Source organism: Ranitomeya variabilis, chromosome 5, assembly GCF_051348905.1.
Source record: "Ranitomeya variabilis isolate aRanVar5 chromosome 5, aRanVar5.hap1, whole genome shotgun sequence".
In the NCBI taxonomy this organism is placed as follows: Eukaryota; Metazoa; Chordata; class Amphibia; order Anura; family Dendrobatidae; genus Ranitomeya; species Ranitomeya variabilis.
The window spans coordinates 127819970-127964148 of record NC_135236.1 but is presented as its reverse complement, the minus strand read 5'-3'; the positions used below and the strand labels follow the sequence as shown (position 1 = coordinate 127964148).

Here is a 144179-nt window from a genome sequence, read left to right as displayed (position 1 = left end):
AGGACCTGGCCACCAGATCTCTGGTGCCAAAAATTCCCGGGTGACCTGCCAACACCGAGGAATGAACCTCGGAAATGACTCTGCTGGTCCATTTATCCGGGACAAACAGTCTGTCAGGTGGACAAGACTCAGGCCTATCAGCCTGAAATCTCTGCAACACACGTCGCAGATCCGGAAAAATAGCTGACAAGATAACTCCATCTTTAAGAATACCAACAGGATCAGCGACTCCAGGAGCATCAGGCACAAAGCTCCTAGAAAGAGCATCGGCCTTCACATTCTTTGAACCTGGTAAATACGAGACAACAAAATCAAAGCGGGAGAAAAACAATGACCAGCGGGCCTGTCTCGGATTAAGGCGTTTAGCAGACTCGAGATACATCAGATTTTTGTGATCAGTCAAGACCACCACACGATGCTTAGCACCCTCGAGCCAATGACGCCACTCCTCAAATGCCCATTTCATGGCCAACAACTCCCGATTGCCCACATCATAATTTCGCTCGGCAGGCGAAAACTTCCTGGAGAAAAAGGCACACGGTTTCATAACAGAGCAACCAGGGCCTCTCTGCGACAAAACGGCCCCTGCTCCAATCTCTGAAGCATCCACCTCAACCTGAAAGGGAAGTGAGACATCGGGCTGGCACAAAACAGGCGCCGAAGTAAACCGGCGCTTCAACTCCTGGAAAGCCTCCACGGCAGCAGGAGCCCAGTTAGCTACATCGGAGCCCTTCTTGGTCATATCCGTCAACGGTTTCACAATGCTAGAAAAATTAGCGATAAAACGACGGTAGAAGTTAGCGAAACCCAAGAACTTCTGAAGACTCTTAACCGACGAGGGCTGAGTCCAATCAAGAATAGCTCGGACCTTGACTGGGTCCATCTCCACAGCAGAAGGGGAAAAAATGAACCCCAAAAAGGGAACCTTCTGTACACCAAAGAGACACTTTGAGCCCTTGACAAACAAAGAATTTTCACGCAAAATTTTAAAGACCAACCTGACCTGCTCCACATGCGAATCCCAATCATCAGAAAAAACCAAAATATCATCCAGATAAACAATCAAAAATTTATCCAGATACTTCCGGAAAATGTCATGCATAAAGGACTGAAAAACTGAAGGCGCATTGGAGAGCCCAAAAGGCATCACCAAGTACTCAAAATGACCTTCGGGCGTATTGAATGCGGTTTTCCATTCATCACCTTGCTTAATGCGCACAAGGTTGTACGCACCACGAAGGTCTATCTTGGTGAACCACTTGGCACCTTTAATCCGGGCAAACAAGTCAGACAACAGCGGTAAAGGATACTGAAATTTGACAGTGATCTTATTTAAAAGCCGATAATCAATACAAGGTCTCAAAGATCCGTCCTTTTTTGCCACAAAAAAGAATCCCGCACCAAGGGGGGAAGAAGACGGACGAATATGTCCTTTCTCCAGAGACTCCTTGATATATGAACGCATAGCGGTATGTTCAGGTACCGACAGATTAAACAGTCTTCCCTTAGGAAACTTACTGCCTGGGATCAAATCTATAGCACAGTCACAGTCCCTATGAGGAGGCAGTGCACTGGACTCAGACTCACTGAAGACATCCTGATAATCAGACAAATACTCCGGAACTTCCGAAGGCGTAGAAGAAGCAATAGACACAGGCAGGGAATCCCCATGAATACCACGACAGCCCCAACTTGAGACTGACATAGCCTTCCAGTCCAGGACTGGATTATGGGTCTGTAACCATGGCAGCCCTAAAACAACCAAATCATGCATTTTATGTAAAACCAGGAAACGTATCACCTCGCGGTGTTCAGGAGTCATGCACATGATAACCTGTGTCCAATACTGCGGTTTATTTGCTGCCAATGGCGTAGCATCAATACCCCTAAGAGGAATAGGATTTTCTAATGGTTCAAGAGTAAAACCACAGTGCTTAGCAAATGACAGATCCATAAGACTCAGGGCAGCACCTGAATCTACAAACGCCATGACAGGATAAGACGACAGTGAGCAAATCAAAGTTACAGACAGAATAAATTTAGGTTGCAAATTACCAACGGTGACAGGACTAACAACCTTAGCTATACGTTTAGAGCATGCTGAGATAACATGTGTAGAATCACCACAGTAGTAGCACAAGCCATTCCGGCGTCTATGAATTTTCCGCTCATTTCTAGTCAGGATTCTATCACATTGCATTAAATCAGGTGTCTGTTCAGACAACACCATGAGGGAATTTGCGGTTTTTCTATCACATTGCACCGAATTAGGTGTCTGTTCAGACAACACCATGAGGGAATTTGCGGTTTTGCGCTCCCGCAACCGCCGGTCAATTTGAATAGCCAGTGCCATAGTATCATTGAGACCTGTGGGAATGGGAAAACCCACCATAACATTCTTAATGGCTTCAGATAGGCCATTTCTAAAATTAGCGGCCAGTGCACACTCGTTCCAATGTGTCAGCACGGACCATTTCCGAAATTTTTGGCAATACACTTCAGCCTCGTCCTGCCCCTGAGACATAGCCAGCAAGGCCTTTTCTGCCTGAATCTCAAGATTGGGTTCCTCATAAAGTAAACCGAGCGCCAGAAAAAACGCATCAATATCAGCCAATGCCGGATCTCCTGGCGCCAGCGAAAAAGCCCAATCCTGAGGGTCGCCCCGTAAGAACGAAATAACTCTTTTTACTTGCTGAGCAGAGTCTCCAGATGAACAGGGTCTCAGGGACAAAAACAATTTACAATTATTCACAAAATTCCTAAACTTAAACCTGTCTCCGGAAAACAGTTCAGGAATCGGTATTTTAGGTTCTGACCTAGGATTTCTGATAACATAGTCTTGTATGCCCTGCACACGAGTAGCCAGCTGGTCCACACTTGTAATCAAGGTCTGGACATTCATGTCTGCAGCAAGCATAGCCGCTCTGAGGTAAAGGGGAAGAAGAAAGAAAAAAAAACAAAACTCAGAATCTTCTTTCTTATAATCCCTCTTCTGCAACGCATTAAACATTTAATACTGGCCTGGCAAACTGTTATGACCCCAATGGCGAGGGTCTCAGAGGTACGTGGAAGTCTGCAGAATACAAAAATCCAGCTCATAGGGCAGTGGTAACTGGGTTGACCATATATCTACTCCTAACGCCAACACTAGAAGTAGCCGGGGATCATTCCTACGTTGATTCTAGATGACACGCTCCAGCCGGAGAATCTAGCTACCCCTAGTAGAGGAAAACAAAAGACCTTTCTTGCCTCCAGAGAAGGGGACCCCAAAGCTGGATAGAAGCCCCCCACAAATAATAACGGTGAGGTAAGAGGAAATGACAAACACAGAAATGAACCAGGTTTAGCACAGAGAGGCCCGCTTACTGATAGCAGAATAAAGAAAGGTAACTTATATGGTCAACAAAAACCCTATCAAAATCCACACTGGAAATTCAAGAACCCCCGAACCGTCTAACGGTCCGGGGGGAGAACACCAGCCCCCTAGAGCTTCCAGCAAAGGTCAGGATATAGATTTGGAACAAGCTGGACAAAAATACAAAACCAAAACAAATAGCAAAAAGCAAAAGGCAGACTTAGCTGATATAACTGGAACCAGGATCAGTAGACAAGAGCACAGCAGACTAGCTCTGATAACTACGTTGCCAGGCATTGAACTGAAGGTCTAGGGAGCTTATATAGCAACACCCCTAACTAACGACCCAGGTGCGGATAAAAGGAATGACAGAAAAACCAGAGTCAAAAAACTAGTAACCACTAGAGGGAGCAAAAAGCAAATTCACAACAGTATAGTTCACAACAGTACCCCCCCTTTAAGGAGGGGTCACCGAACCCTCACCAAGACCACCAGGGCGACCAGGATGAGCAGCGTGGAAGGCACGAACCAAATCGGCCGCATGAACATCAGAGGCAGCCACCCAGGAATTATCCTCCTGACCATAGCCCTTCCAGTTGACCAAATACTGAAGCCTCCGTCTAGAGAGACGAGAATCCAAGATCTTCTCCACTACGTACTCCAACTCGCCCTCAACCAACACCGGAGCAGGAGGCTCAACAGCAGGAACCACAGGCACAACGTACCGCCGCAACAAAGACCTATGGAACACGTTGTGAATGGCAAACGACACCGGAAGATCCAAACGAAAAGAAACCGGGTTAAGAACTTCCAAAATTTTATAAGGACCAATAAAGCGAGGCTTAAACTTAGGAGAGGAAACCTTCAGAAGGACATACCGAGAAGACAACCAAACCAAATCCCCAACACGAAGTCGGGGGCCCACACCGCGGCAGCGGTTGGCAAAACGCTGAGCCTTCTCCTGTGACAACTTCAAGTTGTCCACCACATGATTCCAAATCCGCTGCAACCCATCCACCACGGAATCCACCCCAGGACAGTCAGAAGACTCAACATGACCCGAGGAGAAACGAGGATGAAAACCAGAGTTGCAGAAGAATGGCGAAACCAAAGTAGCGGAACTAGCCCGATTATTAAGGGCAAACTCCGCCAATGGCAAGAAGGTCACCCAATCATCCTGGTCTGCAGAAACAAAACATCTCAAATAAGCCTCCAGTGTCTGATTAGTTCACTCCGTTTGACCATTAGTCTGAGGATGGAAGGCAGATGAAAACGACAAATCAATGCCCATTTTAGCACAAAAAGATCGCCAGAATCTGGACACAAACTGGGATCCTCTGTCGGACACGATATTCTCCGGAATGCCGTGTAACCGAACCACATTCTGAAAAAACAAAGGAACCAGATCGGAAGAGGAAGGCAACTTAGGCAAGGGTACTAAATGGACCATTTTGGAAAAACGATCACACACCACCCAAATGACAGACATTCCTTGAGACACCGGAAGATCAGAAATGAAATCCATGGAAATGTGTGTCCAAGGCCTCTTCGGGACGGGCAAGGGCAGAAGCAACCCGCTAGCACGAGAACAACAAGGCTTAGCCCGAGCACAAGTCCCACAGGACTGCACAAATGACCGCACATCCCGTGACACGGAAGGCCACCAGAAGGACCTAGCCACCAAATCTCTGGTACCAAAAATCCCAGGATGACCTGCCAACACCGAAGAATGAACCTCGGAAATAACTCTGCTGGTCCATCTATCTGGAACAAACAGTCTGTCGGGTGGACAAGAGTCAGGTCTACCAGCCTGAAATCTCTGCAACACACATCGCAAATCAGGAGATATGGCCGACACGATTACTCCCTCTTTAAGAATACCAGCCGGCTCCGAGACTCCAGGAGAGTCAGGCACAAAGCGCCTAGAAAGAGCATCAGCCTTAACATTCTTCGAACCAGGCAGGTACGAGACCACAAAGTCAAAACGAGAGAAAAACAATGACCAACGAGCCTGTCTAGGATTCAGGCGCTTAGCAGACTCGAGATACATCAGATTTTTGTGATCAGTCAAGACCACCACACGGTGCTTAGCACCCTCGAGCCAATTACGCCACTCCTCAAATGCCCACTTCATGGCCAACAACTCCCGATTACCAACATCATAGTTCCGCTCAGCAGGCGAAAACTTCCTAGAGAAAAAAGCACATGGTCTCATCACAGAGGAACCAGAGCCTCTCTGCGACAAAACAGCCCCACCACCAATCTCAGAAGCATCCACTTCAACCTGAAAGGGAAGTGAGACATCAGGCTGGCACAAAACAGGCGCCGAAGTAAACCGGCGCTTCAGCTCCTGGAAGGCCTCCACAGCTGCAGGAGCCCAATTAGCCACATCAGAACCTTTCTTGGTCATATCCGTCAAAGGTTTAACAACGCTAGAAAAATTAGCGATAAAGCGACGGTAGAAATTAGCAAACCCCAAGAACTTCTGAAGACTCTTAACAGAAGTGGCCTGAGTCCAATCATGAATAGCTCGGACCTTGACTGGGTCCATCTCCACAGCAGAAGGGGAGAAAATAAAACCCAAAAAGGAAACCTTCTGCACTCCAAAGAGACACTTTGAGCCCTTCACAAACAAAGCGTTATCACGCAAAACCTGAAACACCATCCTGACCTGCTTCACATGAGAATCCCAATCATCCGAGAAAACTAGAATATCATCCAGATACACAATCAAAAATTTATCCAGATACTTCCGGAAGATATCATGCATAAAGGACTGAAACACTGAAGGGGCATTAGAGAGCCCAAAGGGCATCACCAAGTATTCAAAATGACCTTCGGGCGTATTGAATGCAGTTTTCCATTCATCTCCCTGAATAATGCGCACAAGGTTGTACGCCCCACGAAGATCTATCTTGGTGAACCACTTGGCACCCTTAATCCGAGCAAACAAGTCTGACAATAGTGGCAAAGGATACTGAAACTTAACAGTGATTTTATTCAGAAGCCGATAGTCTATACAAGGTCTCAAAGACCCGTCTTTCTTGGCCACAAAGAAGAATCCCGCACCGAGAGGGGAAGAGGATGGACGAATATGCCCCTTCTCCAAAGATTCCTTGACATAAGAACGCATCGCGGCATGCTCGGGTACAGACAAATTAAATAATCGTCCCTTAGGAAATTTACTGCCAGGAATCAAATCTATAGCGCAGTCACAGTCCCTATGAGGAGGAAGAGCACTGGACCTGGACTCACTGAATACATCCTGATAGTCACACAAATACTCAGGAACTTCTGAAGGAATAGAAGTAGCAATAGACACCGGCGGAGAATCGCAATGAATTCCCTGACAACCCCAACTTGACACAGACATAGCCTTCCAATCCAAAACAGGATTATGGGTCTGTAACCATGGCAGACCTAAAACGACCAAATCATTCATTTTATGCAGAACAAGAAAACGAATCACCTCCCGATGTTCAGGAGTCATGCACATGGTCACTTGTGTCCAATACTGCAGTTTATTTTCCGCCAGTGGCGTAGCATCAATTCCTCTGAGAGGAATCGGAACTTTTAAAGGCTCCAGGACAAAACCGCAGCGTTTGGCAAACGACAAGTCCATAAGACTCAGGGCAGCACCTGAATCCACAAATGCCATAACAGGGTAGGAAGACAATGAACAAATTAAAGTCACAGACAAAATAAATTTAGGCTGCAAATTACCAATGGTGACAGGACTGACAACCTTGGTTAGGCGTTTAGAGCATGCTGATATAACATGTGTAGAATCACCACAGTAAAAACACAGCCCATTCTGACGTCTATGATTTTGTCGTTCGGTTCTAGTCAGGATTCTATCACATTGCATTGAGACAGGTATCTGTTCAGACAACACCGCCAGAGGTTTAGCGGATTTGCGCTCCCGCAAACGCCAATCAATCTGAATAGCCAGCGCCATAGAATCATTCAGACTTGTAGGAATTGTAAAACCCACCATCACATTCTTAATGGCTTCAGAAAGGCCATTTCTGAAATTTGCGGCCAGAGCACATTCATTCCATCGAGTAAGCACGGACTACTTCCGAAATTTTTGGCAGTACACCTCAGCTTCATCCTGGCCCTGAGAGATGGCCAGTAGAGCTTTTTCTGCCTGAATTTCAAGATTAGGCTCCTCATAAAGCAATCCGAGTGCCAGAAAAAACGCATCAACATCCGCCAATGCCGGATCTCCTGGCGCTAACGAGAAAGCCCAATCCTGAGGGTCGCCACGCAAGAAGGAGATAACAATTTTTACTTGCTGAGCTGAATCTCCAGACGAACGAGGTTTCAAAGATAGAAACAATTTACAATTATTCCTAAAATTCCTAAATTTAAATTGATCTCCAGAGAACAGCTCAGGAATAGGTATCTTAGGCTCTGACATAGGACTGCTAACAACAAAATCCTGAATGCCCTGCACACGTGCAGCAAGCTGATCCACACTAGTAATCAAGGTCTGAACATTCATGTCTGCAGCAAAGTTTCAAGCCACTCAGAGATAAAGGGGAAAAAAAAACAAAAAAAAACTCGGAACTTCTTTTCTTTTAATCCCAGTTCAGCAATGCATTAACTATTTATTGGCCTGGCATACTGTTATGGTCCCAATGGCAGGGGACCTCAGAGATTACCGCAAGGTCTGCAAAACATAAATACTAGCTCTTAGGGAAGTGGTAACTAGGCTGACCATATACCTGATCCTAGCGAAAACACTAACAGCAGCCGGGGAACGTGCCTACGTTGATCCTAGACGTCTCGCGCCAGCCGGAGAACTAACTAACCCTATCAGGGAAAATAAGACCTCTCTTGCCTCCAGAGAAAAGACCCCAAAGTAATACAAGCCCCCAACAAATAATAACGGTGAGGTAAGAAGAAAAGACAAACGTAAGAATGAACTAGATTTAGCAAAGAGAGGCCCACTGACTAATAGCAGAATATAGTAAGAAGACTTATATGGTCAGCAAAAAACCCTGCAAAATATCCACGCTGAATATCCAAGAACCCCCAAACCGACTGACGGTGTGGGGGGAGAATATCAGCCCCCTAGAGCTTCCAGCGATATCAGGAATCACATTTTGTACAAGCTGGACAAAAAATAAGAACAATGCAAATGATCAAAAGTACGAAAGCAGGACTTAGCTTATCTTGCAAAGAACCAGGACCTGAAGACAGGAGCAAACAGAAGTGAACTGATTACAACGATGCCAGGCACTGGACTGAGAATCCAGGAAGTTTAAATAGCAACACCCATGGTCTAACGAAGCAGGTGAGAACCAACCTGGTAAAAGACAATCCAAGTGCCAAATCACTAGTGACCACAAGAGGGAGCCAAAAGGTATAGTTCACAACAGCAGCCACAGCACAAAAGAGAGCAGAAATGGATGCAGCCACAGCACAAAAGAGAGCAGAAATGGATGCGGATGCAGCACGCAAGGAAGCTCTGGAGAAGGAATGTGAGCACGCAACAGCCATGGCAGAGCTAAGGATCCTGGAACGAGCTATCAGTGGGAGTCAAAGAAACAACTTCAGTTTGTGTGAAGTGGAGACAGAAGACCCTATTGAACGCACAAGAGACTACGTGCTAAGCCAAAATGGTGAACCGCAGATCATTACTAACACTCCTGATGGCGTTCATGCTTCTCCAGGGCACCAGAATGCCGATCCACTTACAGAACCCTGCATTCAAGGTCAGTACAATGCTCCCAAACTTGAACTTCCTTCGTATTCCAGTATGCGCCAAGACCCCGCATCTCACCAAACTCCACAGGCTAATATCCACACGCAACCCAATATGCCGGCAGGTCATTATACTCTCGACAACCGCGCAGTGCCAGCTCCGCATGTAGCAGAGACTATACCCACCAAACCAGTTGCTGGACTAAATGCATATGCCTCTCCATACTTACCCACGTTTCAAGGCCAGGACATCTCCACCCCTATGTACAATACCGCTCAGCCTACATTCGTGCATCCTAAGTCAGAAGGAACAGACATGTCCAACTTAGCAAGGTACATGATTCGCCGCGAACTTACTAAAACCGGTCTCACAAGGTTTGACGACCAACCTGAAAATTACAGAGGTTGGAAAAATGCCTTTAGAACCGTAACTAGTGACCTCGGCATCACTGCTGCCGAAGAGCTGGACCTGCTAATCAGATGGCTAGGACCACAATCCACCGAGCGTGTCAAGAGACTCAGGTCTGTACATATCAGTAATCCAACGGCTGGTCTCATGGCTGCATGGGAAAGACTAGAGAAAAACTTTGGCAGTCCAGAAGCCATAGAGGATGCACTGTTCAAGCGACTACAGAGTTTTCCAAAGATATCAAGCAAAGACAGTTCAAAGTTCCTGGAGCTCAGTGACTTGCTGTTAGAGCTCCATCTGGCCAAGGCAGACACCCACCTACCTGGCCTCAGCTATCTGGACACTGCTCGTGGAGTAAATCCCATTATCTCCAAGCTACCGTACAATGTACAAGAAAAGTGGACTACACTAGGGTCAAAATACAAGAAAGACCATCAAGTGTCATTTCCTCCGTTCTCCTACTTCTGTGAGTTTATAAAAGATGTGGCAGAGCGTAAGAACGACCCAAGCTTTTCCTACGAAGAATCCAGTGGCCCAGCTTCACCTCCTTCTAAATACGTGAGCGCACGCTCGAATGATAGAAACCGCAGGGGTCCAGTGTCAGTGAAGAAGACAGATATTCTTCTGTCATGGTTCTCAATGGCAAGAGAACGTAATTAAGCATACAAAAGGACTAGCTCTTGGAAGATGGGAACTCGAGCTGACCATGAGCTAAACCTACCGCACAACTAACAGTGGCCGGGTAGCGTGCCTACGTTTTATCCCTAGACGCCCAGCGCCAGCCGGAGAACTGACTGACCCTAGCAGAGGAAAATACAGACCTGGCTTACCTCTAGAGAAATTTTCCCCAAAAGGCAGACAGTAGCCCCCACATATATTGGCGGTGATTTTAGAGGAAAATGACATACGAAGTATGAAGATAGGTTTAGCAAATTGAGGTCCGCTTACTAGATAGTAGGAAGACAGAAAAGGGAACTTCACGGTCAGCTGAAAACCCTTTCAAAATACCATCCTGAAATTACTTTAAGACTCTAACATCAACTCATGACACCAGAGTGGCAATTTCAGCTCACAAGAGCTTCCAGCCTCAGAAATATTCAATCACAGAGAACTGGAACAAAAATGCAAAACAAACTTAGGACAACAAGTCCAACTTAGCTGATAGTAGTCTAGGAGCAGGAACATGCAACAGAAAGGCTTCTGGTAACATTGTTGGCCGGCATAGAAATGACTGAGGAGCAAGGCTAAATAGAAAACTCCCACATACTGATGGAAAACAGGTGAACAGAGGAGATGAAGCACACAAGTGCAGTACCACCAGAAACCACCGGGGGAGCCCAGCAACCAAATTCACAACAGTACCCCCCCCTCAAGGAGGGGGCACTGAACCCTCACCAGAACCACCAGGGCGATCAGGATGAGCCCTATGAAAGGCACGGACCAAATCGGAGGCATGAACATCAGAGGCTGTCACCCAAGAGTTATCCTCCTGACCGTAGCCCTTCCACTTGACCAGATACTGAAGTCTCCGTCTGGAAACACGGGAGTCCAAGATCTTCTCGACAACGTACTCCAACTCACCCTCAGCCAACACCGGAGCAGGAGGCTCAACGGAAGGCACAACCGGTACCTCATACCTGCGCAACAATGACCGATGGAAGACATTATGAATAGAAAAAGATGCAGGGAGGTCCAAACGAAAGGACACAGGGTTAAGAATCTCCAATATCTTGTACGGGCCAATGAACCGAGGCTTAAACTTAGGAGAAGAAACCTTCATAGGGACAAAACGAGAAGATAACCACACCAAGTCCCCAACACAAAGACGAGGACCGACACGACGACAGCGGTTGGCAAAATGCTGAGTCTTCTCCTGGGACAACTTCAAATTGTCCACCACATGCCCCCAAATCTGATGCAACCTCTCCACCACAGCATCCACTCCAGGACAATCCGAAGACTCCACCTGACCGGAAGAGAAACGAGGATGAAACCCCGAATTACAGAAGAAAGGAGAAACCAAGGTGGCAGAACTAGCCCGATTATTGAGGGCAAACTCCGCCAAGGGCAAAAAGGCAACCCAATCATCCTGATCCGCAGACACAAAACACCTCAAATAAGTCTCCAAGGTCTGATTAGTTCGCTCGGTCTGGCCATTAGTCTGAGGATGGAAAGCAGACGAAAAAGACAAATCAATGCCCATCTTAGCACAGAACGCTCGCCAAAATCTAGACACGAATTGGGTTCCCCTGTCAGAAACGATATTCTCCGGAATACCATGCAAGCGCACCACATTTTGAAAAAACAGAGGAACCAGCTCGGATGAGGAAGGCAATTTGGGCAAGGGAACCAAATGGACCATCTTAGAGAAACGGTCACACACCACCCAGATGACAGACATCTTCTGAGAAACAGGGAGATCAGAAATAAAATCCATGGAGATGTGAGTCCAAGGCCTCTTCGGAATAGGCAAAGATAACAACAATCCACTAGCCCGAGAACAACAAGGCTTGGCCCGAGCACAAACATCACAAGACTGCACAAAACCTCGCACATCTCGCGACAGGGAAGGCCACCAGAAGGACCTAGCCACCAAATCCCTGGTACCAAAGATTCCAGGATGACCTGCTAATGCAGAAGAATGGACCTCCGAGATGACTCTACTGGTCCAATCATCAGGAACAAACATTCTACCAGGCGGGCAACGATCAGGTCTATTCGCCTGAAACTCCTGCAAGACCCGTCGCAAGTCTGGGGAAACAGCAGATAATATCACTCCATCCTTAAGGATACCTGTAGGTTCAGAATTACCAGGGGAATCAGGCTCAAAACTCCTAGAAAGGGCATCCGCCTTCACATTTTTAGAACCTGGTAGGTAAGAAACCACAAAATTAAACCGAGAGAAAAATAACGACCAGCGCGCCTGTCTAGGATTCAGGCGCCTGGCAGACTCAAGATAAATCAAATTCTTGTGGTCGGTCAATACCACCACCTGATGTCTAGCCCCCTCAAGCCAATGACGCCACTCCTCAAAAGCCCACTTCATAGCCAAGAGCTCCCGATTACCAATATCATAATTTCGCTCAGCGGGCGAAAATTTACGAGAAAAGAACGCACAAGGTCTCATCACGGAGCAGTCGGAACTTTTCTGCGACAAAACCGCCCCAGCTCCGATTTCTGAAGCGTCAACCTCAACCTGAAAAGGAAGAGTAACATCAGGCTGACGCAATACAGGGGCGGAAGAAAAGCGGCGCTTAAGCTCCCGAAAGGCCTCCACAGCAGCAGGGGACCAATCAGCAACATCAGCACCCTTCTTAGTCAAATCAGTCAACGGTTTAGCAACATCAGAAAAACCAGTTATAAATCGACGATAAAAATTAGCAAAGCCCAAAAACTTCTGAAGGCTCTTAAGAGAAGAGGGTTGCGTCCAATCACAAATAGCCTGAACCTTGACAGGGTCCATCTCAATGGAAGAGGGGGAAAAAATGTACCCCAAAAACGAAATCTTTTGAACCCCAAAAACGCACTTAGAACCCTTTACACACAAGGAATTAGAGCGCAAAACCTGAAAAACCCTCCTGACCTGTTGGACATGAGAGTCCCAGTCATCCGAAAAAATCAAAATATCATCAAGATACACAATCAAAAATTTATCCAAATAATCACGGAAAATGTCATGCATAAAGGACTGAAAGACTGAAGGGGCATTTGAAAGACCAAAAGGCATTACTAAATACTCAAAATGGCCCTCAGGCGTATTAAATGCGGTTTTCCACTCATCCCCCTGCTTAATTCGCACCAAATTATACGCCCCACGAAGATCAATCTTAGAGAACCACTTGGCCCCCTTTATTCGAGCCAACAAATCAGTAAGCAGTGGCAAAGGATACTGATATTTAACCGTGATTTTATTCAAAAGCCTATAATCAATACACGGCCTCAAAGAGCCATCTTTTTTAGATACAAAGAAAAAACCGGCTCCTAAGGGAGATGACGAAGGACGAATATGTCCCTTTTCCAAGGACTCCTTAATATATTCCCGCATAGCAGCATGTTCAGGCACAGATAGATTAAATAAATGACCCTTTGGAAACTTACTGCCCGGAATCAGATCTATAGTACAATCGCAATCTCTGTGCGGAGGTAGTGAACCAAGTTTAGGCTCCTCAAAAACGTCACGATAATCAGATAAAAATTCCGGAATCTCAGAGGGAATAGATGACGAAATGGAAACCAAAGGTACGTCCCCATGAGTCCCCTGACATCCCCAGCTTAACACAGACATTGCTTTCCAGTCGAGGACTGGGTTATGAGATTGCAGCCATGGCAATCCAAGCACCAACACATCATGTAGATTATACAACACAAGGAAGCGAATAATCTCCTGGTGATCCGGATTAATACGCATAGTTACTTGTGTCCAGTATTGTGGTTTGTTACTAGCCAATGGCGTGAAGTCAATACCCTTCAGAGGTATAGGAACTTCCAGAGGCTCTAAATCAAACCCACAGCGTTTGGCAAAGGACCAATCCATAAGACTCAAAGCGGCGCCAGAGTCGACATAGGCGTCCGCGGTAATAGACGATAAAGAGCAAATCAGGGTCACAGATAGAATAAACTTAGACTGTAAAGTGCCAATTGAAACAGACTTATCAACTTTCTTAGTACGTTTAGAGCATGCTGATATAACATGAGTTGAATCACCACAATAGAAGCATAACCCATTTTTTCGCCTAAAATTCTGTCGTTCGCTTCTGGACAGAATTCTATCACATTGCATAATCTCTGGCGCCTTCTCAGTAGACACCGCCAAATGGTGCACAGGTTTGCGCTCCCGCAAACGCCGATCAATCTGAATAGCCATTGTCATGGACTCATTCAGACCTGTAGGCACAGGGAACCCCACCATAACATCTTTAATGGCATCAGAGAGACCCTCTCTGAATTTCGCCGCCAGGGCGCACTCATTCCACTGAGTAAGCACAGACCACTTACGAAATCTTTGGCAGTATATTTCAGCCTCATCTTGCCCTTGAGACAGGGCCATTAAGGCTTTTTCAGCCTGAATCTCTAAATGAGGTTCCTCATAAAGCAACCCCAAAGCCAGGAAAAACGCATCCACATTGAGCAACGCAGGATCCCCTGGTGCCAAAGCAAATGCCCAATCCTGAGGGTCGCCCCGGAGCAAGGAAATTACAATCCTGACCTGCTGTGCAGGATCTCCAGCGGAGCGAGATCTCAGAGACAAAAATAATTTACAATTATGTTTGAAATTCTGGAAGCGAGATCTATCCCCAGAGAAAAATTCAGGTAAAGGAATTCTAGGTTCAGATGTAGGAGCATGAATAACGAAATCCTGTAAGCTTTGAACCTTCATAGCGAGATTATTCAAACCTGTAGCTAAACTCTGTGGATCCATATTACTCAGGTGAAATCAGAACCATTCAAGGATTAGAAGGAGAGAGAGACGAAGGCTGCAGTAAGCAGAGATGCTAGTGAATCAACTAATGAGCAAACTCAGGGAAAAAAAAAAAAAAAAAAAATTCTCTGCAGACTTCTTTTCTCTCCTTTCTTCTGCCAATTATTTTAACCCTTGGCCGGCCAAACAGTCATGGTTCTCAATGGCAAGAGAACATAATTAAGCATACAAAAGGACTAGCTCTTGGAATTTGGGAACTCGAGCTGACCATGAGCTAAACCTACCGCACAACTAACAGTGGCCGGGTAGCGTGCCTACGTTTTATCCCTAGACGCCCAGCGCCAGCCGGAGAACTGACTGACCCTAGCAGAGGAAAATACAGACCTGGCTTACCTCTAGAGAAATTTTCCCCAAAAGGCAGACAGTAGCCCCCACATATATTGGCGGTGATTTTAGAGGAAAATGACATACGAAGTATGAAGATAGGTTTAGCAAATTGAGGTCCGCTTACTAGATAGTAGGAAGACAGAAAAGGGAACTTCACGGTCAGCTGAAAACCCTTTCAAAATACCATCCTGAAATTACTTTAAGACTCTAACATCAACTCATGACACCAGAGTGGCAATTTCAGCTCACAAGAGCTTCCAGCCTCAGAAATATTCAATCACAGAGAACTGGAACAAAAATGCAAAACAAACTTAGGACAACAAGTCCAACTTAGCTGATAGTAGTCTAGGAGCAGGAACATGCAACAGAAAGGCTTCTGGTAACATTGTTGGCCGGCATAGAAATGACTGAGGAGCAAGGCTAAATAGAAAACTCCCACATACTGATGGAAAACAGGTGAACAGAGGAGATGAAGCACACAAGTGCAGTACCACCAGAAACCACCGGGGGAGCCCAGCAACCAAATTCACAACATTCTTCCCTTACCAACATCACCCCCAGACAAGAGTAACAAGGGTGAAAAGATAGAGAACCCAAATCGTGAGTGTCCCATCCACAAGAAGCCACATCCCTTAAAAAAGTGCATCGGCTTCAGGAAGAAACCGCTCCAAGAACTCAAGGAGCTTCTAAAGAAATTCGGGGTATGCTACAGATGTTGTGCTTCTACTGAACACCTTGCTAAAGACTGTAAAACTACAATTAAGTGCATGGAGTGTGACAGTGAGGACCACGTACAAGCACTCCACCCATTCCGTCCTGACTCTACACTTACTCCTTCCCCCACCACGAGCCATGGCGGGGAGGACGCAGCTCAAACTGCAAGCCATACCACAATATCTTCTTCATGCACAGAAGTCTGCGGAGAAGACCTCTGGGACAAGTCCTGTGCGAAGATTTGCCTGGTGAACGTATATCCCAACGGTCACCCAGAGAAAGCCGTGAAGGTGTACGTCCTTCTGGATGATCAGAGCAACCGATCACTTGCAAGGTCAGAACTCTTTGATATGTTTAACTTAAAGGGAAATGCCTACCCTTACACCTTAGGCACCTGCAGTGGTGTTACAGAGGTTTCTGGGAGAAGGGCCAGTGGTCTTACAGCGACATCTCTCGAGAACGCCGTCGAGATACCGTTACCTACACTGGTCGAGTGCAACCAGATTCCGTCCAATCGAGAAGAGATCCCAACACCAGAGGCTGCTCTTCATCACCAGCATCTCAAGAGGATAGCAAACAAGATAGCAGCCCTCAACAACAATGCAGATATCCTGATTCTGTTGGGCAGAGACATTCTCCGGCTGCACAAGGTACGTCAGCAAATTAACGGACCACACGATGCACCATTTGCCCAACGCTTAGATCTAGGCTGGGTAATCATAGGCAATGTTTGCTGTTATGATCCCAGTGGCTTAGGATCACAAATCTAACCAGCTAAGTGAGAGATAATAGGACGAGCTCTGGGGATGTGGTAACTGGACTGACCGCAAAACCTGATCCTAACCAAACACACTAAAGGTAGCCGTGGAACGTATCCTGAAATCCTAGACGTCTCTTCACGGCCTGAGAAACTGACTACCCCTAAAGAGAAAGTACAGACCTCACTTGCCTCAGAGAAATAACCCCAAAGATATAGAAGCCCCCACAAATAATAACGGTGAGTTAAGAGGAAAAGACAAACGCAGAGATGAAACAGATTAAGCAAATGAGGCCCGCTAACGCTAGATAGCAGAAAATAGCAAGGGATCTGTGCGGTCAGTAAAAAACCCTATGCAAAAATATCCATGCAGAGAATGCGAGAACCCCCACACCAACTAACGATGTGGGGGGAGCAACTCAGCACCCCAGAGCACCAGCAAGCAGGGAAATCACATATTAGCAAGCTGGACTAAACAAATCATATACTAGGACACATCTTGAACACAGATGAGAAAAAATAAGCAAACAAAACTTAGCTTCTCTTGGAGAGACTGATAACGGATGTAGACAGGAGCAATCAGAATAGCACTGAATACAACGACAGCAGGCATGAACTGAGAGTCCAAGTGAGCTTAAATAGAAAACCAGACCACAGATAACGAGACAGCTGAAGCCAGTCACAAACCTGCAGAAAGACAGCACTCACACAGTACCACTTGTGACCACAAGAGGGAGCCCAGAAATAGAGTTCACAACAGTACCCCCCCCTTGAGGAGGGGTGACCGAACCCTCATCAAGACCCCCAGGGCGATCAGGATGAGCCGCATGGAAGGCACGGACCAAATCGGCCGCATGAACATCAGAGGCGACAACCCAGGAATTATCCTCCTGACCATAGCCCTTCCACTTAACTAAATACTGAAGCCTCCGTCTGGAAACACGAGAATCCAAGATCTTCTCCACCACGTACTCCAATTCGCCCTCCATCCACCAGCACCGGAGCAGGAGGCTCAACAGAAGGAACCACAGGCACCACATACCTCCGCAACAAAGACCTATGGAACACATTATGAATGGCAAACGATGCTGGGAGGTCCAAACGAAAAGACACCGGGTTAAGGATTTCCAAAATCTTATAAGGACCGATGAAGCGAGGCTTGAATTTAGGAGAGGAAACCTTCATAGGAACATACCGAGAAGACAGCCATACCAAATCCCCAACACGAAGTCGGAGACCAACACCGCGACGGCGGTTGGCAAAGCGCTGAGCCTTCTCCTGTGACAACTTCAAATTGTCCACCACATGGTTCCAAATCTGCTGCAACCTATCCACCACAGAATCCACCCCAGGACAGTCAGAAGGCTCAACCTGACCCGAGGAAAAACGAGGATGGAAACCAGAATTGCAGAAAAAAGGCGAAACCAAAGTAGCAGAACTAGCCTGATTATTAAGGGCAAACTCGGCCAATGGCAAAAAAGTCACCCAATCATCCTGATCAGCAGAAACAAAACATCTTAAATAAGTTTCCAACGTCTGATTAGTTCGCTCGGTTTGGCCATTCGTCTGAGGATGGAAGGCCGACGAAAAAGACAAATCAATGCCCATCTTAGCACAAAAAATCCGCCAAAATCTGGACACAAACTGGGATCCTCTGTCAGACACAATATTTTCAGGGATGCCGTGCAAGCGAACCACATTCTGAAAAAATAAAGGAACCAAATCGGAGGAGGAAGGCAACTTAGGCAAGGGCACCAAATGGACCATTTTGGAAAAACGATCACACACCACCCAAATGACAGACATTCTCTGGGATACTGGAAGATCTGAAATAAAATCCATGGAAATGTGCGTCCAAGGCCTCTTCGGGACAGGCAAAGGCAAAAGCAAACCGCTGGCACGAGAACAGCAAGGCTTAGCCCGAGCACAAATCCCGCAGGACTGCACAAAGGAACGCACATCCCGCGACAAGGAAGGCCACCAGAAGGACCTAGCCACCAAATCTCTGGTACCAAAAATCCCAGGATGACCTGCCAACACCGAAGAATGAACCTCGGAAATAACTCTGCTGGTCCATCTATCTGGGACAAACAGTCTCTCTGGTGGGCAACGGTAAGGTCTATCAGCCTGAAATTTCTGCAGCACTCGTCACAAATCTGGGGAAATGGCAGACAAAATCACTCCCTCTTTGAGGATACCAGCCGGCTCTGAAACTCTCGGAGAGTCAGGCACAAAACTCCTAGAAAGGGCATCAGCCTTCACGTTCTTCGAACCAGGCAGGTACGAGACCACGAAATTGAAACGGGAGAAAAACAACGACCAATGAGCCTGTCTAGGATTCAGGCGCTTGGCAGACTCGAGATAAATCAGATTTTTGTGATCAGTCAAGACCACCACACGATGCCTAGCTCCCTCGAGCCAATGTCGCCACTCCTCAAATGCCCACTTCATAGCCAACAACTCCCGATTACCAACATCATAATTCCGCTCAGCAGGCGAAAACTTTCTTGAATAGAAAGCACAAGGCTTCATGACAGAGCCATCAGAGCTTCTCTGCGACAAAACAGCCCCTGCTCCAATCTCAGAAGCATCCACCTCGACCTGGAAAGGAAGAGAGATATCAGGCTGACATAAGACTGGAGCTGAAGAAAACCGGCGCTTCATCTCCCGAAAGGCTTCCACTGCCGCAGGAGACCAATTAGTCACATCAGAACCCTTCTTGGTCAAATCCGTCAAGGGTTTAACCACGCCAGAAAAATTAGCAATGAAGCGACGGTAAAAATTAGCAAAACCCAAGAACTTCTGAAGACTCTTAACAGATGTAAAAAAAATCCTATATAGAAAAGAAATACCAAATAATTCTCAAAATATAATCTATCCAGTAAATATTGCACAACAAACATGTACCCCAAGAAAATATTTACTGACAACTCAATAAATAATTTTTGATCAAATTCATTTTATTTATATTAATAGGACATTACACAACAATTGTCAATATTTTATTAAAAAGTTTTTGCCGTTAAAATAACTGAAGATATATAAAAGTATATAAAATTTATATATTATTATTAAGACTGTATGTGGGGGGCTGTGGTACACAGAACTCGACTGGCAAAGTCAATAACAATAAATCACATAAAGTGCTAATGCAATCAAATCAAAGTTGTCTATACATTGAATATTAAAAAACACAGTCATAAACCGGCCATAATGTGCAAAATATGCAAAAGAATTGAAGGAAAAGTTTTTATATATATATATATGTGCAAGATACTAATATGAGAACCTAATTGATATACAATTGGAAAAATCAAATAAATATATAAATATATATGAATATAAAAAATATATATAAAAAATATATAATATAGAAGAAGATAAGTGATATATATTAACCCAAATAGTTTATAATAGATATATAAAAAAATGTGTAGATATAATATGTTAAAGTGAATACTGTGCAATGAAACAATATCTATATATGTATATATACTAATAATTAATTCGTGAAAATTAGAATTAACACACAATTTACAAAATCATATATGAAAAAGCTAAAAAGTCAATATCTCTAAATTTTATATAAATGAACACATCAAGAAAATGCCTGTGAATGTGAATAAAAAAATATATTATATATAATATATATATGTGTACCAAAATATGAACATATAATAACAATGTAATCAATTATACTATAGCCAATTGTACATCTATAATGCTACCATAGTATATCGCTGACCCTCCAAATTCTAAAGTGCAATGATAATGTAATTAGTTATAACACACTCTTCAAAATATGCACAAGTATGCAAAAGCATACACAAATAGAAGCCGGACCTTACCAAACAGAGAAGTGCACCGCAGCCCCCACACACACCACTCCAACGCACGTTTCGCACCTGCTTCGTCAGGGAGTGGCGTGTGCAGGGTGCAAACTCCTAATATAGTTACCCCTCAGCTGCAAAATATCAAAAATCAAGAAAACGCCATATTTACATGGCGCCGACACAGAGCACACACGCATCCCCGTCCCCGAAGCCGGAAACCGGAAGTGCGTCACCGAGTGCGGCCAAAAGGCCACAATCAGCGACGCCCCAAGTCCCCGGCGTCAGGGCAGAGCGCGCGCATGCGCCGCCCGGCGCACAGCGTTCCCGCAGCCATTTTCATTAAGGGAATACTAAAGGGAAAGGAAATATTCTTTTGAACTACGGAAAAGAATAAAATGCCAATAATCTATGCCATTATCTCATTATAAGCAAGTACACTTATATATGCGGAATAATGATATTCAAGAAAACTATATATATAAACATACACTTAAATAATTGATCCATACCATATTCATAAATCCATGCAAACTAACATTAATCAACAAATTATATGATAAAAATCATCATTTATTCTCATTTACACCATTCATACAACAATCATACCAATATCAACAACCAATCATAATTAAAAAATAAATGTAAGAAATAAATAAAAAAATTATAAACAAAAATGTGAGAAATAATGACAGAAAAATAAAAAATTGTATAAATAATAAGATATGAATATAAATAATTAATATGAATAATAATTGAGAATAATGATTGATAAAAATAATAAATCATAATTGATGAATAATAATAGATAATAATGAAAAACAATACTTAATACTGTATAATATTATGTGAAAAGTAATAAGACGTAAAATAAAATATGATGACATATGAATATAAATATGATAATATATGTATATATAAAAATATATACATATAAAATTAATATAAAAGTAAATATAAAAATAGTGCATATGAATTTTCTCCAAATTAATAAAAGTATAACTACAAGTATGAATGCAAAATTAATATAATAATATTATGAACACACATATATGCATACACGTGAAAACATGCATGCACACATATATATTCACACAACCTCATGACAGCATGATAAATCCATAGTATTTATAAGAATTATAATCCAATAAAATCTTGATGTATATTTTTAATAATATTTTTAATAACTTTAAATGAGCACCCTGCAAACCCAAGGGAAAAAAAAAAATGAAACGCTGCAAGGAAATATATTCATATATGTAAATAAAACTATTATAATTAAAAATGACTTAATTAATTTATATACTTGAGAAGGTAAAGGATAAGAGACAATGGAAAAATTGTACTTCATCAGAAGGTAAACCCTAGAGGAAACTAGAAAAACCCCATTGTTCATTAAGACCTGTAGGAGTCATGCTCTGTAACAAAGTGATCCACTTGCATTCTAACTGAGCAAGTTTCTTACTGACATCTCCCCTTCTATTACCCATGTGTAATCTATCTATTCCTTTGACTTGAAGTGCATGGGACTGGTTCGGATGATGATTGCGAAAGTGTCTTGCTACGGGTTTCAATCTAGAAATGGCATCGGCATCATTGCTCTCGATTTTATCTGCCGCTTTAATATCCTTTATATGTTCTAAAACACGAACCCGCAATTCTCTTGTCGTCATGCCCACATAAATGCGACCACAAGGGCAAGTGGCTTGATAGACCACCATCGTAGTACGACAATTAATATAATGTAAAATCTTATATTCCCGAGTTCTCATAGAGTTATTAAACACTTCTGTTTTTGTCATGTGTCTACAGGCCTTACATGATCCACAGCTATATGATCCCCATTTAGGACCCTTTGAGTTAAAAATGAAATTAGAAATTGGGGGAACGTAGTGACTATGGACCAATGACTCACCCAAAGTTTTACAACGCCTAGCAACTAAAAGAGGTTTTTTTGGGATTATTTTTGATATCGTCGGGTCCTGTAGGAGTATAGGCCAAAATTTTGAAAAAATGTCAGTCATTTCTCGCCATCTCGAATGGTAGTTAGTCACAAATCGTATTTGTCCATCCGTTTCTCTATTCCTCTTTTGGGAAGTCATTAATGATTGTCGTTCAGTTTCCCTTGCCCTTGTATAAGCTTTATGTATGACGTCACTCTTGTATCCCCTTTTCAGAAATCTATGGGTGAGGTCTTGAGCCTGTTGTTCAAAAGTGGCGTCTTGGTCACAAATACGTCTTGTTCTAAGGAATTGTCCAGTTGGGATTGCACGAATCACATGGGCAGGATGGGCAGATCGTGCATGCAAAAGTGAATTAACACTGGTCTCTTTCCGATGTATAGATGTATGAAGATGGCCAAATTCGTCGATTCTAATTCTGAGGTCCAAGAAGTTGATGGTATCCTGTGTAATCATCCAGGTAAGTTTAATATTGTCATCATTTCTATTTAGATATTGAAGATAATTATTTAGTTCCTCCTGTGGACCCTGCCAAACAAAAAGAATATCATCTATAAATCTGATCCACAGTATTACTGCTCCAGTCATAATGTAATCCTCATTTTGAACATGATCATGCTCCCATGATCCCATAAATAAATTGGCGTAGGAAGGCGCGAAAGCCGCGCCCATCGCTACGCCTCTCTTTTGCAGATAAAACCGGTCCTTAAAAACAAAGTATTATGAGATAACACATACTCTAAAAGTTCCATTAAAAATTCCATAAAAGATGTATCAAGATTCCGACTGGATAGATAACGTCTGGCAGCTGATAAACCACACTCATGAGGTATTGACGTATATAAAGATTCGACGTCACATGTTACAATAAACATATCAGAACTCATGTGTATGCCATCCAATCTTTGGAGAGCTTCAGTGGTATCTCTAATATATGATGGTAATTCCACAACTATGGGTTTCAAATAAAAGTCTAAAAATTTTGAAATTGGTTCCAGTAGACTCCCATTCCCAGATATGATGGGACGTCCAGGAGGGTCTAACATATTTTTATGGACCTTAGGTAATAAATATAATGTTGGAACTGTTGGCGATTCCGTCCTTAGTCCCTCCCAGATAGATTTAGGAATTATGCCTTCCTCCAATGCTAAATCCAAAATACTAAATAATTCTTTCTGATACTTGAAAGTAGGATCCTGAGATAGCCGCTCATAACATAAAGGATCACCTAATTGTCTAAATGCTTCTTTTTCATATTTTGTGCATGGCCAAACCACAATATTACCGCCCTTGTCAGAGGGTTTAAAAACAACCTCTTTCATTTTAGTAAGCTCATCAAGTGCCCTCCTCTGTTCATACTGGAGATTATCATAGGGTCTATGTGCAGATATCTTAGCAACCTCATCACATACCATCTTAACAAAGACTTCCACTGAGGAATTTTGTGACAATGAAGGAAACGTTTTTGACTTCTTTTTTATAAACTCAGGGAAATTACCTGATGTATCCTCCTGTTCTGCAATTAAGGCTTCAAGTGCCTGTAATGCTTCCAATTCCTCTTCTGTGGAAAAAACGTTAGACATCAATTTGTCAGTATGAAATTTTTTTAAAAGTATCTTGCGAGCAAATAGGAAAGTATCCTTAATAACCGAGAATTGTTCTAATTTTGCTGTAGGGCAAAATCCCAAACCAAGGGATAGAACAGAAATATGAGCAGATGTTAATTGTATATCAGATAAATTAATTACCTTCAGGGTACCCTCATTATTGGAGTCCTGTTCTCGATGATTTTTCCTTTTCACACCCATAAATCTTGTATTATATCCATTAAATACCTCTGATGAATCTCCAGTTGAAGTATTCATTGCTCCTGATGAGCCAATACTTGACAATGAAGTAGTAGAAACGGATCTCTTCATACTTGGTTTGTTGCGCCATTTATAGATCCTACCATTCTGATAATCATGTATATCTCTCTGAAATTTAGTCACCTTCAATTTCTGGATTTCTGACTCCCATTTAGTAAAAGATGCATTAAGATCATTATCAAAATTCAATAATTGTTCAGCAGAGAGATGTTTCTGAATTTTCTCCTGAGTGATTTTAATATCTCCTTCCAATTTTTCCACAGTCCTTTTATCAATCTCAATTAATATTTCCATGCAGGTGCGTGAACAGGAGTTACACGCATCCTCCCATTTTTTCAGCAGTACTTCATCATCTAGTGAAAATGCTGGAAATACCTGAATACGAAGACCACGGGGTATCAAATTTCGTTGTATATATTGTTCAAGTGAGTTTTTGTTCCACCAAGATTTTGTCCTTTTGTATAATAATTCTTTCAAATATATTTTATCTTCCTGGACATTATCAGGTATTCCATCATTATTTCAGAGAGATATACATGATTATCAGAATGGTAGGATCTATAAATGGCGCAACAAACCAAGTATGAAGAGATCCGTTTCTACTACTTCATTGTCAAGTATTGGCTCATCAGGAGCAATGAATACTTCAACTGGAGATTCATCAGAGGTATTTAATGGATATAATACAAGATTTATGGGTGTGAAAAGGAAAAATCATCGAGAACAGGACTCCAATAATGAGGGTACCCTGAAGGTAATTAATTTATCTGATATACAATTAACATCTGCTCATATTTCTGTTCTATCCCTTGGTTTGGGATTTTGCCCTACAGCAAAATTAGAACAATTCTCGGTTATTAAGGATACTTTCCTATTTGCTCGCAAGATACTTTTAAAAAAATTTCATACTGACAAATTGATGTCTAACGTTTTTTCCACAGAAGAGGAATTGGAAGCATTACAGGCACTTGAAGCCTTAATTGCAGAACAGGAGGATACATCAGGTAATTTCCCTGAGTTTATAAAAAAGAAGTCAAAAACGTTTCCTTCATTGTCACAAAATTCCTCAGTGGAAGTCTTTGTTAAGATGGTATGTGATGAGGTTGCTAAGATATCTGCACATAGACCCTATGATAATCTCCAGTATGAACAGAGGAGGGCACTTGATGAGCTTACTAAAATGAAAGAGGTTGTTTTTAAACCCTCTGACAAGGGCGGTAATATTGTGGTTTGGCCATGCACAAAATATGAAAAAGAAGCATTTAGACAATTAGGTAATCCTTTATGTTATGAGCGGCTATCTCAGGACCCTACTTTCAAGTATCAGAAAGAATTATTTAGTATTTTGGATTTAGCATTGGAGGAAGGCATAATTCCTAAATCTATCTGGGAGGGACTAAGGACGGAATCGCCAACAGTTCCAACATTATATTTATTACCTAAGGTCCATAAAAATATGTTAGACCCTCCTGGACGTCCCATCATATCTGGGAATGGGAGTCTACTGGAACCAATTTCAAAATTTTTAGACTTTTATTTGAAACCCATAGTTGTGGAATTACCATCATATATTAGAGATACCACTGAAGCTCTCCAAAGATTGGATGGCATACACATGAGTTCTGATATGTTTATTGTAACATGTGACGTCGAATCTTTATATACGTCAATACCTCATGAGTGTGGTTTATCAGCTGCCAGACGTTATCTATCCAGTCGGAATCTTGATACATCTTTTATGGAATTTTTAATGGAACTTTTAGAGTATGTGTTATCTCATAATTACTTTGTTTTTAAGGACCGGTTTTATCTGCAAAAGAGAGGCGTAGCGATGGGCGCGGCTTTCGCGCCTTCCTACGCCAATTTATTTATGGGATCATGGGAGCATGATCATGTTCAAAATGAGGATTACATTATGACTGGAGCAGTAATACTGTGGATCAGATTTATAGATGATATTCTTTTTGTTTGGCAGGGTCCACAGGAGGAACTAAATAATTATCTTCAATATCTAAATAGAAATGATGACAATATTAAACTTACCTGGATGATTACACAGGATACCATCAACTTCTTGGACCTCAGAATTAGAATCGACGAATTTGGCCATCTTCATACATCTATACATCGGAAAGAGACCAGTGTTAATTCACTTTTGCATGCACGATCTGCCCATCCTGCCCATGTGATTCGTGCAATCCCAACTGGACAATTCCTTAGAACAAGACGTATTTGTGACCAAGACGCCACTTTTGAACAACAGGCTCAAGACCTCACCCATAGATTTCTGAAAAGGGGATACAAGAGTGACGTCATACATAAAGCTTATACAAGGGCAAGGGAAACTGAACGACAATCATTAATGACTTCCCAAAAGAGGAATAGAGAAACGGATGGACAAATACGATTTGTGACTAACTACCATTCGAGATGGCGAGAAATGACTGACATTTTTTCAAAATTTTGGCCTATACTCCTACAGGACCCGACGATATCAAAAATAATCCCAAAAAAACCTCTTTTAGTTGCTAGGCGTTGTAAAACTTTGGGTGAGTCATTGGTCCATAGTCACTACGTTCCCCCAATTTCTAATTTCATTTTTAACTCAAAGGGTCCTAAATGGGGATCATATAGCTGTGGATCATGTAAGGCCTGTAGACACATGACAAAAACAGAAGTGTTTAATAACTCTATGAGAACTCGGGAATATAAGATTTTACATTATATTAATTGTCGTACTACGATGGTGGTCTATCAAGCCACTTGCCCTTGTGGTCGCATTTATGTGGGCATGACGACAAGAGAATTGCGGGTTCGTGTTTTAGAACATATAAAGGATATTAAAGCGGCAGATAAAATCGAGAGCAATGATGCCGATGCCATTTCTAGATTGAAACCCGTAGCAAGACACTTTCGCAATCATCATCCGAACCAGTCCCATGCACTTCAAGTCAAAGGAATAGATAGATTACACATGGGTAATAGAAGGGGAGATGTCAGTAAGAAACTTGCTCAGTTAGAATGCAAGTGGATCACTTTGTTACAGAGCATGACTCCTACAGGTCTTAATGAACAATGGGGTTTTTCTAGTTTCCTCTAGGGTTTACCTTCTGATGAAGTACAATTTTTCCATTGTCTCTTATCCTTTACCTTCTCAAGTATATAAATTAATTAAGTCATTTTTAATTATAATAGTTTTATTTACATATATGAATATATTTCCTTGCAGCGTTTCATTTTTTGTTTTTTCCTTGGGTTTGCAGGGTGCTCATTTAAAGTTATTAAAAATATTATTAAAAATATACATCAAGATTTTATTGGATTGTAATTCTTATAAATACTATGGATTTATCATGCTGTCATGCGGTTGTGTGAATATATATGTGTGCATGCATGTTTTCACGTGTATGCATATATGTGTGTTCATAATATTATTATATTAATTTTACATTCATACTTGTAGTTATACTTTTATTAATTTGGAGAAAATTCATATGCACTATTTTTATATTTACTTTTATATTAATTTTATATGTATATATTTTTATATATACATATATTATCATATTTATATTCATATGTCATCATATTTTATTTTACGTCTTATTACTTTTCACATAATATTATACAGTATTATTAAGTATTGTTTTTCATTATTATCTATTATTATTCATCAATTATGATTTATTATTTTTATCAATCATTATTCTCAATTATTATTCATATTAATTATGTATATTCATATCTTATTATTTATACAATTTTTTATTTTTCTGTCATTATTTCTCACATTTTTGTTTATAATTTTTTTATTTATTTCTTACATTTATTTTTTAATTATGATTGGTTGTTGATATTGGTATGATTGTTGTATGAATGGTATAAATGAGAATAAATGATGATTTTTATCATATAATTTGTTGATTAATGTTAGTTTGCATGGATTTATGAATATGGTATGGATCAATTATTTAAGTGTATGTTTATATATATAGTTTTCTTGAATATCATTATTCCGCATATATAAGTGTACTTGCTTATAATGAGATAATGGCATAGATTATTGGCATTTTATTCTTTTCCGTAGTTCAAAAGAATATTTCCTTTCCCTTTAGTATTCCCTTAATGAAAATGGCTGCGGGAACGCTGTGCGCCGGGCGGCGCATGCGCGCGCTCTGCCCTGACGCCGGGGACTTGGGGCGTCGCTGATTGTGGCCTTTTGGCCGCACTCGGTGACGCACTTCCGGTTTCCGGCTTCGGGGACGGGGATGCGTGTGTGCTCTGTGTCGGCGCCATGTAAATATGGCGTTTTCTTGATTTTTGATATTTTGCAGCTGAGGGGTAACTATATTAGGAGTTTGCACCCTGCACACGCCACTCCCTGACGAAGCAGGTGCGAAACGTGCGTTGGAGTGGTGTGTGTGGGGGCTGCGGTGCACTTCTCTGTTTGGTAAGGTCCGGCTTCTATTTGTGTATGCTTTTGCATACTTGTGCATATTTTGAAGAGTGTGTTATAACTAATTACATTATCATTGCACTTTAGAATTTGGAGGGTCAGCGATATACTATGGTAGCATTATAGATGTACAATTGGCTATAGTATAATTGATTACATTGTTATTATATGTTCATATTTTGGTACACATATATATATTATATATAATATATTTTTTTATTCACATTCACAGGCATTTTCTTGATGTGTTCATTTATATAAAATTTAGAGATATTGACTTTTTAGCTTTTTCATATATGATTTTGTAAATTGTGTGTTAATTCTAATTTTCACGAATTAATTATTAGTATATATACATATATAGATATTGTTTCATTGCACAGTATTCACTTTAACATATTATATCTACACATTTTTTTATATATCTATTATAAACTATTTGGGTTAATATATATCACTTATCTTCTTCTATATTATATATTTTTTATATATATTTTTTATATTCATATATATTTATATATTTATTTGATTTTTCCAATTGTATATCAATTAGGTTCTCATATTAGTATCTTGCCTATATATATATATATATATATATATATATATATATATATATATATATATATAAAAAAAACTTTTCCTCCAATTCTTTTGCATATTTTGCACATTATGGCCGGTTTATGACTGTGTTTTTTAATATTCAATGTATAGACAACTTTGATTTGATTGCATTAGCACTTTATGTGATTTATTGTTATTGACTTTGCCAGTCGAGTTCTGTGTACCACAGCCCCCCACATACAGTCTTAATAATAATGTATACATTTTATATACTTTTATATATCTTCAGTTATTTTAACGGCAAAAACTTTTTAATAAAATATTGACAATTGTTGTGTAATGTCCTATTAATATAAATAAAATGAATTTGATCAAAAATTATTTATTGAGTTGTCAGTAAATATTTTCTTGGGGTACATGTTTGTTGTGCAATATTTACTGGATGGATTATATTTTGAGAATTATTTGGTATTTCTTTTCTATATAGGATTTTTTGGCTTGTTTGTTTGAAAAGACCAATTAATATGGATTACAAGAATCGAGACACTAATTGGATGTCACAATTGAATAACATTTTTAAGGAAGTAGGAAGGAACAATAATGATGGAATACCTGATAATGTCCAGGAAGATAAAATATATTTGAAAGAATTATTATACAAAAGGACAAAATCTTGGTGGAACAAAAACTCACTTGAACAATATATACAACGAAATTTGATACCCCGTGGTCTTCGTATTCAGGTATTTCCAGCATTTTCACTAGATGATGAAGTACTGCTGAAAAAATTGGAGGATGCGTGTAACTCCTGTTCACGCACCTTCATGGAAATATTAATTGAGATTGATAAAAGGACTGTGGAAAAATTGGAAGGAGATATTAAAATCACTCAGGAGAAAATTCAGAAACATCTCTCTGCTGAACAATTATTGAATTTTGATAATGATCTTAATGCATCTTTTACTAAATGGGAGTCAGAAATCCAGAAATTGAAGGTGACTAAATTTCAGAGAGATATACATGATTATCAGAATGGTAGGATCTATAAATGGCGCAACAAACCAAGTATGAAGAGATCCGTTTCTACTACTTCATTGTCAAGTATTGGCTCATCAGGAGCAATGAATACTTCAACTGGAGATTCATCAGAGGTATTTAATGGATATAATACAAGATTTATGGGTGTGAAAAGGAAAAATCATCGAGAACAGGACTCCAATAATGAGGGTACCCTGAAGGTAATTAATTTATCTGATATACAATTAACATCTGCTCATATTTCTGTTCTATCCCTTGGTTTGGGATTTTGCCCTACAGCAAAATTAGAACAATTCTCGGTTATTAAGGATACTTTCCTATTTGCTCGCAAGATACTTTTAAAAAAATTTCATACTGACAAATTGATGTCTAACGTTTTTTCCACAGAAGAGGAATTGGAAGCATTACAGGCACTTGAAGCCTTAATTGCAGAACAGGAGGATACATCAGGTAATTTCCCTGAGTTTATAAAAAAGAAGTCAAAAACGTTTCCTTCATTGTCACAAAATTCCTCAGTGGAAGTCTTTGTTAAGATGGTATGTGATGAGGTTGCTAAGATATCTGCACATAGACCCTATGATAATCTCCAGTATGAACAGAGGAGGGCACTTGATGAGCTTACTAAAATGAAAGAGGTTGTTTTTAAACCCTCTGACAAGGGCGGTAATATTGTGGTTTGGCCATGCACAAAATATGAAAAAGAAGCATTTAGACAATTAGGTGATCCTTTATGTTATGAGCGGCTATCTCAGGACCCTACTTTCAAGTATCAGAAAGAATTATTTAGTATTTTGGATTTAGCATTGGAGGAAGGCATAATTCCTAAATCTATCTGGGAGGGACTAAGGACGGAATCGCCAACAGTTCCAACATTATATTTATTACCTAAGTCCATAAAAATATGTTAGACCCTCCTGGACGTCCCATCATATCTGGGAATGGGAGTCTACTGGAACCAATTTCAAAATTTTTAGACTTTTATTTGAAACCCATAGTTGTGGAATTACCATCATATATTAGAGATACCACTGAAGCTCTCCAAAGATTGGATGGCATACACATGAGTTCTGATATGTTTATTGTAACATGTGACGTCGAATCTTTATATACGTCAATACCTCATGAGTGTGGTTTATCAGCTGCCAGACGTTATCTATCCAGTCGGAATCTTGATACATCTTTTATGGAATTTTTAATGGAACTTTTAGAGTATGTGTTATCTCATAATTACTTTGTTTTTAAGGACCGGTTTTATCTGCAAAAGAGAGGCGTAGCGATGGGCGCGGCTTTCGCGCCTTCCTACACCAATTTATTTATGGGATCATGGGAGCATGATCATGTTCAAAATGAGGATTACATTATGACTGGAGCAGTAATACTGTGGATCAGATTTATAGATGATATTCTTTTTGTTTGGCAGGGTCCACAGGAGGAACTAAATAATTATCTTCAATATCTAAATAGAAATGATGACAATATTAAACTTACCTGGATGATTACACAGGATACCATCAACTTCTTGGACCTCAGAATTAGAATCGACGAATTTGGCCATCTTCATACATCTATACATCGGAAAGAGACCAGTGTTAATTCACTTTTGCATGCACGATCTGCCCATCCTGCCCATGTGATTCGTGCAATCCCAACTGGACAATTCCTTAGAACAAGACGTATTTGTGACCAAGACGCCACTTTTGAACAACAGGCTCAAGACCTCACCCATAGATTTCTGAAAAGGGGATACAAGAGTGACGTCATACATAAAGCTTATACAAGGGCAAGGGAAACTGAACGACAATCATTAATGACTTCCCAAAAGAGGAATAGAGAAACGGATGGACAAATACGATTTGTGACTAACTACCATTCGAGATGGCGAGAAATGACTGACATTTTTTCAAAATTTTGGCCTATACTCCTACAGGACCCGACGATATCAAAAATAATCCCAAAAAAACCTCTTTTAGTTGCTAGGCGTTGTAAAACCTTGGGTGAGTCATTGGTCCATAGTCACTACGTTCCCCCAATTTCTAATTTCATTTTTAACTCAAAGGGTCCTAAATGGGGATCATATAGCTGTGGATCATGTAAGGCCTGTAGACACATGACAAAAACAGAAGTGTTTAATAACTCTATGAGAACTCGGGAATATAAGATTTTACATTATATTAATTGTCGTACTACGATGGTGGTCTATCAAGCCACTTGCCCTTGTGGTCGCATTTATGTGGGCATGACGACAAGAGAATTGCGGGTTCGTGTTTTAGAACATATAAAGGATATTAAAGCGGCAGATAAAATCGAGAGCAATGATGCCGATGCCATTTCTAGATTGAAACCCGTAGCAAGACACTTTCGCAATCATCATCCGAACCAGTCCCATGCACTTCAAGTCAAAGGAATAGATAGATTACACATGGGTAATAGAAGGGGAGATGTCAGTAAGAAACTTGCTCAGTTAGAATGCAAGTGGATCACTTTGTTACAGAGCATGACTCCTACAGGTCTTAATGAACAATGGGGTTTTTCTAGTTTCCTCTAGGGTTTACCTTCTGATGAAGTACAATTTTTCCATTGTCTCTTATCCTTTACCTTCTCAAGTATATAAATTAATTAAGTCATTTTTAATTATAATAGTTTTATTTACATATATGAATATATTTCCTTGCAGCATTTCATTTTTTTTTTTTTCCTTGGGTTTGCAGGGTGCTCATTTAAAGTTATTAAAAATATTATTAAAAATATACATCAAGATTTTATTGGATTATAATTCTTATAAATACTATGGATTTATCATGCTGTCATGCGGTTGTGTGAATATATATGTGTGCATGCATGTTTTCACGTGTATGCATATATGTGTGTTCATAATATTATTATATTAATTTTACATTCATACTTGTAGTTATACTTTTATTAATTTGGAGAAAATTCATATGCACTATTTTTATATTTACTTTTATATTAATTTTATATGTACCGTATTTTCCGGCGTATAAGACGACTGGGCGTATAAGACGACCCCCCAACTTTACCAGTTAAAAAATAAAATCTTCTTAAAAGTCGGGGGTCTTCTTATACACCCTATGTCGTCTTATAGGGCCGGTGAATATGTGCCTTTTGGGGGGGGAGTGATCCTGATGACGACGAGGGGGCGTCTCACAGGAAAGTGAGTATCCCCCATTACCTTATCATAGCGCTGCAGCGTGGGGTCTCTGTGCTGGGAGCGGCGGCTGCTGTGCTGTGGTGCGGCAGCTCCTCTTCTGCAGTGTGGGGCCTCTGGTGCTGTGGGGCGGTGGCGGCGGCGTATCTTCATGCAGTCGGGGCTCCTCCGGCATCTCAAAGCCTGGAAGCCCCACCGGCAACTCCATCGGTACAATGCGGTGGCCTCCGGGAAAATGGCCGCTGCTCAGATTCAGATCTCGTCTCGAGATCTCGGGAGACGAGATCTGAATCTGAGCAGCGGCCATTTTCCCGGAGGCAGCTCAATAGGTGCGATGCGGTGGCCCGGCCGCTGGGGGCTGCGCATGCTCAGATTCAGATCTCGTCCCGAAATCTCGGGACACGAGATCTGAATCTAAGCAGCGGCCATTTTCCCGGAGGCCACCGCATTGTACCGATGGAGTTGCCGGCGGGGTTTCCAGGCTTTGAGATGCCGGAGGAGCCCCGACTGCATGAAGATACGCCGCCGCCACCGCCCCACAGCACCAGAGGCCCCACACTGCAGAAGAGGAGCCGCCGCACCACAGCACAACAGCCGCCGCTCCCAGCACAGAGACCCCACGCTGCAGCGCTATGATAAGGTAATGGGGGATACTCACTTTCCTGTGAGACGCCCCCTCGTCATCAGGACCACTCCCCCCCACCATATACACCGGCGTACAAGGCGATTCCCGGCGTACAAGACGACCCCCGACTTTTAAGAAGATTTTCAGGGGTTAAAAAGTCGTCTTGTACGCCGGAAAATACGGTATATATTTTTATATATACATATATTATCATATTTATATTCATATGTCATCATATTTTATTTTACGTCTTATTACTTTTCACATAATATTATACAGTATTATTAAGTATTGTTTTTCATTATTATCTATTATTATTCATCAATTATGATTTATTATTTTTATCAATCATTATTCTCAATTATTATTCATATTAATTATTTATATTCATATCTTATTATTTATACAATTTTTTATTTTTCTGTCATTATTTCTCACATTTTTGTTTATAATTTTTTTATTTATTTCTTACATTTATTTTTTAATTATGATTGGTTGTTGATATTGGTATGATTGTTGTATGAATGGTATAAATGAGAATAAATGATGATTTTTATCATATAATTTGTTGATTAATGTTAGTTTGCATGGATTTATGAATATGGTATGGATCAATTATTTAAGTGTATGTTTATATATATAGTTTTCTTGAATATCATTATTCCGCATATATAAGTGTACTTGCTTATAATGAGATAATGGCATAGATTATTGGCATTTTATTCTTTTCCGTAGTTCAAAAGAATATTTCCTTTCCCTTTAGTATTCCCTTAATGAAAATGGCTGCGGGAACGCTGTGCGCCGGGCGGCGCATGCGCGCGCTCTGCCCTGACGCCGGGGACTTGGGGCGTCGCTGATTGTGGCCTTTTGGCCGCACTCGGTGACGCACTTCCGGTTTCCGGCTTCGGGGACGGGGATGCGTGTGTGCTCTGTGTCGGCGCCATGTAAATATGGCGTTTTCTTGATTTTTGATATTTTGCAGCTGAGGGGTAACTATATTAGGAGTTTGCACCCTGCACACGCCACTCCCTGACGAAGCAGGTGCGAAACGTGCGTTGGAGTGGTGTGTGTGGGGGCTGCGGTGCACTTCTCTGTTTGGTAAGGTCCGGCTTCTATTTGTGTATGCTTTTGCATACTTGTGCATATTTTGAAGAGTGTGTTATAACTAATTACATTATCATTGCACTTTAGAATTTGGAGGGTCAGCGATATACTATGGTAGCATTATAGATGTACAATTGGCTATAGTATAATTGATTACATTGTTATTATATGTTCATATTTTGGTACACATATATATATTATATATAATATTTTTTTTTATTCACATTCACAGGCATTTTCTTGATGTGTTCATTTATATAAAATTTAGAGATATTGACTTTTTAGCTTTTTCATATATGATTTTGTAAATTGTGTGTTAATTCTAATTTTCACGAATTAATTATTAGTATATATACATATATAGATATTGTTTCATTGCACAGTATTCACTTTAACATATTATATCTACACATTTTTTTATATATCTATTATAAACTATTTGGGTTAATATACATCACTTATCTTCTTCTATATTATATATTTTTTATATATATTTTTTATATTCATATATATTTATATATTTATTTGATTTTTCCAATTGTATATCAATTAGGCTCTCATATTAGTATCTTGCACATATATATATATATATAAAAACTTTTCCTCCAATTCTTTTGCATATTTTGCACATTATGGCCGGTTTATGACTGTGTTTTTTAATATTCAATGTATAGACAACTTTGATTTGATTGCATTAGCACTTTATGTGATTTATTGTTATTGACTTTGCCAGTCGAGTTCTGTGTACCACAGCCCCCCACATACAGTCTTAATAATAATATATAAATTTTATATACTTTTATATATCTTCAGTTATTTTAACGGCAAAAACTTTTTAATAAAATATTGACAATTGTTGTGTAATGTCCTATTAATATAAATAAAATGAATTTGATCAAAAATTATTTATTGAGTTGTCAGTAAATATTTTCTTGGGGTACATCTTAACAGATGTAGGCTGAGTCCAGTCATGAATAGCCTGGACCTTGACTGGGTCCATCTCAATAGTAGAAGGAGAAAAAATAAAACCCAAAAAGGAAACCTTCTGTACTCCGAAGAGACATTTTGAGCCCTTCACAAATAAGGCATTAGCACGCAGGACCTGAAATACCATCCTGACCTGCTTCACATGGGACTCCCAGTCCTCAGAAAAGACCAAAATGTCATCCAGATACACAATCATAAATTTATCCAGATATTCTCGGAAGATGTCATGCATGAAGGACTGGAACACAGAAGGAGCATTAGAGAGTCCAAAAGGCATCACCAAGTACTCAAAATGGCCTTCGGGCGTATTAAATGCTGTTTTCCATTCATCCCCCTGCTTAATACGCACAAGGTTATACGCACCACGAAGATCTATCTTGGTGAACCAACTGGACCCCTTAATCCGAGCAAACAGATCAGATAATAATGGCAAAGGATACTGAAATTTGACCGTGATTTTATTTAGAAGACGATAATCTATACAAGGTCTCAGAGAACCATCCTTCTTGGCCACAAAAAAGAATCCTGCACCAAGAGGGGATGAGGACGGGCGAATATGTCCCTTCTCTAAAGACTCCTTTATATAACTCCGCATTGCGGCATGTTCTGGTACAGACAAATTAAAAAGTCGTCCCTTAGGGAACTTACTACCAGGAATCAAATTTATAGCACAATCACAATCCCTGTGAGGAGGCAGGGCACCGGATCTGGGCTCATCAAATACATCCTGGTAGTCCGACAAAAACTCAGGGACCTCAGAAGGAGTGGAAGAAGCAATTGACACCAAAGGAGCATCGCCATGAATCCCCTGGCAACCTCAACTTGAAACAGACATAGCTTTCCAATCCAGAACTGGATTATGGGCCTGCAGCCATGGCAGACCCAAAACGACCACATCATGCAGATTATGCAGCACAAGAAAGCGAATCACCTCCTGATGTACAGGAGTCATGCACATGGTCACTTGAGTCCAATACTGAGGCTTATTCTCAGCCAATGGTGTAGCATCAATACCCTCAGTGGAATAGGGAATTCCAAAGGCTCCAGGACAAAACCACAGCGCCTGGCAAACGACAAATCCATGAGGTTCAGGGCAGCACCTGAATCCACAAAAGCCATAACCGAGTAGGATGAGAAAGAACAAATTAAAGTAACAGACAAAATGAATTTAGGCTGTATAGTACCAACGGTGACAGATTTAGCGATTATTTTACGCGCTTAGAGCATGCTGAGATAACATGAGTTGAATCACCACAGTAAAAGCACAACCCATTTTGACGTCTATGATTTTGCCGCTCAATTCTGGTCAGAATTCGGTCACATTGCATAGACTCAGGTCTCTGTTCAGAAAACACCGCCAGATGGTGCGCAGATTTGCGCTCCCGCAAACGCCGATCAATCTGAATGGCCAAAGCCATTGAGTCATTCAGACTTGCAGGCGTGGGGAACCCCACCATAACATTCTTAATGGCTTCAGAAAGACCTCTGAAATTTGCAGCCAGGGCACACTCATTCCATTGAGTAAGCACCGACCATTTCCGAAATTTTTGACAATATACCTCAGCTTCATCCTGGCCCTGAAAGAGAGCTAGCAAGGCCTTTTCTGCCTGGTTCTCAAGATTAGGTTCCTCATAAAGCAATCCAAGCGCCAGAAAAAACGCATCCACATTCAGCAATGCAGGATCTCCCGGCGCCAGGGAGAAAGCCCAATCTTGCGGGTCGCCACGTAACAGGGAGATAACAATTCTAACTTGCTGAGTGGAATCACCAGAGGAACGAGGTCTCAAAGAAAGAAATAATTTACAATTATTCTTAAAATTCAGAAACCTAGATCTATCTCCAGAAAACAACTCAACCCACTTTTGGCTCAGACATAGGACTGTGAACAACAAAATCCTGAATGCTTTGCACCCTTGCAGCAAGATGATCCACACTAGAAGTCAGACTCTGAATATCCATGTCTGCAGCTGAACTCAAAGCCACCCAGAGATTAAGGGGATGAGAGAAGCTGGACAGACTGCAGCAAAGGGAGAGGAAAAAAAAAAAATTGTACTCAGGACTTCTCTTATCCCACTTCTGCTATGCATTAAACACTTTTCAGGCCTGCTGTACTGTTATGATCCCAGTGGCTTAGGATCACAAATCTAACCAGCTAAGTGAGAGATAATAGGACGAGCTCTGGGGATGTGGTAACTGGACTGACCGCAAAACCTGATCCTAACCAAACACACTAAAGGTAGTCGTGGAACGTATCCTGAAATTCTAGACGTCTCTTCACGGCCTGAGAAACTGACTACCCCTAAAGAGAAAGTACAGACCTCACTTGCCTCAGAGAAATAACCCCAAAGATATAGAAGCCCCCACAAATAATAACGGTGAGTTAAGAGGAAAAGACAAACGCAGAGATGAAACAGATTAAGCAAATGAGGCCCGCTAACGCTAGATAGCAGAAAATAGCAAGGGATCTGTGCGGTCAGTAAAAAACCCTATGCAAAAATATCCACGCAGAGAATGCGAGAACCCCCACACCAACTAACGATGTGGGGGGAGCAACTCAGCATCCCAGAGCACCAGCAAGCAGGGAAATCACATATTAGCAAGCTGGACTAAACAAATCATATACTAGGACACATCTTGAACACAGATGAGCAAAAATAAGCAAACAAAACTTAGCTTCTCTTGGAGAGACTGATAACGGATGTAGACAGGAGCAATCAGAATAGCACTGAATACAACGACAGCAGGCATGAACTGAGAGTCCAAGTGAGCTTAAATAGAAAACCAGACCACAGATAACGAGACAGCTGAAGCCAGTCACAAACCTGCAGGAAGACAGCACTCACACAGTACCACTTGTGACCACAAGAGGGAGCCCAGAAATAGAGTTCACAACAGTTTGCATACACAAGATGAAGAGACCTAACAACATCTCCTCTTACAAGACACACATCTTGTCAAATGGTCGCAGCACCCATTTCCAACCATGCCCACATCACTACTGCGTGAAAGAGAAAGTGAGCAACACCAACTGGCAACAGGAATCCTTCAACAACATGAACACGCACCAGCCCTGGGATGAAAACCTCGGGTCATCAGTGTTCGTTTCCACAAGTAATGACAACAAGTTGGCACCCACAAGGGAAGATAAAGAATTCATAAAGGTTATGGATAAAGAATTTGTTCAAGATGACTCCAACAGTTGGGTAGCTCCTTTACCCTTTCGTTTCCCAAGATCGAGGTTGCCGAACAACCTGCAGCAAGCAACTGCGAGGTTCTCATCCTTAAAGCGTACCCTAAAGAGGAAACCAGAGATGGAGAAGCATTTCATTGACTTTATGCAGAACATCTTTGACAGAAATCATGCTGAACCTGCGCCACCACTGAGGGAGGGAGAAGAATGTTCACATGAGATTGGCAGTATTACCAAAGGAGTCAGAGTGTCCAAAAATAGCACCCTACTCGACTTGAACCCAGTAGTCGATCATCTCAAGTTTCTAAGAGTGGGTGGACGTTTAAGTAAATCAAACCTCTACGATAAGGAGCAGAACCCTATCATCATTCCAGGTCGACATCTCGTCACTACTCTGTTGATTCGGCATTATCACGAACGAGTACAGCACCAAGGAAGACATCTTACTGAAGGTGCCATCAGGTCTGCTGGCTTGTGGATCATGGGAATGAAGAGGTGCGTCTCCTCAGTTCTCCATAGATGTGTCAAGTGTCGAAGGTTACGAGGAAAACACCAACATCAACAAATGGCAAACCTCCCAGCAGATCGACTAAGCATGGACCAACCGTTCTCATATGTTGGTGTAGACGTCTTCGGGCCATGGTCGGTTGTTACCAGGAAAACCCGTGGAGGAGCCGCGAACAGTAAGCGGTGGGCTGTCCTATTCACCTGTCTCAGTATCCGTGCAGTTCACATCGAGGTAATTGAATCTATGGATACCTCCAGCTTCATCAATGCCCTAAGAAGATTCTTTTCCATCCGGGGACCTGCCAAGCAACTCCGGTCCGACTGCGGCGCAAACTTTGTAGGAGCCTGCAAGGGACTGCAGTTTGACAACTTCTTGTCCGACAATGGATGCACTTGGGTATTCAATCCTCCACACTCTTCACACATGGGTGGGTCTTGGGAACGCATGATTGGACTTGCACGTAGGATCCTTGACTCCATGTTGCTGGACCATAAACTTCCTCTTACTCATGAAGTTCTGGTCACTTTCCTCGCAGAAGTGTCAGCCATAATAAATGCTAGACCTTTGGTTCCAGTGTCATCCGACCCCGATGCTCCAACGATCCTTACTCCAGCTACACTTCTTACACAAAAGACTGGAGCTGCTACAGTTCCGCCTGGGAATTTCGATAACAAGGACATTTACAAACGTCAGTGGAAGCAAGTACAACATCTGGCTAACGTGTTTTGGCATCGTTGGAAGACTGAATATTTGCACTTGCTTCAAAACCATCACAAATGGCAGACGCCCAGTCCCAATCTCCAAGAAGGAGACCTTGTTCTTTTAAAGGACAAAGAGGCTCATCGTAATAACTGGCCAATGGGACTTATCACCAAGGTCCTACCCAGTGAGGATGGAAAGACTCGTAAGGTAGAAGTTAAGGTTACAAAAGGGGGCTCTACCCGAACCTTCTTCCGCCCGGTGACTGAACTCGTGCTGCTTCTACTAAAGGAAGACATCACATGAACTGAACATGCTCCCGACGTTGCTCACGGCGGGGAGCATTCCTCCTCGTTCCCTAGTTTTATTGGATATTGACATTTTCCATTGGATTGAACTGTTAATATTCCCTTTGGATTCTGGGTTGGTGGAAGAGTTGGCATGTTTGCGGCTTCCCCAATCTGAAGATGGGTTTATATACTTGGACTTATCTTTCGCTTATCTGATCTACGGGTCGACGACAACGAGTTTGACTTAAAAATGTTTGATGTTTATTATTGCATGCATGTTTTCTTTCCTCTTGCCTTTTCAGGTTCGAACGACTTCGAAGAATTGCGGACATCGTGAAATCCAAGGATTTCAGACGGGGAGTGTCATGTCTCACGACTTGAGAAATCATTTAATATTTGCATTGCTTGTGTTCAATCCTTTTTTCTAGGCAGAAGTTTGCCTTTCTCTGTATTTTGTCCCAACTCTCTCCCTGTAGTCTTGTGATGTATGTTTGTTCTCGCCCTTATTCTCCATTTTGTCATCATTCCTCCATCTGTATGCATCTTACTGCATGTCCTCTGTTGAATATTCCTTTTTACCTGCTACTTTCATCATAATACAAGAATTTCAGTTAAAGCAACCCTCTTTTCCTGGAGTCTTCTTACATGAGATCGTGGCTGAGTTAAGCTGTCTGATTAATCGGTATGAACGTGAGTACAGGTGAATACGGAAGCGCCTAAAAGTAGAGGTCTATCCAAGCACTACTACGTTCTACATATCCATGAGTCAGAATAGTGACGGCCAGTGCTGAAATGTGTGTAGATGACTGATCTGGGCAAGAATATTTAAGGGTGATAAAGCAGCCACTAATGATACTGGACTTGTGCCAGGGTGGAATATCAAAAATGCCAGATAACAATAAACCACTTCCTAGTAGTGCAAACAATTCCTGGAGAAATAAGTAAGGCAAACACTTACTGCTGTTGTATAGCTGTAGTGTCGGTGCAACGTATGTTCCGGAGTTCTGGTAAGTCGGAAGAGAAAGAAGCGACCTGCGGCCTGTGTGTCCGGAGCTTGGAGGTAGAAACAGTGGTGTGGGGCGGCAGAGCTACGGGGAGCGTCCTCCCCTGCTAGTGTCCGGCCGCCACGTGCACCTGAAGCACCGCTGAGCGGCAAGCCTCGGCCGAAGGCACCGCTACATGGAAGCGGTGTATGTGGGGGCGTGGTCTGGGTTTTCGGGCAAAAGTGCATTATTCAATTGGATCCTTATCTGGGTACCTGACACACACCAAAAAAGATGGTGGTGTTTTTGGGGTAATTGTTGGTAAATATTGGACTGCATAAATATGGTATTGTCCTCGGTGCGCTAAATTCATTAAAGATATATTTTTTGATATGCTATTTATACATGTTTATTATGGCATTTCATGTGTTTTTGGATGCCTGAGGACTGATGTATGAATGTACCCCGGGGGTTGTCTGGAGTATGTATGTTACTGTATGCATGCCACTCCTGGCATTATCAATACAAATGTCCTGCCGACAATATATGTTTAAATCAACCTCCGGTGCTACCGGCATTATACTTGGGCACTTTGCTACCATCCCCATTGTCTTTCTTTTGTGCCAAATAATCTGCCCTCCCCCATGCCTCGCCCATGCCGTCACATCTGTATATGTATGAGTGCACATTCGTGCATGCATGCACATATAGAGGGAACCTTTTCCGCTTGCACACATAACTTTCCATTTTTTTTGTTGTTGCAAGCTTGTACTCTGCCACTTCCTGCTCAGGTGCAGCTGGTTATTCATCCTGCTATCAGGTTCACCCACAGTGGTCTATTTAAACAGAGGCTAACAGGTACACCACACTCCCCTGACAAAGCCTTCTCTGGAAGGCGATACGCGTGGGGCCTTGTTCCTGGGTCCGTCCACTCTGTGCACGGGGAGACCTGCCCCTGCCAATAATCTAATCTATACTCTATTTGCTCTCTAGGGTCTCTGCTTCATGGGCATTTTTTGCAATCTTGCATGTGTTTCCCGTTCAGGGGCTGATCAGCCCTGGGAAGGTTGGTGCCCTATTCCTTCTTTTGTAGGATATTTATGTGTGAGTCATAATTTTGTGATGGGTTATAAAGCTTGGATTAGCAGTCCCATGAGCCAGTAGGGGTATAGGCTATGTTTAAGGTATCATATTATACATGTGTTGTCATGTGGATATCATCTTTAATGGACCGGGTTCTTTGCTGTGTTGCATTTTAATTATGTTTTAAACATGTGTATGTTGTATCAATAAAAGCCTCTTTTTGCATTTTTTGTATATATTGCGTGGTGTGCATTATTACAGTGGGGCTTTTTCTACATTACATGAATTGGTATTCACCATTGTTTGCACCCCGTTTTGATTTTGATGTATATTCTCACGGTAGTGCGCTTGGTGCCTCTTCTTTTCTCTATAGTAATTTCCATAGTGGGGTCACTTAAAGGAGGATTCTGCTCTTCCAGCACTTGGGGGCTCTATATTTTGTCCGCAAACTATTCTAGGAAAATCTGCTCTCCAGGAGGCAAATGGCGCTCTGTCCCTGCTGAGTCCTGTATGGCTAAGTAGTACCGTACAGCCATATTTAGGGTACTTCTACATTCAGCAGAAATTGTGCGACAAATATCGGTGCCATTTTTACCAATTTCCCAGTGTGACAGGGGCTGGCTGGCAATTTTCAGCCTGGGGGGCAATCACAAGGCAGTGGCCCTCGAGTTGCGATGGCCTTCCTTTTCCCTGCTTATATCTGGCCACTGCATTAAAGTAGCAGAGATAACAGGATTTAAAAACAGGCTGGTGCACAGATATGGGAACTGAACGGAGCTTGCTGCATAGATATGGGAGCAGAATCGACCTTACTACAGAGATATGGGAGCAGAACAGAGCTTACTATAGAGATATGGGAGCAGAACCGAACTTACTAGATTCAGAGATATGGGAGCCAAACCGAGCTTACTGCAAAGATATGAGAGCAGAACCGAGCTTACTACAGAGATATGGGAGCAGAACCGAGCTTACTGCAATGATATGGGAGCAGAACGGGGCTTACTACAGAGATATGGGAGCAGAACCGAGCTTACTGCAATGATATGGGAGCAGAACGGGGCTTACTACAGAGATATGGCAGCAGATACGAGCTTACTACAGAGATAAGGGAGCAGAACCAAGCTTACTACAGAGATATGGGAGCAGAACCGAGCTTACTACAGAGATATGGGAGCAGAACAGAGCTTACAACAGAGATAAGGGGGCAGAACAGAGCTTACTACAGAGATAAGGGGGCAGACCCGAGCTTAATAAGTCTACTACATGGAACCAAGTCTGCTACATAGAAACTGGAGCAGAACTGAGATTACGACATACATACAGTACCATAATCTAGATTACTACATTGATAGAGTACCAGAACCAAGCTTATTGCTTAGATATGGTGCCATAACGGAGCTTACTTACAAACATACACACAACAATACAGCTACACAGTGCCTAGTACTATCACCACTACACAGAGAATACATAATATTATAATATCACCATTACCTCTACATGAAACTACATTCTATACAAAGACCAATGATGCCACCATACACTCCCTGACAAAGTTATGTCGCTTATCCATGTAATGTAAATAAAAGCTTATAACCTGACGTTAAATTCATCCATTGGTTGTATAAGTTATTCTTTTGAAAGCTGAAACCCTCCAAAATGTGGTTTAGGTTAAGAAAATAAATTGTTATCAAAGCAGAAATATTGATCAGTTAATGGACACAGAATGGTCAGATTTTGGCAAGACAAAATTTTTATTGCCCACAGACAAATAATTAACTTAAAATACAAATATATGTTGCATAACATTGGTGAATGAAGTTGTGGTGCTCATCTAGATTCTTAGCTTTTTGTCTTCCAAGCTTCCTCTTTCATCCTTCCCCAAACATGCTCAATGATGTTCATGTATGGCGACTGGGCTGGCCAGTCCTTGAGCACCTTGATCTTTTTTGCCTGGAGGAACTTTGTTGTAGAGATGGATGTATGAGATGGAGCACCATCCTGCTGCAGAATTTGACCTCTTTTATGATTTGGAATATAAGAGGTAGCTAATATTTCTTGATATTTTAGGCTATTGATATTGCCTTCCACCTTGCAAATGTTTCGCACACTCCCATACTGAATGTAACCCCAGACCATGATCTTTCCACCACCAAATTTACCTGTCTTCTGGGTGTATTTTGGATCCATACAGGCTCCAGTAAGTCTCCTGCAGTGTTTGTGGCAGGCAGCTGTGGTGTAATTCTACTGAAGAGAAATCCACCTTCTGCCACTTTTCCAGTGTCCATCTATTTAGCAGGCTGTGGGAGTTTGCAAATGCCACACGGTTTTTTATTTGCCTTTTGTTTAGTGCTGGCTTCTGGGCACTGATTCGACCATGGAGGCCATTTTGAGAAAGAATCCTACAAACTGTTCTAGTTGACACAGGGACTTGAGGTGACCAGACCTGTTGGAGCTCTGCTGCTGTGGAAGAGGGGCTTGCTTTGGATTTTCTAACCAACAAACATTCCTCCTGAGCAGTTGTCTTGCGGGGTCTGCCGGACCTGGGCTAGTCAAACACATCTCCAGTCTCTTCAAATCTTTTTTTTAATTCTTTGTACTTGACACTGAAACACATTAAAGGTGCCAGCCACCTCTGCAGTGGATCTGGTCTTCAGCCTCTTGATAATCCAGGCTTTGGTCGCAGGATGGATTTTTGGCATGTTGTCAGAGCTTAAGTTGCAGTTCAAGTGAAGGTCTGGGGTGCTGGGTTTCTTTTTATACACACACACACACATACTAAATAACCGATCATTTACTGAGCACAGGTGAGGATGTAAACTAGGATTGGGTGCATTATATGACCAGGCGACAAAACTTTTGTCTTGCTAAAATCTGACCATTCTGTGTTCATTAACTGATCAATATTTCTGCATTGATGTCAATTTATTTTCTTAACCTAAATCTCATTTTGGAAGGTTTCAGCTTTCAAAAGAATAATTTATACAACCAATGGATGAATTTAACATCAGGTTATAAGCTTTTATTTACATAACATGGATAAGCGACATTACTTCTGTCAGGGAGTGTAAGTGCAGCGCCCCAGAGTCCTGGTCGTTGCAGTACTGTGGCTCCGCCACTATGGGGAGCTATGGTGCGTCTGATGGCACTGAAGGAGTTCATCTGATCAGGTATCACAGACACCAATACATTTCATATCCGGGCCTCCGGGGGGAGCTAAGGGTGCTATTCATTAGGCCACTCCCCACCATAGTGGGTAAACTGGGGGTCAGGCAGGAAGTTAGATCAGAAAGCTGACTGGGTTGGAACCAGGCAACACCTAGTGGCAGAGGGTGTTGTAGAGGAAGATACAGTAGGGTCTCTGTCAGGGGTGGGATCCTGGCAGAGGCTTGGCAACTTGAACGAACGTAACGGGACCGTGCTTGCTCCGGGTAGCGGCGGTGCCCAAGGAAGGACTAGAAGCGAGATAGATTGTGCTGAGTGAGAAACGAGATCACGCAAAAGGAGAAATACCAGTAGGAGTCGTGCTGTAAGACCGAAGCAACATCCTACTGAGGCGCACTACCGGTGGCCGGAACGCCGAGGGAGTATCATAACATTCAGCTTCAAGCAATACTCTAATCAGCGGCAGGACAGTCAGTTTAAGGCGGGCTGTCTAACCTAAATCACCTATGCAGTCTTGGGGGGCAACCTGTGGAGAGGGGCGACTCTAGGGTCCCGGAAGAGCTCCGAGCCTACCCGTCAAACGGGTGCCGTCCCAACCAGAACATCAGGGAGGGACGGAGGATTAGCAGAACATCATCTAATCGAGTTGTGAGGGAACTTAAGAAACAGACACAACAGTTGTGGGGGACTTTCCGTAAGCACAGCAGGGAAGGACCACAGCACATAGCGCTAGAAGGAAGGCACCGATTTCCACCTGTGAAGGGAACTCTGGAGGTGCCATTGGACCGGCCGGACTTGCGCAGCCTGGTGAACCGTATTCCGGACTGAGGACTCAGAGATCTTCAGTAAAGAGGTAAAGAGACTGCAACCTGGTGTCCTCGTTATTTACTGCACTGCACCACTACAGCGTCACTACCACCATCCATATCTACTTCTCACTGTGCGCCCCACGGCAGGGTCACGGACCGGGGCCTAGCCGTCGTGACAACCCCAGAGCAGAGACTCAGAGGCCCGGTACCGGGTACCCCTCGGCCCTGCGGCAGTGGGGGCGCTCCATGCACCTTTTACTACTTGTATACTACAATACTGATCATTAATTTTAAAAAAGCACAATACTAAGTGCCATTGTATACAGGAACTCTGTATTTACGGTCAGTGTAAAGATACTACAGTGATCACTGGTGACATTATACACAGGAGATCTGTATAAGGTGTCAGTGTACAGGTAATACAGTGATCACCACTGCCAGTGACATTATACACAGGAGCTTTGAATATAGTATACAGTGTATAGTGTCAGTGTACAGGTAATACACTGACTCACTAGTGACGTCTCTAGCTGAAGTCCTTCATCTTTGCTCTTCATTTTTATCCAGCACAGACTGCCGTCACTTCTTCCAGCCAGGACTCGTCTCTGCATAAAATAACACAGTTACCTAGAGCACGGCTTCCAGACCACATTCCCCACTTTTTCCCTTTCTTCTACACCATGTTCCAAATTATTATGCAAATTATATTTTTCTCGGATTTTCCTAATTGGTTGGTGCAAATGACAGTCAGTCTAATAAAAGTCATCACCTGTTAGAGTATACATCGAATTTTATTGAAGAAACCTCCCAATGATAACAGTATAATCTCCAAAATGAATAAAAACTCAAAATGCACTGTTCCAAATTATTAGGCACAGTAGAATTTCTAAACATTTGATCTGTTTTAAAGAACTGAAAATGCTCATTTGTGGAATTTGCAGCATCAGGAGGTCACATTCACTGAACAAAAAAGCTAAGCTAAACATCCTAACAGGCCAAGTCACATGTTACCATAGGAACCCTTCTTTGATATCACCTTCACAATTCTCGCCTCAATTGAACTTGTGAGTATTTGGAGAGTTTCTGCTTGTATTTCTTTGCATGAAGTCAGAATAGCCTCCCAGAGCTGCTGTTTTGATGTGAACTGCCTCCCACCCTCATAGATCTTTTGCTTGATGATACTCCAAAGGTTCTCTATAGGGTTGAGGTCAGGGGAAGATGGTGGCCACACCATGAGTTTATCTCCTTTTATGCCCATAGCAGCCAATTACTCAGAGGTATTCTTTGCAGCATGAGATGGTGCATTGACATGCATGAAGATGATTTTGATCCTGAAAGCACAATTCTAATTTTTATACCATGGAAGAAAGTTGTCAGTCAGAAACTCTATATACTTTGCCGAGGTCATTTTCACACCTTCAGGAACCTTAAAGGGCCCAACAAGCTGTTTCCCCATGATTCCGGCCCAAAACATGACTCCTCCATCTCCTTGCTGACGTTGCAGCCTTGTTGGGACATGGTGGCCATCCACCAACCATCCACTACTCCATCCATCTGGACCACCCAGGGTTGCTCGACACTCATCAGTAAACAAGACTGTTTGGAAATCTGTCTTCATGTATGTCTGGGCCCACTGCAACTGTTTCTGCTTGTGAACACTGTTTAGGGGTGGCCGAATAGTAGGTTTATGCACCACAGCAAGTCTTTGAAGGATCCTACACCTTGAGGTTCGAGGGACTCCAGAGGCACCAGCAGCTTCAAATAACTGTTTGCTGCTTTGTAATGGTATTTTGGCAGCTGCTCTCTTTATCCAATTAATTTGTCTGGCAGAAACCTTCCTCATTATGCCTTTATCTGCATGAACTCTGTCTTTGCTCTGTTTCAGTCACAAATCTCTTCACAGTATGATGATCACTCTTAAGTTTTCGTGAAATATCTAATGTTTTTCTACCTTGACCAAGGCATTGCACTATTTAATGCTTTTCAGCAGCAGAGAGATCCTTTTTATTTCCCATATTGCTTGAAACCTGTGGTCTGCTTAATAATGTGGAACATCATTTTTAAGTAGTTTTCCTTTAATTAGAATCACCTGGAAAACTAATGATCACATGTGTTTAAGATTGATTTTAGTGATCCATTGAGCCCTGAGACACAATACCATCCATGAGTTTATTTGAAAAACAAAACAATTAAATCTTTATGACACTTAAATCCAATTTGCATAATAATTTGGAACATGGTGTACACTAGACATCTGAATACAGAGGTGCACCCACAAACAATATATAATTGGTTATTATGCAACCTCATAGATTGTAAGCTTGCGAGCAGGGCCCTCATTCCTTTTGGTATCTGTTGATCTATGTGTTTATTGCTATGCTTAATGTCCATTGTCTGTACAAGTCCCCTCTAAAATGTAAAGTGTTGGCACTATAGAAATAAAATTATTATAATTATTATTTTTAACCGACCATTCCAAATATAAATTATAATCCACCACTGTGCACCCACTAACTATAAATAGCCACTTTCCCCATTTAATATATAAATTAATTAGCACCTGTACTCTTTCCCCCAATTCATTACCAGTCACTTCATCCTCAACGCTCCCCACTATGTACCTACCACTCTAACCCTAACCCCGATTCATTATAGTTACATGCCCCTCCCACCCCAATTCATTGTCATGTCTTTCTTTCTCACCCTCTATTCATTATCAACTGCTCTACCCCACATTCAATACATCATTTACTCCCCCACCCTTAAAATTCATTATTTGTTCTTCCCCTAGATCATCATTTGCTCTCCCCACCCCCTCTTCAATTGATCATTTGCTCTCCCCACCCCCACCTTCAATTAAATTGCTGTCCCCTGTCCCTCACACTGAATGTATCATTTTGCAGCCCTCCCACTTTAATTTGAAGTCCCCTTACTTCATTCATTGCAGTCCCCTATCACCCCCTCACTTCATCTGCAGTGCCCCTTCATCATTTGCAGCCCCCTATCCCCCTTCCATTTCATCATGAGCAGTCCCACATCAGACACACTTCATCATGTGCAGTCCTGCAGTCCCCTTCCCCCGACTTCATCATGTGCAGTCCCCTTACCCCCCACTTCATCATGTGCAGTCCCCTTACTCCCCCACTTCATCATGTGCAGTCACCCTTACCCCCCACTTCATGTGCAGTCCATCTTACTCTTCACTTTATCATGTGCAGTCCCCATTACTCCCCACTTCATGTGCAGATCACCTTACCCCCCACTTCATCATGTGCAGTCCCCTTTAACCCCCAATTCATCATGTGCAGTCCCCCTTACCCCCCACTTCATCATGTGCAGTCCCCTTACCCCCCACTTCATCATGTGCAATCACCCTTACCCCCCACTTCATGTGCAGTTCATCTTACACTCCACTTTATCATGTGCAGTCCCCATTACCCCCCACTTCATGTGCAGATCACCTTACCCCCCACTTCATCATGTGCAGTCCCCTTTAACCCCCAATTCATCATGTGCAGTCCCCCTTACCCCCCACTTCATCATGTGCAGTCCCCCTTACCCCCCACTTCATGTGCAGCCCCACTCCCCCTTCATCATGCGCAATCCCCCTTACCCCCACATCATGTGCAGCCCCATTCCATCATGTACAACCCCACTCTCCCCACTTCATCATGTGCAGTCTCCTTTATCCACTAAACTATCATGTGCAGCCCCACTCCCCCTTCATCATGTGCAGCCCCACTCCATCATGTACAGCCCCACTCAACCTTCATCATGTGCAGCCCTACTTACCCCCTAACTCCATCATGTGCGGTCTCCTTTAACCCCCAAATTCCATCATGTGCAGTCTCCTTACACCCCCCACTTCATCACTTGCAGTTACCCACCATAAAATTTCTTGTATAAAGAAAACAAAAAAGTTCTTCATACTTACCTCACCAGTCGCTCCCCTGCAGTGCCTCTCTGCTTCTAGCATCTGGGTCATGTCGGCGTGTGCGTGAGGACGCCATCGCTCATGCCCAACACCTAACCTGGAAGTATAGAGAACATGAAGGGAGCAGTAGCTGCGCAGCCGTCAAGGTGACAGCCAAGCATAGCTCCTGGCCCCAGCGCAGACGTGTGCGCTGACTGAGATGCGGCTGTGTCTGCTGCCGGCCATGTCACAGTACAGCAGACATGGCTGCGTACAATTTGCTGTGTGGCTGTAGCCACCACCAGGCAGCCTGCCCTGAACAGCTGCTGGGGGAGCGGCCCGGGGGGCATTTGCCTCTTTGCCACCTGGGCCAGTCAGCCCCTGCAGTGTGACAATGTAAAATCTGGGGCTAAAGCAAGAATTACACTTTTACCAGCAAAATTTTTCCTCACTGACCAAAGGTATGAAATTCTCTTGTCCACCTGTGGTGTAAATATAACTGCACCCCTAGATTCATTTAAGAGGTGTAGTTTGGGTTTGCTGTTATGGCACATCAGGGGCTCTACCAATGTGACATGGCACACTCAAACCAGTGCAGCAACATATGTCGAATGTCTCCTCAAATAAAGATTGTTACATAAAAAAAACAAACAGTGCAGCGAAATGTGAACTGCAGTATGGCGCCTCTTCCCTTCTGAGCTTTGCACTGTGCCTCCAAAAGTACTTTTGACCACATATGGGGTATCGACTTACTCAGGAGATATTGCACAACAAATTTTCGGGTTCATTTTCTTCCATATTTGTGAAAAATTTCTTTTATATATATATGTATATATATATATATAATATATTTTTCACTAGACATCTAGTTAAATATCCTGGGGGGGTCCACTGTTTAGGCACATCAGGAGTTCTCCAAACGTGACATTACACCCACAGACCATTCCGTCAAAGTCTGCCTTCCAAAACATCACACCTTCCTTTCTGAGCCCAGTTGTGCGCCCAAACAGTAGTTTTCCCACACATATGGGGTTATCTTTGTGCTCTGAAGAAATTGCACACCAAATTTTGGGGTCCATTTTCTCCCGTCACCCTTGTGAAAATAAAAATTTTGTCTAAAGTAACAGTTTTGTGAGGGAAGAAAAAGTAAAATGTTCATTTTTTTTTTCTTTCATATTCCAGAAATTCCTTCAAAGCACCTGAAGGGTTAATAAACTTCTTGAATATGAAAACATGTGAGAAATGTTATTTATTGACTATGTTCTGACAGAACTCTGATTTAAGGGCATAAAAATTAACATTTTGAAAATTGCTAAATTTTTCTTTCCCCCATGACGGCATCACGGAGAGAGGGGATCGGCACCACGGACATGAACTTTTGTTAATGACCAAATACTTATTTTCCACCATAATTTGCAAAATAAATCTTACTTACCAAATCAGACAAGGCGATTTTCTGGATTTGTTTTTTCATTTTGACTCTCATAGTTGTGGTCTACCTATGATGTCAATTACAGGCCTCTCATCTTTTTAAGCGGGAGAACTTACACAATTGGTGGCTGATTACATGCTTTTCTTCCCGTGTGTGTGTGTGTGTGTGTGCGTGTGCGTGTGCGTGTGCGTGTGTGTGTGTGTGATCTGCTCGGGGGGGACTGGTGAAAGGTCATCAAGGGCTGCAAATGGCCCAGGGACCTGAGGTACCCCACCCCTGATTTAAAGTATGATAAACCAATTAGAAACAAAAACCATGTTAAAAAAAGCAGTGAAAAAACAAAACAAAAGTAACCTAATGTAAATAGGTGCAGAAATTCTGCAACATCAAAAACGCATCAAAAGCTCATTGTGGGAACATAGCTTAAGAGTATGTGCACACTTTGCGGATTCCATTGCGGGCTTTTCTGCGCGGATTCTGCAGAATCCGCAGGTAAAGTGACCTGCGTTTTACCTGTGGATTCTCTGCGGGTTTTCTGCGGATTTTGGGCAGATTTTGTGCGGATTTCACCTGCGGTTTTACACCTGCGGATTCCTATAAAGGAATAGGTGTAAAACGCTACGGAATCCGCACAAAGAATTGACATGCTGCGTTTCTGCGCATAATTTTCTGCAGCATGTGCACAGCGGATTTGGTTTTACATATATTTATATGGTATTTTACACCGGATGGAAAACTGCTGTGGATCCGCAGGGCCAAATCTGCTGCGGATCCGCAGCCAAATCCGCAACGTGTGCACATAGCCTAAGGGTATGTGCACACGTTGCGGATTCTCTGCGGATCCGCAGCATTTTTTGCGCTGCAGAAACGCTGCAGATCCGCAAGTGATTTACAGTACAATGTAAATCAATGTGAGAAAAAAAACGCTGTGCTGACGGTGCGGAAAATTCTGTGCGGAAACAAAGAAGTAGCATGTCACTTCTTTTTTGCGGACCTGCAGCGTTTTTGTACCCATTCCATTATAGAAATCCGCAGGGGTTAAAAAACGCTGAAAATCCACAAAAAATCTGCAGCTTTGTTTTCTGCCAAGACATGCAGAATCCGCACCAGAAATTCCTAAGCCTAATCCGCAACGTGTGCACATAGCCTAAGACATTCTCACATTTGGAAGTTGTCCTTTAACCTTTCACATATTTATGCTACCTTACCACCCCCCTCTCAAACCCCCATGGGAATTCGCTCTGGTAGGCAATAGCAGGAAAGCAGTAAAGAAGCACGCCCAGGTTTTCAGTCCAAACTCAGTGTTTTATTCACACTGGCTGCAGAAAAATAAAACAGTCTTACATCAGACAAAGCAAAGGTCCAGCTTGTTTCCACAACATAGGTTAGGGCCCGTCTGATGCTGCCACTAAACACCCCTCAGCTCTTTCCCTCCCACTGAGGAGTTCTGTCTATTCATGCTCTCCTAAGGCTAGTTTCATATTTGCGGTAGAATCTGCAGTGCTTATGCCGCAACCTGAAACGCACGATAAACCGCGTGCAAACGCAGCGTTTTTTAGACTCACGAGCTAACGCATTTGGTAAAAAAAACACACGGTAACATGCTTTTTCATGCGTTTTGCATGCGTTTGCGTTTTCCGTAGAGCGATTCCTAGAGGAACGTCTCCTGGTCACACTAAGGTACGTAATAATTCTAAACAAATAGCTGTCATAATTATTATTGTTCTGCCATGTATTATTTGTATTTTATTTTATGTGTTTAGAAAAACCCTACCATAAATAGAATTGTTCGTAATTTTTTTTTTTCTTTCAGATTCCTGGCTACCGGAGAGAGCTTATCATCGCTCCACTTTCAGTACCAGCTTGGAATTTCCACCTTGTCTGGAATAGTTGCGGACACCTGCCGGGCTTTGTGGAACGTACTCCGGGATGAATTTATCCCCCTACCCACCAAGGACATGTGGATGGAAATTGCCGACAAATTCGGGAAAGTGTGTAATTTCCCCAACTGTTTGGGAGCAGTGGATGGAAAGCACATACGGATTACCAAACCCGCCAGATCTGGATCCAAGTACTTTAACTACAAGAAATATTTTTCTATAGTGCTGATTGCAAATGCAGATGCGGACTGTCGCTTCATCGCCGTGGACATTGGAGCTTTTGGTCGTGGCTAGGGTTGGATTAAGGGTAGTCAGGGCCCCGGGCTCTTCACATACCTCCCAACTTTTGAAGATGGCAAAGAGGGACAAAGTTTGCGGTGCGCAAGGTGCGCCACGGCAAAATTTAGGCCACGCCTCTGACCACACCCATTCATAATTAGTCACACCCATATCCACGTCCCAACCACACCCATTTAGTACTGCTGATCACACTGTTTCAGCTATATATGTAATTGTCTAAGGGTTTTTCTGTCTGTCTGTCTGTCCTGGAAATCCCGCATCTCCGATTGGTCGAGGCCACCTGGGCCTCGACCAATCAGCGACGGGCACAGTATCGACGTAGAAATCCCGCGTCTCTGATTGGTCGAGGCCACCTGGGCCTCGACCAATCAGCGACGGGCACAGTATCGACGTAGATGTCATAATGGTTGCCATGGCGACGAAGCTGTCATAAAGGTTGCCTTGACCAATCAGCGACAGGCACAGTCTGCCGCGAATTCTGGAATCATCATTGTCCATATACTACGGGGACATGCATATTCTAGAATACCCGATGCGTTAGAATCGGGCCACAATCTAGTATAAAATAATTATAAACAAAAAAATATGGCCACACATGATGCTCCATACTGTATAATGACTGCACATGATGCTCCATACTGTATAATGACCGCACATGATGCTCCATACTGTATAATGACCGCACATGATGCTCCATACAGTATAATGACCACACATGATGCTCCATACTGTATAATGACCGCACATGATGTTCCATACTGTATAATGACCACACATGATGCTCCATACTGTATAATGACTGCACATGATGCTCCATACTGTATAATGACTGCACATGATGCTCCATACTGTATAATGACCACACATGATGCTCCATACTGTATAATGACCGCACATGATGCTCCATACTGTATAATGACTACACATGATGCTCCATACTGTATAATGACCGCACATGATGTCCCATACTGCATAATGGCCCCACATGATGCTCCATTCTGTATAATGACCACACATGATGCTCCATACTGTATAATGACCGCACATGATGCTCCATACTGTATATTGGCTGCACATGATACTTCGTACCATATAATGGCCACACATAGCTACTCCTAAACCCGCGGCTGCGCTCCGTACACTTTGCACACACGGCTCCGCTCCGTACACATGCGCTCCGCTCCATACACCTCATACACACACGGCTCCGCTCCATACACCTCATACACACACGGCTCTGCTCCATACACCTCATACACGGCTCAACTCCGTACACCTCATACACATACGGCTCTGCTCCATACACCTCTTACATACACGGCTCTGCTCCGTACACCTCGTACACATTCACCTCCGCTCCATACACCTCATACACACACGGCTCCGCTCCATACACCTCATACACACATGGCTCCGCTCCATACACCTCATACACACATGGCTCCGCTCCATACACCTCATACACACACGGCTCTGCTCTGTACACCTTGTACACATTCAGCTCCGCTCCATACACCTCGTACACATTTAGCTCCATACACCTCATACACACACGGCTCCACTCCGTACACCTCATACACACACGGCTCCGCTCCGTACACCTCGTACACACACGGCTCCGCTCCATACACCTCGTACACACACGGCTCCGCTCCATACACCTCGTACACACACGGCTCCGCTCCATACACCTCATACACACACGGCTCCGCTCCATACACCTCGTACACACACGGCTCCGCTCCATACACCTCGTACACACACGGCTCCGCTCCATACACCTCGTACACACACGGCTCCGCTCCATACACCTCGTACACACACGGCTCTGCTCCATACACCTCGTACACACATGGCTCTGCTACATCCACACTGTTCACCTCCTGACCCCACACACAAGGCATTACTTACCTCATTCAGCAGCACCATGTGGCAAGTTGGCAACCAGCACAGCCGAGTCCTCAGTCCTGCAATTCACGGAGGTCCCGATCATGTGACCCCTGACTCCTCCCCTCCTGTGACCTCATCACAGGTCCTGTGCGCAGAAGGCAGGCAGCCATACGGAAGGGTAAGAGGCATGGCTTAACACAAGGGGGCGTGTCAGTTGCTTCTCCTGCTGTCTGCGGGAAGCAGAGCGTCCCGTGCTGGACAGCGGGGACAAGTCTCAAAACCGGGACAGTCCCGCACAATTAGGGACGGTTGGAAGCTATGCTTTTCAGACTCTGTGGGCCCCCCGGTCATGTGACGGGGTCATTATATACCTGAACCAGATTATTCCAGAAAAATAGTTGCTGAGTGAAACTCCACTTCTCACCTATCACACATTAGCAGTTCCCATCACCAGATCACACATATAACCAGCAGCTTTTGTTTTAGCCAAAAGATTTTTCAAGCCGCCACCATAACACGGTAGACACTTTTGGCCGGGCCCTACTCTATTGTAACCTATTAAATATTTGTTAAAATATGTAATACAATTTAGGTATATTTTTATTTATTTTTCAATTTTTAAAATGACTAATAATATCACACAAGGAACAAATACAACACCATGACCAGACCACATATTACCACCAGTGACCGAATAATATCACATACATATAACAAATACCACCGCACCATGACCAGACCACATATTACCCCCACAAAGTGACCAAATAGCACATACAAGGGACAAATACCGCAACACCATGAAAAGACCACATATTACCACCACATAGTGACCGAATACTACAATACTGATGAGTAATAAAAAACCCCCACAATACTATCACCATAAGTGCCATTATACACAGGAGATCTGTACTTAGTATGCAGTGTCTGTGTAGAGGTAATACAGCGATCGCTGGTGACATTATACACAGGAGCTCTGTATATAATGTATAGGTAATCCAGTGATCACTGGTGACATTATACACAGGACCTCTGTATATAGTATACTGTGTATAGTGTCAGTGTATAGGTAACACATTGTCTCACCAGTGACGTCTCTAGGTGAAGTCCTTCATCCAGCGCATACCATCATCACTTCATCCAGCCAGGACTCACCTCTGCAGGAAATAACACAGTTATCTCGAGCTCCGCTTGCAGAACACAGTTATCTCGAGCTCCGCTTGCAGAACACATTACTTAATTTTTCCCAACTTCTACATTACACCACATGAAGAAAAAAAGGCAACATAGTGTCACTCTGCACAGTAACAGGACCGACCCCCCCATTTAAAACAGTATACTCAAAAAATAAAATAAATACATAACTGCAGTAATAATATCCCTTAAAGGGAACCTGTCACCCCCAAAATCGATGGTGAGGTAAGCTCACCGGCATCAGGGGCTTATCTGCAGCAATCTGTAGATCAGAGAGGCCCGGCGCCTGCGCACTGCAGTACTTTGCTCTGCCCTCAACAGGGCAGACAAAGTACGCCTGCGCCAGAGCCGCGGCGTGAAGACCAGAAGAGGACGTCATGGAATGAAGATAGGAGGCGCCGGAGCGGACCTGAGACGCCCATTTGACCAGACCGCAGCGGGACCGCCCCTGGGTGAGTATAATATAACGTCTTTTTCTCCTCTTTCAGGTAACATCGGCGGCTTATCTACAGCATTACAGAATGCTGTAGATAAGCCCCTGATGCCGGTGAGCTTACCTCACCATTGTTTTTGGGGGTGACAGGTTCCCTTTAATTAGCCCCTATGGTAATAATAATATCCCCATTCCTGGCCCCGTGTATCTGATTCCTGGCTCCAGCCATATGTTCTCGCATCCTGCCCTCATGAGTATCCATCCTGCCCCATATGATCTCCCCATCCTGCCCCATCGGTCTCCATCGTATCCATCCTGCCCCATGATCCTGCATGATCTGTCTCCAATCCTGCCCCATGTCTTTCATTCTGCTCCGTGTCTCCAATCATGCCCCATCTGTCTCAAGTCCTGCCATAATGTGTCCAGCATCTCTGCCCCCAATGTGTCCAGCATCTCTGCCCCAAATGTGTCCAGCATCTCTGACCCCAATATGTCCAGCATCTCTACCCCCAATGTGTCCAGCATCTCTGCCCCCAATGTGTCCAGCATCTCTGCCCCAATGTGTCCAGCATCTCTGCCCCCAATGTGTCCAGCTTCTCTGCCCCAATGTGTCCAGCATCTCTGCCCCCAATGTGTCCAGCATCTCTGCCCCCAATGTGTCCAGCATCTCTGCCCCAATGTGTCCAGCTTCTCTGCCCCAATGTGTCCAGCATCTCTGCCCCCAATGTGTCCAGCATCTCTGCCCCCAATGTGTCCAGCATCTCTGCCCCCAATGTGTCCAGCATCTCTGCCCCCAATGTGTCCAGCATCTCTGCCCCCAGTGTCAAGCATCTGTGCCCCCAGTGTCCAGCATCTCTGCCCCAGTGTCCAGCATCCTCTGCCCCCAATGTGTCTAGCATCTCTGCCCCCAATGTCCAGCATCTCTGCCCCCAGTTTCCAGCATTCTGGCCCGGGTCCCCCGGATTGCCTCTCTCAATAAATAAAAAAAAAAAAGAGTTCTTCTCAACTGAGCGCGCTCCTTCGGCGAAGCTCCCTCCTCGCAGCTGAAGAGCGTACTCGCCGGCGACGTGAGCGCTGCGGCTGACGTCTGCTGCCAGCCTCCGATTGGCTAACTATTGTTAACTATTGATGTGCGCGTGGGCCCGCACGTCAATAGCGTTAAACTGCCGCAGCGCTGGTAGGGGCCCGGTGAGCAGATGAGACGGGGCCCGATGCGGGCCCCTCTGTCCACCGGGCCAATACGCCAGTCAGGGCAGTAATGCCCTGATGGCGGCGGTCAATCTGAGCGGTAGCCCGGGGCCCCTCCACACCACTGGGCCCTGGGCTACCGCCCAGATTGACCTCATTATTATCCGCTCCCGGTCGTGGCAATGACTCCCAGACTTTCAAGAAATCGGATATGGGCCGACGTTTGTATGGAAACATTTTTAATTTTCCCCTGTCACAACCTCTCCCCAACACGCAAGGCCCACCGATGCCATTTGTTATGGTTGGGGATAAGGCCTTTCAGATGTGTGAAAACCTACTGAAGCCATATTTCAGTCGGGACTTGAACCACACTAAAAGGATTTATAACTACAGACTGACCAGGGCCCGAAGAACAGTTGAATGTACCTTTGGGATTCTTGTCTCAAAATGGCGCATTCTTGGGACAGCCATTAATCTAAAAATGGAGACAGTCGATGAGGTTGTCAAAGCCTGTGTGGTTCTCCACAATTACATAATAGCTAAGCAGCGACCCAACATTAAACTGGATGAACCAGTTGCAAACCCATTGCCAGATTACCAGCATCACCCTCTGCAGTCAACTGTTGAAGTTGCCCACATGCGGTAACAATTTGCTGCCTATTTTGTTTCTGACATCAGATGTGTGGCATGGCAAGATAATCTTGTGTAAAATGTGCTGTTGGGTTTGGGTCTGTACCAGTTATGTTTTAAATGTTATTAATATTTGTTGTTAATAAATAACGTGTTTTGATACCTGTACCGAGTCTCCTATGTCTTTCCTCTAAAAACCACTTATGATGTCAGTGGTAAGTTAGTTGACGTCATGACATCCTGCATCTCTTCTGTATTTTATATATTGAACACAGACTGAGGAGAAGATGGAGGTATAATACAAAGCATATCTATACTCACCAGATCATGTGTCAGAAATAATGACTTCATGATGCACAAAACCCAGCCTCATGAATTCACTATTTCTGAACCTGTCAAGGTGAGTATAGATATGCCTTGTATGACCTCCATTGTCTCTTCAGTTTGTGTGAAATAGATTATGTAGACTGAAGAGAAAATGGAGGTAATACAAGGCAGATCTATATTCACCAGGTCAGGTGTCAGAAATAATGAGTTCATGAAGCACAAAACCCAGCATCATGAATTCACTATTTCTGACACCTGTCCAGGTGAGTATAGATATGCCTTGTATGACCTCCATTGTCTCTTCAGTTTGTGTTAAATAAATTACGTAGACTGAGAAGAAAATGGAGGTTATACAAGTGAGTATACCCACCAGGTCAGGTGTCATAAATAATACGTTCAAGATGCTGGCTTTTGTGCATCATGGACTCACTATTTCTAACACATGACCTGTTGAGTATAGATCTGCTTTGTATTGTCTCTTCAGTCTGCGTCACATACATTAAGCATACTGAAGAGATTGTTGAGAAAATACAAGTAATGTTAGTTTTTGACAACTTGTAGCTCCATACCAAACACAAGAAGCAAAGCTGCAGGGTTCGACTTGTGTAACTCCTGGAGCTATGTGGTGGCAAAAACACAAAGTGTACGGGCGCAAGGTGGTTGTTGCCGGCAGCGAAATACACAAATAACTAAACAGTATTGTTGGCAAAAAACATTGACATTTATTAACAAAAAAAAAATTAACTGCGCCTGCTTGGGGTAGAGTGACGGAACTGGGGAGTATGTAACTGTGAGGCATGGCTGGCTGAAGACGCCGCAGGGGTCGCAGGAGAAGGGGCAATTAAACTAGTGGGGTCAGGGAGTTCAGGGATGGTACTAGAGGCATGGGACGGCAGAGACACACTGGAAGGGCGAAACAAACATGACATCACAGACACATTGGGGGGTGAGGGGGGAGGAATGGCGATAGTCCCCTGTTTTTTCTTTTTCCCTTTTTGGGATCGGCGCTGTGGTCTGGGGAGCCTCGGTGTGCTCATTTCTTGCGTCCCGGTTATGGTGGCCGACCTGTCATGGTCCGTGTGCTGCTGCTGCAAGGTGGTGGTGGTGAAGGCCATGCCAGGGTCCTGGTGCTGCTGCATGGTGGTGGTGGTGAAGGCCATGCCAGGGTCCTGGTGCTGCTGCTGCATGGTGGTGGTGGTGAAGACCATGCCAGGCTCCGAGTGCTGCTGCATCCTGGTGGTGGTGAAAGCCATGCCACGGTCCGGGTGCTGCAGCAGCTGGGACCTGGTGATGGCGGCCGACCTGTCATGGTAGGGGGCTGCTGCTGCATGCTGGTGGCAGTGGAGGATGTCCAAGCAGGAGCAGCAGTTGACATGGTGGTGGCGGTGGGCTGTCCAACAGCACTTGGCATGGTGGGGGAGCTGTAGTGGTGTCCGGCAGTGATTGGAATGGTGGTGGCCATGCAGTGGTATGCCGCAGAGCTCGGCATTGAGGTTAAGCGTGACAGTGTTGGCACAGGTGGAAATGCCACCACTGGCTGCTGAAAATACCGACTCTGCTGCATAGCCTGCATGTAAGCAGCATTGCTGGCTTGCATGACAATGAGCTGGAGATCAGGAGTAAGGTGTTCCGACATGCCCTTTTCTATTTGATTAAAAAAATGATGTGCTGGCCTCTGGAGGTCGGTTTTCACTTGGTCAAGGCTTCGGGTGACATCCTGGATAAGTGTATTCATATGGTTTAAGCCACTATGCAGTCTGTCTTCCATTGCCTTGAGTCAATCATAAAAGACCGAGCTCAAGTGAAGAAACTCGGGCATGAGTGACCTGTGCGAGACCCTCTGCCGCTGCCGGGAAGAGCCCCCCCCAAAAAAAGGCAGAGGACTGGGACAGGGGAACACCTGATGGACCAGCTTCCTGGTCTACAGTCTGTGTTGCAAGCCCACTTGCTGCTGCGCTGGTGGATGGCTGGGACAGGTCCGTGGCTGTTTGATGAAGGACCGCTCCAGAACCAGGGTCAAGAGTGCTGCTCCAGGTGCTGTGAAAAAAAAACATTAGTACCAAACATTTACAATAGTAAAGTGCCAACTCCTGTGGAATCGAAAAATACAGATTAGGCAATACAACACAACCCAATACACCACAAAAAATACTTACGTTCTCTGGGCAAGGACTGGTCTCAAAAGTGACAGCATGCGATGGTGCTTATATTTTTTTTGTCCTTGCTCCAGAACCACTGGAAACCCGGCTCTCTTGACGAAGGTCCTTGTTGAAGCGATCCTTCATCAAATGCCAACGTGTTCTGACTTTGAGCACTGTTAAAAAAAATAAATTTTTTTAGACAAGGCACTTTTGGCCGGGGTCACACAACTGTGTGTGATGAGAAAAACTCTCAGGAGTCTCTCTCATCACACACAGTTGTGTGATCCCGGCCAAGGTCACTGCTGCATCACTCCGCATTGCAATACTTACAAAATGCCTTGCGGACCCGAGCCGGGGCGTCATCCCAGCCATCCATCATCGCTTGGGCCACCTCATTCCATAGTCGCCGGATCGTCACGTTGTCCAAGTGCTGCGGAACCCGGGTGTCCCACAATGGGACTTGCTCATAGACCAGGGAGATGAGGAGGTCATTGTCAATGAGGTCCTCATCCCGTTCTGGAACCTAGAACATAAATAAATACATTAATGTTGGAGACATAAACATAAGGAAAATAAAGATGTGTAGATGTGACAGAGAATACTTACCAATCTGAAGAGGTGAGTACTCACTTCACTGACATTTCCACCTTGTTCAGGCCCAAGACGTTGCTTCTAAGAAGACGACAACGGCATTCTGATGCATGTAGCAAGAAAAAAGAGACAGAAATTATTAGGACATATAGAGTGAGAAAAAAACAAAAAAACAGACATTGACTTTTATACTCACATTGTCCAAAGTGGAGATTCCTCACAGGTTCTTTCCAGCGTCTGATCTTGTTTCCAGTCTGCAGAGTTGTGGACTACAAATGCCCACTCCCTCCTTTTATCAGTTTGTATGTGGGGGGGGGTGGCTAATCAGTGTCTAGACAGCTTTTTAATGTGGAAAAACGCATGAGTTCACAAACGCAAACAAACACAGGTGCTTGCGAACGTATGCGTTCTCATAGACAGAAATGCGTTTTTTTCACCGCATTCTTTCCGCTAACAACCGCATATGTTTCTAGGTGGCAAATTCACGCCTCTGAAATTACAGCATGTAGTGTTTACCGCGCCAAACCGCAGACAACGAAACGACGCATGCATAGTCAAACGCTGCAAAAAGCATCCAATCGCATGTACCTGCGTCCCTAATGTTAAAGATAAGAAAACACGACGCATGCAGAAGTATGCGACATAAACCCTGCGGACACAACCACAAATGTGAAACCAGCCTAAGACCTGCAGCTCTGCAATCCGGGTGTTACCCCAAAACCCGGCATGACAGAGAAGATCCAGGCCAGATCTTGACCTCCTTCCCTGCCGTTCACCAGTATGAGAGGCTCTTGATGGAAGGAATATACCTCCCATTCCACACTGTACCCCTTACTGCGTCACACCCTTATTCCACATGTTTCTCCATTCTTCCCTATTTCTTCCCTATTATATAATGTAAAATCAATATAACTATTTGAACAAGGAGAGCTTCCAGATCCTTTGGGAAAAATACAGCTGGCACCATCAGCAATCCTGAGAAAAGGGGCTTTGTGAGGGGAGCAGCGCAGTGCTACTCCATTCATTCTTATGGGAGTGCCGAAGACCAGCTGACTGCAGCACGCAGCGATCTCAGGTGGTCCGATAAAAATAAATGACACGACATTGCACGTGATCAACCGTTGCTCGATTTTTGGGGTCGTGGGGGTTGCAGCAGTCTGGAGGAGGGATAAGATATAGGTTAAGTTCCCATTATGAGTGTTTGGGTTGTTTTTGATGCTGTCTGCTTAGGCTACATTCCTACGTGGAGGTTTTGGTGCGTTTTTGACGTTGTAGCATTTCTGCACCTATTTGGTACATGAGGTTACTTACATTTTTTATTGAATTAGTGCGATTTTTAACATGCGTTTTTATCACAGATTTTGGCAATACTTTTTTGTCTCTTATTGTTGTGTCAGGTTTTAAATAAAGCTGTTTTGTTTTTGATACTGCCTGGTATTGACACTCATTTGTGGATTACATGTCTAATGCGTTTCAGCCGTAAAGACACAAACGTGGTTTTCACCCGTCTCAGCATCTGGGATACAGTTGAACGTGTGATGATGGGGGGTCCCCATAGTGGCCTTCCGCCATTGGCGCTACAACACTGGTCTTTACAGAAATTTGATGTAGTTGTATAAAAGTTTAAAACCTATGAACTCCTTATTATACTTCATTAACCATAGAAACATCTCACTAAAAGATCTAAAAACACTTGAGTACTCTGTGTCAGGCTCAATATTTTGGCCAGGTGAGGGTCTTTGCGGTTGGACCCCGGGGATGATAACGAAATAACATAAATAGATAATAAAGTATAATAGTGGTGAAGCCCAAATGAAATGGCTGCAAAATCCAACACTGATCCCAATTCCTGAGAGATGACAGCGCCATACACTCGGGATTGGCAGCAGCGCCCGCCTCCATGTATACAGCACAAGTGTGAGCACTGCAGTCCGACATGGGCTCACCGCTGCCCTCTATCATCCCTACATGACTGACGCGCCTGTCCTGCGCCACCAGGGGGCGCGCCTGTCCTGCGCCACCAGGGGGCGCGCCTGTCCTGCGCCACCAGGGGGCGCGCCTGCTCTCCGCCCTACCTCGCATGACGTGTTTCCGCTGGCCCTCTCTGTCTGTGGGCTCCTCCCATTGGCTGCTGCTGATAGCAGGGACTGAAGGTAACACGCCGCGCTCCCCCTGTCTGCAGTAGGGAGGAGAGTGACAGCGCAGCACCGCCGCTCTACTGACTGCACCACACACCAAGGTGCAACATGCCCAAGAGGAAGCCCGGACCCATCCAGCTGAACCCCACCCCTGATGGCACCACTGTGAACGGGACCCCGTCAGCAGAGTAAGTGGCCGCGGGCACGATGGCACTGCCTCTCTGCTGCTTGCTCCTGCCAGGGAGGCATTGTCCTGTTGCATTTCCTGTCATTTACAGCCCTGACTTTTCCTCTAGTTGGGGACACTTGATGCACAGAACACAAGGACTAGTGTCTGCAGGGCAGAGCCCTCCTCCATGCCAGGTCTCTACAGGTGTCTCCCCCTACAGGCTGGCTGCATCATGGGGGCAAGTGGTGCAGGCATTGGGGGCTTGTATGTTTACATATAGGGGTGAACGTGTCATTGGGTCCAAGGGGGGTGGGGGGCTTCTACCTACAAAGCACTGCATTCTGAGTAGCTGCTGGACTGCTAAGGGCCCATGTGCTGCTCTGCAGGGGCCATTATCTCTCTGTGCCCCCCCACTGTATGTATGTATGTATATGTGTATATATATATATATATATATATATATATATATATATATATATATATATATATATATATATATATATATCAGTTAGTGTGTGGATATATGGGCAGTGGTAAGTGCAAATGTATTCAGGTCCTGGATGTATGACACTCAATGGCTAGTGAACCAGTAATATAATGGCAGGAGAAAGGCTCCGCAGATGGGGCAGTCCATCACTTAGACGGGCAGTCAGTAGGTGTGCCATCTATCACAGTGGTTTAATGTGCGAATACTGAAGGTGGGGACCCGGGATGTAAGTATACCCCCTGGATGTGATTTCTATGGGGAAGCTTTAGCTGCCATTATACCAGTAATGGATGTTACCTCTCGGGTGGCTGTGGATGTAGCTCACAAGGCAGGAAAGGCTGGGAACCAGTGCGCTACCCTGTACTACAGTGCCAAAGGAAGGGGCAGAGGGACCATGGTGCTGCGATGAGACCTACCGGCCTATCATTGTACTCTGAGGCCATGCTCAGTATTTTACATCATATTTGTTCCACTCCAGGATTTGGCTTACAATCAGAGGAAAAGTGTGAATTTGGCCTTGTGGTGCTGCTTTTACCCATCTACCCGTTAATTTGAATGGGCACCCTGAATTCCGCTGGTTGCACTGCTTGTCTGGCATTGTATGGCACTTACCCCTGTAAAGAATGCACATAAAATTGAAAGAATCCGTGCGGAACAATGATCAGATTTTTGTCTCAGAAACTATGCAGATTTCAGTTTATAAATCCATAACAAATACTCAATGCTCAGCCTAGAGAAACCCTTGATTAAAGGGGCGTTATTCTGCGCAGGGGTGCAAGCATGTAGCCTGAAAGCGGATTTTGATCAGTTTAATGTTGTTCTATAACGAACAAACTGCTGTGGAAGTCAGAATATACTAGCGGAGAAGGTTAATGTCACCTATACAAGACCTAGCTCTGGAGGCAGGGTGCCTGGTGTAGGGGTGCTCCCTTCTGTCTGGGTGTGTCTGGCTGGGAAGGTGAGGAGTGAGCGCCAGCCCTGGGACATGACAGGAATGTGCAGGTCTCCCCCTCCTGCTGCTGTGAGGAGGCTACAGGTCTGTAAGTGTCCAGACACGCTGAGCTGGGACCCTCCATTATCCCAGCAGGCTATACATACACATGACGGGGGTCAATTCTCCAAATCGCTTTCCTCATAGAATTAGCAGGCGGTGGATCTTGCTTGTCATGCTAGCACAGATCTTTCGGCTGAAATGAATCTGTGAGGGGGTTGTGTTGGTATGCTGCCCAGCTACGGCAAGAATCCTTGCAATGTGTCTTTCCAGTACAACAGTCGTCGGGTCAGATTACACTGCTTCACCTGGCTGGCTATGCTTGTCTTAACAATAGGTGGGCACACAGGGGCTTGTGTGTTTAAAAAAAATAAAAAAAATAAAAAATGCTCAGAATCAGAAATAACGCAGATACTTGAGGAAGATGCATAAGATGTTACAATACTTCAAAATAAGGGAAAAAAATAAGGCAAACCTGAAATTAATTTCTCATTGGCTATTGTGACATCTGTTAAATTGTTACATCTGAAAAACCTGATGACACTCTCAGGATCCCCCCAAAAAGTTTTTTTTTGTGTGTTTTTAATTTTTTTTATACTGGACTTTGTAGGATGACACTATCACACTATTCTATTCCTTTGTTTTTGCAGCATACTGCACCAGCCAGACTGGGAATAAGAAGGATACTCTTTTGGCCTCTGTCTGTCTGATGCAGCCATTTAGACATGTCTCTTGTCAATCTCTGTGCTTCCTCTTCCGGCCAGACAAGAAGCATCAGCCTGATTTGGAGAACCAACAGGTTGGGAGTGCACAGAAGCCACGCTAGCACTTTACACATACTGTGGAAGTTAGCCTGTGGTCGAAGAATTGAAAATGTGAGGTGCCCCTTCAGTTTCAATTGGCATTAAATGGGGAAAGCCTTTTAGCTATCAGACAGATTTCGACACAACAACATCATGCCAAGTTAATCAAAGCTCGTCTTAAAGGCTGTTTTACATAAATTGATGCAAATTATTTGGCGCAACCGATCATTAATAGAATTTGTCCCTCCCCATACAGATTGTTGGCAGCAGGTTTCCTTAGGGAAATGTACTGCATATAATAATTTTTGAGATTAGATTAGCCAATGAAAGAGCATCTGCCTTGTCTACATGGGACCATTGTTAGGCCTCACCTGGTGGTGATCAGCACAGACTGTATGACCCAGTCAGCAGGGTCATCTGATAGGAACCACAGAGGCTGAAGGGACTGGGTGCATACTGATTTCAGTTGTGGGCCACTATAAAGACAGAGACCCCATGCAGGCACTTCAGTGAGCCAGGGGTACAGTACAATGAGTTAGTGATCTACTAAAGCTAGATGTCACTGGTGGCTCTATAGAGAGACAAGCGGCAGAGTTGAGTGTAGCAGATTGAAGTACTCCAGGAAACACGGTGGTGGAGTAGCAGAGCCCAGTGATGTAGCATAGTTTAATTGGTCAACTCACTATGCAGTGTAGCACAGATGATGAGGCAGGACAGAGTTGGTCAGAAAACGCACAATGATGATGTAGCCAAACCCAGTCAAGTAGTGGTGAGGATCCAACTTCCTAGGCTACTTTCACACTAGCGTCGGACGACGCACGACGAATTGCGTCGTTGCGACGTACCGACGCTAGCAGTGAATGCGCCGCACAACTAGGGCAGCGGATGCTGTTTTTCAACGCATCCGCTGCCCCATTGTGATGTGCGTGGAGGCGGGGGCGGAGTTCCGGCCGCGCATGCGCGGTCGGAAAAGATGGGAACGACGCACCAAAAAACGTTACAAGCAACGTTTTTGGTGGCGGCGGTCCGACGCAACCGTCGCACGACGGTTGCGACGTGTGGCAATGCGTCGCTAATGCAAGTCAATGGAGAAAGAACGCATCCTGCTAGCACTTTTGCAGGATGCGCTTTTTCTACAAAACGACGCATAGCGAAGTGCAGTGCACGATGCCAGTGTGAAAGTAGCCTTTAAGAGAACCTGTCAGCAGGATTTAGCCCTAGCTGATTTACCTGATGTAAAGCGATCTGCTCAGTGGCTGATGAATACTCGCCTTGTGAAGTTTTCAGAAAATGGTGTTTTATGTGCTTCAGGGCAGGATGTGGGGACGGGGTCTTCTTCTAGTACTCCATGCTGTCCACCAGCTTCTTCAGCTTCTTGTACCGGTCACTTTGACCTGTCTACTTTTTAAAATTAGTCGCTGTGTTCAGGACTTCAATAAAATGACGCTAGAGATGGCGCATGTGCCGATCAAGATTTCGCTCAGTACATTTTCCAGAGCCGCAGTCTCGATCTGTGCATGCGCAGCCTCCAGAGCCATGTTATTGAAGTCCTGCACACAGGATGCAGACTCGCACTGGGCACATGCCGCCCACACAATGATGGCACCAACTCAGAATTTAAAAAAAGGAGGCAGGTCACTGAATAATCAGTGACCCGCACAAGAAGCAGAAGAGGCTGGTGGGGTGGGGGGATGAAGAATAAGACCCTGCCCCCACGTTCCGCCCGAAGCACAGAAGACGTCATTTTAAAGTTAGTATTCAGCAGTCACTGAGCAGATCACTTCACCTCAGGTATCATATCAATCAGCATCACAGCGCCATTATGGCCATGCCTTTAGTTTATAGGGCTAAATCATGATGACAGGTGTTAATAATAATTTTATTTATATAGCGCCAACATATTCCGCATATTACGTTATAGAGGTGACTTGTACAGACAATAGACACTACAGCATAACAATAAACACAGATCAAAACAGATACCAAGAGGAATGAGGGCCCTGCTCGCAAGCTTACAAACTGAGAGGTTCTCTTTAAAGGAGTTGTCCGGCCTCAAAGGGAATCTTCAGCACGTTTTGGCAACGTCCTCTGAGAGCAGCCTGATGTGGGCAAAGAGAAGCTGAATCTATTGATGTGTCACTTAGGTTACTGTTTGCAGCCGTTCTGACAGTTTTTAGATTTAGCAATGCAGCAGAGTAAGGCTATGTGCACACGTTGCGGATTTGGCCCTGCAGCTCCGCAGCAGTTTTCCATGCGGTGTACAGTACCTTGTAAACCTATGGAAAACCAAATCGCTGTGCACATGCTGCAGAAAATTCTGCGCGGAAACGCAGCAGTTTATTTTCCGAAGCATATGAATTCTTTGTGCAGAATCTGCAGCGTTTTACACCTATTCCATTATAGGAATCCGCAGGTGTAAAAACGCAGGTGAAATCTGCAGAAAACCTGTAGGTCATTTTACCTGCGGATTCTGCAGAATCCGCATCGTGTGCACATACCCTAAGAAAGCTGCCCCTGCCCACACAACGCTCTCTATGTACAAAGTCCTTAGACAGTGTAGTGCCTGTCAAAGGAGGGGACGTATGGGACCAGGCCTGACAGTAACCAGCTAGTCACAGCAATGATAAGCTACTGGTGCTGAAACTCATAGTAAAAAAACAAAAGCACTGAGCTGAAATCTGTGTTTTAACCCCCTTCCTCATGATGTCTTTAGATTACATAACAAAAACTTGCTTCTAGCTACAAGTCTGCTGTCAATATATGTGACGGCAGACTTGAAAATCCTAACATCACTGCATACTGGGAGGATTCTCCTGTGCCGGGAATGGGCCTGTCACGTGACCGGAAGAATTTGATTTCCATGCATTGACTTGAATAATTCAGAAATGTATGATGCCAAAAAAATCACCCCCCCCCCAAAAAAAAACAAACAAAAACAAAACAAAACAAAAAACACAGTAAAACAATCCCACAGTGCGTCTTTCCCAGTACTCTTCGCATGCATGATTTGATGACCACCCCTCAGCCAAAATATGGTAGACCCCATCACGGTATGATTCCTGAACTGTAATCCCCACACAGCCTTCCACACACTAAAGTAGACCCCACATAGTCCTCCATGCAGTTTAGCAGGGTCCTGTATTGCCTTCCTTTCAGAATAATGGGCCCAACATAGTGCTCCATACAGTATAATGTTCCCCGCTGCTCTGGTCACTGCAGTTCATATTCACTGCACTGCTTGGCACAGCGGGTGAAATGTAATGACGTCAACGCTCCCGCTGCACTCGGGCATCTTTGCTTTCCATCGGCTCGGCGGACCAATTATACTCGCCATGCGGGCCAGAGTTTGACACATGCTCTCTGGAGACGGGGTAGGAGGGATGAGACCTCAGCAAAGTGGGGCAAATCGTGCTGCAGCTTCTAGCAAATTTATTTCACTTCATACTGGATTCACAGCTCTGTAAGGCCCCCTTCACACATCAGTGTCTCAAATACGTGTGGTGACAGTTTTCACATGTACTGGAGACAATTTTGTACGTAGATCCATTTCATTCTATGGGACTTGTCACATGTCAGTGTGTTCAACTCACATCTGTGTCCACACGTAAGCATGTCTGTTTTCTTTCTGGCAGCATAGACTGCAATAGGTCCCACACATGTGCACACTGACACACGGATGACCTCCGTGCCATCTGTGTGACACATACCAGAATGAAATTTTCCAGCGGCTAGGAAAAGCTTTACAGTTAGCCCTGTTCCCAGGTGCCGAGTGCTGACTACAACTGTCCTCCTCCTCACCTGTTCTCCCTGCTGACAGTTCTGGTCAGCACCCACCATCTGTGAAAGTGCACATTAAATAAATGGGGAAAAAACAGTGGATAGGAGATATTTTACAACCAGCACAGATAAAGCAGATAGCTGCAGGCTTTTATTAACAGCCTGGGAAGGTCCATGGTAATTGGCACAAACCAAAAAAAAAAAAATAGCCAGCAAGCCACCCCAGAATTGGCACATCACATTAGATGTGCTTTACCTGGCTTATCCCGATGCCCTGGTGTGGTGGCAATTGGCGTAATATATGGGTTTAACAGCTCTGATTTATCAGAAATTACAGATGCCATCAAGCCGAAGGGGTTGGTAATGTGGGTGTCTGACTGACACCTCCCTATCACTAACCTCATAGTGAAAAGAAGTAAAAACACAGACAAAGAATAGTCCTTTAATTGTGAAAAGTACACTGTGACAATTACCATCTTTTACCCAATTAATAGCAAAAATAAAAGTAATCCAGAAGGGTCCGCAGTAAATCCATAATAAGGAGGTCCCACAACTATCCATGACTCTGTACAAAAAATATAAGAGCAGAAAAAATGCAGCACTCACCCATGAGCTGTGTAAACAAAGTCCTTTATTGAACCATAGTAGGTCTGTGGACAAAGTTCATGGGACAGGCAGGTGCAGGAGGAATGCGGGGAAGGACGTCGGCCGTTTCGCGTGAAAGACGCTTCTACGGGTACATGGACCCTACTATGGTTCAATAAAGGACTTCGTTTACACAGCTCATGGGTGAGTGCTGCATCTTTTTTGCTCTTATATTTTTTGTACGGATCCTTTTGCTTCATGCTGTGCACCTGTGCCCGGAGCTCACATATTGCTGGTCTTAAAGTGCCGGCCATCAAGTATAGCAGGCTACTAAAACTGCATGACCTTGGTGCCATTCATTTTTTTTTTTTCTTGTGTGTGCTATCCATGACTCTGCTACAGCCAGAGGTAGTGATGACATAAACAACAACAAGGCTGTGTACCACGGCTGCCGGAATACAATGAGTAGCACCACTGCAGCCAGGTTCTCGCACTACTCTCATTGTGTTCCGGTAGCCTTGGTGAGTGGCCACATTGATGTCACTGCTCATCACTGCCTCTGGATGTAGCAGAGTCGGGGATCGTCATGGGGCCTTTATTACTATGGATTTACAGCGGACCCTTGTGGACTACTTTTTATTTTTGCTATTAAATAGGTAAAAGAAGGTAATTGTCGAGGTGTACTTTTTACAATTAAATGATTTTCTGTGTTTTTTATTTCTTTTCACTATGTGGTTAGTAATGGGGATGTCTGACACCTCTCCATTACTAACCCCTTGACTTGATGTCAGCTTAGATTACAGAGCTGACATCAACCCCAAAATATTGCCAATTCACCAGGGCAATTGGTAATAGCCGAGGCGAAGTGCCAAATTAGCGCATCAAAAGATCGTATCCATACCAAAATGGTATCATTAAAAACGTCATCTCAGAGCACAAAAAATAAGCCCTTACCCGACCCTAGATCACGAAAAATGGAGAATCTATGGGTTTTTTTTTTTTTTTTTAAAACAAACTTTGGATTTTTTTTTTTCACCACTTAAAAATAAAGAAGAACCTATACATGTTTGGTATCAGCAAACTCGTAATGACCTGGAAAATCATAACTGCTGGTCAGTTTTAGCATTTGGTGAAAATGGTAAAAAAATAAATAAATAAAAAAAACAGTTGTGGAATTGCACTTTTTTCCCCCATTTTCCAAAACATGGTATAGTAAAACAAATTGCTTCCTTCAAAAGTACAACTTGTCCCACATAAAACAAGCCCTCACTTGGCCATATTGATAGGAAAATAAAAAAAGTTATGCATCTGGAAAGAAGGGGAGCGAAAAACAAACGCAAAAACGAATTAGGGCTGCGGCGTGAAGGGGTTAATATCAGCCCGCAGCTGTTTGTTTAGCCTTTGCTGGTTATTAAAAATATACGGGAGGACACAGCTATATATTTTTTTTTTTCTCTTCGCCACGACAGCACCCACTGAGAGAGGGGATCCGCCCCTAGGAACAGGAAACCCTACGGAGAGATAAAAGGGGCGGTCCCCCTCGCTCCCACAGTTTGGTTTCCTGTTCCTATGGGAATCCACGGAGAAGAGGATACCTAGCCTGGATGCCGCTTGCGCAGTTTACCTGTGAGGACGGCAAGGGCTCCAGAGCTGGATGCAGCGTCGGGGGTCCCTTTATCAGCTTCCCCCCTCTGCTGGCAGACGCCATGAGGCCACAACTGCAGGGGGTTTCTGGCTCATGGGAATCCGTCCGGGCAGTCTGCGGGACCTAGCGCCGAGGAGAGGTAAGCGCTGCGCTTTGACGAGCGCTCGTACGGCGTGGAGCTCCATGATTTTCCCGGGAGTCCAGAACTGAAACTCCGGGTGAAGGAGGAGGTGGACGGCACCCGCGCTGATGCCGGTCACAGCGCGAGTGCATACAGTATGGCCGCGACCCGGAAGTGATCAGCACTTCCGGGTTCAACCGGAAGAAGATGGCGGCCCCCATGTAAAAGGACGCCGGCACAAGCACCCGGTGTCCACAATGGATTCATCGCAGAACCCTGCGATGCTCTCTATAGAAGACACCGCTTCTACCCCACGTACGCGGGGCAGCAGCAGTCGCTCCAAACAGAGCGGATCCTCCAGGAAAAAAGCCGGTTCTCCACCTAAATCTCCTCCTCGTCAATCGGTACCGTAAAAGCTTCACTGGGGTAAGTGTGCATCTACCCTCATAGGCTGACTGGTGTTCCCTTTCCCTTTATACACCTAGGGAAAGAAAACAGAGAAAACGAAGCACAAACAGTGTGCGTTATGTCTCCAGCCCCTCCCGGATAGTTACAAAAAGAGACTGTGTAATTCATGTATTACTTCTACCTTACGGGAGGAAGCCTCAATTAAATCAGAGGACATCAGACTCATGATAAGACAAGAGTTACAAGCCTTACGGGGTTCTGATAAAGAGCCGCATGCTAAAAGTAAAAAAGGATATGAATCCCCTATATCTGACCCTTCTTCGGATAGGGAAAAAGCGGACTCTGACACCTCTCGCGAATATGTTTCCTCGGACAAGGACCAGGATACATGCTTTCCCACGGATGGTATTGACAACCTTGTCAGGTCCGTGTGTAATACGATGGGTATCGAAGATTCTAAAATTCCCAGAACTCAGCAGGATATTATGTTCGCTGGCTTATCGGAAAAGAAAAGGCCTTCCTTTCCGGTAATAGCAGCAATTAAAACCTTAGTTAAAAAAGAATGGGAAAGCCAGGGCCAAAGAGGATTACCTCCATCCTCAAAGAGACGGTATCCCTTCAATGATGAGGAGTTTTCAACATGGTCAAAAGCGCCAAAGGTGGACGCTGCGGTAGCATCCACATCTAAAAAATCTTTGCTGCCTGTGGAGGATTCAGGCTCATTACAGGACCCGTTAGACCGTAAAGCCGACTCACTATTAAAAAGAGCCTGGGAGTCGTGTACGGGAGCCTTCAGACCCTCTATCTCTGCTACATGCACCGCTAGGTCCATGTTGGTCTGGCTGAGTGACTTAGAGGAAGGTCTTAAAAGTGGCCTTTCCAGAGACAAACTGTTGTCTTCTATACCCTTAATTAGAGGGGCTACAGCTTTTTTGGCGGATTCATCGGCCGATTCTATACGTTTGGCAGCCAAATCAGCAGGTCTCACAAATGCAGCACGCAGAGCCCTATGGCTTAAAGGCTGGAAAGGCGATCCACAGACAAAGTCCAAATTATGTGGCCTCCCATGTCAGGGTGAGTACCTGTTTGGTACCAAACTGGACGAGATTCTAACTAAAGCAGGGGAAAGAAAGAAGTGCTTCCCTAATAATAATAATTACCTTCCATTCTATAGGAGAGCGTTCCGGAAGCCCATATTTAATAAAAGAAAAGATTTTAAAAACCAAGATCGCTGGACCCCTAGAGACGCCAAACAAAGAGGTGCATTCTTTGGGAAGCGCCCTTTTAAATCTGAAGACAAGCCCCGTTAGAGCAGATCTACCTGTGGGAGGTAGACTATCCTCTTTCTCAGATCAATGGAGGAAAATAACTTCGAACATTTGGGCAAATAGTCTCGTCACCTCTGGCTTAAAGTTAAAATTTGCCCGAGTCCCTTCGGACTCATTTCTATTGACTTCCTTAAAGTCACAGTCTCAACAGGAGGCATTACAGCAAGAAGTAATGAATCTTCTATCCAAAGGAGTTTTGGTCGAGGTTCCATTCCTTCAGGAAGGGAAAGGGTTCTATTCCCCGCTATTTCTAATTACAAAACCTGATGGATCATTCAGAACCATCATAAATCTTAAAAAACTGAACACCTTCCTAGAAAATCAAACCTTTAAAATGGAATCCATTCGATCTACCGTAAAACTCCTGTTTCCCCATTGCTTTATGGCGGTTCTGGACTTGAAAGATGCGTATTACCATCTACCAATCTTTAAAGAACATCAACAATTTCTCCGCGTAGCGGTTATATTAAATGGATGTATACGGCACTTTCAGTATACAGCAATGCCCTTTGGACTATCAATTGCTCCTAGGGTATTTACTAAACTAATGTCAGAGGTTATGTCTTATCTAAGATTAAAAGATACACTCATAATCCCGTACTTAGACGACCTGCTAGTAGTGGGAAAATCCCCCTCACAATGTCAGCAAAGACTATGTCATATGATCTCATCCTTACAGAACTTGGGATGGATAATAAATTGGGAAAAATCTAGACTGATCCCGACAACCCGGCAGGTATTTTTGGGAATTATATTAGATTCTGTAAGTCAAAAATGTTTCCTCCCAGAATCTAAACAGATAACAGTTAGGGATAAAGTTCAGTCCATACTAGTTAAACCTATAATTTCCCTCCGGGAAGGCATGTCCTTACTCGGCTTCTTTACGTCATGTATTCCAGCAGTGCCGTGGGCCCAGTTCCACTCGAGGTGCTTACAGTATATGATTTTACATGAGGAAATTAAATTACAAGGGCGATTAAACGGTAAGATTTCCCTTTCTAATGACGTAATCCAATCCCTAACCTGGTGGCTACAGCCAGATCATCTAGTTAGCGGGGTTCCCTGGGAGGTTAAACCCTCAAACATAATATTTACGGATGCCAGCCCTCATGGTTGGGGGGCACACTTGGAAAACCAGGTTGTCCAGGGGCTGTGGTCGGTTACGGAATTAGACGACTCGTCCAATAAAAAAGAACTAAAAGCCATCTATCATGCCCTATGTGAATTCCTCCCACAGTTGCACGTAACACATACCAGGGTACTCTCAGACAATATGACATCGGTGGCTTACGTCAACCATCAAGGCGGAACGAGATCAGGCACTCTCATGTCTATAGCCGAAAACATCTTGACTATAGCCGAAAATCATCTTCTGTCCTTATCAGCGCTACATGTCCGAGGGATAGACAACGCAAAAGCAGACTTTCTCAGTCGTCATACCCTCCATCAAGGGGAGTGGGTGTTAAATCGTCGGATATTCAATATGATAACTATAAAATGGGGTATACCCGACATAGATCTCTTTGCCACAAGAGACAACAGGCAAGTAAAAACATTCGCCTCAATGTTCCGAGCAGACAACCCCGATGTTCTCGACGCCCTCCAGATTCCATGGACATTTCAGAAAGCATATGCCTTTCCCCCGATGATTCTTCTTCCAACAGTCATCAGGAAGATAAGAGAGGACAGAGCGAATGTAATCTTGATCGCTCCATTCTGGCCAAAGAGACCATGGTTTTCCCTGCTCAGAGCCATGTCCATCTCGGATCCATGGATTCTCCCAGAGAATCAAGATCTGCTTTTCCAGGGGCCCTTCAACCACCCTCATGTGAAGGGTCTACGGTTGACAGCCTGGGATTTGAGAGGCAGCTGTTAAAACTAAGGGGCTTCTCTGATAAAGTAATCGATACCCTATTGCTGAGTAGGAAGAGATCCACTACATCGATCTATGTAAAAATATGGAAAAAATTTTTAAGCCTCTATCCCTCAGCCCTGTCAAATGAAATTCCAGTCCCTATAATTCTTGAATTTCTCCAAAGAGGACGTGATTTAGGCCTTTCAGTTAACACCTTAAGAGTGCAAGTTTCTGCGTTGGGGGCTTTGTATAGTCACAACATTGCGGGGAATAGGTGGATATCCAGATTCATCTCAGCCTGCCAGAGAGCAGAACCAGTCCATATTCCCAACTCACCTCCTTGGGATGTTAATCTGGTCCTTGAAGCCTTAACAGATCACCCGTTTGAGCCTCTACATTCTGCCCACATTAAACATGTCTCCCTCAAAACAGCTCTTCTTGTTGCCTTAGTATCGGCAAGAAGGGTCAGTGACATACAGGCGCTATCAGTAGATCCTCCATTTATGTCAATATTGCCAGATAGGATTGTCCTAAAGACAGACCCTTCCTACTTACCTAAAATGAGTACCAAATTCCATAGATCTCAAGAAATTCTTCTTCCTACCTTTTATAATAACCCTACAAATCAGGAAGAAGAAAAATACCATACCTTAGATGTGAGAAGGGCTGTAATAACCTATCTAGACAGGACTAGTCCCTGGAGGAAGAGCAGGGCTCTCTGTTTCCTTCCAGGGTCAAAGAAAAGGAGCCGGTGTTACGAAGGGCACATTATCCCGATGGATTCGGAAGGCGATATACCTGGCCTATTCGTCTAAAGGGGAAGATCCACCTGAGACTATAAAGGCACACTCCACCCGGGCGATAGCATCATCCTGGGCAGAGCGAGCAGAAGTTCCAATAGAACTCATATGTAAGGCCGCAACCTGGTCGTCTCCTACTACCTTCTATAGTCACTATAGACTAGATTTATCTGCCTCCACTGACCTGTGTTTCGGTAGATCGGTTCTTAACACGATAATCCCCCCCAAATAACTGTCTCTGAAAGTCTCTCAGTGGGTGCTGTCGTGGCGAAGAGAAAACACCGGATTACGTACCGGTAATGCTCTTTTATAGAGCCACGACAGCACCCCTTCACTTCCCTCCCTTATATATTAGTTTGCATATGAGCACAAATAAGGGTGATTGGTTCTTGTAAATATTAGTAGTATAAGATAAAATGATAATATAAAATTGCCTACTAATACTGGTGGGCGGTTCCTCGCAATCTCTGTAACCCAAACTGTGGGAGCGAGGGGGACCGCCCCTTTTATCTCTCCGTAGGGTTTCCTGTTCCTAGGGGCGGATCCCCTCTCTCAGTGGGTGCTGTCGTGGCTCTATAAAAGAGCATTACCGGTACGTAATCCGGTGTTTTTTTTTGTCCCCCCTTTTCAATAACCAGTAAAGGCTACACAGACAGCTGTGAGCTGTTAAAGAGAATCTGTCACCAGTATTATGGCATAGCAGCCTAAAATATCGCCTTATTAAGGCTTCTATCACACTTCCGCTTTTACAATCTGCACAGGATCCGTCAAAATGTTGAAAAGACGGATCCTGTGCAGATTGTAAAAAACAAAACAAAAAAAAACGGGTGCACTGGGCCCGTCTTTCTGACGGACCCGTCGGGGCTATGTGCACCTGTTGTGTATGCGTCTTCGCAGCGGTTTTCCGCTGTGAAAACGCATACACAACACAAACCAAGTTAAAAAAAAAATCGCAGTATTTTCACCTACCGGCGTCTCGTGCACATTGCGAGAAGTCGTGGTCTTGTGAGACCGCAACTTCTCACGAGATTTCGCAATGTATTTTGTTACTATTGCAGCATCAATAGTAAAAAGAGAGAGCGAGAGAGAATTCCCCGGACGGGAAATTCTTCCGCTCATGCTCAGTTTGAAAAGACGGAACCTGTCGCTGGATTCCTGCTTTTCACAGTCAGCGACGCATCCTGTGCCCATAGGCTTCCATTGTAGCCAGTGACGGGCAGCGCAGGATGCGTTGCTGACCGATTTTCCGACTTGCAGAAAAAACGTTCCTCTAAACGTTTTCTCTGCCCGACCGACCGTTTTTTTTTTATGCAGGATCCAGTGCACGACGGATGAAACGGATGGCCATCCGTTACAATCTGTCGCTAATACAAGTCTATGGGAAAATGCAGGATCCTGCAAATTTTTTTGCAGGATCCTGCATTCTCAAAAATCGACGGATTGTGACTCGAGCTGAAAGATGGAAGTATGAAAGAGGCCTAAGCGGCGTGATGTAGAGACCCTAAACCACGCCCATCGGACCGGACTGTGAAATTAACATACAGCGCCGGACACACTAAAAAAAACATTTTTGTGAGTATACAAGGGGAGTCAGGGGGTTCTATAAGGATGTAGGGGATGCATAGCAGACGCTTAAAAAGGTGATATTTTTAGCTTCTATGCTGTGAAACTGGTGACAGATTCCCTTTAATAGGCTAGAAAACTCCATGTATATTTTCCCCTTCCAGAATAACACCATCTCACAGGTGTCTTTTTCTCAGATGGTTATTAAAAATAAGTGGGACCCCACAATTTTTTTTAAATTTTATTTAATTATTAGCGAAATACAATTACAGAAAACTACTGTACATATGCACTTTATCCAAATCTAACACCTAATCGTCTGTCATTTCTTTTCCTGTACATGTCACACAGATGGTGCACACAGACTATACACACGGACATGGTTTTTCAAGTACTGGAAATATCAGGACTTGTGAAAGGGATCTAATACACTATAATTTCCTCCATACTGTGTGCTACATAGAAATAAGAGCAATAATATAGCTCTGTGTGTGCTTTGTGTAGGAGACAACACATAAGCTTGGTCAGAGAGATTTGGGAAATTACCTTGCATAAAGCCTACAAAGGGTAAACTGTTGAAAATGGCAGAATACAAGTCGTATAATGGCCAAAAATAGTGTTATTCTTCATGTGCACAAGATCTTATTCTGAAAAGTTAGCTGTAGCAACAGATACTCTTTTTTAATATTTTTACAGCAGTCGCATTTTAGTCAGCCAATTACTCATTCCCTACCTCTTTTAGGCCTCAAGAAAAAAATGGCCTTGATTATTGATCCATACTGGCAGGGCCGGCTCCAGGTTTTCGTGGGCCCTGGGTGAGAGATTCTAAGTGGGTCCCTTTAACACATACCACAATTCATGATGCACAGATACGGCAGAGAAATATAGGTATAATACAATGCCAAAGATTTCACTTGCCTCTTAGGGTACTGTCACACAGTGCAATTTTGATCGCTACGACGGTACGATTCGTGACGTTCTAGCGATATCGTTACGATATCGCAGTGTCTGACACGCAGCAGCGATCAGGGACCCTGCTGAGAATCGTACGTCGTAGCAGATCGTATGGAACTTTCTTTTGTCGCTTGATCACCCGCTGACATCGCTGGATCGTTGTGTGTGACAGCGATCCAGCGATGTGTTCGCTTGTAACCAGGGTAAACATCGGGTAACTAAGCGCAGGGCCGCGCTTAGTAACCCGATGTTTACCGTGGTTACCAGCGTAAACGTAAAAAAAACAAACAGTACATACTCACATTCCGGTGTCTGTCCTCCGGCGTCTCAGCTTCTCTGCACTGTGAGCGCCGGCCAGCCAGAAAGCGAGCACAGCGGTGACGTCTGACGTCACCGCTCTGCTTTCCGGCCGCTGTGCTTACACAGTGCAGAGAAGCTGAGACGCCGGAGGACAGACACCGGAATGTGAGTATGTACTGTTTGTTTTTTTTACGTTTACGCTGGTAACCAGGGTAAACATCGGGTTACTAAGCGCGGCCCTGCGCTTAGTAACCCGATGTTTACCCTGGTTACCCGGGGACTTCGGCATCGCTCCAGCGCCGTGATTGCGACGTGTGACCGCAGTCTACGACGCTGGAGCGATAATCATACGATCGCTGCGACGTCACGGATCGTGCCGTCGTAGCGATCAAAATGGCACTGTGTGACAGTACCCTTACATTACATGAGTGATATCAATAGCTCAGAAACCAGACAGTATAGTCCTCCATACAGTATTATGGGCACCACATAGTGCTCCATACAGAATAATGTGCCCCATATAATTCTCCACACAGAATGGGCCCCATGTAAGGTTACATACATAATAAGCCACATTTAATGCTCCTATACAGTATATGATGGGCCCCATATAATGCTCCATATATAATCTGCCTCATATAATGCTCCACTATGTGACAGGCCCCATGTGCTGCTCTACTATGTGGCGGGCCCCATATAATGCTTCAAACATTTTAAAAAATAAAAAATAATAAAATGCTCACCTCTCATCACTGACTGCTGAGCTGCTCTGGACTCCTCAGCGTCGCTGTCTTCTGGCTCTCTGCGCTGACTGTCCAGGCAGATGACACACAGACATAAAGTCATTGCACCCTCTGACCTGAAACGTCAGTCGGAAGATGCCACAGCACAGGAACGAGAGGAGAAGTAAGAATTGCAAGTACCGGGTCACTGAGCAGGCGGAGGGCCCACTCGTGGGCGCTGGCATCGGGCTCCCATAGCACGCCGGTGTGCCCGACAGCAAGTGCCCCCCCCCCCCCCCCCACCTGCTCAGGGCCCCAGCACTTGCCAGGGTGCTGATGCCGACCCTGCATACTGGGTGACAGCAAGACTTGATGGAGATGAACAATTGGGATGAATGAAGTCAAATGTTTATACAGTCCTGGCTGAAAATGTTGGCATCCTTGAAATTGTTCCAGAAAATGAAGTATTTCTCCCAGAAAATTATTTCAATTATGCATGTTATGTCCTTTGTGTGTATTTGAACAACACAAAAAACAAAGAAAAAAAGGGATATTGGACATCATTTCACACAAAAGCCCCAAAATGGGTCGGACAAAAATTGTTGGCACCCTTAACTTAGTATTTGGTTACACACCCGTTGGATGACTGCAATCAATTGCTTCCTATAATCATCAAGTTTCTTACAACTCACTGAAGGGGGGCTTAATTGTCTCCTCTCCAAATCGCACCTCACCGCCTGTGCGCTCGATCCCATCCCACCTCCTCCCCAACCTCGCCACCACTCTTATCCCATCCCTAACCCACCTCTTCAACCTATCACTAACTTCTGGCACATTCCCTTCTGCTTTCAAACATGCCACAATCACGCTTATCCTTAAAAAGCCAACCCTCGATCCAACTGCTATGTCCAGCTATCGCCCGATATCGCTGCTCCCATTCGCTTCCAAACTCCTGGAGCAGCACGTCCACGCTGAACTTTCCTCCCACCTCTCATCTAACTTGCTCTTTGACAATCTGGTTTCCGCCCCCATTACTCAACTGAGACAGCCCTGTCCAAAATCACTAACGACCTACTTACAGCCAAAGCTAACAGACAATGCGCTGTACTCCTCCTTCTAGACCTGTCCTCTGCTTTCGACACAGTTGACCACTGCCTCCTACTACAGATCCTCTCCTCCTTTGGCATCAAAGACCTTTCCCTATCCTGGATCTCCTCATACCTTTCCAACCGCACATTCATCGTCTCCCACTCCCACACTACCTCCTCATCCCACCCTCTCTCTGTTGGAGTCCCCCAAGGCTCTGTTGTAGGACCCCTTCTCTTCTCAATCTATACGCTTAGCCTGGGTCAACTCATAAAGTCTCATGGATTCCAGTACCACCTTTATGCTGATGACACTCAGATCTACCTTTCTGGCCCAGACATCACCTCTCTACTGTCCAGAATCCCGGAGTGTCTATCAGCCATATCCTCCTTCTCCTCTCGCTTCCTCAAACTCAATGTGGACAAATCTGAACTCCATCATCTTTCCTCCATCTCATAGATCTTCCTTACCTGACCTATCGCAATTAACGACATCACGCTTTCCCCCATACCGGAAGTCCGTTGCCTCGTAGTAACCCTTGACTATGCCCTGTCCTTCAAACCACATCCAGGCTCTTTCCACCTCCTGTCGCCTCCAGCTCAAAAATATCTCCAGAATCCATCCTTTCCTCAACCGTCAATCTGCTAAAATGCTTGTGCATGCCCTCATCATCTCCAGCTTTTAGGCTACGTTCACATTTGCGTTGTTGTGTGTTGCGTCGGCGACGCATCGGCGACACAATGCATGCAAAACGCATTGTTTTGTGACGCATGCGTCCTTTTTTTGCATGATTTTGGACGCAAAAAAAATGCAACTTGCTGCGTCCTCTGCGCCCTGACGCGTGCGCCCAAAAAGACGCATGAGTCACAAAACGCAACACAACGCATGTACATGCGTCCCCATGTTATAGGGGCGCATGACGCATGCGGCGACGCTGCAGCGCACAACGCTGCGGCGCACAACGCTAATGTGAACGTAGCCTTACTGCAACATCCTTTTCTGTGGCCTCCCTGCTAACACCCTTGCACCTCTCCAGTCCATCCTTAACTCTGCTGCCCGACTAATTTATCTCTCTCTTCACTACTCCTCCGCTCGCCCCGCAAATCTCTTCACTGGCTCCCATTCCCTCAGCGTATCCAGTTCAAATTACTAATACTGACCCACAAAGCTATCCATAACCTGTCTCCTCCATATATCTCTGAACTAATCTCCCGATATCTTCCCTCACGTAATATCCGTTCCTCCCAAGACCTCCTTCTCTCCTCCACACTTATTCGCTCCTCACCCAACCACCTCCAAGACTTCTCCCGAATATCCCCATCCTTTGGAATTCTTTGCCCCAACACGTCCGACTATCAACCACATTTGGATCCTTCAGACGGAACCTGAAAACCAACCTCTTCAGGAAAGCCTACAGCCTGCACTGACCCCGCTGCCTCCTCACCTCTACTGAAGCTACCGCCTCACCAACACCAGAGCTCCTGCAACCCTCAACCTATTGTCTCCTTCTCCACCATCCTGTAGAATGTAAGCCCGCAAGGGAAGGGTCCTCGCCCCTCTGTATCAGTCTGTAATTGTTAGTTTGCGTACTGTAAGTGATATCTATAATTTGTATGTAACCCCTCCTCATGCACAGCACCATGGAATCAATGGTGCTAATAATAATATAATAATTTTTAATATCATCATCATCCATCATCATCTCTCTTCTGGAATTTTGGACCTCTCTTTTTCAAACTGCTCCAGGTCTCTCATAGTTCACCTTCTCCTAACAGCAATTGTAAGATCTCTCCACAGGTGTTCATTTGGATTTAGATTCTGACTCTATGCTGGCCACTTCAGAACTCTCCAACACTTTGTTTCCATCCATTTCTGGGTGCTTCTTGAAGTATGTTTGGGGTCACTGTCCTGCTAGATGACCCAGGACACAAACTCCGCTTTCTGACCCTGGGCACAACACTGCGAGCTAAACCTTTGTTATTCTTCAGCTCTCATGATGCCTTTACAAAATCAAGGCACTCAGTGCCAGAGGCAGCAGAGCAACCCCAAAGCATCTTTGAAACACCCCCACCATATTTGACTATAGTTACTGTAATCTGTTCTTTGTAAGTTTCATTCCGTTTTTGGTAAACAGAAGATTGATGTGCTTTACTAAAAAAGCTCTATCTTGGTCTCCTCTATCCACAAGTCACTTAAACCGAAGGATTTTGACTAACTCGCGTACATTTTGGCAAACTGCAATATAGCTTTTTTTATGTCTGACAGCAATGAGGTCCGCCTGGATCTCCTGCCTTAGTGTTTCATTTCATTCAAATGTCGACTGACACTGCACCCTGAGCCTGCAGGACAGCTTGATTTTCTTTGGAACTTGATTGGGGCTGCTTATCCACCATCCAGACTATCCTGTGTTGCAACCTTTCATCAATTTTTCTCTAGCATCTATATCCAGTGAGGTTAGCTACAGTGCCATGGGTTGTAATCGTCTTGATTATGTTCCCCACTGTGGACAAAAGAACACGGAAATCTCTGGAGATGGACTTGAAACCTTGAGATTGTCAATGTTTTTCAACAGTTTGGGTTCTCAAGTCTTCAGACAGTTCCCTTCTCCTTTTTCTATTCTCCATGCTTATTGTGGGACACACAGACACGCAATACAAAAATTGAATCAACTTGTCCCATTCTATCTGCTTCCAGGTGTGATATTCATATTGCCCACAACTGTTATTTGCCACAGGTAAATTTACAGCACAACATTTTGGAAGGGTGTCAACAATTTTCTTCCCATTTTTGGGGTTTCATGTGAAATTATGTCCAATTTTTGCCTTTTTCCTTGTGTTTTCTTCTGAAATTTTTTGGGAAGAAATACTTCATTATCTGGAACAATTTCAAGGGGTCCAACACTAAAATAAATAAATATATATATATATATATATATATATATATATATATATATATATATATATATATATATATATATATATATATATACCGTATATATATATTGTATTTAATTATATTTTAAAGTTAAGTTAATTAACATTTTAATGTTCCAGGTATGATGAGATGCTCCAATTTTACCCATACCATCATACTTGTCAGTGAGAGAATTGGGGGCATACTGTCATAATTTGGCATTTTGTATAAATGAGAGGTCATAAAACTACTGATAAAAGTGCATATTTTGTAAAATCTGATGTATTTGTATTGTACCACGTTTTGAAGCAAGTTTGCTAATAAGTGAAGTTATGCAAATTACATAACTTTTGTAACCAATATCTTAGGAATATGCAGACCACTTGCATCAATGTGTTTGATAAAATAAACCCTTACTAATTTCTCATCAGTGGGGTTCCCACTGGTAGAACCCATGCCAATTACACGTTGATGACTTATCCTAGGCATACCGCTTCAGCCTTTAACTCTATGATGCCAGACAGATCCTTTAAGGCTGTGTGCACACAAAAAAACACATGTGGATTTCCTGCAGAAAATGTCTGGTTTTGTTCAGGAAATTTCAGCAAAGAATCCTGACGTGTGCACATAGCCTTAAAGTGTATTCTTTAAAATGTTTTGTGGCATTTTATAATATTTTTAAAGAACAATGTAATGAGACAGTTATTGTTTTGCCCACGAATTCCTTGTTTATCAGAGGGGAAAAAAAATTCACTACTAGGACAACCCCTTCTTGAATTAAATGTTTGGCCTCGATTAAAATAAAAAAAACTATTCTCCTTCCATGTTGGCGCTGTTCCAGTGGTGTCGGCACTCGTTGTCCTGGAGCTCTCGTCCGATGTTGTGACACGTGGTGCTCGGTGCCTAATCAGCGCTGGCGTCATTTTCTGTGCCTTCATATGGATTGAACATGGTGGTGGACAACCCCTTTAAGAAGTCAAAGGCATTCAGTGACATACTATGGGTAGATGGCATTCTCTGGTTCCATATGACAGTAAATTTAATTCTGTAAGGAGGTTTGCCATCATTCATTCAGCAAATGGGGCAAAAAAAATTAAAATGATAAAAAGCCAATGACTCCTCTCCCTGCCTTCCAACGCTGCCCCTCTCGTCTTCCCCTCTGGTCACCCTTTTCCTTGGCCGCTGTGATGATGTGCTGACTATAACCTGCTACTGCTTCATCCATGTAATAACCAGCTGGGAGGGAGAGTACATGGCAGATGAGTACTTGGCATTAGGATTTTGTTTTTCTGTTTCTTCCATACCTGGCACCTGCGTCTTCACCTTACCCACCTCTTAGTGAATCCCTCTGGATCCTGACTTTCTGCTATCTAATTATAAGACAATTATCATTATGAATATATGTCTGAGCACCCGTCCAGCTGATTTTACAGTAAAGTTATCTGCAAAAAATGTTTTTGAACTTAACCTAAAATCTGTCCTCGGTTGTAACCTTTTATTGCTCAAGCACATCAGAACTACAAACTGAAGCCACGTTGTATATGGTCTACAGCTCCTCTGCAGGCCTGTGTGTCTCCACGGTAACAAACTGTACAGTGAAATCCTGTAGTCATGGTTTATTCCATTCATCATCTGCTAAAGTGCAGGAAGTGAGCAAGCAGTAGAGTACTGATGGAAAGGGGTATGGCTGCAGGATTATGTACCGATGAGCTCAGGGCCTCACTTCTCTCCAGATCCCGCTCTAATGATTGACAGAAGCCTTCCATAAAAGTAGAGGGGCAGGGCTTAGCATTGGGAGCTTTAATTAAAGGGATTCTGTTGTGTGATTTTGCCTTCTTACAAATAGAAGGCAGTGTGACGGCAATATCAGACTACACAGTGTTGTAGTCTGTTACCATAGGGACACAAAGAATGCATGGGAGATGAGAAAAAATATGAATTCTGAATATTTGATTGTTAATGTGAAAAACTTTGTTTTCAGTTCCATTTTCACTCATAAATCTTGCACTCTAATAACCGAGTGTGATGCTTTTTTTTTTTTTTTTCATAGAACATTTCTTTTTAGCCCATATCAAAAAGATTTACAGGACCCTGGTCCAGCAGAAACACTGTAGTCCTTCACCATTGGACCAGAGTACTGCAAACCTTCCACTGCCTATGGCCTCTTCGGCCTCCATGGCGTAAAGCGTGTATGATGCGGTAATGTAATAATGTCACAAGGCCTAATAAATCAGAAGAGGCACTGGGGATGCTGCCGGTACTGGGAGTCGCTGTGCTCTGGCCGAATGGCTGTGAAGTTTGTACATGGCCATTGGACCAGGATCTTACAAATCTACAGGTTCAACCCCAAATGGCGGAGTGTTGTATGACATTTGGTTTTCTTGTTGAGAACATGACATATCGTGCCAGATCTGAATGATATAGAACAAAAGCAGAGAGATTGATACAGTTTTGTGAACAAAATATTAAATCTAAGTTGTATTTTATTTTTTTTATTTTTATTTTTTTTTAACCCTTTCTCTTTCTTCTCAGGAGTCCAGTGGGCGGTGCTGTCTGTGACTGACAGCCCGGTATGCTTGTGCTTACACAGGAAGCAGTCAATGATTAGAACCATCCATTGAACTTCTGAACATAAAAAGAGCATGGGTGTAAATCAATGAAATGCACATTGTTCGGGCCCTACTCTATACCGCGCTGCCCACAGATAGGAGTGAATGTATGTCATGACAGGCTCCCTGTACCAGAAACCACAATGTGACGACAGATCAGCTCTGAAGAAGAAAGCTTGGTTTACAGTGTATCACAATCCCATTGATTTAGATGCACGCTGTCGGCTTTGATATATAAAAATACTCAAATCTTGATAATTAAATATTACTCTTATCTTAGTTTGTGCTTAGTTTTTTTTTTTTAGAATCTTTGCTTTATTTACAATGTAGGTTTTATCTGTTGCTTTTAAAGTACGGTATTTTACCAATTGAAGTTTATTGGTTAACAAAAAAAAAAAAAAAAAAGCATAGCAAAAACCTACAGAGGGAAAACCCCTCCAATGTGTCGTACAGTATTGCTTCCACTTCAGTGTACATGACTTGTGGCATGGTGCAGTGGCCTTGTGTGAGGTCTTACTCTGCAGTATGTATCCGTATCCACAAGAGCAAGTAGATAGTGGGGGAGGTGTGTTTGATTAGGGGGCTGTATTGTAAGGATGTACTTGTTATTTATGTCGCTTAGCAACACAGTCATTGGAAACAAGCCAAATCTGTATAAATACAACTTTTGCAACATCTTTCCGCCTACGGAATCTATTAACACTGCGATGTCTGTAGACAGGACCTTGTCTTTAGATGAGGAAATCCAGCGAAGCTTCAGTTAAGGCAGAACAGTGGCTTTATGTCCCCCCCAAAAAAAATTTGAAATACAACACAAAAATTTCATTAATTTGGTGGCTTATTTCCTCGAGGTGAATGCACAGCAAGAGTTAATACACTTATGTGTATGTAATGAATAAAAGGATGAAACTACCCACGCTGCGCCCACATTACCCACACCATCAAATGTCGGGAACGTGAGGAAATGCATGATATAATGTATTCCAGGATGATAGCAGAGGATTCACTGAGGGGTTAACTGTCAGGGTTGCTGCAAACATCTAGACCCAGGTCAGGGAAATCCTGTACTAGTGGTAATCCCCAGGACATTCCTTTGGTGGACTGTCAGCGGCACATGGGGACAGAAGTAGCAGTGCGGTACCAGGACACGCACACACTAGGGTCAGAGAATGGGCAGCGCACATCTACAAACTAATTGGAAAAGGGGAACTTCCTTTTTAGTTCCATGGGCGGTCTGCTGATTACAGTGGCATAATGTTGGGTTCCAATGTCCCAGGCAAGTTTAGCACCGCTGTGTAATATTGCCCCTTTAGTTGTCCCATAAAAGGTAATGATGCTCCCTCTAAATGTAATAGTCACCTTTGTGCCACCCCGCACCCGAGTCCTCTTCTCCCTTGTACACAGAGGTGGTCGGCCCAGGCAGCACAATGCAGCAACGTCTTGTGGGCACTAGGCCTGCAGCAGTCTGCTGCCAACAAGGCGGGGAGCGGTAGGGCAGGGAGCCAGCCAGTGGGCTCTATTTGTATCCGCTGCCCTGGATCTTTGGCACTCGCAACTCCAAGCTACTTTTTATTTTATTTTGAAATTTTGCACCCTTTAAAAATTATGACATGCTATGCCACTGAGTGACTGATATTACATAATTACATAGTTATTAAGGTTGAAGGAAGACTGTAAGTCCATCTAGTTCAACCCATAGCCTAACCTAACATGCCCTAACATGTTGATCCAGGGGAAGGCAAAAAAAACCCATGTGGTAAGAGTAAGCTCCATCATGGGGAAAAAAATTCCTTCCCGACCCCACATACGACAATCAGACTAGTTTCCTGGATCAACGCCTTATCAAGGAATCTAATATATATATATATATACCCTGTAATATTATACTTTTCCAGAAAGGTATCCAGTCCCCTCTTAAATTGAAGCAATGAGTCACTCATTACAACATCATACGGCAGAGAGTTCCATAGTCTCACTGCTCTTACAGTAAAGAATCCGCGTCTGTTATTATGCTTAAACCTTTTTTCCTCCAGACGTAGAGGATGCCCCCTTGTCCCTGTCACCGGTCTATGATTAAAAAGATCATCAGAAAGGTCTTTGTACTGTCCCCTCATATATTTATACATTAACATAAGATCACCCCTTAGTCTTCATTTTTCCAAACTAAATAGCCCCAAGTGTAATAACCTATCTTGGTATTGTAGACCCCCCAGTCCTCTAATAACCTTGGTCGCTCTTCTCTGCACCCGCTCTAGTTCAGCTATGTCTTTCTTATACACCGGAGACCAGAACTGTGCACAGTATTCTAAGTGTGGTCGCACTAGTGACTTGTATAGAGGTAAAATTATGTTCTCTTCATGAGCATCTATGCCTCTTTTAATGCATCCCATTATTTTATTTGCCTTTGTAGCAGCTGCCTGACACTGGCCACTGAATATGAGTTTGTCATCCACCCATACTCCCAGGTCTTTTTCATTGACGGTTTTGCCCAGAGTTTTAGAATTAAGCACATAGTTATACATCTTATTACTTCTACCCAAGTGCATGACCTTACATTTATCCCCATTAAAGCTCATTTGCCATTTATCAGCCCAAGCTTCTAGTTTACATAAATCATCCTGTAATATAAAATTGTCCTCCTGTGTATTGATTACCCTGCAGAGTTTAGTGTCATCTGCAAATATTGAAATTCTACTCTGAATGCCCCCTACAAGGTCATTAATAAATATGTTAAAAAGAAGAGGGCACAATACTGACCCCTGTGGTACCCCACTACTAACCGTGACCCAGTCCGAGTGTGTTCCATTAATAACCACCCTTTGTTTCCTATCCCTGAGCCAACTCTCAACCCACTTACACATATTTTCCCCTATCCCCATTATTCTCATTTTATGTATCAACCTTTTGTGTGGCACCGTATCAAAAGCTTTTGAAAAGTCCATATACACTACATCCACTGGGTTCCCTTGGTCCAGACCGGAACTTACCTCTTCATAGAAGCTGATCAAATTAGTCTGACATGATCGGTCCCTAGTAAACCCGTGCTGATACTGGGTCATGAGGTTATTCCTCTTCAGATACTCCAGCATAGCATCCCTTAGAATGCCCTCCAGGATTTTACCCACAGTAGAGGTTAAACTTACTGGCCTATAATTTCCGAGTTCAGTTTTTGTCCCCTTTTTGAATATTGGCTGTGCCATTCAATCTACAGTGATTCCCTCATGGAACAGGACATCAGAAAATTGCCTATTAAGATAATCCTGCAGGCAGTTGCGTGATAATCAGTGTCACACAGCGACAGGCGTCCTGAGCCGGGATCATGCCCGTGTCTGCGCTGGATTTCAGAGACTGCAGCACTGACATCACCTGGCTGGAGCCATAAATCAGAGACAGAAGGCGTTTCTTCACACCATGACTCTGTGACCCAGCAGTATACCGTATCGTCCCGATGACTCCGAGCATAGTAACGGTTTTCTATTCTTGGAAGCAAGTTTTTACTTAATTATAGCAAAACCACTACGCACATAACTAAAAACATCATGGGTGATAATTACAAATTCCCCACAGGAGTCTGGGATTACTTTAATAGGTAATTTTTAGTGATGAGCGAGTATACTCATTGCCTGGGTGGTCTCCGAGTATTTCGGCATGGTCGGGGATTTAGTTTGTGGGCGCAGCTGCATGATTTGCAGCTGTCAGACCTCCTGAATATACATGCCTGTTTTTTAGGGAATCCCCACATGTATTCAAGCTGTCTAGCAGCCGCAAATCATGCAGCTGCGTCCACATAAACTAAATCCCTGAGCACACCGAAATACTCAGAGACCACCCGAGCAACGAGTATACTCGTTCATCACTAGTAACTTTCTGATTTCACTTTGACTGAGTGTGGAGAGAGGGGCAAAGCAGCTTGGCCTAAGTCATATAGATTAGTCTGGTTGCTGAGGAAATGCGGCCTTATATCCTTATTTGTAAAATTGTCAGGCAGCTCACCCCTAGTAAAGCCGTCACATTATTAGTTTAGTTTTTTTTCTCTCGTTTACATAAGATTTATGTAAAAATACATTTGTGGAGAATTTCCAGATTAATTGAGAGATTAATTCTACAAAAAATGGAGAGGACTGTAATTTTTATCGTAGGTACACTTCAACTGTGAAACAGAATCCTAAAAAAAATCCAGAAAATCCCATTGTATGGTTTTTACATAATTAATTTGCATTTTATTGCATAAAATAGGTATTTGATACAATAGAAAAATAGAACTTAATATTTGGTACAGAAACCTTTGTTTGCAATTACGGAGGTCAGTAGTTTCCTGTAGTTCTTGACCAAGTTTGCACACACTGCAGCAGGGATTGTGGCCCACTCCTCAATACAGATCTTCTCCAGATCTTTCAGGTTTCGGGGCTGTCGCTGGGCAACATTGAGTTTCAGCTCCCTCCAAAAATGTTCTATAGTGTTGAAGTCTAGAGACTGGCTAGGCCACTCCAGGACCTTGAAATGCATCTTACGGAGCCATTCCTTAGTTGCCCTGGCTGTGTGTTTCGGGTCATCATGCTGAATGACCCAGCCACGACTCATCTAAAGTGCTAAGGAGGTTGTTGGCCAAAATCTCGCAATGCATGACCCCATCCATCCTCCCCTATGGGAGGTGGAGCCACATATTCATCACTGTAATGAGCGGTACCACGTGACCGCTCATACAGGAAGAGCTGCGACGCTGAGAGGAAGCATCGAGGGAGCCGGGTGAGTATTTTATTTCCAGCGGGCGGGCGCACAGGGGGTGGGAGGGGGGAGGTGACAAGGGTCTTTATTTTAAACACACAAAAAAACAATGATTTTTCATTCCTTCTCTCCAGCGAACGCTGCTGGAGAGAAGAAATGAATGGCGGCTTCAGCACCACGCTGGGAGGACAGCGCTTACTGTAGCGCTGTCTCCTGCACGGCACATGGACTGCACACGGACAGGATCCGTGTACGGTACGTGTTTTACACGGACCCATTGACTTTAATAAGTCCGTGTGATCCGTGCACTCCCACGAACACTGACACGTCTCCGTGTTTTTCAAACGGACACACGGTCCGTGAAAACACGCTGACATGTGCAGAGACACATTGATTTTAATGTCTACGTGTGCCAGTGTCTCCGGTATGTGAGAAAACTGACACCACACGTACCGGAGCCACTGACGTGTGAAACCGGCCTTCAGGTCATTGACCAGGTCCTCCTGTGTAGTTCTAGGCTGATTCCTTACCTTTCTCAAAATCATCCTTAGGCTAGGTTCAGATTGCGTTAGTGCAATCCGTTTAGCGCGAGCGCTAGCGGATTGCGCTAACGCAATGTCTTTTTCGGGGCCGCGTTCAGGGGTCGCGTTAACGTCCCCGCTCTCGCAGATCCCCGATCTGCGAGAGCGGGGAACGGACCTCTGGCGCGCCGCGGACGCTGCAAGCAGCGTCGAGGCGCGCTACAAAAGACCGGCACGTCGCTAGCGCGTGCCGAAAATGACACGCGCTAGCAATGCGCTCTAACATTGCCGGCAATGGGAGCGCTAACGGACGCGGTGCACGGCGTTAATTTTGCCGTGCAACGCTGTCCGTTAGCGCTATCCCATTAACGCAATGGGAACCTAGCCTTACACCACAAGGCGAGATGTTGCATGGAGCCCAGACCGAGGAAGATTGACAGCCATCTTGTGTTTCTGGACTTTTCTAATTGCGCCAACAGTTGTTGCCTTCTCTCTAAGCTGCTTGCCTATTGTCCTGTAGCCCATCCCAACCTTGCGCAGGGCTATAATTTTGTCCCTAGTGTCCTTAGACTGCTCTTTGGACTTGGTCATGATGGAGAGGTTGAAGTGTGATTGTGTGGACAGGTGTCTTTTATACAGGTAACTCGTTCAAACAGGTACAATTAATACAGGTAATGAGTGCAGAGTAGGAGGGCTTCTTAAAGAAAAACTAACAGGTCTGTGAGAGCCAGAATTCGTGCTGGTTGGTAGGTGATCAAATACTTTGCAACCAATGTTGGCGGGCACCACTACTGGGGATCACCTATTGCATGCTAGAGATAATAAGCACAACAAACTAAGAAAAGATAGCATGCATTTCACAGGGATCACCACACAAAAATAGCAGAAAAAGTAGTAAGTTTTATTTGGTTATAAAACAAACAATGCAAAAAGATTTTTAAAAACATTTAAAATTGCAAACAAAAAATACACAGACCCACAATAGGGTCATGCCCTTGTCACACCCCAAACAAAAAATCAATATCTATAGTACTAATAATCACTCAAGAATAGCCACACAGAGAAAAAAGGAATCATCCTGTCAGTATTGTATAATAAGCACATATGCAGAGGAAGCCCTTACTTGTAGGCTAGAAAATACATAGATAAATGCTCCAAAAAAATATAAACTGAGACTAATGTTCATGAAATACATATTAGGTGCTATCTAGAAGGAGATAGACAGATAGAGACATAGTCCTGCTCAAGGGGCATATAGATAAAATCGATTGTCCTTTAAGAAGTGATATTGATCACTTAACCACAATAGTAGAATAATACCCACATATGGGGAGACAAAAAAAAAAACCTATACAACATGAGCCTGTGAATAGGGCTTCCTGAATAGGATCTCTGTGTGGAGCATTGATGCAATAAGAGGTAGAAGAAATGGGGGATGCAAGGACACTAAATGCCCAACGCGTGTCGCCAACCCTGGCTTCTTCAGGGGTGGTCTTCAGGGGTTTCTTAGTTTGTTGTGATCAAATACTTATTTAATTCAATAAAATGCAATTTAATTACGTACGAATCATACAATGTGAATTTCTGTTTTTTATTTTTATATTCTGTCTCTCACGGTTGAAGTGTACCTACGATAAAGATTACAGACCTCGCCCGCCATTATTTGTAGGTGGGAAAACTTGAAAAATCGGCAGTGTATCAAATACTTATTTTCCCGTGTGTGTACAAATGTGATAAATGCTTTCTAAAAAAAAAAAAAAAAAAAAAAAAAAAAAAATTTGTTTTATTTTTCCACCACTGGTCCACTATATTTGGAAGTGCAATCAGATGAATCCAATGAAGGCCAGACAGACGGATAAATTTGGCATAGATATAGGACAAGCGTGGGGCTCTGACACAGCTTGGAGCCTTTACTGGATCAGGTCCAGCTCTTGTTCTGGAGAAAGTGCTGAATTCGGCATTGCCCGGGCTCATTACTGTGGTCAGAAGATGACACATGCCTGAAGTTGTTTTCTGCCTGCAGTTCTCATATCTGAGTGATCCAATCATTAATTGCTGTGGTACTTTTGGTCATGCAGGCTGTTCAGTAATGGTTTTGCATCATGCTGCAATTCTCTTCATTACCATTGATAATTAATTGGTGTCTGTACAATATACCTGTTCTGTCTGTAAATCACCGTATACTCAGTCACTGTAGAGCAATAATTACATATATCAGAAAGCCATAGATTTATGGGACAGAAACTCGCCTGTTCCCTTTTTTTTTTTTTTTTTTTTTTTGGCCTTTTGTAAATTCTTGTCCCTTGAAAATAAGGTGATTGCATACTGTCCTCTACCCAAACACCTAGTGATTGTAATCTGCGAGGAAATCTGGGAACAATTTGTTCAATCGTCCCATCTGTAGCTCCGTCACAGGGGACATTTAGAGATAAAGGGAATGTGTCATTAGGATCAGCCCACCGAAGACGTTTATATGGGCATGTAGATCATAGGAAGCTTAATAAAATGGTATCTGCAATCCAATGTCTTATTCCAGAGAAATCTACATTTACCTTGTATGTAAATGACCCCTTTCAGGCTTTGGGGAGGACGCAGCCTGGAAGATAGCTCTGCCTCCAGAGATTATTTTACATGAAGGGGCCATGACCAGTGTGCGACAAGTAACTAACACAGAACAGGAGAAATTACATTTATTTGTCTTCTTGCAAACACATATTTCACAACTCTGAGCTCTGCTGTATTGCAGCAGCATTACAACCCTATCTGCCTGTGAGCTGGAAGCTGAGAGGAACCTGCAGATGTGTCCGGTATAATCACACACAGCTCTGCAGTGAGATCAGGAGAGCGGCCGTTACACAGCACACTGGTAACTCCACTTCATGTAAAATAAGCTCTGGAGGCAGAGTTATCATCCAGGCAGCGTCCTGACCTCCCTGTAGCCTGGAAGAGGTTATTTATATAAAGTAATAAAAATTGCAAGGTATTTGATATGTGACGTAAAGGTAGGACTATTCTCACCAGTTTTTAACCTGTATGCCCATATTAATAATTTAGTTATGTCAAATGTGTTGACAGATTCCCTTCTGTGCCTGTTATCAGGCCAAAATCACCAGGGTATGTGAACTATTGATCAGGGTTATTCGGATATTTTGGGCTGTCATTAGATTTACAAAGAGAAAACACACAGTAGTTTTACAATAAATGCCTTCATCCAACCACTAACCATGAGTGGAGGAAAAGTTTTGGTGTTATCATTCATATTCTCTGAAAAAAGGTCAAGAAAGCAAAAATTCTGCCGAGGTATGTAAACTTTTGAGCACAACTGTAGCATAGTACATGAAAATAGAACATAATTTGAGAAGGATGTGCAAGGTCAGTGATAAAAATAAGATACTGACCTTAAAAGCGTTGTCCGAAATCCAATTTTTCATCCTCAATCCCTATCTATTTACGGTAATTCCACCGCTTTTATTTGACGGTAAATGAGAAATGCACTATTGCTACTATGAGCAAACGCGTCTGGTTCTTCTGTTACAGTATTGATGAATTAGGTATGGATCTGATATAATGGGGTTATGGGCTCAGAACAACATTTTTCTTTCTTTTTTTTTTTTTTAAAGATCTACTCTGGAAACTGAGAGATATTGTTGTACATGTTTAAAAATGCAGGTGGAAAGCGATTCCTGACGTCTGTCGGGTGATGGATGCTGACATCTTGTTTTCAGTAATAAATGATGGCTCTTGGCTTCTGCATTTATTTTCTTTCTTATGTACCGTATTTGACATGGCTACATATTTCTCTAAATATCTGCTACATCCCCATCTCAGATTGTACCTTTTTGAGTTCCAAAAATAACATTTTGTTCAATCGATGTAACTGTGGTAGACAACACTTTGATCCCGATTGATCAAACAATTTTTGCTAGATTTCTAGTGTAAGACTAAGTGCACACGTTCTGGATTTTTTGTGTGCCGTTTTCCGCTGCAAAAACGCTTACATTAAGCATCCCATCAATTTTAATGCATTCTGCAATTGTTGTGCACATGTTGCGTTTTTTTCGTGAAAAAAAACGCAGCATGTTCATTCATTTTGTGGGTTTTCTCGGATTTGCCACTATATTATTGCATTGGGAACCTCCGGAAAAATTAGCAAAAAAGCACACAAAATGCGAAAAAAAAACGCTAGCGGATTTCCTGCAAAAGTAGTCCGGATTTGCTCAGGAAAATTCTGCTAACTTTCCTGAACGTGTGCACATAGCCTAAAACTTTTTCAAATGTTACAAATGTTGACAATTTTGGCATTGCTACACTAGTACCATCCAGCTCTACCAACTTATTGAAAAGGTGGTTAGATGTCACATGGGTCTCAATTTTAGTAATCTTTATCCGTGCCTAATGTCAATGTCACTATAAGATTATTATTTTTATTTTTTTTAAGGTCCCAAATTCTGTGCTATATTACTATATCTATGGTCAGACTAATGGAGGGTTAACATGGAATGATCCAGGCAGTTAAAGCGTTGCCTGCTGACGATCGTTTTGTATATTGCCGGTTGTCTACTGATCTGTTTACACAGGCCAATGACCGTTCTGTGCACACAACAATTACAATGATCGTTCTGTGTGCATAGGATGTTATGCTAACAAAGACTTTTACACCAGCTTAAAAATGATTGTACCCAATGGACAAGCAAGCTGTTGGTCTATTCAGACTGGTTGATAGTCAGAAGCTTCCTACAAGCGCTCATTCCTCATCCCTAGAGTATTGGCTCATCTAATGTACGGCTACATTCACACATCTGTTTTTCTGTTGACCATCTTATGGCTATGTGCACACGTAGGAAAAGAGGTGCAGAATTTTCTGCGCAGAATCCGCCGTGGATTTGCAGCGGTTTTTATGCGGATTTTGTGCGGAATTGATGGGGATTTTGTGCGGGTTTTTGCCACTGTGGATTTTTATCATGGAGGGGTGCAGAAATGCTGCAGATCCGCACAAAAGTGACATGCACTTCTTTGAAATCCGCAACAATTCCGCAATGATTTTTCCGCACAGCTGTTTTTTTTTTTTATCCCACTGAATAACATTATACTGTACATCACAGTGCGGATCTGCAGCATTTCTGCGCGGTAAAATCCGCTGCTGATCCGCAGCAAGTCCGCATCGTGTGCACATAGCCTTAAGATGGAAACACACTGACCTAGTTTAATGGAAACATGTTAAATTTGTTTTTGTTTGTTTTTTTATGAACAGGTTTGTCCATTCCATTAAACTCTGTGCATGGCTTATTCTCATCCATTTTTGACTTTCAGACTGTCTTTCAAGTTGGTTTTTTTTTTTTTTTTCTTTTTTAATTTGGGGGAGTGCGAAAGGGATCTAGAAAAAGAGGAGCTCATACAGGTTACCGAATTCAGTTTTAACAACAGATAGAAAATTGAGCCAAAAGGGATGAAGAAAAAGAAATACGGTCCATTTTTGACTGATGTACGATGACAAACAGATTTTTGAATTTAGTCTTATGCATTTCTAAAAGAATGCTTCAAAGAATAGACATGGCTACAAAAAAAATCTGGTTTCATGTGATTACCATTACCAGAAACTTAGAGAGCTTGTCGCTTGCTCAAAAAAGTGAGACTTTAAAAAAAAATAAATCCCTGAGCTTTCCTGATTCTGCCGCTTTTTTCCGTTTTGCACTGCGTCATTACGTGACTGCGTCATTACGATGTCTCCATCTTCGGACAAACTGAACATGAAGAGGATGTCCGGGATGAGCTGCAGCTCTGGCTTCCTCTTCATGTTCAGTTCGTACAAAGGGGGGAGACGGTGACGCCAGCGCTGATTGGGCGCCGACGTCACGTGTCACAACACTGCATCACCGCTTCGGGGAGAGCAGGCACGGTGTCAGCACGGGGCGAGTATAGGCTTTATAATTTTATAGGGGCTGAGATTTAGTTTAAGAAGGAGTTGTCCTAGTAGTGGACAATCCCTTTATGTCTGGCGTTCCATACACCAGTCTTAATGAGAGGTGGTGTGCAGGAGTAACATGCAAGCAATTCTTTAAAATGTGCCACATCACTTAATGAATTTGACGCATCTTTTTAATGTGTCTTCCTCCAGTTTTCTGCCATAAACGCTTTGATGCTTCGCCCCTTTTGCACTGTGAACTACAGCTCCATTCATTGTGTAGCAGCCACTGCCAGGTGCTGCAGAATGGATCCAGCAGCTGCACAATGAATGGAGCTAACTTTGCAATTCCGTTCTAAGTCTTTACATCTGGGAGCCACTTGAGCAAACTGCTGATCTGTGGGGGTGTCAGATGCCCATCAGTCTTAACCCCCTTAACCATGAATGTGATCCCCAGTTTGGACAACCACTTCTGTTATCACAAGGAGCCGAATAGCAGCTGGTTGAAGCCAGTCTTACCACTGCAGCCCTTCACACCTCGAGGTGGTCCTCTGGATATCTGCCTGCCAGATGTCAACTTTTCACATTAAAAATAAAGGACATCCCTCGATGGAAATATAAACTGAAGTGAAGACCTTTCTCTAGCATGATGAACTTTTGTACTGTTCTCTTTGGGTTCATACATTATCTTTTTTTCTTTTTGTATTGTCAGGACAAACCTTGAGGCCCTTCAGAAGAAGTTGGAGGAGCTAGAACTGGATGAACAGCAGAGGAAGCGGCTGGAAGCTTTCCTCACTCAGAAACAGAAAGTTGGAGAACTTAAAGATGATGACTTTGAAAAAGTTTCCGAGCTTGGCGCTGGCAATGGTGGTGTGGTCTTTAAAGTTTCACACAAGCCGTCCAGTCTTATCATGGCTAGGAAGGTGAGCCACGGACCTTTTCTTAATGGTTTAGTCAATGTAATAAAAATAACAAAGGGTTTTTCCGGGATTAAATTCATGAGTCCGCTAACGAGGTTTATCTCCCGAGCATTTATCAGCTGATCGGGGGGGTGCTGTATGTTGGACCCCTGCTGATCTCCTATTTATGATATATTTTATGGACAGCAATATTTTTATACCTGAACAACCCCTTTTTAATATGGTTGTGTGCAAGAGCCTAAATATTCTTTGGAGCTGATAAGGCAACAATAATGGGGCTGCATGGCATTATGCTGTTGTTTTGGCCCTTACCACCAGTACTGCACCATGACTGCTAAAGCAGCAGCTCTGTGGCCCCTTGGTTTTCTTAAATCAAGTTATTTTTTTCTTGCAGCTGATTCACCTGGAGATAAAACCAGCAATTAGAAACCAGATTATCCGAGAGCTCCAAGTTCTGCACGAGTGTAACTCCCCATACATTGTGGGCTTCTACGGGGCATTCTACAGTGATGGAGAAATCAGTATCTGCATGGAGCATATGGTGAGTGCGGGTACATGGGTAAAGCGTGGGGCCCTGAACATTAAGCAAGGGTGATTGGAATACTTTTTTTTATTTAATAATTTCACATATTCATTCTTTAATTAGAATAATGAGCAGAAATGTCTAAATTACATCGTGTCTTGGTGAATAAGGTTGATGGCGGGTATCAGTCAATCTAATTCCTCCTGTTAAAGGGAAAAAAGGGAAAAAAGCAGCCATTTATTGTATTTCCTAATTGTCTGCAAAGTGGGGGGGGGGGGGGATTTCCCAATTGGTATGAACCAAATAAGTTGCCCACATCAGAGCCAATAATGTGTAAGGTGAAACTTAATGTAAGTCCAAACCTCACTAAATCAGTCGATGAGGTTCTGAGCTTCTAAGCTCCTTGGATTGCAATTGACCATGAGTTTTTAAAAAGAGTTGTAACACAACATGCATTTATCACCTGTTCAGAAGTGATAATTATCTGATCACTGGGGGGGGGGGTACTGTTAATTAAAGCGGGGTTGGGCACCTTATTCCTCGTTAATGTCAGCTTACAGTGAGGACGAGTTTGATTGGAAAGGTGCTTGAACGTGGCTGGTGCTGCTTCATTCAGTCTGTAGGACTGACAGCTCAGTATAGGGTTCTGCTGTTCTCAGCTTTTTAGATATTGAATGGAGCTATAGGGCGTATGCCGTGACAAGAAATTGGGGATCAAGATCTCCTTTCTTGTGATTTATGGGGGTCCATGCGCTAATATGATGATGTACAGTACCTGTACAAGGAGGGTATGTTCAGGAGCTCTGGGCTCCAGTTCTAGCAAGTCGGTTAATGTGAAGTTAAAGGGAACTTGTCACCAAAAACGCTATTAACGCCACAGGCTGACAGCCGCCTCTAATGCTGAGCCAGGGTCAGTCAGGGCTGGGAGCGGAGTTAGACACCACACTCTACTCAGAGCAGTGACTGAACCCTCCCGGGGGCGCCCCGTGACTGAACCTGGAACGCTGCTGGGTGGAACAAAGATAAATTTTCTCCCCACATCATTCGGCTATGTGCGGGCACTAGGCAGGTTAGTAATGCAATTAGCCTGCAGATTAACACCATATCTGCTGGTTAACAGCATGGTTTCTGGTGACTGGTTTACTTTAAAGGGATTGTCTGGCCTTAGTGTGTAAGTATGCAGTCGTTCTGTGAATGCAGACTTTTGAATTCTCATAACATGCGCACTGTGAGAATTCTCTGGTGACTTCGCCAGGAATGGTGGTCATGTGACTGTAAGTATGTGATATGCATACTCCCGGCCACATTCCGACTAGACTGTTTCTGGCCTCAGTCAATACACTTGCATTTAGCGATGCCGGAAACAGTCTAGTCGGAATGTGGCCAGGAGTATGCATATCACCTACTTGTGATCTCGTGACCGCCGTTGCTGTGAGGATTCTCCGGTGACAGAGTGCAGTGCGCGTGATGTGAGGATTCACAAGACTGCAGACTTGTAGTTTAAGACCAGGCAACCCTTTTAAGTGGTTGTCCAGCACCTCTTCTCTGCCCGATGTGACATAGGATGTGGGAAGACACTGGAACATATTTCTATAGGAAACATTCAATGCTCAGCTTGTCTCGTCTAATTAATAGGACTTTCCCATCAATTAGGCTAGACCCCCCCTGTGCATCTGATAGTTTTCTCCTTTAAAGTCCTGTATGCATACAGAGGCTCCAAACAGCCCTTTTAACTATTGCAGCATCATGTAGTAGATAGTTAAGTCTCACTGACCCTTACTGCAAATACATTTTTTATTAGTTTTCGTTTCAGTTTATTGCTAAATTTGCCAGAATCTTGGGTATATTCACAGGAATTTGTAACATGGATATTGGAGTAGGTTCTGCTCCAAAATCCAAATTAAAAACTGCTTCAATTCCTCTTAAATAAGCTTGCGCTGTTCATTGCAATGGGGATACAAGCCGACAATATCTAGATGGTGTAGTTTTAAATGGTGACCTCTAGATGTAGATTGTGTTTTGTTTTTTTTTCCCCATAAAGGATGGTGGTTCACTGGATCAGGTGTTGAAGAAAGCTGGAAAAATTCCAGAAAAAATTTTGGGAAAAGTCAGCATTGCAGTGAGTATCCAAAAGTTATCTGTGCCCATACAAATTTGCATCTAGTAGATATTTCACTCAACCGACTTTGGAAATGTTTGCTCTGCTTTATAGGTAGCTTCAGCATGATATATACTAGTCACACCACTGTTATGTTACTGCATATATTTTAGCAGATCAACAGATGCAGTCATGGTTGAAAGTGTTGGAGCTCTTGGAATTGTTTCAGAAAATGAAGTATTTCTCCCAAAACCTTATTGCAATTACACGTATATTTTACATGTTTATTTCCTGTGTGTGTGTATAATAGAACAACACAAAAAAAAAAAGGAAAAAATGCTAATTGGACATAATTTCACACAAAACCCCAAAATGGGCCTGACAAAATTTGCACCCTCAACTTAATATTTGATTGCACACCCTTTGGAATAAATAACTGCAATCAATCGCTTCCTATAACCATCAACAAGCTTCTTGCACCTCTAAACTGGAATTTTGTGCCACTCGTCTTTTGCCAACTGCTCCTGATCTCTCATATTTGAAGGTTTCTCCAATATTTTAAAATCTCTCCACAGATGTTCAATGGGATTTAGATCCGGACTCCTTGCTAGCCACTTCAGAACTCTCCAGCATTTTGCTTCCATCCATTTTTTTTGAGTGGCTTCATGAAGTATGTTTGGGGTCAATGTCCTGCTGGGAGACCCATGACCTTGGACGCAAACCCAGCTTTTTGGCACTGAGCACTACATTGCGACCCAAAATCTTCAGATTTCATGATGCCTTACACACAGTAAAGGCACCCAGTGGCAGAGAAACAACCCCAAAATATTTTTGAACTCTTCACCATATTTGACTGTAGGTACTGTGTTCTTTTCTTTGTAGGTCTCATTTTGAATTCGGTAAACAGTAGAATGATGTGCTTTACCAAAAAACTCTATCTTGGTCTTATCTATCCACAAGAATCTTTCCCAGTAGAATTATGGCGTACTAACGTACATTTTGGCAAACTGCAATCTATCTTTGTCTGTGTCAGCAGGAGGGGTCCCCCTGGGTCTCCTGCCATGGCGTTTCATTTCATTCCAATGTCGACCGATAGTTTGCGCTGACACTGATGCACCCTGAGCCTGCAGGACAGCTTGAAGTTTTTTGGAACTTGATTGGGGCTGCTTATCCACCATCCAGACTATCCTGCTTTGCATCCTTTCATCAATTTTTCTCTAACTTTCTGTAACGTTTTTACTTCCAGGGACATTAGCTACAGTGCCAAAATTGTAAACTGCTTGATTGTGTTGTGCAACGTGGACAAAGGAACATCAAGATTTCTGGTGATGGACTTGTAACCTTGAGATTGTTGTTTGTCAATTTTGATCCTCAAGTCCTCAAACAGTTCTCATATCCTCTTTCTGTCCTCCATGCTTAGTGTGGCACACACAGGCACACAATGCAAAGACTGAGTCAACTTATCCTTTTATATTATCTGGTTTTGGGTGTGATTTTCATATTGCCCACACCTGTTACTTGCCAAAGGTGAATTTAAACGAGCATCGCAGGCTTGAAGCAAAGTTGTTTACCCACAATTTTGGAAAGGTGGCAACAATTTTATTCGGCCTATTTTGGGGGTTTTGTGTGAAATTATTTTCAATTTGCCTTTTTTTTTTTTTTTCTCTTTTGTGTTGTATATTAAGCTGTGTCCACTTCTGTGGCTCAATTCGTCTATCCTGTCATATTTAGCAGGAAAATTAAAAAAGGTATTCCCATCTCCAAGAGCATATCTCAATGTAGTAGGTGTAATAATAAAAATGTTGCTATTATTAATAGCAAATACCTCCAATTATAAATGTAGTATAGATTTTTTGGTTTGCGATTTTTATTTCTACGTGTGCAGGACCTTTGGTATCCATGGTTACGACCACTAGCAACTAGCTTACTGTCACTATATCAGTGGTCGTAACCATGGACCTCCAAGGTCCTGCAATGTCTGCATAGAAGGAAAGAGACCTAGCGAATCAGAAAAACTATACTGCATTTGCTAAAATTATTATTACACCTTCTACATATTGGGGTAGGATCTTGAAGATGGAAATACTCCTTCAACTCTGCAAAAAAGAAGGCTGTACAGATCCCACATGGCCATGCTTCCTGACACTGTAGATTTGTAGAAAACTAGGCCTTAAAACAATTATACCTCTTACTACATCTAGAAACACAAAATCCATGGTGATTATCTTTTGGGTTTTTTGTTTTCAGCTCTTAATCCTTTTTCAATATACTAATATTGAGTTGCTATAGTTTAATGGCCGCCATGCACATTAAACTAACTTCAGCCAAACCCACCTATATCGGCGGAATTGGCTAACAGTCTAATATGAATATGGGTCTCCAGACTATTCCGCAACAGATTGTGTGAGGAGAGAAGGAACTGACCTGTTGGATTTCTCCAAGCTGATCCATTGTCTTTCCCCGAGAGAGGAGTCTGGCAGCGGCTCCTTGATGGGGAACACAGAAGCGTTCTGCCAAGCGGAGTGTTCTTGTATGTGAGGGAATCGGGGAAGAGAACAGTCATAGTCTAGCTGGGTTTTAAGGTGTAAATATTGTAATATGGAGACAAATAAAACTGCCCTTCTTATAGGATGCATGTAACACATAGCCGTATACATTTTTCAGATTTTGACGCAGGTATTAAGTCCTAGTATTTAGATGGAAATGCTTTTGAGACCAGACTGGGGGACTAGTACCGTGTAATGTGGACATGATATTGTGTTACTAACTTGACACTGATTATATTTTTGAATAGGTGATAAAAGGCCTGACTTACCTGAGAGAGAAGCATAAAATCATGCATCGGGGTAAGGAAAAAACATTTACATACTTGTAACCATACTATGAACTGTGGTCAGGAAGGAGAAATATGGAGAAGGGTATTTCCAGTGATTGAGGAACTGTCTTAGATACAGCATCTAACAACTGGATGGGAATGATCTTGCGCTTTCCAATCAGTGATGACTGTGCCAGTTGGTGTAGGGCTATGATTCTCATCCCCACACAGCAAAACATGACCACCATAAAATCTAGATATATTTGTTATTGTCTAATGCCTAATTTAGGCCCAGGGGATGGTGCGTGAGTGGTATTTTCAGTTTGGTGCAAGATGGTTGTGACATATTCTACAGTAAGTTGTATTGAGCTCCTTGGGAGTCATCTGTCAACCTGACCCTTGGAATCCAAAAGATAATGCACCCCTTTTGTAAGGAAGCATCCTATTGGTAAGAGGGCTATGATTTTTGCATTTGTGTTCAAGAGCAATAACTGAGGAACCCTGTTGTCCTTTGTTGGATATATCTACTGTAGAGCACTAATTAACAAGTGCTCATGACTGATGTATCTGTCATACTGATCACGTGGGCACTGCCTCTGTACCCACACAAATAGCTACAGGAGCCTGACTTATATAGCTGTGGGTATTGGTGAGAAAACTGGCCCCTGCACGTTAACACCTTAGATGCCATGGGTAATTTTCAGCAAGTAAGGAGGCGCCCCTGTGCTGATGCACTGCCATGGATTAACAATGGTCCTCATGACTGCCATCTTCGTTTTCCTCCTAGAATCAGCCAGAGGTAACATCTATAGGAAAAACTGTCAGTGATAGAGGAGCATTTCAGTGTATTTTATGAGTGGTTAAGCTCATTGAAGTCTTAAGTTCCCAAGGAGGACTAAAATAATTAGTAAAGAAAAGTTTTAAAAATTCCCCTCTTTCACCTTAGTCATGTCTTTATTATGTAAAGAAAAATCAAATAAAAAACAAACAAAACACAATTATGACCCTGTGTGCTATGACCATAGTTCTAAAAGTGTAACCCATACTATGACGCTAAGAAATAAATACCAGAATTACTACTTTTTGTTCTCAGCCTTTCAAAAATAGAATAAAAAGTAATCTGCAAATCACATGTGGTCCAAAATGGTACGAATTAAAACATCCACTCCTCATGCAAAAAAAACAAGCCATTGTAGTGCTCTGTTGATTAGAAAAAATTATTTATATATATATATATATATATATATATATATATATATATATATATATATATATATATATATATATATATATATATGTATATGTACATGTATACGTACGTATATATATATGTTACGGTTGTCCAAAAATGTCTGCACGAAAACAATTTTTTTTGTGGATTTTCTTGCTTAAGAGCTTAAACTTAAATCTATATAAATTCTGTATCAGCATAGTTGTACTGACCCATAGTTTGGAGCTAACCTGTTACTTCTACCACGTGGTGAACTTCAAAAAAAGACAAAGTACCAGGGTAATGTGCCTCCCTCAAAGAAATGTAGGCCACAGTAGTACCATTAAAAATAGAACTCTTTCAACAAAAATCAAACCCTCATTTGGTTAAATTGACTGAAATATTAAATGGCTATGGCTTGGTAAGGATGAGGATGGCTGGCTATTCCTGATCCATGGCTGTATATTGGCATCTCCTTTACAGGACTGCCATGGATGGGGGGGTAGAGAAAAGGGTAGAAAAGGTGCCCTTATTTTGCAAAATATGAAATGGGCTTGACACCGGTGTATTTTGTCGACTGGGGTTATTCCTGGGAGGGGCGTCCTTTTACACCTGCACTGGCGTTGGGATATAAAGTATGGGATTGGGGAAAGAAACTTATGGGTATCTGAGGATGCACTACATATACTCCAATATTGCGCAATTCCACTCTAGGTGAGGTGTGTTAAACTAAAGGTGTGTGTTTTTGTTTTTGTTTTTTTTTAAATTTGAAGCAAAAAAGGATCTGGATTATAGAACTGTTACTTACAAACTATTCTCAAAAGCTTTGAACAGCTTCAAGTGGAATTTAATTTACCATGTAGCGCTTTTATCAACAAATCTATCTACAAATCAGACATGCTCTTTAAACTCAATTAGGTTTGATAGAGCTCAGCATACAACCCCTAATAGTCTTCCCCCTACTCCAGTCCTCAAGAGCCCCCAACAGGTCAGGTTTTCAGGATGTCTCTAGCACCCCCCAGAGTCCGGCAATCTCCAGGGGTCTCAGCTACCGGGGTTAGCTGACACCATGGAGAACAGGATCAAGGTTGGTGTTTCCAGTCCCCAATCACGTGATGCAAAAAGTGTGTATACTATGAAACTAATCTCTCTCTTCTGACATAAAATGACATGGGAGAGAGAGATGATGTCCCCAAATCTCCCTCAGTACATCTGCTACCCTCCCCCCCCCCCCCCCCGAGTCCTCCTGCTCCGTCCGCCGGAGGGTGAGTTATATAACTATTTTTTAATTTTATTTTTTTTTTTTTTAACAAGGATATGGTGCCCACATTGCTATATGCTGCGTGGGCTGTGCTATATGCTGCGTGGGCTGTGCTATATGCTGCGTGGGCTGTGCTATATGCTGCGTGGGCTGTGTTATATGCTGCGTGAGCTGTGTTATATGCTGCGTGGGCTGTGTTATATGCTGCGTGGGCTGTGTTATATGCTGCGTGGGCTGTGAGACTTTCGCCCGGGGCTGAGGTTGGGCATGGAATGGGCTTTGGGTTGGGGTTTCTTCAAAAGTTAAAGAAAATAAAACAAGTGATGACGATATGACTACTAGTGATGAGCTCAAGTGGTCACTACTCAAGTTGGAATTGGGTGCCCGAGTAACATGTTCCTGCACCAATCATGTTCCCACATGGTCAGACACGGCCATTACATAGCACATAGCAGGGGCACATTTGTAAGATTATCTTGGCACAGGAACATTTTATTTACACACATCTAGTTGCGGAACTTACTTTTTATTCTAAGATCTATTAATTAAAATGCACTTTGACCGTGGGAAAACCCCTTTAAGGGAAGATCAGGGAGTTTGCATTGAGATGGGGGTTTTTTTGTGTCTTTTTATTATTTTGGAATTGTACTGTCATTTCTAATAATTGAAAATGGAAAATATATATTTGGAGTTTTAATAAAAATGACTTCATTAAAAAAAAAGACTAGCTCTCTTGGTAATTAAATGGCCAGCTCTGTCTAGTGCCTTCACACAGGGTGGAAGAGGGTAAGACCCAGCGCAGAAGAGCTGCCAGGATGGTGAACTGGGAGCTTGTACTTATAATAGACGCTCCACCTTTTTGTACTTTTATTAGAGCAATTCTCATGATATATTGTCATCATATAAATGCACGGCATCGCATCTTATGGTTGCACTGTGCCCATTTCACATGGACACTTCCCCCCCCCCCCCCCCCCCCCCAAGAGTCCCAATAAGTGTCACTATTACCTCTCCTAGGTTCTTAATGGCAGACATTTCTAGTGATGCAATCTTACTATGGGAGAAATGTCCACTGTAGCTATAGTCATTGTCATACTGGTATTTAACCAGATTACTACGTATCAGATGTAAATAAGAAATGGCAGGATTTCAAGAATTTTAGATTTTTTTTTTTCATTAGATGTAAGAAGTCCTTTTTTAGGCATAATGCATACTGTCAACATAGTGCGTCACACAGATTAGTATGGGGTCTGTACCCTTGAGGAGAGCGGGCCTGGCTCAGGCGTCTGCGCGCGGGTTACTTGCACCCAGCTGATGGAATGACTGTAGACCAGGTTGATCACTGTACAGCGCTCCCTTTTGATGCTCCACCAAGGACAGCGGGAGGCTCAGTAAGAAGTCTGTATCTCCATGTAGCAGTAGGGTTAATCCACAAGTGCTTTAATTGCCCCCTTGGGAGAAGCATTTAGAGCATCTGTCTCCTGGTAACTGAGAGGTATTGTTAGGAGACAATACCCTGAATTCTGCGCTTACATGGCGAGGAGGGAGCCGGCGCTGGCAGCCCCCTTACAGCTGTCTGCTCCCTGCCTCCGCCAGCTACACCAGTCATATTACTGTTCCCCTGCTCCCCTAATTCTCCTTTTACTTTCTTGTAGACGTGAAGCCATCTAATATTCTTGTGAACTCCAGAGGTGAAATTAAACTGTGCGATTTTGGGGTCAGCGGACAACTCATCGACTCCATGGCAAATTCTTTTGTGGGGACCAGATCATATATGTCTGTGAGTGTCAATGTCTCATTTCATATATGGGCTTTTCAGTCCCATCGCTGCCCGTACTGTACATATAGAGCTGTTACATATGTGCATTATGTCATTTTCTGGTGCCGGGTGGCGTACTGGAGCCCATTTGCTCATATTTTGTGTCTCGCAGCAGATGGAGTATAAGAAACGTCCTCCCACACTGAGCTTGTGTGTATGCGTGTGTGTAATAGCAGCTCTCCCATACACGTGGGGGTGGGGTGGGTGTACGCCATTTGCATTATGTCTCCAGAGACATTCTGATGTATTGCAGAATACAGATTAACACTTTGCGGCAGAAGTCCTCCCAGGTTTTATGGTGAACGCTTGTACAATATGCTGTATTTTCAGGCACATTCGAAGGGGTATTTTGCTACTATGATATGGTGATTTATCATAACAGGTGATCAGTATGAGAGCGGTAGGGGTTCGACGACTGGCAACCCCACCGATCAGCTGTTCATGGCCTCATCTGGATGTAAACTGTTGAAGAGCAAAACATCAGTAGTGTACTGACTGCTCCTGGGTGCTGCAGATCAGCTCTTATGTGAAAAGGGGATGATCCGCAGCGCTCCGGAGCAGCCACTGTACAGCTGGTGGCGCTGTGCCACTGTGTATATCCACCTGCTGCCGGAGCGGAGAGCAGCTGATCGGTGGAGCGGCTGAGTGCCAGACCTCCATGATCTGATCTGGATGAGGTATCCTGAAGATTCATCATCATCATCATCATCATCAACATCATCATCATCATTATCATCATCAACATCAGGAATGTTCTAAAGTGACATAAGAGAAAATAATGGCGCTTGCTACCTGTGCCATAAATATATAGACATTGCACCATTCTCTGAAGCAGCATGAACTGGTCTGAATTCCATTTCTTAATGGATGGTTATGTGGACATAGAGTAAAATGCACACATCTACACTTGCTGGTCCTGATTGTCGGACGACTATCGGACTGTACTCTTTATGGTTTTCATGCATGTAATGCACAGGACAGTGTTTCCTAACGGGAATTATAGGAACCTGGTCTTGAACACCGGAACCTGCCCAAAAATGTTGACTACTTTGCAGTTCCCAACGTATAGAAGCTATAGCCACCATTTCTCCAAGTCTGTTAGAGAAAAGTAGGAGCTCCCCGACTGGATTTTTTTTCAGAGGAGCCAGTGACATAGATCAGGAACGGGTAAGGCTACTTTCACACTAGCGTTAACTGCAATACGTCGCAAATGCGTCGTTTTGCCGAAAATACGCATCCAGCAAAAGTTCTTGCTGGATACATTTTTTCGTCATAGACTAACATTAGCGACGCATTAGCGATGCATTTGCGACGCATTGCCAAACGTCGCGTCCGTTTTGCGACGCTTGGGCGTGTGTTAGCGGACCGTCGGGAGAAAAAAACCTTACATGTAACGTTTTTTGCTCCCGGCGGTCCGCTTTTTCCGACCGCGCATGCGCGGCCGGAACTCCGCCCCCACCTCCCCGCACTTCCCCGCACCTCACAATGGGGCAGCGGGTGCGTTGGAAAAATACATCCGCTGCCCCCGTTGTGCGGCGGAGACCACGCTAGCGTCGGGAACGTCGGCCCGACGCACAGCGACGGGTCTTTCCCGACGCTAGTGTGAAAGTAGCCTAAGACATTAAGCCCTGCTCCAGTTACGTGCTATATGCAGAATAGAGACTTTAAGTTGAAAAATGTTGATACTCAGTAAGGCGATAAAACTATGAGCTTCTAAATTATAGCAGATCTTGCTCCTGTTGATTAAGAACATATATTTATTTGCAAAAAGGATGTTTTCATGAATGCAGTATTTTTAATGTACATACAAATGTTTAAAGGGAACCCATCACATTAAAGGGGCTGTCCAGTCTTAACCTATAAGTCTGCAGTCACTCCATGTGCACGTTGAGTGATGTGATGTGATGTGAGTCATTGAGTGAACTCCACCTTTTGGACTCCTAAGTCTGGAACGAGCACATACTCCTAGATCTTAATCCTCTCACCTGGTTTTGTTCTATAGCATGCTGCAGGATAATCAGACTATATAGGTTCTTTTATAGGGTTCATATGTTACGCTCTTCATTCTGCCCCCAACAGACAAGTCAGGGGCAAGACGGCAGAGGAAGCCGTGTAACTTTAGGATCTGACTACATAATGGTTTGTGTTTAATTTAAACTGAGAATGTCCATAAGTCTGCATGGGAGATGCAGATACAACACAATTTGGTAAAGTCCATGTTTTTATTTTATTTTGACTGCTTTAGAGCAATAAAAAAGTTGCCAAAATATAATATGCACAATTAAAATAAAACTAGCCTCGAATTCATCTGTGTTCTTAATCTAGCCGGAGCGACTACAAGGCACACACTACTCGGTGCAGTCTGACATCTGGAGCATGGGGCTCTCACTGGTGGAAATGGCGATTGGGCGATACCCAATTCCACCTCCTGATGCCAAGGAGTTGGAGCTGATTTTTGGCTGTCACGTTGAAGGAGACCCCGCGTCTTCGGATATGACTCCTCGTCCCAGACCACCAGGACGCCCTATCAGTTGTGAGTATTACTCTTAGTGGTTCCTGCTCTTTTTTTTTTTTTTTTTTTTTTCTTAATCTGCTCAGAATCAGCCTAAGTACATGTTCAGTTCACGTATCGGTATTTGTGAGCCAAAACCAGGAGTGGAACAATCAGAGGAAAAGTATAATAGTAAATAGTATGTTTATATGCACCACTTCTGTATTTATCACCCACTCCTGGTTTTTGGGTTACAAATACTGACCCTACACTGTAAGGGTATGTGTCCACAGGCCGGATTACATCCGGAATTGCTGCGGATTGAACGCTGCGTACAGCCGCAGCGTTCAATCCACAGCGTCCAGATGTTACAGCATAGTGGAGGGGATTTTATGAAATCCAGTCTCCACTATGCATGCGAACACTCACCCGGCGGCCCTGTGTTTCCGTACATGCGGCGCGTCTTTTTAGATCGCAGCATATCTGTTAACCTTGCGTCGACGCACCGTCGCCACAATGTAAAACACGGGGCCCTATGAATGGGGTGCGGAGATTCCGGATGTGTGCAATGAACACATCCGGAATCACCGCACGTACAGAAGGGGGCGGCGCTTTGGGCGGAGCGAGTTTTCCGCTCTGTCCAAAGCGCCGGCAATCCGGATAGTGGAAACATACCCATAGTGTTCACGTGGCCTAAGGGTCTGTTTACACTGTGCAATGCACAACATTAAACGACTGTTTGCTGGTCGGTGATAATATCATAGCCTGTTCACACAGACTAGCCACACTTTAGATGTATACTGACTTGTCTATAACCGCTCAGTGTGTATTGGCTGCCAGATTATTTCACCCGACGAACAGCAGTCTGTTTACACTTCACGATTATCGTGAAACAAGTGTTCCTAGGAACACTCGTTCATGATGATTATATATATATGTGTGTATATGTATATGTGTATATATACACTCACTGGCCACTTTTAGGTACACCTGTCCAACTTCTTGTTAACACTTAATTTCTAATCAGCCAATCACATGGCGGCAACTCAGTGCATTTAGGCATGTAGACATGGTCAAGACAATCTCCTGCAGTTCAAACCGAGCATCAGTATGGGGAAGAAAGGTGATTTGAGTGCCTTTGAACGTGGCATGGTTGTTGGTGCCAGAAGGGCTGGTCTGAGTATTTCAGAAACTGCTGATCTACTGGGATTTTCACGCACAACCATCTCTAGGGTTTACAGAGAATGGTCCGAAAAAGAAAAAAAATCCAGTGAGCGGCAGTTCTGTGGGCGGAAATGCCTTGTTGATGCCAGAGGTCAGAGGAGAATGGGCAGACTGGTTCGAGCTGATAGAAAGGCAACAGTGACTCAAATCGCCACCCGTTACAACCAAGGTAGGCCTAAGAGCATCTCTGAACGCACAGTGCGTCGAACTTTGAGGCAGATGGGCTACAGCAGCAGAAGACCACACCGGGTACCACTCCTTTCAGCTAAGAACAGGAAACTGAGGCTACAATTTGCACAAGCTCATCGAAATTGGACAGTAGAAGATTGGAAAAACGTTGCTTGGTCTGATGAGTCTCGATTTCTGCTGCGACATTCGGATGGTAGGGTCAGAATTTGGCGTAAACAACATGAAAGCATGGATCCATCCTGCCTTGTATGGAGCATCTTTGGGATGTGCAGCCGACAAATCTGCGGCAACTGTGTGATGCCATCATGTCAATATGGACCAAAATCTCTGAGGAATGCTTCCAGCACCTTGTTGAATCTATGCCACGAAGAATTGAGGCAGTTCTGAAGGCAAAAGGGGGTCCAACCCGTTACTAGCATGGTGTACCTAATAAAGTGGCCGGTGAGTGTATATATATACACATACATATATATATATATGTGTGTGTGTGTATATATATATGTATGTATATATATATATATGTGTGTGTGTGTGTGTATATATATATGTATGTATATATATATATGTGTGTGTGTGTGTGTGTGTGTATATATATATACATACATACATACATACATACATACATACATACATACATACATACATACATACATACATACATACATACATACATACATACATACATACATACCATGGGAAGCTATGGTCTACTGCATGACTACATTGCAGTCTTTCATTGGGGGGGGTGCATGCTGCAATCTTCTCAATGTATCCCTTTTGATGCTGGCTGAAAATGCTATGTACTAAGAGCCTAATAACATTGCTGTTCTCCAGAACCTGTATTGCCATACACAGACTGTAGATAGCTCACAGCATGGACTAATAGACACTATGGGGCCCATTCGTTAAGCCTAGCGTAGGGCATGCCAGCCATGAAGAGCCGCTGGAGTACAATGCGCCAGATTCATTAGGACATGCATGCCATTTAATGAATTTGGTGCATCTCTGAGTGGCGTTCGCCTCCAAAAGTTCTACTCCATTCAGGTACTTGAGAAGCATTAATTTTTAATGAATTGGATGAGCGGATAATAAGGGCCAGTGCAGACGTTGAAGAGTCGTTGTAGATTACTTTTTTCTGCCCTGATTTGTCACAAAACCTGAAGGGTTTCCTGATGCCAGAAAAGTGAATGAGAATCCTGAAGTCTCATGCACACGTTGCTTATTTGTGACTTGAAGATTTAAATCTGCAGGTCGTTAATGCAAGTGTTTTTGCTGCAGATTTCACTCATACTAATGAGTGGGGAAAAATCTGCACCAAAAACGCATGTTAAAATTACAAAAAAAAAGCCGCCTATTTTATCCAGTGTTTTTCCTCGATAATCTACAGACAGTGTCAGGTCAGCACCAATATACCGATTACAATGATACCTTGGTTGATTAAATCTGTCTTGTTGTTGTTGTTGTTTTTTAATCTTTATTTTCAGTTAATGATATGCTCTGATTTATACATTGATAATGCAGACTGCTGACAGGTCACTGATCCCTCACTGACCTGCCCCCTACTTTACATACTGTATATCTTATTGTTTGAAAACAAAAAAAAAAATCCTAATGCTGGCAACAGCGCCTGCGCTGTAATATGATACGATCTATAATATCCATATTTTCATTGGATTTTGTCATAAATTTCTTGAAGAAAAAAAAAATCTTAACCCCTTTCTGACATCTGACGTACTATCCCGTCGAGGTGGGGTGGGCCCGTATGACCACCGACGGGATACTACGTCCAGCGCGATCGGTGGCGCTCACGGGGGGAGCGCGGCCGATCGCTGCCGGGTGTCAGCTGACTATCGCAGCTGACATCCGGCACTGTGCCAGGAGCGGTCACGGACCGCCCCTGGCACATTAACCCCCGGCACACCGCGATCAAACATGATCGCGGTGTACCGGCGGTACAGGGAAGCATCGCGCAGGGAGGGGACTCCCTGCGGGCTTCCCTGAGACCCCCGGAGCAACGCGATGTGATCGCGTTGCTCCTTGGGTCTCCTACCTCCTTCCTCGCTGCAGGTCCCGGATCCAAGATGGCCGCGGCATCCGGGTCCTGCAGGGAGGGAGGTGGCTTACCGAGTGCCTGCTCAGAGCAGGCGCTTGGTAAGCCTGCAGTGCGCTAAGTCAGATCGGTGATCTGACAGAGTGCTATGCAAACTGTCAGATCAGCGATTTGTGATGTCCCCCCCCCCCCCGGGACAAAGTAAAAAAGTTAAAAAAAAAAAATTTCCACATGTGTAAAAATAAAATAAAAAAAAATTCCTAAATAAAGAAAAAAAAATAAATATTATTCCCATAAATACATTTCTTTATCTAAATAAAAAAAACAACAATAAAAGTACACATATTTAGTATCACCGCGTCCGTAACGACCCCACCTATAAAACTATATCACTAGTTAACCCCTTCAGTGAACACCGTAGGGGGGGGGGGAGGAAACGAGGCAAAAAACAGTGCTTTATTATCATACCGCCGAACAAAAAGTGGTATAACACGCGATCAAAAAGACGGATATAAATAACCATGGTACCGCTGAAAACGTCATCTTGTCCCGCAAAAAACGAGCCACCATACAGCGTCATCAAAGAAAAAATAAAGTTATAGTCCTCAGAATAAAGCGATGCCAAAATAATTATTTATTCTATAAAATAGTTTTTATCGTATAAAAGCGCCAAAACATAAAAAAATGATATAAATGAGGTATCGCTGAAATCGTACTGACCCGAAGAATAAAACTGCTTTATCAATTTTACCAAACGTGGAACGGTATAAACGCTTCCCCCAAAAGAAATTCACGAATAGCTGGTTTTTTGTCATTCTGCCTCACAAAAATCGGAATAAAAAGCGATCAAAAAATGTCACGTGCCCGAAAATGATACCATTAAAAACGTCAACTCGTCCCGCGAAAAACAAGACCTCACATGACTCTGTGGACCAAAATATGGAAAAATTATAGGTCTCAAAATGTGGAGACGCAAAAACTTTTTTGCTACAAAAAGCGTCTTTTAGTGTGTGACGGCTGCCAGTCATAAAAATCCGATATAAAAAACGCTATAAAAGTAAATCAAACCCCCCTTCATCACCCCCTTAGTTAGGGAAAAATAATAAAATAAAAAAAAATGTATTTATTTCCATTTTCCGGTTAGGGTTGGGGCTAGGGTTGGAGCTAAAGTTAGGGTTAGGGTTGGGGCTAAAGATAGGGTTAGGGTTGGGGCTAAAGTTGGGGTTAGGGTTTGGATTACATTTACAGTTGGGATTAGGGTTGGGATTAGAGTTAGGGGTGTGTCAGGGTTAGGGGTGTGGTTAGGGTTACCGTTGGGATTAGGGCTAAGGGTGTGTTTGGATTAAGGTTTCAGTTAGAATTGGGGAGTTTCCACTGTTTAGGCACATCAGGGGCGCCCCAAACGCGACATGGCGTCCGATCTCAATTCCAGCCATTTCTGCATTGAAAAAGTAAAACAGTGCTCCTTCCCTTCCGAGCTTTCCTGTGCGCCCAAACATGGGTTTACCCCAACATATGGGGCATCAGCGTACTCAGGATAAATTAAACAACCACTTTTGGGGTCCAAGTTCTCTTGTTACCCTTGGGAAAATATAAATTTGGGGGGCTAAAAATCATTTTTGTGGGAAAAAAAAGATTTTTTTTATTTTCACGGCTCTGCGTTGTAAACTGTAGTGAAACACTTGGGGGTTAAAAGTTCTCACAACACATCTAGATAAGTTCCTTGGGAGGTCTAGTTTCCAATACGGGGTCACTTTTGGGGGTTTCTACTGTTTGGGTACATCAGGGGCTCTGCAAATGCAACGTGATGCCTGCAGACCAATCCATGTCTGCATTCCAAATGGCGCTCCTTCCCTTCCGAGCTCTGCCATCCGCCCAAACAGTGGTTCCCTCCCACATATGGGGTATCAGCGTACTCAGGACAAATTGGACAACTTTTGGGGTCCAATTTCTCCTGTTACCCTTGGTAAAATACAAAACTGGGGGCTAAAAAAATCATTTTTGTGGAAAAAAATGTTTTTTATTTTCACGGCTCTGCGTTATAAACTGTAGTGAAACACTTGGGATCAAAGCTCTCAAAACACATCTAGATAAGTTCCTTAGGGGGTCTACTTTCCAAAATGGTGTCACTTGTTGGGGGGTTTAATGTTTAGGCACATCAGGGGCTCTCCAAACGCGACATGGCGTCCCATCTTAATTCCAGTCAATTTTGCATTGAAAAGTCAAATGGCGCTCCTTCCCTTCTGAGCTCTGCCATGCAACCAAACAGTCATTTACCCCCACATATGGGGTATCGGCGTACTCAGGACAAATTGCACAACAACTTTTGGGGTCCAATTTCTTCTCTTACCCTTGGGAAAATAAAAAATTGGGGGCGAAAAGATAATTTTTGTGAAAAAATATGATTTTTTATTTTTACGGCTCTACATTATAAACTTCTGTGAAGCACTTGGGTCAAAGTGCTCACCACACATCTAGATAAGTTCCTTAGGGGGTCTACTTTCCAAAATGGTGTCACTTGTTGGGGGGTTTAATGTTTACGCACATCAGGGGCTCTCCAAACGCAACATGGCGTTCCATCTCAATTCCAGTCAATTTTGCATTGAAAAGTCAAATGGCGCTCCTTCCCTTCCGAGCTCTGCGGTGCGCCCAAACAGTGGTTTACCCCACATATGAGGTATCAGCGTACTCAGCACAAATTGTACAACAACTTTTGGGGTCAATTTTCTCCTGTTACCCTTGGTAAAATAAAACAAATTGGAGCTGAAGTAATTTTTTTGTGAAAAAAAGTTTGATGTTCATTTTTATTTAAACATTCCAAAAATTCCTGTGAAACACCTGAAGGGTTAATAAACTTCTTGAATGTGGTTTTGAGCACCTTGAGGGGTGCAGTTTTTAGAATGGTGTCACACTTGGGTATTTTCTATCATATAGACCCCTCAAAATTACTTCAAATGAGATGTGGTCCCTAAAAAAAAAAAAGGTGTTGTAAAAATGAGAAATTGCTGGTCAACTTTTAACCCTTATAACTCCCTAACAAAAAAAAATGTTGGTTCCTAAATTGTGCTGATGTAAAGTAGACATGTGGGAAATGTTAATAATTAAGTATTTTGTGTGACATATCTCTGTGATTTAAGGGCATAAAAATTCAAAGTTGGAAAATTGCGAAATTTTCAACATTTTCGCCAAATTTACGTTTTTTCACAAACGCAAGTTGTATCGAAGAAATTTTACCACTATCATGAAGTGCAATATGTCACGAGAAAACAGTGTCAGAATCGCCAGGATCCGTTCAAGCGTTCCAGAGTTATAACCTCATAAAGGGACAGTGGTCAGAATTGTAAAAATTGGCCCGGTCATTAACGTGCAAACCACCCTTGGGGGTGAAGGGGTTAATCACAATGGCGCCGGCTGCTGCCTGTACAGTAGCATCATTCGGAACGCAGTAGATGTTACTGTGCCGTCGCCATTTTGATGGAGTCAATTTTTTTTTTTCGCAAAATGGCCGCTGCTCATATACATCTATCGCGTTCTGAATGATGCTGCAGCGCCATTTTGATTTAAGATTTTTTTTTTTCTCAAGAAATTTTATGACATCAAATAAAAATATGGATATTACGGATAGTATCAGGCTACAGCGCCGGCATGTAATTTTTTGTTTAGTTTTCAAACAATGAGATATACAGCATGTAAACTAGGGGGAAGGTCAGTGAGGGATCAGTGACCTGTCATAAGCCATAGCTAATCCGAGCACCACATGAAGACCCCCACAGGCCGCCCCGGAGCACGAGCATATCATTAACTTCAACTGAAAATAAAGATCAAACAACAACCACAAGACGGATTTCATCACCAGGTATCATTGTAATCGGTATAACGGCGCCGACCTGACACTGTGTGTAGTTTACTGAGCACAGTCCTGCTGACAGGTTCCCTTTTAAGGTGTTCACATATCCTTATACAACGGAGATGGAAAAAGCACATCCACCTCATCCAATTTATTGTTTTCCAGTGTTAATCCAGGGAAAGGAAAAATAATCTTTTGTCAGGTATTTGTTGGTGACATGTTAGGGCAAAATTATTCCGTCCATCTCCATATATGTTGGAAAACCACAATCCAACCGCTGGTCAGTGATCTGCACCAGATCACTGACATGTAGCACACCTGTACAGCATACTTTGTGTCAGTGTACCATAATTGCCTTTTTCTATTATACACTGTATGATGATCCTGTATCATGATTTATAAGGTTCTTATCTTGTTTGTTTGGTTGCAGCCTTCGGTCCAGACAGCCGACCTCCCATGGCCATTTTTGAGTTACTGGATTATATAGTGAACGAGGTAACTTTCCAAGTGAATTCTTACACCCAACTATTTGCAAATGGCTTCTATGTATCTCACTTACCTATATTCAAGTATCTGTAGCATTTAGAAGTAATGAATCCAGTATGAATTAGTCTCAGGTGTTCATGTATAATATATATATATATATATATATATATATATATATAATATACACATACCCTGTTTCCAAATATACACCCATGTCCTAAAAACATGGTAGGACATCTGTCAAGTTGGACCTACAACTTGCAATCACTCTTTGCACAATTCAGGATCATAGCAGTCGGACCCCCAGTGATCAGGAAATTAATATCCAAAACTTGGCACAGACCCTATAATGTTTTGCTGATGTATCTTTATCATGGTTCTACTGCAGATTATATAACTATGCACCTTTTGTCTTTATTTCCTCCGCTTACAGCCACCTCCTAAATTGCCCAGTGGAGTGTTTGGTGCCGAATTCCAAGACTTTGTGAATAAATGGTGGGTTCTTGACATTGTCATTACGCAGACAAGTGTGTGCATGATAGAGATGTTATCCATGTACATTACTATGATATACAAGTGAATATCACTGCGTGTCTGGAAAGTCTCATACGTGTCTATACAGCACATTGTTACAATTGTTTCTTGGTGTCTGACTTTTATTCTTTGACAATTTTATTTAAAGTGGTGGTCCTGAGAACTTTTCTAATTCTGATCCCGATCATTCACAGCATTGTCATGGAGACCTTTAGGCTATGTGCACACATTCAGGATTTTTCGTGTTTTTTTTCGGCGGTTTTCCGCTATAAAAATGCGATAAAACCGCTATAAAAAAAAAAACGCTCACATTAAGCATCCTATTATTAGAATGCATTCCGCATTTTTTTGTGCACATGCTGCGTTTTTTTCCGGAGCGGAAACGCATTCCGGAAAAAATGCAGCATGTTCATAAATTTTGGGGAATCATGGCGATTCCGCACACACAGGAATGCCTTGATCCGCTTACTTTCCGCATGGGGCTATGCCCACCATGTGCAAAGTAAGCGGATCATGTGCGGATGGTATCCAGGGACTCTCCTCCAGGGACTGGGAACCATATCCATTTAATTAAAAAAAAAAAAAAAAAAAGTGATATACTTGCCTTACGATGGCCCCTGGAGTCCTCCCGCCTCTCAGCGGTGAACGCGGCGGCTTCCGTTCCCAGGGATGCATTGTGCGAAGGACCTGGGATGACGACGCGGTCACGCGACACTGACGTCACAAAGGTCCTAAGCGCAAAGCATCCCTGGGAACAGAAGCCGCCGCGTGCACCACTGAGGAGATCGGGGGCCGTCGGATGGTAAGAATAACCCTTTTTTAAAATTATTTTTAACATTAGATCTTTTTACTATTGATGCTGCATAGGCAGCATCAATAGTAAAAATTTGGTCACACTTGTCAAACACTATGTTTGACAAGTGTGGCCAACCTGTCAATCATTTTTCCAAGCGATGCTACAGATCGCTTGGAAAACGCTAGCATTCTGCAAGCTAATTACGCTTGCAAAACGCTAGTGTTTAGCGGGAATACGCATGCCAATTCCGTATGCGTATTTCCCGCGGCAGGGAAATTCCAGACGTGCGTACATAGCCTTAGGCTTACAGTCTTTAGGCCTGTAAATTTGGTTGCACTGTGTGCATACAGGATTTCAAAAATGTTATGCACCTTTTGGAAAATATAAATACACCTAATATGATGATTATCAAAAATATATAGTACAGACCAAAAGTTTGGACACGCCTTCTCATTTAAAGATTTTTCTGTATTTTCATGACTATGAAAATTGTACATTTACACTGAAGGCATCAAAACTATGCATTAACACGTGGAATTATATACTTAACAAAAAGTGTGAAACAACTGAAAATGTCTTATATTCTAGGTTCTTCAAAGTAGCCACCTTTTGCTTTGATGACTGCTTTGCACACTCTTGGCATTCTCTTGATGAGCTTCAAGAGGTAGTCACCGGAAATGGCTTTTACTTCACAGGTGTGCCCTGTCAGGTTTAATAAGTGGGATTTCTTGCCGTATAAATGGGGTTGGGACCATCAGTTGTGTTGAGCAGAAGTCTGGTGGATACACAGCTGATAGTCGTACTGAATAGACTGTTAGAATTTGTATTATGGCAAGAAAAAAGCAGCTAAATAAAGAAAAACAAGTGGACATCATTACTTGAAGAAATGAAGGTCAGTCAGTCCGAAAAATTGGGAAAACTTTGAAAGTGTCCCCAAGTGCAGTTGCAAAAACCATCAAGCGCTACAAAGAAACTGGCTCACATGAGGACCGCCCCAGGAAAGGAAGACCAAGAGTCACCTCTGCTTCTGAGGATAAGTTTATCCGAGTCACCAGCCTCAGAAATCGCAGGTTAACAGCTCAGATTAGAGACCAGGTCAATGTCAAACAGAGTTCTAGCAGCAGACACATCTCTACAACAACTGTTTAAGAGGAGACTTTGTGCAGCAGGCCTTCATGGTTAAATAGCTGCTAGGAAACCACTGTTAAGGACAGGCAACAAGCAGAAGAGACTTGTTTGGGCTAAAGAACACAAGGAATGGACATTAGACCAGTGGAAATCTGTGCTTTGGTCTGATGAGTCCAAATTTGAGATCTTTGGTTCCAACCACCATGTCTTTGTGTGACGCAGAAAAGGTGAATGGATGGACTCTACATGCCCTGTTCCCACCGTGAAGCATGGAGGAGGAGGTGTGATGGTGTGGGGGTGCATTGCTGTTGACACTGTTGGGGATTTATTTAAAATTGAAGGCATACTGAACCAGGATGGCTACCACAGCATCTTGCAGCAGCATGTTATTCCATCCGGTTTGCGTTTAGTTGGACCATCATTTATTTTTCAACAGGACAATGATCCCAAACACACCTCCAGGCTGTGTAAGGGCTATTTGACCAAGAAGGAGAGTGATGGGGTGCTACGCCAGATGACCTGGCCTCCACAGTCACCAGACCTGAACCCAATCGAGATGGTTTAGGGTGAGCTGGACCGCAGAGTGAAGGCAAAAGGGACAACAAGTGCTAAACATCTCTGGGAACTCCTTCAAGATTGTTGGAAGACCATTCTCGGTGACTACCTCTTGAAGCTCATCAAGAGAATGCCAAGAGTGTGCAAAGCAGTCATCAAAGCAAAAGGTGGCTACTTTGAAGAACCTAGAATATAAGACATATTTTCAGTTGTTTCACACTTTTTTGTTAAGTATATAATTCCACATGTGTTGATTCATAGTTTTGATGCCTTCAGTGTGAATGTACAATTTTCATAGTCATGAAAATACAAAAAATCTTTAAATGAGGTGTGTCCAAACTTTTGGTCTGTACTGTATGACACCAAAAAACGAAGTGCAAAGAATATAGCAAAGCATAATAAACTTTATTTACATTGAGAAATAATAAAAATCTCTAAAGGTAGAGCACCACAGATAGACAAAGGTGGGTGATCTTGGATACCAACTTTAGTAACAACATATTGTAGCGAGAAACAGGAATACCACAAAGTAGCACATCAATCCAGTATATGCAAAAATAGGCTATAAATAACATAGAAATAGTCAATATAATAGCAGCAAGATAGTTATCAATAAACACATGTAGTCAGAAAGTGCATTTAGAGAAGTAAGTATTCATAGTGTTAATTAAACATAATAAATATGTCAGAATTTTGGGGTTACAGATTCCCTTTAACGGAAATTTTCTTTAGAAAAAGATCCGTTTTATTGTAACCCAAGTCATCAACCTGTATGCAGATATCCGAGAATTCAATTAGATGTCAACTGGTTTTATATATCTGGTTTTATAGATCTGTAAATCTTCGTGACCCCTGCCAGATCATAAGCACATCATCTATATACCTCCACCATGAAAAGTCATGGCTCAAGTGGGGTCAGTTTGAAAGATGTTTCTCTCCCACAGCCCCAGGAACAGATTTGCATATGAGAGGGCACAAGACGCCCCCATTGCAGTCCCCTGGAACTGTAGGTGGAGAACATTACGAAACGGAGACATTGTGAGTTAGTTCAAAGGTTAAGGGATTTGAGGAGGAACTCTCATAAGTCCGCATCCATACCACTTGTATTAAGGAAGAACTGTATTGCCTCGATGCCATCTGTGTCGCATAGATGTGTAAAGTGATTCCACATCACATGTTACTAAGAACATATCTTTTTCCAAATGAACGTGATATAGTTTCCTCAGAGCATCGTTGGTATCCTTGAGGGGTAGGAAGGGTTTCGACAATAGGTCTATGGTAATGGTCAATAAGTTTACAAAGGGGATCAGAAATGTTATTGATTCCGGACGCAATCTGCCTACCTGGTGGTATGGTTTTTTTGTGGATTTTAGGAAGTAGATAAATCCCAGCCACTGTAGGCTCCTCAATCCAAAGGCCTTCCATCTATTTCTTCGTGATGACACCTCCATCCACTGCCTCTGACAATAAATCATGCAATTCAATCCTAAATTTTGATAGAGGGTTATATATTAACCTACGGTAACAATCGACATTTCTAAGTTGTTTCAGCATTTCTTTTTTGTAGAGGTCAGTAGGCCAAATAGCTAAGTTACCGCCTTTGTCCGAAGGCTTAATAACCACTCCCTTCAGATTTTCCAGATGATTATTATTATTATTGCTGACATTATCTCCTTTGACCGTTTCAGGGATCTTTAGAAAATCCTGCATGGCTATACGTACAAATAAATCCACTTAAGAAAAATTGGAGATTTGTGGGCATTTCTTCGATTTTGGTAGTAGATGATAGAGATACTTTCCCATTTGACCTTGTGATACTTCTGCTAATTCTTGCAATACCCAAAGTGGCTCTTCCTCTGTCACTATTGATGATGTGGGGTCAGTTACTTGATTCTGGTATATATATATTTTTTTTATAGATCAATGTTCTAGAGAAAAGATAAAGATCTTTGCTGCAAATCTATCAAAACTGAAGTTCGTCACATCCACTTCTGGTTTTTCCGTGTGACGCTTATTGCGTCAACTTCTGGTTTTACCGCACAATTTTATTATTTGGTAATGCACGGCGGTTCTCATGGCAACAACAGTTAACTCCACCAATGACATACTAGTATATACCAGCTGAAAGGTTATTTGTTTCATCATGCAATTCTAGCAATTGATTGGTCAATGATCATTTAAATACCCTCCTTCCCAGCATTCCACCACCCCTGGACAAAGCATTTCATTGTAAAACGCGTGTCGGGTGTGATGGGTGCCTGGATAACCTCTTACCTGCAGGTAATATTACTGAGCTCTACCATATGGGCTGACACATATTTATGATGTTTAATTACCACTATGGATACTTCTCTAAATGCACTTGCTGACTGCATGTGTTTATTGATAACTATCTTGCTGCTATTATATGGACTATTTCTTTGTAATTTATATGCTGCTATTTTTTTCCATATATATATATATATATATTTGATTGATGTGCTACTTTGTAATATTCCTGTTTCCCGTTACAATATGTTGTAAGTTGGTTTCCAGGATCACCCACCTTAGTCTCTGTGGTCCTCTACCTTTTTAAAACATTTGTAATATTTCTGTTTGTGAATAAAGTTTATTAACCTTTTGATAACTAAGCAAATTGACCTTTATAAATTTCATTTTGTGGTTATGACAAAATTTCTGTCTGTAGTCTTTATTCATAAAATGTATAGGCCCCTTGATATGTAGTTTGCAACCTAGTTAAACAGATTTCTCTTGCTGGAGTGTCCCTCCCACTAATATAGGCTGGATGACTGGTCTGTGGGTCCAGGGTGCTGTCTTCTTTTTTTCTCCGTGTTTGTCATTGTCCCTTAGAATCTGGCCAATGTTTAAAGAGCAAATGCAGTTTCACAAAACATAGAGACATGTCAGAAGTTTTCATCAGTGGGGGATCTGGATGCTGACGCTCTTACTGGTCCCTAAAATGAGTGAAGGTGCAGAAGGCAGACTTCATAGACTATATTGAACCCATCTTCAGTCGCATTCTACTTTTTGTATTTTCATTTAGGAACTCCAACCCCCAAATATTACAATAATAACTTTAGATTTGATTTGACTTGTTATAAGTTATCTCCCTATTTTCTTCCAGCTTGGTGAAGAACCCGGCGGAGAGAGCGGACCTCAAACAGCTCATGGTAATTACTTACTGTTTTTACAAATGTCAACATTGTGATCTGTGAAATTAAGCAGAATCTTTCTACACATATTGGAACTCATCATTTTTTTTTCTGTTAGTAACCTACGTCATCTTTTTCTTTCAGGTTCACAGCTTCATTAAGACGTCAGAGCAGGAAGAGGTGGACTTTGCCGGGTGGCTGTGCTCTACTATGGGCCTGAAACAGCCCAGCACCCCCACTCATGCGGCCGGTGTGTGAGGGACATGAGAGAAGAAGCTGGTCCAGGCAGAGTGCTACCGCCAACATGTCCCGCTTCTGCCATCCTGCAGGGATCGCTGCAGAAAAATAAACGGTTTCTATTCACTCCCTGCACCCTCCATTCACCGGAGGGTGTGGGTCAAGCATAGATGTATCCCAGTGTCTCCTGTGGCCTTTACCTGCCGTAGGATCCCTGCTTCTATCCTGTGATGCTTTGTGATACACTTGATGATTTCAGTCCATGGAGAATTATTCCAGTCTTTTGTTTAGGAGGGGAGCGAACTGTTCATTTCAATTTCCTATCACAGGGTTCAATGGCTCAGTCCTATATGGGACCAATTTCAGCCAAGATCTAGAATATTAATTTTACTCTTATTTCTGCAAGTCTTGGGAGTTTTAAATCAGTTTGAACCGATAAAGATACAAATGTCTATTTTGTACCAGTTATCTACATATATTTCTCTAAAATAAAGTATTTTTCTTCATATTATTGCTCGTGACAGCTGAAATTGGTCCCATCTGAGACTGGTAAGAATATAATCCCACACTGTCAGCCAGTACCCTGAGCTGTCGGGAGATCTGAGCCATGCGGGTAGCTGTCCGCAATAAAACCAGCATCCAAAGCCATAACCCAGAGCCTGCCACCGCCTAGGAATTTGCCTTGTTTCTGGAAATCGCTCCTCTCTGCCGGAGCATGGAAGCGGTTACTGCCCTTAATCTCTCTTGGTACACACCACTTCTTTTTAATATGGTCCCTGATAATATATTACATTTCAGATTCGCCACAGTACTCCATGTCAGTGGAGTCCTTTTTGTTGGAGCATTTCAGTCGAGCTATGACAAACCTATAGCATTAAATGATCCCTTTGCATGTAGCTCCGGTAGAGGAGGGGACGTGTATCCAGCAGTCGTTCCGCTGCCTGCACCTCTTCACCTGCCCTGACTTTTCATATTTATTTTCTATGTGATGTGATGTGATGGCTCTGATTCCTTCTGCTGTGTCGGGCTTCTAATCCTCATTATTATCCTGCTCTGAGTGTACGTAAGCTGCTTCTTACACTCCGAGGTGATGACGGGGAGGCTGGTGCCAGCGCCTGGTTCATGAGAAGCCTTCAGTCCTTATAACCTGTACCTCTTGAATACTCAGATGTATTATCTTTGGCTACAATAAACCGATGACAAAGACTCTTGTCTGAGCGAATCTGTAACAAGCTACTGTCCTGTGAGTTATCAATCCGAGATCATATCAAGAATTGTTCAGCTAGAGTAATTAAACGGGCTTTCTACAGGTTAGGTGATAACGTCTTGATTGGCGGCACCCCCACTGGTCAGCAGAACGGAGAATTATTGACCAGTATACACAATGCTCCTCCATTTACTCTTGGCCATTTCCAGCAGTCCCATGGATAATGAATGTTGTGGATGTAAATGTGCTGGACTTCTGCTCCATTCAATTTGGGGAGAGGTGTCCCCCACCCCCTGTTCTGCTAAGTGTTCAGACCCCAAGCAATCTAGAATTGATCACCCATCCTGTGGATAAGTGATAACTTCTTACCGGAATCCCCCTAAAAAGGGAATGTGTCATCAGAAACTGGAAAAAGCCCCAGTGGCCATTGTAAAAACTACAAGATTACTTTTTTTTTTTTTTTAAATAAAAATTTGGGTAAATGTTTAACACACAAACCCGATTTAAACAAAAAGATAATTTTCTGACAAAACATTCCCTTTAAAGGGAACATGTCAACATGACAAATGGCAAAAATTGGACACTTTAAACGTGCTCTTTAAAGAGATCTCAAGACTATATAAATTTACCTGTATATTTTTTGAGAAATGTATTAAAAATATATATATATAGTGCCATAGACAAATTTCATAACTGTAATACGGAGGTAGATTGCTGCAAAAACTGAACACAGCAAGTGTGAGCATGTGCAAGCTGCAGCCTGCATACTATACAAATAAAAGTATACAGCAGCCTCTGAGTGTGATAGATGTATGCAAACACTGAATATGTCACTTAGAATTTATATGAAATTTGGCCTGCTTTACTGCTGTATATGCAGACATAGTGGCTTGCACCTGTTCACAATTGCTCTATTCTGTCTGGAGGTGCTAAACCGTTTTTTGTAGTATACTATTAGAAGTGGTGACTGGTTGGCTCTCATGAATTGGCCAATTTATGCGCCACATAGCTTTATTGTATAAGTATATTATATATAGCAGTAATGCAGTCCAAATTTCATATATTAAATGTTTGCATACATCTTAGTGCTTGCACAGTGCTGCAGAGGATGGGTATGTCCACAAAACATGGATCTGCCCCACCAACAGCTGCTGAGGATCTTGTTGAAAAAATCCTGCGGATGTGCCACATTTCACCCCTTAATGCAGATATAAAAATATGTAATGCATAGGTTTTTGTCTGCAGCATGTGGATAAGGCTTATAATCTCATCCACTTTGCTTTTACCTACTATGCAGTGGATTTTCCATTTGCAAATTTGGTGCATATCGGTCCTAGTGCATGTCACAAATGGTGCATAATTACTCGTTTATTAAGGTTGGACCTGTGATGACTGTCATGGTGGTAGTAATCCAGCTCTATATACCCTACATAAATGCACAAAAATACCCAGAAATTCACAGCCCAACTTTGAGATTCGAAAGCCACTCTTTCTCCCTCTAGTTGTCACAATAAGAAATGCTATCAATTTATCTTTTCTCAATCCCATACAGAACAACTAAAATAATTATGGTCTGAATTAAATTAGATTGATGTCGTCATTCCTAGTTTAGGAGTAATACCTTTTATTGAGGAGAATTCATCATTGCACACACAAGAATCCTTATACACATTTATTGACCGTGCACAGCTTTAGGTCTTGGTGCTGTATATTCGTACCCGTCTATTGGCCTGCACATTTGTTAGATATGTATTTACAACCACAGGAGCCATTGGTCCTTTGCTACAGATTGCGCTTTATGTAATGCATATGGAGACACAAGAAACATTGAACATAAATGAATGTGAACCTTGATCGGCTTGCCCTACAGATGGCAGCCCCCAAGATGCACGGAGTCATAGCACCTAACCATGCTTGGCATACTCACAGCGATAAGTTTCAGTGCAATCTACAATGCCCTCAACTATAGCAAATCTTTCTCGTCAATGGGTAGATAATTGTACTGTAGGTTTCTGTATGTCTAATGGTCGCACTTGCAGACCACATCCTTGTAAAGCAGAAACTCTACGAGTCCGGAGATGTTGCTGGAGGGGGCGTCTCCTGCAAATTCATTCATGTCCTGGATGAATGCTGCACCTGCTTCATTTAAGGATTCAATGATTGTTAGGACTTAAAATTGCTTTTAAAAGATTGTTTTTCCCTTTACGAACGATAAGATGTGAGACTGACGGGCAAAAAGAGTTAAAACGGAATACATGCGAGATAATATACTGCAATCATTGACCCTGTGGTTGACAGAACATGATCTGCAACCACTGCGTATACAGTCAGTTCATTTCTGGGGTCATCTTCTAATTGTCCGAATCATCATCTTCTTCCTCCTCCTCCTCTTCCTCCTCCTCCTCTTCCTCCTCATTGTATGCCACTGTGCTAAGTTGCAACTCCATCTTGTTTATCGCAGCTTCATCATCCACGTTCATAGAATCCTGCATTTTTTTTTTATTAGAAAAGAAAAATGATAATTTACATATGTCATCTACTTCTTGTCCAATATACCACCGATATCGCAAGTAGTAAAAACAGGGATTTTTGTGTACTCACTGTAAAATCCTTTTCTCCGTGCCACTCATTGGGGGACACATACCATGGGTTGTATGCTGCTTGCCACTAGGAGGCTGACACTAAGTTAACTCAAAAAAAGTTAGCTCCTCCTCTGCAGTATACACCCTTGTGCTGGCTCCCAGAGAACCAGTTTGGTGCAAAAGCAGTAAGAACAAATAGTGAGGACATAGAAGAGTACAACATGTGAACTTAAAAGAAAAGGCAAAAATCGTATAAGCCGATAGGCCAACAGGGTGGGTGCTGTGTACCCCAATGAGTGGCTCGGAGAAAAGGATTTTACAGTGAGTACACAAATCCCTGTTACTCCTTCGCCTCATTAGGGGACACAGTCCATGGGACGTCCCAAAGCAGTTCCTGGGTGGGAAAACAACAAAGGATTAGGCTTCATGCAACAACTATCTAGATGTGCGCTACCCCTGCCTACAGAATTCTTCTGCCCAGACTCATATCCGCTGAAGCCTGAGAGTGAATATTATAGTGCTTTGTGAAGGTATGTAAACTGGACCAAGTCACAGCTTTACAAACCTGCTCTACTGTCGCCTGATGCCGAATGGCCCAAGAAATCCCCACCGCTCGAGTGGAGTGTGCTTTGATCCTCGTTGGGATGGGCTGACTTCTGACTCGGTATGACTCTTGGATGGTGGAACGAATCCACCTGGCTATCATGGCCTTAGAAGCGGCAAGGACCTTCCGGGAGATCAAACAGAGCATCTGTTCTTCTGAAGGATGCTGTCTTTGAGACGTACCTTCACAGAGCTCTGACCAGGTCCAGAGTGTGGAGAGCTTTTTCAACCCTATGAATAGGGGCTGAACAAAAAGGAACAATGTCCTCGTTAAGATGGAAGGACGAAACGACCTTTGTCAAAAAGGATGGCAATGGCCTGAGGATAACCTTGTCCTGATGGAAGATAAGGCGGCTAATTCCGAAACCCTTCTGATCACCACAAGAAAGACAACCTTCCAGCATAGAAAGATCAGCGAAATGTCTGAAGCGGTTCAAAGGGAGGTTCCTGAAGGGCACTTAGCACCAAGTTGAAGTCCCAAGGCTCTAAAGGCATGCGATAGGGAGGAGCGACATGTGACACCCCTTGACGAAAAGTCTTAACCTGAAAGTCTTGACGCAATGCGTCTCTGAAATAAGACCGGTAGAGCGGAGATTTGGCCCTTGAGAGAGCTGAGTGCCAGCCCGGAGTCCAGACCGGCCTGTAGGAACTCTAAAATTGTGAGAACTGAGAAAACGAGGAGACAGACCACGATCCTTGCACCGAGCAAAAAATGTCTTCCAGGTACGATGATAGATGCGAGCCGATGAGGGTTTAAGAGCACTAACCATGGTGGAAATGACATATTGAGAAAACCCAGGATTCAATGGCCACGTCATTAAACACAGGGCCCCTGAGTTCTGGTGGTAGGTGGGGCCCTGGGAGAGCAGATCTGGCCGATCGAGCAGTCTCCAGGGTATGTCAGCTACGAGGTGTACCAACTCTGCGAACCACGCGCGCAAGGCCAATCAGGAGCAACCAACATCACTGGTACTCCTTCCGCCTTGATTTTCTTGATTACTCTGGGGAGTAACGGTAGAGGAGGAAAAGTGTACGGAAGGCGGAATTGGCGCCATGAAAGAACCAGAGCGTCAACACCGATTGCTCTTGGATCTCGAGACCTCGCTATAAACTTGGGAACCTTGGCATTCAGTCAGGACGCCATGAAGTCCACATCTGGGATCCCCCAGCAAAGACCGATCTGGGAGAAGACTTCCTGATGGAGCTCCCACTCCCTCGAAGTGAGACCTTGACCGCTGAGGAAGTCTGCCGTCCAGTTTTCCATTCCTAGAATGTGCCCCTATGACATCGAGTGGTTGTTCTCTGTCCATTGAAGGACGTGAGTTACCTCGGACATAGCCGCCCTGCTGCGGGTACCCCCCTGATGATTGATGTATGCCACAGCCGTGACGTCTGATTGGATGGGGTGACCCACCAGAAGATGATGTAAGTGCTTCAGAGCCAGTCGAATAGCATGGATCTCCAGAACGTTGATTGGTAGCCTCGATTCCTGAATTGACCAGCAGCCCTGAGCAGTGTGGTGGCGGAAGACTGCTCCCCAGCCCGAAAGACTGGCATAGGTAGTCACCACTAGCTATTGAATGGGTAGAAAAGACTTCCCCGGTTGAGGGAAGAGTTCAATGTCCCACCACCTGAGAGTCTGTCTGACCTGCAGGGATAAGCGGCACCTTCGGTCGAGGGAGAAAGGGTTTCTGTCCCAAGCTGCCAGAAGGGCATGTAGTAGGGGACGAAGGTGCAGTTGCGCAAAGGGGCCGCCTCCATTGCAGCCACCATCTTTCCTAGTACCCTCATTGCAAACCAGATGGAGTGAGGGTGAGACTGACGAAACGCTCGGGCTCCTTGTTGAAGGGCTAAGACCTTATCTGGAGGGAGAATTACCAACCCCCAAGATGAGTCCAGAGACATTCCTAGAAAGGAAATCTGCTGGGCTGGGACCGGAGAGGATTTGCTTAAGTTTATCAGCCATCCCAGGCGAGAAAGGGTATCGCAAGTAATTCAAACGGACTTCACGCAGTCGTGGACAGACCTTTGATCAGTAGGTCGTCCAGATAGGGCAGAACGATCACGCCCCGAGAGTGCAGGATTGAGATGACGGCCGCCATGACCTTTGTGAACACTCTGGGGCCAGTAGCAAGGCCGTGAATTGGAAATGCTGGTCGTGAATGGCGAAGCGCAGGAATCTCTGGTGAGGGGGAAACATACACATATTTGGTATCGCCGCGTTCAGAATCGCCCGATCTATCAATTAAAAAAAAAAGGATTAACCTGATCGCTAAACGGCGTAGCGAGAAAAAAATTAAAGACGCCAGAATTACTTTTTTTGGTCGCCGCGACATTGCATTAAAATGCAATAACGGGCGATCAAAGGACATATCTGCACAAAAGTGGTATCATTAAAAATGTCCGCTCAGCACGCAAAACATAAGCCCTCACCCGACCTGAGATCCCGAAAAATGGAAATGCTACGGGTATCGGAAAATAGCGCAATTTTTTTTTTTTTTAGGAAAGTTTGGAATTTTTTTTCATTACTTTGATAAAAAAAATAACAGACGTATGAACTCGTAATGACGTGGAGAATCACAATGGCAAGTCAGTTTTAGCAATTAGTGAACCTAGCAAAAAAAGCCAAACAAAAAAACAAGTGTGGGATTGTACTTCTTTTGCAATTTCACCACACTTGGAATTTTTTTCCCATGTTCTAGTACAAGATGTGGTAAAACCAATGGTGTCGTTCAAAAGTACAACTGGTCCCGCAAAAAATAAGCCCTCACATGGCCATATTGACGGAAAAATAAAAAAAGTTATGGCTCTGGGAAGGAGGAAAGCGAAAAACGCAAAACGAAAAAGGGCTACGTCTTGAAGGGGTTAATGAACACGGCCTGATCCGGAATCTTCCCTGAACTTTAAAGCCTGGCTGACTGCCTCAATCAGCGAATCTACTGTCTTCTGAAAGTCTGGCGAATCCGGATCTAAGGAACCATCAGATTCGCAGTTAGATTTGTGTTCGCTACTGAACTCTGGAGAGGGAGAGCTGTAAGGCGACAAGGCACGTGTCTGTTCAGGAGACGTTCTACTGATGTTTTCTTTCGGCCCCTGCTAACTGACTGCTCCCGGCTTGGGGAGGATCCGACTACATCAGTCCTACAAACTCTCTGGTCCCCCGAAGGATCACGGAGGGATTCAATCACTTTGGCCAGCGAAGCCATGGATTGAGACAGTGGCGAAGCCCACTCAGGGGGACTACATACACTGGGCTCCTGAGCGCAGTTGAGGTCACAGGCATTGCAGAGCAGCGAACTCTGAGCCTTAGGAAACGCAGATTGTCAGCAGAGGAGCATGAAGTAAAGAATATAGCTATAGTCTTGTTAGACTTTTTTGATGCCTTAGGCTGCGACATGATGTACCCTTCTATGTGGCCCTATAATATTAGGGGCTGCTGAGAAATGAAGGGGTTACAGCAGGGAGGAGGATCACAATCTGTAAAATCCAGCGCACCCTTACCCAGGTCTGTGTCCCTGCTCCTCCTGCGTTACTCCGACTGCGTGGACCCTGCGTGACACCTGCTGCCTCCGTCCTGATGGCAGATAGTGGGGAGGCGGTCTGGGGGAGAAAGATGGGCCCCGAGATTTGAGAGGCGCTTCTCGTGCTGTGTGAGAAGCACCAGGACCGCTGTGCCTTAGCCGGGGACTAAATTTGTGGCGCTGGCCGGCGCCGATGCAGGAAGGGGCCAATGCGCGCCCCCCGGAATGAGAATGGGTCCCCCTTACCCAGCGCCGCCCCAGACCGCCTGAAAGGAGCCCTCCAACCCCGACACTTACCCGGAGAGGCTGCTGGGTGGCAGGTAAGGCAGCTTGCTGACAGTCCTCCTGCGCTGCTGCTGGTTTGGACGGTGCAGGCATAGGGGGGGAAACCCTCAATCCACCATCCATTTAGGAGGGAAGTGGAGAGGGACCATCCGCCTCCTTGTACCATCTGTTTAACAGTGCTGGTGGCTGCTCGGACGCCACGAGGTGGGCCTCTGTACATCCAAAGGGTTAATCACCTAGGATGGGACAGGGGTGAATGTCCGGCAATAGGCCTGGTTGCGGAAGAGAATATGTGCTTGTCTGTTGAAGATGTGGGGACCCATCGCCCCTAGGAATCAGTTCAGGCGTGGCATCCCACGTCTCAGGAGAGGAGACACTCTATGCTCGCCTGTTGATGGTTCGAAGAGATCGGAGCCTTGAAAGGATCCGTTGCCCCTTCGTCCATTGTAAAAAATAAAATAAAAAAAATGTAAAAATTGTAAAAGTAAAATAAGAGGTTTTGGTCTGAATAGCAGACCCGTCCATGTGCCTCCTACGGACACTAAGCAAGAACTGGTTCTCTGGGATCCAGCAGGAAGGAGTATACTGCAGGGGAGGAGATCACTTTTTGTGTTAACTTAGTGTCAGCAGCATAACACCCACGGTCTGTGTTCCCCAATGAGGCGAAGGAGAAAAACTGGGGTTGTTGGGGTATGTGCACACGCTGCGGAACCGCAGCGTTTCTGCAGCTGCGGGTCCACAGCGGTTTCCCATGAGTTAACAGTACAATGTAAACCTATGGGAAATGAAATGCGCAGTGCACATGCTGCAGAAAAAAATGTGCGGAAAGCGGTTTATATTCCGCAGCATGTCAATTCTTTGTGCGGATTCCGCTGCGGGTTTATACCTGCTCCAATAGAAATCTGCAGGTGAAAACCTGCAGAGGGAACCGCAATAGAAACCGCGATAAATCCGCAGTAAAAAACGCAGCGGTTTTGCACTGCGGATTTATCAAATCAGCTGCGGAAAATTCCGCAATGGAATCCGCAGCGTGTGCAAAGACCCTTAAAAGAAGACTAACTGCACCTTCCGGCTGTGACCAGTTATTGGTGTACTGTGCAAAAAGTATGTGCCAGACCCCCTGTAAAAGAGAAGGCATTTTTGCAGTGCATTACCCTCTCCCTTCAAAATACCCATATTAAAAAAACGTTATTCCTGTGCTGCGGAATAGCAGCCGCTTTTTGCTGAGATCCAAGTTCTGCTGATGTGTTGTCAGCATAGACAACTATAAATGGGCGAACCAGAACAGTAAATTTTGTGGTCCATACCAAACACCTACTGTTCGGGCATGGACCGCGAACACCAACAAGCCCATTTTACTGTTCGGGTTCGGCCCCACCAAACATTGGGTGTTTCTTGCACTGTCATGCAGCGCGGTAAACACTGCCTCTGTTCAGGGGTAAACTCCTTACCGCCGATCAGAGAGCTGTGGCTCCCAAGCTGTCAGATGACAGTGTGAGCCCGCAGGTGTGATCGAAGGTAAAAAGTTTACCTCCGGTCACTGACATCAGCTGATGGGACTATTACTCCCATCAGCCTACGCCTGCTGCCGCTAATCAGTGAGAGAAGCAGCGCCTGTGTTCTAAATAAAATAAAAATTTGTAAAGAAAACTGTGTGTTCCCCTGTATTTTTGATAACCAGACAAGCAAAACTGACAGCTGTGGGCTGCAATGCTGGCTATCACTAATAGAAGGGTCTTCACGCTGTATTTTTTAATTATTTAAATACATTTTTTTTTTTTTTTTTTTTTTTTAAACTGCGTGGTGTGCCCCCACTTTGGATAACTAGCCAAGCTAAAGCAGACAGTTGGGGGCTGGAATTCTCAGGCTGGTAAGGGGCCATGGATATTGGCCCCCCACAGCCTAATAATAGCAGCCTGCAGATGCCCAGAAAAGGCGTCTCTATTAGATAAGCCAATTCATGTGCTTTGCTCGGCTCTTCCCACTTGCTCTGTGCAGTGGCAATGGGCGTTCATATTTGTATTGTCCTGTGACATCAATCCCACGGCTTAGTAATAGAGAGGCATCTATAAGACGGGGGAAACACTGGATGTTCAGGCCTCCCATTCAATTAAATAGTGTTTGGGGTCTGTTACCTGAACCAAACTTTTTTTTTTTTAACTGTTAGTCCGAACCCGAACATTCAGGGGTTCACCCATCTCTACACATCACCAGTTCCTCTGTATACTGGTATGCTCATAGTAAACATCTAAGCTTCCTCTAACAACAATATATGCAGAAGATATTTAGGCTAGCATGGCATCACAAAAGCTCTTGTCAACTACACCTCAAAAACATTTCTAGAATTTGACTTTTTCTTTATTTCGACTCTGCAAAATCTCTTACTTTAGCTTGTATTCATTCTCGTCTGGACTATTGTATGTGGTATTTGGTTTAATAGACGAGATTTATATACAGGGAAGAGGGGTCATATCTCAGGATCGTAGAACAAAAGAAAACCCAACACCAGATTCAGGAGAACAGCGACATTTATGCCAGTTGAAAAATAGAATTAGACTTACCGGTAATTCGGTTTCTAGGAACCTTCCACGACGGCGCTAATTCGTATGCCGTCGTGGTAGGTGATTAGAGAAAAGAACATTACATTTTGATGACAAGTAATAAAATGAAGATGGGATGGCCGGTTCCCTGAAAAATGCCCACACGGAAATTTGCCCACACGGAAAATTGCCAATTGCACATCACAAAGTTTCAGATCTATGATATTTGAGGTGAAAGGTGAGGATGTTCACATGATGTGTGATCAACTTGTGATTTACAGCTGACCTAGTGCAAAACTGCAAACATGCTGAAGATCTGTGGTTTGTAGCAGTCTGTCATTCTCAGCAATAGATAGATCTAGTCTGCTCTCCTCTCTCACTGATTCTGCCTTACTCCTCCCACCAGCCCAAAACAGCAGCACATGCAGAACCAGCAGCAGTGTGATCCAGAGGAGCCATCACTGCTATCAGTACACACAAAAGAATCACTGTTATCTGTGGAGTTACATGGGACTGCAGGTCAGATCTAATACATTATCATCTCAGTGGGTACCCACCAAAAGCAGGGTGCTGCTGGCTGAGATAGTTGGTCCTGGAAGCCCAGAAGGCACCGCAGAAAGGTGAGATTCTGTCAGAATCTGTCAGAAGAGCAGAAGTGCCATAGCTGCTCCGCTCTGCCATTGACTTCAGTGGCAGTGAATCTGGGGCCTGCACTTCCTTCCCTGTCCACGTATGACTGCCAAGAGAAAGGGTATGTGCACACGATGCAGATTTAGTGCAGAATTGGTGCAGAACTGCAGCAGATTTTTCTGCTGCAGAAACGCTGCAGAACTGCACTGTGATTTACAGTACAATGTAAATCAATGGGAAAAACAAAAAGCTGTGCACATGGTGCAGAAAAATCTGCGCAGAAACGCTGCAGATTTCAAAGAAGTGCACGTCGCTTCTTTTGTGCAGTTCTGCAGCGTTTCTGCTGCATATTTTTCTGCACCATGTGCACAGCTTTTTGTTTTTCCCATTGATTTACATTGTACTGCACAGAAACTGCACAGAAACTGCACAGAAACTGCACAGAAACTGCACAGAAACTGCACAGAAACTGCATAGAATCTGCATAGAATCTGCATAGAAACTGCACAGAAACTGCATAGAATCTGCGCAGAAACTGCATAGAAACTGCACAGAAACTGCATCAAATCTGCAGATGCAGATTTAGTGCAGAAAATTCTGCACCACATTTCCTACGTGTGCACATAGCAGAGTGAACAGACCCTACCTAGTTATGTATCATACACATATACTGCAGGTGCAGGCATAGGATGGAAGGAAATGCAGAGTGGATTTGAATAAGGGTATGTGCACACAGAATGGTCCTCTGTGGATTTTTCTGCAGCGGATTTGATAAATCTGCAGCGGATTTATTGTGGATTTACTGCGGAATTACCGTGGTTTTTGTGCAGATTCCACTGCGGTTTTCTATTATGGAGCAGGTGTAAAACCGCTGCGAATTCCGCACAAAGAATTTCTGCGCATTTTTTTCCGCAGCATGTGCTTTGTACAGTACATTGTACTGCAGCAAAATCCGCAGCGTGTGAACATAGTCTAAGGGTCTCTAGGCCCAGACACACCACAATGAGAGTAGAATTATTGTTAGCACAGTGCAATGATAACTCCTAACAACAGAACCCGTACTCTGGGACTAGGGATGAGTAAACCGAACCTGTAGAACCTGGAGAAGTAAACTGGGCCCAGAGACCTTTGTTGAAATCCATTCTGCATTTTCTTTGCTGCATTGTATTTCAATGGAGCCCATGGAAGTCAAGGACCATCACCCGGCAGCTATTTGCAGGTGTGCAATGATTGCTTAATAAACTTAAGTTATTGTTGTTATTAGACCTCCTTAATAAACTGTCCTTAATAAACTTGTTCCACGGAAAAATCGATGAATCCAGCAGGAATGTAGTAAAATCACTAAATTTAAAGGGTTGTATCCTATGGTACACCACTTGTAAATAAGTTATAATTTCTTACAGCATTATGCACACATGGCAGTGTTCTTCTGACGCGTTTCGACTAACGTCTTAATTTTTTGCTGACATTCTTCTGTGCTGCAGAACATCTCACCTATAATTCTATACTATTCTCTGTTCTGCAGAGCATCTCACGTATACCTGCATACTATCCCCCTGTCCTGCAGAGCATTTAACCTATGATCTTTGCTATTCTCTATCCTGCAGAGCAACTCACCTCTAATTCTTTATTATTCTTCTGCCCTGCAGAGCATCTCATGTATACCTGCATACTATCCCCCTGTCCTGCGGAGCATTTAACCTATATCTCTTTGCTATTCTCTGTCCTGCAGAGCATCTCACCTATAATTATGTACTATTCTTCTGCCCTGCAGAGCATCTCATGTATACACTATCCCTCTGTCCTACAGAGCATTTAACCTATAATTCAGCCTGTGGGCAATTTTCTGTGGGCATTCGTCACCTTGCACCTCAAATATCATGGATCTGAAACTTTGTGATGATGCAATTGTCCATGTGGGCAATTTTCCATGTGGGTAAATTTCTGTGTGGGTAATTTTCCTGTGGGCATTTTTCATGTGGGCAATTTTCTGGTCACCGGGATGGCCATCACAAGGTTCTGACCCCACTCCTTCAGAAAATGTATGAGCAGAACTAAAAAGGCATGTGTAAGGATGGAGGCCAATAAACCAGAATCAGTTACACCATTTCTGTTAAAAGGAATTTCCCCTGACCAGCCCCTCACTGAGACGGCAGTGACCCCCATCCATCCCAGCCAGCATATGGCATTATGGGTGATCTGAACGGAACTTCAACATAAGAGGAATGCCTAAAGGAGAGCGCCATCACATGAGCAAGACATATAAATATAGAATTTTTCTCGCAGGTTAAAACAAAGACTGTTGTCCATCAGTGATTTCAATGAGAGTTTAATCCGTGTTTGGTCAGTGTTAGTTTTTGCCATCAGTGATTTTCACTTATGCAGCACATCTGCAGTTTTCACCAGGCGAAGTGTTGCCAATAATAATGATTTTTATACTGGCTTAAACAAGCCACAATTTTAGAACTTTGTTATTTTAACTTTATATATTAAAAGTTATATTTTAGGAATCCTTGTGTTGTGGTTTGGTTTTGTAGTCTAGGATTCCATTTATATCTGTTTTGGGTTTTTCAGCCCCATAGTCCTCCATGCAGTATAATATAATCCCCAAAGCCATCCATACAGTGTAATGCACACCCCATAGTCCTTCATATAGCAGAATGCACTCCCCATAGTCCTCCAGTTCCGTATAGTGCAATGTAGCCCCATAGTCCTCCAGTTCCATATAGTGCAATGTAGCCCCCATAGTCCTCCAGTTCCGTATAGTGCAATGTAGCCCCCATAGTCCTCCAATTTCATATAGTATAATGCACTCCCCATAGCCCTCCATACAGTATAATGCACTCCCCATAGTCCTCCATCTACATATAGTAAATATACCATAATGCGATGTCTGGCAGGAGATGCTAGTATCGGGCCCCCCTTACTCACAGGCCCCATAGTGCCATGCCACTGGCTGGTGGCCCCGGGGGAATGGGGGCTCTGGGCAGATGTCCAGTGTGTCTCCTTACCCTAACGCCGACCCCGCCATTCAAGTGCTGTTCATGATTTTCACAGATCCATAGACACGTACGGGTGATATTTATCTGTGACTTGGTTAAAAGATGGGCATGTGTCTGATTTTTTTTTTTTTGCAAACTGTCAGTCAAGCACAAACATGTGAACCGCCCCACAGACTACTGTATAATGTGTATGTATTCTATCCATAAAAACACTGATAGAACTAGTTCATGATTCACTGATGTCTGAATTAAGCCTTAGAAATAGTGATGAGCGAATATACTCGTTGCTCGCTTGGGTGGTCTCCTGAGTATTTATGACTGCTCAGAGATTTACTTTTCCTTGCCTCAGCTGGATGATTTACGGCTGCTAGCCAGGCTGAATACATAAGGGGGTTGCCTGGTTGCTGGGGAATCCCCACATGTAATCAAGCTGTCTAGTAGCCGCAAATAATCCAGCTGAGGCAAGGAAAACAATCTCCGAGAAGTCATAAATACTAGGAGATCACCCGAGCGTGCTCAGGAAAACCCGAGCAACGAGTATACTCGCTCAACACTACTTAGAAACGGAGCTGAATGTGTCACGTACTCACCGCCTCTGGCATTGCACCCTGCGACTGCTGATCCTGCTCCTCTCCGGCATTTATCATGGACTGAAGAGCCAGCTCCTCAACCTAGAGAACAAGATGCTGGTGGATTATATGGTCTCAATGCTCCGCGTGCTGTTCAGACCCTCTTATTGCCCGACTACGATCCTCACATGGGCGGTAACTAATGTGGGGTGGGACGTCATTATCAGGCAGTAGCTAATACACACAAACACATTATATATTGGATATATACATATACACATGCCACACAGTATTGAACTTGGGCTCCCCGGCAGATGACACTGAGTATGTCCATAAAGTGCAGCACAGATTCATCTAATCTACGACCCCACAGCACTGGTCACTACTGATCATGTACATAAAGTGCAGCACACATTCATCTCATTTACGACCCCACAGCACTGGTCACTACTGAGCATGTACATAAAGTGCAGCACAGATTCATCTCATCTACGACCCCACAGCACTGGTCACTACTGAGCATGTACATAAAGTGCAGCACAGATTCATCTCATCTACGACCCCACAGGACTGGTCACTACTGAGCATGTACATAAAGTGCAGCACAGATTCTTCTCATCTACCACCCCACAGCACTGGTCACTACTGGGCATGTACATAAAGTGCAGCACAGATTCATCTCATCTACAACTCCACAGCACTGGTCTCTACTGAGCATGTACATAAAGTGCAGCACAAATTCATCTCATCTACGACTCCACAGCACTGGTCACTACTGAGCATGTACATAAAGTGCAGCACAGATTCATCTCATCTACAACCCCACAGCACTGGTCACTACTGAGCATGTACATAAAGTGCAGCACAGATTCATCTAATCTACAACCCCACAGCACTGGTCACTACTGAGCATGTACATAAAGTGCAGCACAGATTCATCTCATCTACGACCCCACAGCACTGGTCACTACTGAGCATGTACATAACGTGCAGCACAGATTCATCTCCTCTCCAACCCCACAGCACTGGTCACTACTGAGCATGTACATAAAGTGCAGCACAGATTCATCTCATCTACGACTCCACAGCACTGGTCACTACTGAGCATGTACATAAAGTGCAGCACAGATTCATCTCATCTACGACCCCACAGCACTGGTCACTACTGAGCATGTACATAAAGTGCAGCACAGATTCATCTCATCTGCGACCCCACAGCACTGGTCACTACTGAGCATGTACATAAAGTGCAGCACAGATTCATCTCATCTACGACTCCACAGCACTGGTCACTACTGAGCATGTACATAAAGTGCAGCACAGATTCATCTCATCTACGACTCCACAGCACTGGTCACTACTGAGCATGTACATAAAGTGCAGCACAGATTCATCTCATCTACGACTCCACAGCACTGGTCACTACTCAGCATGTACATAAAGTGCAGCACAGATTCATCTCCACTAACAGCCGAGATTCTTAGATCAGGAACAGAACAGACATTTATAGGACATTTCATAAGTTTCCCAATTTTTATGAGAAAATTTACAGCATGTCCTGCACTGTACTACTCTACCTAAGTTATTATATATTTTAGGAGTCTGAGTGGGAGCATTTTACACCGACTCCACAGCCCTGGTGCTGGGCACATGCCAGGATAAGTTCTGGCTGCCATATGGCACTGCCTGGTTATGATACATCTGGATGGCACCACGGCAGAATTGCATGGTGACAAGTTTGCTTGTCCCTCTTATATACATATAAATGCCCCTTGCCCTCTGACCTTTAACCTGTTGAGCTGATCGTGCAGGGCCGCCTTAATCTTCAGCAGGGTCTCTTCCTCCTTTTTAAGTTCTTGCAAGCGACTTAGCATCTTGCATCCAGCTCACCGTCTCGGCCGCCCCATCACCCAAAATCCAGGCAGCTGTACTCACATTACCTGTCACGACACTGGTCACATCATCACCCTGCGCGGAATTCCCTGACGTCAATACGGAGCGTCGGTTAACAGGCGGCCATGTTAACTACGGGCAGCTAGTAAGCGACTGAACACGTAGGTGTTCTATCACATTAAGTGCGCTGCGCCACCTTGTGGTAAGCCGTGTGTTCATACTGAGTGCAGCGCCACCTTGTGGTAAGCTATGTATTCATACTGAGTGCTGCGCCACCTTGTGGTAAGCCGTGTGTTCATACTGAGTGCAGCTCCACCTTGTGGTAAGCTATGTATTCATACTGAGTGCAGCGCCACCTTGTGGTAAGCTATGTATTCATACTGAGTGCTGCGCCACCTTGTGGTAAGCCGTGTATTCATACTGAGTGCTGCGCCACCTTGTGGTAAGCTATGTATTCATACTGAGTGCAGCGCCACCTTGTGGTAAGCTATGTATTCATACTGAGTGCAGCGCCACCTTGTGGTAAGCTATGTATTCATACTGAGTGCTGCGCCACCTTGTGGTAAGCCGTGTATTCATACTGAGTGCTGCGCCACCTTGTGGTAAGCTATG

The 144179-nt window shown here is 43.5% G+C and overlaps 2 protein-coding genes across 2 annotated transcripts; one reads left to right on the top strand and one right to left on the bottom strand.

Annotated features, from left to right (window-relative positions):
• The first annotated feature begins 64926 nt into the window (after positions 1–64926).
• On the top strand, positions 64927–127941 carry MAP2K1 (mitogen-activated protein kinase kinase 1). The gene is made up of 11 exons (XM_077263264.1): positions 64927–65324; positions 100113–100323; positions 100715–100861; positions 102885–102962; positions 105736–105787; positions 109883–110007; positions 112372–112579; positions 120278–120342; positions 120767–120828; positions 126471–126516; positions 126643–127941. The coding sequence occupies exons 1-11, from the start codon at positions 65245–65247 to the stop codon at positions 126754–126756; spliced, it is 1188 nt and encodes a 395-aa protein (XP_077119379.1). The 5' UTR covers positions 64927–65244; the 3' UTR covers positions 126757–127941.
• A 1601-nt stretch (positions 127942–129542) lies between these two features.
• On the bottom strand, positions 129543–143649 carry SNAPC5 (small nuclear RNA activating complex polypeptide 5). The gene is made up of 3 exons (XM_077263265.1): positions 143459–143649; positions 141696–141776; positions 129543–130428 (listed from the first exon to the last, which is right to left on the bottom strand). The coding sequence occupies exons 1-3, from the start codon at positions 143546–143548 to the stop codon at positions 130294–130296; spliced, it is 306 nt and encodes a 101-aa protein (XP_077119380.1). The 5' UTR covers positions 143549–143649; the 3' UTR covers positions 129543–130293.
• Between the last annotated feature and the right edge of the window lie 530 nt (positions 143650–144179).

Coding starts and splice junctions, on each gene's coding strand:
- MAP2K1 (XM_077263264.1), top strand. CDS start 65,245: ATGCCCAAGAGGAAGCCCGGACCCATCCAGCTGAACCCCACCCCTGAT. Junction 102,963..105,735: donor TGGGAAAAGTCAGCATTGCA/GTGAGTATCCAA, acceptor ATTTTTGAATAG/GTGATAAAAGGCCTGACTTA. Junction 105,788..109,882: donor GCATAAAATCATGCATCGGG/GTAAGGAAAAAA, acceptor ACTTTCTTGTAG/ACGTGAAGCCATCTAATATT.
- SNAPC5 (XM_077263265.1), bottom strand. CDS start 143,548: ATGCTAAGTCGCTTGCAAGAACTTAAAAAGGAGGAAGAGACCCTGCTG. Junction 141,777..143,458: donor ATCAGCTCAACAGGTTAAAG/GTCAGAGGGCAA, acceptor CTTGTTCTCTAG/GTTGAGGAGCTGGCTCTTCA. Junction 130,429..141,695: donor AGGGTGCAATGCCAGAGGCG/GTGAGTACGTGA, acceptor AAAAAAATGCAG/GATTCTATGAACGTGGATGA.